Below are 144,179 nucleotides of genomic sequence, written 5' to 3'. Positions count from 1 at the left end.
AACATGGCTGAGAAGAGACTGAAACTTAACATTCAGAAGAACATGGCTGAGAAGAGACTGAAACTTAACATTCAGAAGAACATGGCTGAGAAGAGACTGAAACTTAACATTCAGAAGAACATGGCTGAGAAGAGACTGAAACTTAACATTCAGAAGAACATGGCTGAGAAGAGCAGGAAACTTCCTGACTCTTGAGTGAACGATTTCGTCCAATGCAGTTGTTTTTATCTCAATATCAAATCATTTCAACAGCATACCACCCTGCTGGACTGCCTCTGAAGGTAAGCAGGGTCGGTCCTGGTTGGTCCCTGGATGGGAGACCAGGTGCTGCTAGAAGTGGTGTTGGAGGGCCAGTAGAGGGCCCTCTGGTCAAATTTTTGGGTATTTTATAAGGATCCCTATTAGCTGTTACTCTTCCTGGAGTTACACAAAACACAAAACACAAAACATGACATAATACGGAACATTAATAGACAAGAACCGCTCAAGGACAGAACTAAATCAATTTTAAAAAGACACACGTAGTCTACATATCAATGTATACACACAAACTATCTAGGTCAAATAGGGGAGAGGCGTTGTGCCGTTAGGTGTTGCTTTATCTGTTTTTTGAAACCAGGTTTGCTGTTTATTTGAGCAATATGAGATGGAAGGAAGTTCCATGCAATAAGGGCTCTATATAATACTGTACGCTTTCTTGAGTTTGTTCTGGACCTGGGGACTATGAAAATACCCCTGGTGGCATGTCTGGTGGGATCAGTGTGTTGGTCAGAGCTGTGTGTAAATTGACTATGCAAACAATTTGGAACACATTAACGTTTCTTATAAAAAGAAGAGGTGATGCATTCAGTCTCTCTTCAACTCTTATCCAAGAGAGACTGGTATGCATAGTATTTATATCAGCCCTCTGATTACAATGAAGAGCAAGACGTGCCGCTCTGTTCTGGGACAGAAGGTCTTTCCTTGCAACACTCGACCACACGACTGGACAATAATCAAAACTACTGTTATAACTGTTATAAAAGTTTCATAAAAGCAGAGAAGATCCCAATGCCCCAGGGCAGTGAAGGGGACATTGCCCTGCGTAGGGTGCCGTCTTTCGGATGGTACATTAAAAAGGGTGTCGTAACCTGAAAACTAGCTGTTTATTGGCAGAGAGGTTTGGAACTCTCTTTGTTATTGGTCTATTAACTTGATGACACCAGGTGATCCAAAACCCTAGGCAAGCGAAACAAGCTGACATTTCATTTAAAAACAACTCTTACACTAAAAAGGCATTTTCACAATTTCACAGTATTATTCCAACCTCATAGTGTGAAAATATAAATACATTATAAAACACAGGAAAATTACATTTTTGACTAGACTATCCCTTTAAGTTGGAGGTATGACTGATGTAACTAGTCACTCCCCCCCCCCCCCCCCCCCCCCCCCAAGCCACCCTGTTCTTGTGGAGTGGGCCTTGCAGAAAGACAGCCAGGGCCTTGGAGACCAGAGGGGAAGCAAGCTAGATCTGCTTAAGGTTTTCTGACGCTAGCCAGCTAGCTTCCCATTCCAGCTCATCCATAATACGACATAGGATATTGCACACCAAACAATTATGTTAGCTCAGTACATAGACACATTTTCCCAGCAAAAGATAGCTTTCACAAAAAACAGAAATAGAGATAAAATTAATCACTAACCTTTGAACATCTTATGACATCTTATGACACACTCATATGACATCATGTTACACAATACATTTATGTTTTGTTCGATAATGTGCATATTTATATCCACAAATCTCGGTTTACATTGGCGCCATGTTCAGAAATGCCTCCAAAATATCCGGAGTAATTACAGAGAGCCACGTCAAATAACAGAAATACTCATCATAAACTTTGATGAAAGATACATGTTTTACATATAATTAAAGATACACTTCTTCTTAATGCAACCTCTGTGTCAGATTTTTAAAAATCTTTACGAAAAAGCAAACCACGCAATAATCTGAGACGGAGCTCAGAACAATAGCCAAATTAGCCGCCATGTTGGAGTCAACAGAAACCAGAAATTACATCATAAACATTCCCTTACCTTTGATTATCTTCATCAGAATGCAGTGCCAGGAATCCTAGTTCCACAATAAATCGTTGTTTTGTTCGATAATGTCCATTACTTATGTCCAATTAGCTAATTTTGCTACCATGTGTAGTATAGTGTCCAAACGCTCGCGCAGATGAAGGCAAACGTCGGACGAAAACTTCAAAAAGTTATATTACAAGTCGAATAAACTGGTCAAATTAAGTAGAGAATCAATCTTCAGGATGTTGTTATCATTTATATCCAATAACGTTCCAAACGGAGAATTCTGAGAATTCTTTTCAGTCTCTATAAGTAATGGAACGCAAGACGACACGATGAGGAAAGTGCATGACCAGGAACTGGCCATCTGCCAGACCACTGACTCATTCCCCTCCCATCCGGTCCCACAACACAGTATAAGCTTCATTCCACGTTCTACTGACTGTTGACATCTAGTGGAAGGCGTATGAAGTGCAAACAAATCCATATCATACAGGGAATTGAATAGGCGATGACTTTCACAACGCCCACTCTCAGAATTTTCACTTCCTGTTTTGTTTTTTTCTCAGGTTTTTGCCTGCCATATGAGTTCTGTTATACTCACAGACATCATTCAAACAGTTTTAGAAACTTCAGAGTGTTTTCTATCCAATAGTAATAATAATATGCATATATTAGCATCTGGGACAGAGTAGGAGGCAGTTCCAAATTCATCCAAAAGTGAAAATGCTGCCCACTATCATAAAGAAGTTAAAGAAGAATGTATGCATACCACGCTACGCCTTGGTCTCCTCCTTTTGACGGCCGTGACAGACGAACACGATGTTGTTCTCCGTTTTGCTTTACGACCCCCACAAGCGTCTTGGGACTCGTATGAAGTCGGTACAGCCGATCTGCCAACTTCTGTCTGCTGCATCCAAACAGACTAATGTGACCCTTCTGTGTAAAGGTGAGACTCTCTAGGATGCCCACAGGCCTCACAAAACTCCTCTGAAGGTCCTGTGATACCAGACAAAAACATTTATGGAAGTATATATGGAGACTGTTTAGTGCCAAAAATAAAGGGTTAAATACATTTTTTTTTTAACTATCTGTTGTTCCATGTAGTGAATCAGTTAATCATTGCATTTGTATGGGCTAATAGCAGTAAGGCCACAAAAACATTTTTATAAAATAATTTTCTTATATATTTTTGGGATTCTTCAAGGGGTATTAAAATTATAAATCTATTAGGAAATTGATCTTTGATCCCCCCCCTCCAATAGTCCTGTTTGTCCATTTTGAGACACCTTAGCCAGTATACATCTAAGATAACTCAAGAAAAAAAAAAAAAAAAAAAAAAAAATCAATAAACAAATGTGCATGAAAACGATTTGTCTCTTGTTGATTGACAACAAAGTCTTTATTGAAGAATCCCATCTGTGTTGATCAATCACCGACGAAAGGGGCGTAGACTTCCGCTCTGAACTTTGGCTGGCGTTCAGAAAAAATGTTGGGTACCCGAACAGACGAAAAAAAACTAAACTGAAGTCCAAAATGAACCATAAACGTCACAAAATGTCGTCATAATAGATGAACGAACTCTAGCGAATTGTTTCGGCTGGGAAGCGTTTAGCCTGCCCTGAAGCAGGTTAGATCGGAAGGATTCGTTGCCATATAAGTGTACCTGGCTAAAAGGTGAGCAACGTTTGTGCTAATGGAGAGTGGGGTAAATTGAGCCAAAGCGGTAAATTGAGCCACCCTTGTTTCTGGGAAAAAAATACACAAAAAAGAATGGTAGTGACCAAAGTAAAAATCGTAATGTCGAGCTCCATCAGGGTTGGGCTCAATTCAGAACGTTGGAATTCACTCCCATTTAACTCATGAGTTGAAATTCGAATTGAATTGGCCACACCCCACAGGATGTACAGTATAATTAGAATTAGAGTGTGAGTGACAGGAAGTAGATTTTAATTCAGTACAATTCAAAGAAAATTCCATTCTGTCGTAGAACATGAGACTTTCATTGAATCTGACTGGTCACACTTCTAGATAACAAAGAACATATCACTTTTCTATGGAAACAATGTTCATATACTATTTTAACCTTAGTGTTTAGAATAGCCAATTATATTTCCACCAACCATTTAATTTGTTTGGCTTCTTTTTTTCAAGGCTTTATGGCCAACTTGAGGGTTAAACTAATGCATTCTGGGAAATGTTGTATTTTCCAATATTTAACCAAATGTAAGTGATTACTTAGGTATAATAACTTAGAATTTTCGCATACAGCTTTTCCTTTCCATCGATATCTTATATGCATGTATTTAAATATCTCTCTCTCAATTCAAGTTCAATTTAAGGGCTTTATGCCATGGGAAACATGTTTACATTACCAATGTTTATGCAGATGTTTACATGTTTACTTCTCTCTCTTTCTCTCTCTCTGTCTGTCTCTCTTTCTCTCTCACTCTCCCTGTCTCTTTCTCTCACTCTCTCTGTCACTCTCTCTCTCTCTTTCTCTGTCTGTCTCTCTCTCTCCAGTGTAGGATATTTATCACAAATTCACAATTGCGTCTTTATTGATCACATTAATTAATCGGGTCGATGAGACAAGTATCCCTAAATTATGTCATATCCGCTTTGCAGGTCCCTGTACATCGCTGATGTTTCACCAGCCCTTCTGCTGCCACAAACTTTTCCACCTCGTACTCAGTCACGAGCGGCTGATGTTGTCTCTCGCGCTGCCTGCGTAGCATGCGCGTTCGGAGCAGTGGTAAATGTGATGACTAGTCCGCTGGCAATGATCTACCCTTCGTCTCTTTCTCTGGAGTTGTTAAATAGCTGGGGCATTTGACCTTTTTTTTTCTTCTTATTAATAACAGGCACAATCACCAGTCATCTTCCACACTGACTGAGCGACGTGCTTGAAACATACCGAGACAGAGGAACGGGAGACGACCCCGTTTGTGGGCAGAATGTCCGTGGTGTCCGTGGTGCTGAATCCGCTGCTGTTTCTACTGCTGTTCGGCTACTGCCCTTCTGTGGTGAGTTGACTGCGCTTTTCATCGGCAAGACACTGCGTGAGGAGTTAGACTATTAGCTAGATTAAAAACCAACTGCATAATTATACTTTTAGACAGATAGACTGATACAATGTTGGGAAGTGCGAATTACAATGGGTGATGTTGGCACGATGTTGAGAACACAAATACAAGCTTGAATCGCTTTCTCTGTTTTCATTGTTTGAAACATCTGTAAGCCATTCAGTTGCTTTTACAGGGATACAGTATTGTAATGCTTTTCTCTCTTAACTGTTGCGTTGGTGTGTTTTGAATAGATTTTTCTTTATATATTTAAGGGCAAATTTAGCAGAACACCCTTAATAAATATATTCTATATAATTTTGAAGTGCCCTAGTCTACAGTGTTTAAATTGAACTGATTAATGACTGTTAAGACAAAGAAAAACAGACAGCTGCATTTGACTTGTTATTGCTGTCAGACAGAATGTTCAGTCTCTATCCACACCCTCTCTCTCTCTCTCTCTCTCTCTCTCTCTCTCTCTCTCTCTCTCTCTCTCTCTCTCTCTCTCTGTCTCTCTGTCTCTCTGTCTCTCTGTCTCTCTGTCTCTCTGTCTCTCTGTCTCTCTGTCTCTCTCTCTGTCTCTCTCTCTCTCTCTCTCTCTCTCTCACCTTCACTGTATATGGCTGTATTCTGATATTGATTCTTGGAAGTTGCCAGAGAAGTAACTATTTTTTAATGTTGGGTTCAATCATTATACAACACAATTACACTGACCAATTTCCTATTGGTTCTAAATTAGAAATACCATCTAAGACAGCGATGGGCAACTTTATTGGGGATGTGGGGGGGGCCACAAAAAAAATCGGAACTTGTCATGAGGGACCACAGTGGCTTGCGGGTCTGTGTACCCACATCCACATGGAGGCAGAGCCGGTCGGCCCTAGCCTTTTGGGGGCCTTAAGCAACATTTTGTTGGGAGGCACCTCCACACCCTGAGAGCAAAACATTCCCCCCCCCCTCTCGACGGTATAGATAAAAATAAATAAAAAAGTATATGTTTCACAGCTAATTTCATGTAATTCTACATATTTTTCCATTTTTAATATGATATCTGAGTGAGAGTGACTAACAAAATCAATGGGAGACCCCCTGGTCGGTAATTCAAGTTTAGATGGCCCGCCTAGTGACATCACCAGGTGGTAAATGAGCGAATAAACCACTAAGAGTGTTCCAAACCCTCTCTGCCAATAACAGCTAGTTTTCAGTTTTTACCCTCCCCACTCAGACCACGTCCAGACAGTACTAGCAAAATTATTGTTTGAGAAATTGCTCTTTGCGATGAAACTATTTTTGTTTCTTTTTGACCATTTTAATTGAAATCAATCACAGTAAGGTACTTAATTGTTCCCCCAGAAATTATTTGGTATTGAGATAAAAACTGCTGCATTGGACCTTTAAATATACATTTCGATTATTATTATTATTTTTAAATCTTTATCGCCAATTATCTAAAAACACGTCTATATGTTGTAGATTAGACCCTACCTCACATCATCTGAGGTTTTTTGTTGTGCACGCCATCGGTTGAAACACAACATGCTCCTGAATCCCCGGACGGGTCTCATTTCAGTCATAGAAAACAGTTTCATAGAATGAACCTACACTTTCAGACCACTGCAATTGAACTGGTACACCATTGCAATTTGAATTGAATTGAAATTATAACTTCTTTATTACTACCACAAAGATGGCCGCCGGTCCAGCCCACCATCGAATGTCAACTTAAATGGCCATGTCTATTGTATTAGCTATAGTTCTATGATTCCAATAGGTTTCCTCTTGGAGGATTGACAGTATTATTTAAACCAACTGATATTCCCATTCAAGTCAATGTCGTCTGATGTGTGGAACTCCAACCATCTTTGTGGTATCGTTTGAAAGTACATCTATCAGCCAAAACTTGACCCTTGACCCCTGTATTCAAAAGCATGATGGCGGGCACAACATCAAACCTCAGATTATGTCAAATAGGTTCGGCAAACAACAAATGCGATTATGAAAATAATTATGCAATTTTTATAACATTTACGTTTAAGATTAAAAGATTACATACATAAAATTAAAATAAAAAACTTATTTTAAGAAATTATAAAATAGTTAGATAACCCAGTTTGTAAACATTTAAATGACACCAATCTCAAGTGTTTGTTTTTTCCAGTGATGGTATGGTGGGGTGTGCAAAATAGGTAAACTCTGAACACCTTTATCTCTTGAATTTTGGGCATTCAGGTCCAAAAAAAAGTTACTTTCTGAGCTCACTGTATGGAAGGTGTCCTTCAAATCAAAAGGAATTCTGTCCCCCAAAAAATGGATTGAATTGAAAGAGATTTACCCACTGGTCCTTCAAAGCTTCCAGAGTTGAAATGGAGTGTGGAGAGACAAGGGGTATATAGACATCACCTTTACATCATTTTAGACATTAACATAACATTACAGACACTGTTAACCAGACAGATACTGTGTGTTAACCATACAGACACTGTTAACCATACAGACACTGTTAACCAGACAGATACTGTGTGTTAACCTGACAGATACTGTTAACCAGACAGATACTGTGTGTTAACCATACAGACACTGTTAACCAGACAGACACTGTTAACCAGACAGATACTGTTAACCATACAGACACTGTTAACCAGACAGATACTGTTAACCATACAGACACTGTTAACCAGACAGACACTGTTAACCATACAGATACTGTTAACCAGACAGATACTGTTAACCATACAGACACTGTTAACCATACAGACACTGTTAACCAGACAGACACTGTTAACCATACAGACACTGTTAACCATACAGACACTGTTAACCATACAGACACTGTTAACCATACAGACACTGTTAACCATACAGACACTGTTAACCATACAGACACTGTTAACCATACAGACACTGTTAACCATACAGATACTGTTAACCATACAGACACTGTTAACCATACAGACACTGTTAACCATACAGACACTGTTAACCATACAGATACTGTTAACCATGCAGACACTGTTAACCATACAGATACTGTTAACCAGACAGATACTGTTAACCATGTAGATACTGTGTGTTAACCATACAGATACTGTTAACCATGTAGATACTGTGTGTTAACCATACAGACACTGTTAACCAGACAGACACTGTTAACCAGACAGACACTGTTAACCATACAGATACTGTTAACCATACAGATACTGTGTGTTAACCAGACAGATACTGTTAACCATACAGATACTGTTAACCATACAGATACTGTGTGTTAACCAGACAGATACTGTTAACCATACAGATACTGTTAACCATACAGACACTGTTAACCAGACAGATACTGTTAACCATACAGACACTGTTAACCATACAGATACTGTTAACCATACAGACACTGTTAACCATACAGACACTGTTAACCATACAGATACTGTTAACCATACAGACACTGTTAACCATACAGATACTGTTAACCATACAGACACTGTTAACCATACAGACACTGTTAACCATACAGACACTGTTAACCATACAGACACTGTTAACCAGACAGATACTGTTAACCATACAGACACTGTTAACCATACAGACACTGTTAACCATACAGACACTGTTAACCATACAGACACTGTTAACCATACAGACACTGTTAACCAGACAGATACTGTTAACCATACAGACACTGTTAACCATACAGACACTGTTAACCATACAGACACTGTTAACCATACAGATACTGTTAACCATACAGATACTGTTAACCATACAGATACTGTTAACCATATACACACTGTTAACCATACAGACACTGTGTGTTAACCATACAGATACTGTTAACCATGTAGATACTGTGTGTTAACCATACAGATACGGTTAACCATGTAGATACTGTGTGTTAACCATACAGACACTGTTAACCAGACAGACACTGTTAACCAGACAGACACTGTTAACCAGACAGACACTGTTAACCATACAGATACTGTTAACCATACAGATACTGTGTGTTAACCATACAGACACTGTTAACCATACAGACACTGTTAACCATGTAGATACTGTGTGTTAACCATACAGATACTGTTAACCATGCAGATACTGTGTGTTAACCAGACAGATACGGTTAACCATGTAGATACTGTGTGTTAACCATACAGACACTGTTAACCAGACAGACACTGTTAACCAGACAGACACTGTTAACCAGACAGATACTGTGTGTTAACCAGACAGATACTGTTAACCATACAGATACTGTTAACCATACAGACACTGTTAACCATACAGATACTGTTAACCAGACAGATACTGTTAACCATACAGATACTGTTAACCATACAGACACTGTTAACCATACAGATACTGTTAACCAGACAGATACTGTGTGTTAACCATACATACACTGTTAACCATACAGACACTGTTAACCATACAGATACTGTTAACCATACAGATACTGTTAACCATACAGATACTGTTAACCATACAGACACTGTTAACCATACAGACACTGTTAACCATACAGACACTGTTAACCATACAGACACTGTTAACCATACAGACACTGTGTGTTAACCATACAGACACTGTGTGTTAACCATACAGACACTGTGTGTTAACCATACAGACACTGTTAACCATACAGATACTGTTAACCATACAGATACTGTTAACCAGACAGATACTGTTAACCATACAGACACTGTTAACCATACAGACACTGTTAACCATACAGACACTGTTAACCAGACAGATACTGTTAACCAGACAGATACTGTTAACCATACAGACACTGTTAACCATACAGATACTGTTAACCAGACAGATACTGTTAACCATACAGACACTGTTAACCAGACAGATACTGTTAACCAGACAGATACTGTTAACCATACAGATACTGTTAACCATACAGATACTGTTAACCAGACAGATACTGTTAACCATGTAGATACTGTTAACCATACAGACACTGTTAACCATACAGACACTGTTAACCATACAGACACTGTTAACCATACAGATACTGTTAACCATACAGACACTGTGTGTTAACCATACAGACACTGTTAACCATACAGATACTGTTAACCATACAGATACTGTTAACCAGACAGATACTGTTAACCATACAGACACTGTTAACCATACAGATACTGTTAACCAGACAGATACTGTTAACCATACAGACACTGTTAACCATACAGATACTGTTAACCATACAGATACTGTTAACCATACAGACACTGTGTGTTAACCATACAGACACTGTGTGTTAACCATACAGATACTGTTAACCATACAGACACTGTTAACCATACAGATACTGTTAACCATACAGACACTGTTAACCATACAGACACTGTTAACCATACAGACACTGTTAACCATACAGATACTGTTAACCATACAGACACTGTTAACCATACAGATACTGTTAACCATACAGACACTGTTAACCAGACATATACTGTTAACCATACAGATACTGTTAACCATACAGATACTGTTAACCAGACAGATACTGTTAACCATACAGACACTGTTAACCATACAGACACTGTTAACCATACAGACACTGTTAACCAGACAGATACTGTTAACCATACAGACACTGTTAACCATACAGACACTGTTAACCATACAGATACTGTTAACCATACAGACACTGTTAACCATACAGATACTGTTAACCATACAGACACTGTTAACCAGACAGATACTGTTAACCATACAGATACTGTTAACCATACAGACACTGTTAACCAGACAGATACTGTTAACCATGTAGATACTGTGTGTTAACCATACAGACACTGTTAACCATACAGACACTGTTAACCATACAGATACTGTTAACCAGACAGACACTGTTAACCATGTAGATACTGTGTGTTAACCATACAGATACTGTTAACCAGACAGATACTGTTAACCATACAGACACTGTTAACCATACAGATACTGTTAACCATACAGATACTGTTAACCATACAGACACTGTTAACCATACAGATACTGTTAACCATACAGATACTGTTAACCATACAGACACTGTTAACCATACAGATACTGTTAACCAGACAGATACTGTTAACCATACAGATACTGTTAACCATACAGACACTGTTAACCATACAGACACTGTTAACCATACAGATACTGTGTGTTAACCATACATACACTGTTAACCATACAGACACTGTTAACCATACAGACACTGTTAACCATACAGACACTGTTAACCATACAGACACTGTTAACCATACAGACACTGTTAACCATACAGATACTGTTAACCATACAGATACTGTTAACCATACAGATACTGTTAACCATACAGATACTGTTAACCATGTAGATACTGTTAACCATACAGATACTGTTAACCATACAGATACTGTTAACCATACAGACACTGTTAACCATACAGATACTGTTAACCATACAGATACTGTTAACCATGTAGATACTGTTAACCATGTAGATACTGTTAACCATACAGATACTGTTAACCATGTAGATACTGTTAACCATACAGATACTGTTAACCATACAGATACTGTTAACCATACAGACACTGTTAACCATACAGATACTGTTAACCATACAGATACTGTTAACCATGTAGATACTGTTAACCATACAGATACTGTTAACCATACAGACACTGTTAACCATACAGATACTGTTAACCATACAGATACTGTTAACCATACAGATACTGTTAACCATACAGACACTGTTAACCATACAGATACTGTTAACCATACAGATACTGTTAACCATGTAGATACTGTTAACCATGTAGATACTGTTAACCATACAGATACTGTTAACCATACAGACACTGTTAACCATACAGATACTGTTAACCAGACAGATACTGTTAACCATACAGATACTGTTAACCATACAGACACTGTTAACCATACAGATACTGTTAACCATACAGACACTGTTAACCAGACAGATACTGTTAACCATACAGACACTGTTAACCATACAGATACTGTTAACCATACAGACACTGTTAACCAGACAGATACTGTTAACCATACAGATACTGTTAACCATACAGACACTGTTAACCATGCAGACACTGTGTGTTATCCAGACAGATACTGTTAACCATACAGACACTGTGTGTTATCCAGACAGATACTGTGTGTTAACCAGACAGATACTGTGTGTTAACCATACAGACACTGTTAACCATACAGATACTGTTAACCATACAGACACTGTTAACCAGACAGATACTGTTAACCATACAGATACTGTTAACCATACAGATACTGTTAACCATGCAGACACTGTGTGTTATCCAGACAGATACTGTTAACCATACAGACACTGTGTGTTATCCAGACAGATACTGTGTGTTAACCAGACAGATACTGTGTGTTAACCATACAGACACTGTGTGTTAGCCAATCACATGACGGGACTCTTGCATTGGTTATTTGAGACCATTTTACTGTGTAATGAGCTCACTTGAACATTGTGTGTGTGTGTGTGTGTGTGTGTGTGTGTGTGTGTGTGTGTGTGTGTGTGTGTGTGTGTGTGTGTGTGTGTGTGTGTGTGTGTGTGTGTGTGTGTGTGTGTGTGTGTGTGTGTGTGTGTGTGTAGACAGTCAAGCCTAAGAAAGGCTGGCAGGTGTACAGCTCGGCCCAGGATACAGAGGGGAGGTGTATCTGTACAGTGGTGGCTCCTGAACAGAACCTCTGCTCCAGAGACGCCAAGGAGGGACAGCTCCGTCAGCTACTGGAGAAGGTACCGGAAACACACACACACACACACAGATGCACTTTCACACACATTATGAACCAACGTCACTAGCATTACTCTCATCTATGATATGAAACATGGGCCTTTAATGTATTCTGTCTGTCTAGCAGGCCAAGGGGTTTCTCTATCTTCTTCACTGTGGTCCAGTGTGGTAAAGTTAACACTAATGTACAAACACGCCTTAGGACAGTTTCAACCAGGCCATTTCAGGATCCCACCATTGGAATCAGAGGAGCGTGGATAATGTAGCTCACAGTTTGATGTAGTGGTGATTTTGTGGTTCTTTTTTTGTAAAAGTCAAACACAATGGAGGAAGCATTGTAACTAACTGTTGGCTAAACTTGGTCCAGACCCGTTCCACACCAATTGATGAGCTATAAAAATAAAATAAATGTTTTTACTTCAAATTAAACCCACCACTGTTGTCCCTATCCTTTAAAAAATAAATCAACCTTAAAAATAAATAAAAATTGACAAAAGAAGCCCAAAACTGTAATCAAAACATTTGAATCTTGTTGGTGCAGAAAACCAATGTTGTGTCTTCTTCTCTTTCGTTAAGGTGCAGAAAACCAATGTTTGTCTTCTTCTCTTTCGTTAAGGTGCAGAAAACCAATGTTGTGTCTTCTTCTCTTTCATTAAGGTGCAGAAAATCAATGTTGTGTCTTCTTCTCTTTCGTTAAGGTGCAGAAAACCAATGTTGTGTCTTCTTCTCTTTCGTTAAGGTGCAGAACAACTAATGTGATGCCTCTTCTTCTCTTCCGTTAAGGTGCAGAACAACTAATGTGATGCCTCTTCTTCTCTTTCGTTAAGGTGTAGAACAACTAATGTGATGCCTCTTCTTCTTCTCTTGTCCTGTAGGTCCAGAACATGTCCCAGTCAATCGAGGTGCTGAACCTGCGGACTCAGAGAGACTTCCAGTACATCATGAGGATGGAAGGCCGGTTCAAAGAGCTAAGGTCAAAGTTCAGACAGATAGAGACCAAGAGGAAGACAAAGGTCAACAGAAACTTCCAGGTAAGTTTGTTTGATAGGAAAATTAGAGGAACATTTGCAGGGACATACAATACCCTTTGACACAAGCTACCAAGCTTTCAAATTAACATATTTCGTGACATCATGGCCAGGTTGTCAACTGATTTATTTTCTAATCTTGTTATGTGATTTATCTGCAATCAGAAAACAACAGGATGCTAATGATTGGTGTTCCGGGATGCTAATGATTGGTGTTCCGGGATGCTAATGATTGGTGTTCCGGGATGCTAATGATTGGTGTTCCGGGATGCTAATGATTGGTGTTCCGGGATGCTAATGATTGGTGTTCCGGGATGCTAATGATTGGTGTTCCGGGAAGCTAATGATTGGTGTTCCGGGATGCTAATGATTGGTGTTCCGGGATGCTAATGATTGGTGTTCCGGGATGCTAATGATTGGTGTTCCGGGATGCTAATGATTGGTGTTCCGGGATGCTAATGATTGGTGTTCCGGGATGCTAATGATTGGTGTTCCGGGATGCTAATGATTGGTGTTCCGGGATGTTAATGATTGGTGTTCCGGGATGCTAATGATTGGTGTTCCGGGATGCTAATGATTGGTGTTCCATGCAACATTTTGTCCGCTGGGCTTGTGTTTGTCATTCCACAGGATTTGAACTGAAAGGAATTGAACCCTATGTTTCCCCAGGAGTTGAACTGAATTGAATTGAATCCTGTGTTTCCCTCCCTATAGGAGTTGAAGGGTAAGATGGATGCCCTACAGCCTCTGATCCCTGTGTTTCCCTCCCTATAGGAGTTGAAGGGTAAGATGGATGCCCTACAGCCTCTGATCCCTGTGTTGGAGCAGTACAAGACTGATGCCCAGCTCATCGTCCAGTTTAAACAGGAGATCAGGAACCTGTCCATGGTGCTCACAGCCATCCAGGAGGAGATAGGGGTCTACGACTCTGAGGAACTACAACAGAGGGTCTTGAATCTGGAGAGCAGGCTACGCAACTGCATGGGCAAACTCAGTGAGTCACAAGCAAACACACGGACAGACACACCAGTGGCGGTTTGTGACGTTCAGGATTCTTTTTTTGAGCACGGTTTCTATTATAGCTTATTGGATGACTGTCATTCATATTCTAATTTACCCAGCTCAATGTTACAGTGATAGGTTTAGGCTACTACAGTGGCTTGCGAAAGTATTCACCCCCCTTGGCGTTTTTCCTATTTTGTTGCCGTACAACCTGGAATTAAAATAAATGTTTGGGGGGTTTGTATCATTTGATTTACACAACATGCCTACCACTTTGAAGATGCAAAATATTTTTTATTGTGAAACAAACAAGAAATAAGACACAAAAACAGAAAACTTGAGCGTGCATAACTATTCATCCCCCCCAAAGTCAATAGTTTGTAGAGCCACCTTTTGCAGCAATTACAGCTGCAAGTCTCTTGGGCTATGTCTCTTTAAATTTGGCAAATCTAGACACTGGGATTTTTTCCCATTCTTCAAGGCAAAACTGCTCCAGCTCCTTCAAGTTGGATGGGTTCCGCTGGTCTACAGCACTCTTTAAGTCATACCACAGATTCTCAATTGGATTGAGGCCTGGGCCATTCCAAGACATTTAAATGATTCCCCTTAAACCACTCGAGTGTTGCTTTAGCAGTATGCTTAGGGTCATTGTCCTGCTGGAAGGTCAACCTCCGTCCCCAGTCTCATCTCTGGAAGACTGGAACAGGTTTCCCTCTAGAATTTCCCTGTATTTAGAGCCATCCATCATTCCTCTAATTCTGACCAGTCTCCCAGTCCCTGCTGATGGAAAAACATCCCCACAGCAGGATGCTGCCACCACCACCACGTAAACATGTAAAACAAACAGAACTTAAGCAGAATCTGTGTGGATGAGGCGAGGTAGACCAACACAGACTGGTCTGGGCCATATCTGATCTGGTGAAGGCTACTGGACGTGCACATGGGTTAATCACACATAGACAACATCGGCCTGAACTTGTGAAGACCTTTGGACAGGAACATTAGCTAATCAGTTATAGGCACCATTAGACCGGCAGTAGGAGTGTACGTGTCTGTGTGTCACTCCACCAATAGAATCTATGCCCCGATGTCTGAGCCAATAAGAGAATGGAAACTAAGCAAGACAACAAGATTCATAAAGTGGAGTGACGATGTTATGTAAGGATCAGGGGTATCTAGGGGTAAGACTGTATAAAAGCAGAGCACTAAGAATGGATATTCAGTTCTTCCATGGAATTGCTCGGCTTTGCTACTTTTTTGTAATGAAGTCTATTTGAATTCACAAGCACCTGGTATCTGATAAATATTTGATTCAATAGGATGACTGCATTCCTGTAGTAACCATGCCAATTGCACACTTAAAAACTTGAGACATCTTTGGCATTGTGTTGTGTGACAAAACTGCACATTATAAAGTTACCTTTCATTGTCCCCAGCACAAAGTACACCTGTGTAATGATCATGCTGTTTAATCAGGGAATAAGGAATAGCTATAGTGCACTAGTTTTGACCAGAGCCCTATTCCCTATATAGTGCACTAGTTTTGACCAGAGCCCTATTCCCTATATAGTGCACTAGTTTTGACCAGAGCCCTATTCCCTATATAGTACACTACTATAGACCAGAGCCATATTCACTATAGTGCACTAGTTTTGACCAGAGCCCTATTGGAATAAGGAATAGCGTTCCATCACAGATTAACTAGATAACAGGTGGAGTGTTACAGTGGTCAGAGGCATGACATGAGCTGTTAAGAACTAACACAGTCAGGGGAAATCTAACCTGAATATGTGTGTGTGTGTGTGTGTGTGTGTGCGTGCGTGCGTGCGTGCGTGAACAGCATGTGGTAAACTGATGAAGATCACTGGACCTGTGACGGTGAAGACCTCTGGTTCACGGTTTGGAGCTTGGATGACTGATCCACAGGCCTCCCCTAGAAACAACCGGGTGAGTGGAGGAAGGACCGACCGACAGACAGATAGACAGATCGTTTCTCAGACCAGGGGGTTTGATCTAAACACAGACACAAGTATGACACCTCAGTTTCAAGGGTGTTTATTTAAACCGAAAAAATAAAATAAACCGGTTTTCTCCAGGAGACCCGGGTTACCAACTTCTGGCCCCCGGGGAATGCTGTCTCCTCTGGGGTAGAACACCGAGCCCCTCGGTTCTAGCAGACCATGAGGACGTATATCCGGTAGCAACCTCTCACCTCTTCCAACCTCTTCCCTGTGCTGCCCTCCTGGCAGCTTTATGGGCCCCGTACGGCTGGTGACCAATCAGCCCCTAGATTACTCTCCAGCCTCAATCAGCTCCGATTAGTCCTGGCCGGTGGACCCGTCGAGACCTGGCACGTCCAGCAGAGGTAGCCACCGCCGCGTGATGTAGACTCCGCCTGTCACTTGGCCTCAACGAGACTCCCCCTGGTGGCTAGTTCGTGGTACGCCACAATAGACAGATAGATAGATAAGATAGATAGATAAGATAGATAGATAAGATAGATAAGATAGATAGATAGATAGATGGATAGATGGATAGATGGATAGATGGATAGATAGAGTTCATGGGTGTAATATCTATGAATAATTATAAACTGGGTGGTTCGATCCCTGAATGCTGATTGGCTGACAGCCATGGTATATCAGACTGTATATTATGGGTATGACAAAACATTTATTTTTACTGCTCTAATTACATTGGTAACCAGTTTATAATGGCAATTAGGCAACTCAGGGGTTTGTGGTATATGGCCAATATACCACGGCTAAGGACTGTGTTCAGGCACTCCGCGTTGTGTCATACCTGGTGGCATGCATAAGAACAGCCCTTAGCTGTGGTATAACCCCCCCCCCCTGGTGCCTTATTGCTTAAATATACAATTGGGCAGGTCTAACTACATCATAATGCTGCTGCTTTCAAAGTGATGGAAAGGCAATTGAGACAAAGAGCTGATGTGGCTTTGTCCAATCTTCTGTTTTGGCTGTATGTGGGTCTTTCCACGAAAAGAGGGCCTTTTGGGTCCCTTTGATATTTTATGTAGAAATTGTGCACCAATATTGAATTTTAAAAGCTTGTTATATTATACAAAGTGCCCTTTAATACAGACCACATGGATAATTCAGTCATTCAGATTTTTCTATTTGAATAAAGACTTGTTAAAAAGTGACAAAATTCAGTATTTTGACCCTCCGTCAACCCTGTGTCACTTCTAGGAATATTTTAACTTAATCCCAAAATGTATCGCAAGTTTGCACCATCATTGTAAAACACGAGTTATTTTTGTTTCTTTGACAAAGTCATTTCTAAAGATAATAGTGATTCATTTACGTCTGTCCCTCATTTTATGGTCAACACTTTTAACGTGGACTGAATTTTCCTTTTAATATGGTAAAACTATTTCTTTACAGAATATTTTTTTCTAAAGAAACATCTAATAGTCAAATAATAGCTTTAAAGTAGGTGAGCTGGTTTAAAAAATGTTGTCCATTTTCTGGTGTTTTGTGGTGGAAAACTGAGTGGAACGAGCATTACACGTCACTAATAGATAGACAGACTAGAAATGTAAAATATATTTTAAAAAATATGTGAAGCTGGCCTTCAATTGTCATTCCCTGTTGCATAGAACACCCTTCTACCATTCCTCCTGTCACAAGGGAATTTATGGCTGATCCAAGAAGAACCCTGTTACTTCATTTGATACTTAATATGCACTTATTACTATAGTATGTATTGTTATTTAACCTCTTGAGATGGGAAAACATGTTCTTTTTTTAACGAAGCTTAACGTACTTTTTATGACAGAATGTTGAAATTCGGGATATAAAATAGTTACAGGACATTTCAAAAGGATTGGTGGAACGACCCATGTGCTATGTTGTGACTAATGTACGTACAGAGTAGACCTTTAAATTGTTAATGTTCTCTTGTACTTGTGTTCTAACCCAGGTCTGGTACATGGATAACTACACCAACAACAAGATCGTCAAAGAGTACAAGTCCATAGCAGACTTTGTTTCCGGGGCCGAGTCTCGGACCTACAACCTGCCGTTCAAGTGGGCCGGGACCGACCACGTGGTGTACAATGGCTCTCTGTACTACAACAAGGCCCAGAGCAACATCGTGGTGTGTTATCGCTTCGAGACGGGCCGCGTTGTGACCCAGAGAGCCCTGGAGAAGGCCGGTTTCCACAACGTCTACCCTTACACCTGGGGAGGCTACTCCGACATAGACCTCATGGCCGACGAGCTGGGCCTGTGGGCCGTCTACGCCACCAATCAGAACGCAGGAAACATCGTCATCAGCCAGCTCAACCCCGACACGCTACAGGTCCTCGGAACCTGGAACACGGAATATTCCAAACGGAACGCGGGGGAGTCCTTTATGATCTGCGGAACACTCTACATCACTAACTCTCACCTGACTGGCGCTAAGGTCTACTACTCGTACTCCACCAAGACCTCCAGCTATGAATACACAGACATCCCCTTCCATAACCAGTACTTCCACATGTCCATGTTGGACTACAACGCCAGGGACCGGGCTCTGTACGGCTGGAACAATGGACACCAGGTTCTGTTCAACGTCACGTTGTTCCATATCATCAAGACAGAGGACGATTCCTGAGGAGGAAGAACCTCAGGGGAACTCAGAGGATTCCACTGGAACACTGACTAACATTCCTGGTGTTCCGGTGTTCCGTCAGTCATTGTGGAAGTTCTATCTAATTGGTATTTTTTGCTCTCTTCTTTTGACAATCCATCTTCGGATCTATTGGCTTCCCTTTCAAATTCCTAATGCAAGAATTACTAAAGATGTTGGCCTCCGAACTCTGAACTGTCTCCCAATGTCATGACAGAGTCATGATATTCTCTGGTAGTCCTACCTAGCAACCCCGATGTTAAATAATCTGGCCCTCTAACGATGACATCATGCCCTGACAGTCTTCCTCTTGGGTTTTTTAAATTCATTTTCCTCTCTTTTGACACAAGCCTTTATTTTCACTGTATCCCTTTCCTTTCAGCTACTCTACACTGGACTCTGAGACATTGGCTGGGCTTGGGTAACATGCCTCTGATTGGCTGGGCTTGGGTAACATGCCTCTGATTGGCTGGGCTTGGGTAACATGCCTCTGATTGGCTGGGCTTGGGTAACATGCCTCTGATTGGCTGGGCTTGGGTAACATACCTCTGATTGGGTGGGCTTGGATAACATGCCTCTGATTGGCTGGGCTTGGGTAACATGCCTCTGATTGGCTGGGTTTGGGTAACATACCTCTGATTGGGTGTGCTTGGGTAACATACCTCTGATTGGGTGGGCTTGGATAACATGCCTCTGATTGGCTGGGCTTGGGTAACATGCCTCTGATTGGCTGGGTTTAGGTAACATACCTCTGATTGGATGGGTTTAGGTAACATACCTCTGATTGGATGGGCTTGGGTAACATGCCTCTGATTGGCTGGGCTTGGGTAACATGCCTCTGATTGGCTGGGTTTGGGTAACATACCTCTGATTGGGTGGGCTTGGGTAACATACCTCTGATTGGCTGGGTTTGGGTAACATACCTCTGATTGGGTGGGCTTGGGTAACATACCTCTGATTGGCTGGGTTTAGGTAACATACCTCTGATTGGATGGGTTTAGGTAACCTACCTCTGATTGGATGGGCTTGGGTAACTTACCTCTGATTGGCTGGGTTTAGGTAACATACCTCTGATTGGCTGGGTTTAGGTAACATACCTCTGATTGGATGGGTTTAGGTAACATACCTCTGATTGGATGGGTTTAGGTAACATACCTCTGATTGGATGGGTTTAGGTAACATACCTCTGATTGGATGGGTTTAGGTAACCTACCTCTGATTGGATGGGTTTAGGTAACATACCTCTGATTGGATGGGTTTAGGTAACCTACCTCTGATTGGATGGGTTTAGGTAACATACCTCTGATTGGATGGGTTTAGGTAACCTACCTCTGATTGGATGGGTTTAGGTAACATACCTCTGATTGGATGGGTTTAGGTAACATACCTCTGATTGGATGGGTTTAGGTAACATACCTCTGATTGGATGGGTTTAGGTAACATACCTCTGATTGGATGGGTTTAGGTAACATACCTCTGATTGGATGGGTTTAGGTAACATACCTCTGATTGGATGGGTTTAGGTAACATACCTCTGATTGGATGGGTTTAGGTAACCTACCTCTGATTGGATGGGTTTAGGTAACATACCTCTGATTGGATGGGTTTAGGTAACATACCTCTGATTGGATGGGTTTAGGTAACATACCTCTGATTGGATGGGTTTAGGTAACCTACCTCTGATTGGATGGGTTTAGGTAACCTACCTCTGATTGGATGGGTTTAGGTAACCTACCTCTGATTGGATGGGTTTAGGTAACATACCTCTGATTGGATGGGCTTGGGTAACATACCTCTGATTGGATGGGTTTAGGTAACATACCTCTGATTGGATGGGCTTGGGTAACATACCTCTGATTGGATGGGTTTAGGTAACATACCTCTGATTGGATGGGTTTAGGTAACCTACCTCTGATTGGATGGGTTTAGGTAACATACCTCTGATTGGATGGGTTTAGGTAACCTACCTCTGATTGGATGGGTTTAGGTAACATACCTCTGATTGGATGGGTTTAGGTAACATACCTCTGATTGGATGGGTTTAGGTAACATACCTCTGATTGGATGGGTTTAGGTAACATACCTCTGATTGGATGGGTTTAGGTAACATACCTCTGATTGGATGGGTTTAGGTAACCTACCTCTGATTGGATGGGTTTAGGTAACATACCTCTGATTGGATGGGTTTAGGTAACCTACCTCTGATTGGATGGGTTTAGGTAACATACCTCTGATTGGATGGGTTTAGGTAACATACCTCTGATTGGATGGGTTTAGGTAACATACCTCTGATTGGATGGGCTTGGGTAACATACCTCTGATTGGATGGGCTTGGGTAACATGCCTCTGATTGGATGGGTTTAGGTAACATACCTCTGATTGGATGGGTTTAGGTAACATACCTCTGATTGGATGGGTTTAGGTAACATACCTCTGATTGGATGGGTTTAGGTAACATACCTCTGATTGGATGGGCTTGGGTAACATACCTCTGATTGGATGGGTTTAGGTAACATACCTCTGATTGGATGGGTTTAGGTAACATACCTCTGATTGGATGGGTTTGGGTAACATACCTCTGATTGGATGGGCTTGGGTAACATACCTCTGATTGGATGGGTTTAGGTAACATACCTCTGATTGGATGGGTTTAGGTAACATACCTCTGATTGGATGGGTTTAGGTAACATGCCTCTGATTGGATGGGTTTAGGTAACATACCTCTGATTGGATGGGTTTAGGTAACATACCTCTGATTGGATGGGTTTAGGTAACATACCTCTGATTGGATGGGCTTGGGTAACTTAGCTTTTGTACGCATTGCAACAGTATCAATAGGAGTCTGCCTTATTCAGTGCCGTCTGTTCTGTAAGTCCATAGGATAACAGGTGTCCGTCCTGTCCTGCATGAATGTCTATGATAGCATGTCTAGCTCTCTGTGGCTTGCATCCCAAATGGCACCCTAGGTCCCAAAGGGCTCTGGTCAAAAGTAGCACACTGTATAGGGAATAGGATGCCATTTTGGATGGCTGTCCTGATAGCATCTATAACTCTGTCTGTGGACTCGCTCGGCAACCATCTCTCTTTTCCCACTGTAACACAATTCATGATTTTTGTCTGATTATACTGTATATGGATGGACAGGAAAATACACATTTATATACATAATTAGTGTTACATTATGGAAATAAAGTTATTATTGTTTTTGATTAAGTTTTGTAGGTAGAGTATTGATTTGCACCGAATATTACTTTGTGTTGAACTGTAATATTACTATGATGTAGTATATTTATTTTGTAACTTGATGAAGAATCGATTGTCTGTGATAACACATTACGTTAACAGTGATCTCTGTGGGCCCTATTCAGATTTAAGATAAGTTGACCTAATATGGACTTAAGTCAAACATTTTGCCTTAAAGATGGGAAGGCGCCGAACGGGGAAACAGCGCCACTGTCCGTCTGGTAAAAAAAAAAAATTACAGTACATATTGTGTTGTTCTATCGAGCGTACAATAGTGTCAGAGCAATGATGTCAGAGCAATGATGTCAGAGAAATGATGTCAGGGCAATGATGTCAGAAAAATTATGTCAAAGCAATGGTGTCAGAGGGTAAATGAGCTTAGAATTGCAGAGTAAATTAGCTCCTATGGTGATTACCATTCTATCACGTCTGACCTGAAAGTTGTTGCCATGGTGTGTGTAGGTGTAGGTGTGTATGTGTGCGTGCAGACGACCATAAACCAAAGCACCCTGACCTCTCCACCACCACCACCACCACCAGCTCCAGAATCACTCCCCACCAGACTCCCTCCCCACCAGAATCACTCCCCACCGGAATCCCTCCCCACCGGAATCCCTCCCCACCGGAATCCCTCCCCACCGGAATCCCTCCCCACCGGAATCACTCCCCACCGGAATCCCTACCCACCGGAATCACTCCCCACCGGAATCCCTCCCCACCGGAATCCCTCCCCACCGGAATCCCTCCCCACCGGAATCCCTCCCCACCGGAATCACTCCCCACCGGAATCACTCCCCACCAGAATCCCTCCCCACCAGAAGCCCTACCCACCAAAATCCCTACCCACCAGAATCCCTCCCCACCAGAAGCCCTACCCACCAGAATCCCTACCCACCAGAATCCCTACGCACCAGAAGCCCTACCCACCGGAATCCCTCCCCACCGGAATCCCTCCCCACCGGAATCCCTCCCCACCGGAATCCCTACCCACCAGAATCCCTACGCACCAGAATCCCTACGCACCAGAATCCCTCCCCACCAGAATCACTCCCCACCGGAATCCCTCCCCACCGGAATCCCTCCCCACCGGAATCCCTACCCACCGGAATCACTCCCCACCGGAATCCCTCCCCACCGGAATCCCTCCCCACCGGAATCCCTCCCCACCGGAATCCCTCCCCACCGGAATCCCTCCCCACCAGAATCCCTCCCCACCAGAATCCCTACCCACCAGAAGCCCTACCCACCAGAATCCCTACCCACCAGAATCCCTACCCACCAGAATCCCTACCCACCAGAATCCCTACGCACCAGAAGCCCTACCCACCGGAATCCCTCCCCACCGGAATCCCTACCCACCGGAATCCCTACCCACCGGAATCCCTACGCACCAGAAGCCCTACGCACCAGAAGCCCTACCCACCAGAATCCCTACCCACCAGAATCACTCCCCACCGGAATGCCTCCCCACCGGAATCCCTCCCCACCGGAATCCCTACCCACCGGAATCCCTCCCCACCGGAATCCCTCCCACCAGAATCACTCCCCACCAGAATCACTCCCCACCAGAATCCCTCCCACCAGAATCCCTACCCACCAGAATCCCTACCCACCAGAATCCCTCCCCACCAGAATCCCTCCCCACCAGAATCCCTCCCCACCAGAATCCCTCCCCACCAGAATCCCTCCTCACCAGAATCCCTCCCCACCAGAATCCCTCCCCACCAGAATCCCTCCCCACCAGAATCCCTCCCCACCAGAATCCCTCCCCACCAGAATCCCTCCCCACCAGAATCCCTCCCCACCAGAATCCCTCCCCACCAGAATCCCTCCCACCAGAATCCCTCTCCACCAGAATCCCTACCCACCAGAATCCCTACCCACCAGAATCCCTCCCCACCAGACTCCCTCCCCACCACCACCACCACCAGCTCCAGAATCCCTCCCCACCAGACTCCCTCCTCACCACCACCACCACCAGCTCCAGAATCCCTCCCCACCAGAATCCCTCCCCACCAGAATCCCTCCCCACCATAAGCCCTACCCACCAGAATCCCTACCCACCAGAATCCCTCTCCACCAGAATCCCTACCCACCAGAATCCCTACCCACCAGAATCCCTACCCACCAGAATCCCTCCCCACCAGACTCCCTCCCCACCACCACCACCACCAGCTCCAGAATCCCTCCCCACCAGACTCCCTCCTCACCACCACCACCACCAGCTCCAGAATCCCTCCCCACCAGAATCCCTCCCCACCAGAATCCCTCCCCACCATAAGCCCTACCCACCAGAATCCCTACCCACCAGAATCCCTCTCCACCAGAATCCCTCCCCACCAGAATCCCTACCCACCAGAATCCCTACCCACCAGAATCCCTCCCCACCAGAAGCCCTACCCACCAGAATCCCTACCCACCAGAATCCCTCCCCACCAGAAGCCCTACCCACCAGAATCCCTCCCCACCAGAATCCCTCCCCACCAGAATCCCTCTCCACCAGAATCCCTCTCCACCAGAATCCCTACCCACCAGAATCCCTCACCCCCAAGACTCCCTCCCCACCACCACCACCACCAGCTCCAGAATCCCTCCCCACCAGACTCCCTCCCCACCACCACCACCACCAACTCCAGAATCCCTCCCCACCAGACTCCCTCCCCACCACCACCACCAGCTCCAGAATCCCTCCCCACCAGAATCCCTCCCCACCAGAATCCCTACCCACCAGAATCCCTCCCCACCACCACCACCACCAGCTCCAGAATCCCTCCCCACCAGACTCCCTCCCCACCACCACCACCACCAGCTCCAGAATCCCTCTCCACCAGAATCCCTCTCCACCAGAATCCCTCTCCACCAGAATCCCTACCCACCAGAATCCCTCTCCACCAGAATCCCTACCCACCAGAATCCCTCCCCACCAGAAGCCCTACCCACCAGAATCCCTCCCACCAGAAGCCCTACCCACCACCACCAGCAGCAGCAGCTCCAGAATCACTACCCACCAGAAGCCCTACCCACACACCCACCAGCAGCTCCAGGGTGAAGTTTTCCCTAGACCCGTGGTTCCCAACATTTTCTTAACTGTACCACACCTTAATATATAAAATTCTGCGGCACACCTAAATGTCCTAATTAATGTATTTAGTGGTAATGACCTCCATCTCATCTGATCCATACTGCAAATCATCTCTTTTCTGTGACAAACTTTTTTATATATTAAGTAGGGTTCATGAAAAAATATTAATGATAGTTAATTTGTGTATCCCTTTAGGAGCATCCCACAAATCTGCACCAGATAAAACATTTTAGCTCTGGTAAAATACACTGTATTGTTGGCTGGATGTCCTTTGGGTGGTGGACCATTCTTGATACACAAGGGAAACTGATGAGCGTGAAAAACCCAGCAGCTTTGCAGTTCTTGACACAAACTGGTGCGCCTGGCACCTACTACAATATCCCGTTCAAAGGCACTTCAATCTGTTGTCTTGCCCATTCACCCTCTGAATGGCACACACACACAATCCATGTCTCAATTGTCTCAAGGCTTAAAAATCCTTCTTTAACCCATCTCCTTCCCTTCATCTACACCGATTAAAGTGGATTGAACAGGTGACATCAATAAGGAAGCATAGCTTTCACCTGCATTCACCTGGTCAGTCCTAATGTTTTGTACACTCAGTGTAGGTCCTCAGGTCTGAACGGTTTGGGCTACAGACAGGGGGTTTATGCATTGTAAAGGTGCAACCACAGACACAAAGTCATGCTCTGTTTGTTTCAATGGCAGAGGCTGTGGTTCAGCTAAGACCAGAGACATACAGTACCAGATGGTTCAGCTAAGACCAGAGACATACAGTACCAGATGGTTCAGCTAAGACCAGAGACATACAGTACCAGATGGTTCAGCTAAGACCAGAGACATACAGTACCAGATGGTTCAGCCAAGACCAGAGACATACAGTACCAGATGGTTCAGCCAAGACCAGAGACATACAGTACCAGATGGTTCAGCTAAGACCAGAGACATACAGTACCAGATGGTTCAGCTAAGACCAGAGACATACAGTACCAGATGGTTCAGCTAAGACCAGAGACATACAGTACCAGATGGTTCAGCTAAGACCAGAGACATACAGTACCAGATGGTTCAGCTAAGACCAGAGACATACAGTACCAGATGGTACAGCTAAGACCAGAGACATACAGTACCAGAGGCTGTGTTTCAGCTAAGACCAGAGACATACAGTACCAGATGGTACAGCTAAGACCAGAGACATACAGTACCAGATGGTACAGCTAAGACCAGAGACATACAGTACCAGATGGTACAGCTAAGACCAGAGACATACAGTACCAGATGGTTCAGCTAAGACCAGAGACATACAGTACCAGATGGTACAGCTAAGACCAGAGACATACAGTACCAGATGGTTCAGCTAAGACCAGAGACATACAGTACCAGATGGTACAGCTAAGACCAGAGACATACAGTACCAGATGGTTCAGCTAAGACCAGAGACATACAGTACCAGATGGTACAGCTAAGACCAGAGACATACAGTACCAGATGGTTCAGCTAAGACCAGAGTACCAGTCAAAAGTGTGGACAAACCTACTCATTCCAGAGTTTTTCTTTATTTGGACTATTTTCTACATTGTAGAATAATAGTGAAGACATCAAAACTATGAAATAACACATATGGAATCATGTAGTAAATAGAAAAGTGTTAAACAAATCTAAATATATTTTATATTTGAGATTCTTCAAATAACCACCCTTTGCCTTGATGACAGCTTTGCACACTCTTGGCATTCACTCAACCAGCTTCATAAGGTAGTCACCTGGAATGCATTTCAATTGACAGGTGTGCCTTGTTAAAAGTTCATTTGTGGAATGCCTTTCTACAGTCTAGAAAATAGTCAAAATAAAGAAAAACCCTGTAATGAGTAGCTGTGTCCAAACTTTTGATTGGTACTGTATATGAAGAAATAAAACCTATTCAGACTTGCCTGTGCTAATGGTTTTCACAGACAAAGTCAAATGATCCAAATCACTTTGCTCGTGATACGCGCCTCTCAAGTGATCCAAATGTAAACACAGCCTGAGAACACTGGATTTCAAACAACCACACAGATGTAACACCATGTGACGTTTACTGTTTTATCTGACCTCCACTAGTGCTCCCAAGTCAACAGTCCAATGTGCTTTCCACAGGTCACGTTTATCAGTGAGAGATTATATTATCAAGATTAGGAGAAGTTTTGTGGCACACCTGAGAGTTCCTCAAGGCACACCATTTGGGAACCACTGACCAGAACTAGGATCAGCTGTCCCCTCACCTAATCCTAACCTAAATCATTAGTGGGGTTTAGGGCTGTTTAACACCAGGTTCTACAACATCAGGGCTGGTTAACACCAGGTTCTACAACATCAGGGCTGGTTAACACCAGAGCTGGTTAACACCAGGTTTTACAACATCAGGGCTGGTTAACACCAGGTTCTACAACATCAGGGCTGGTTAACACCAGGTTCTACAACATCAGGGCTGGTTAACACCAGGTTCTACAACATCAGGGCTGGTTAACACCAGGTTCTACAACATCAGGGCTGGTTAACACCAGAGCTGGTTAACACCAGGTTTTACAACATCAGGGCTGGTTAACACCAGGTTCTACAACATCAGGGCTGGTTAACACCAGGTTCTACAACATCAGGGCTGGTTAACACCAGAGCTGGTTAACACCAGGTTCTACAACATCAGGGCTGGTTAACACCAGGGCTGGTTAACACCAGGTTCTACAACATCAGGGCTGGTTAACACCAGGTTCTACAACATCAGGGCTGGTTAACACCAGGTTCTACAACATCAGGGCTGGTTAACACCAGGTTCTACAACATCAGGGCTGGTTAACACCAGGTTTTAGAACATCAGGGCTGGTTAACACCAGGTTTTACAACATCAGGGCTGGTTAACACCAGGTTTTACAACATCAGGGCTGGTTAACACCAGGTTTTACAACATCAGGGCTGGTTAACACCTGGTTCTACAACATCAGGGCTGGTTAACACCAGGTTTTACAACATCAGGGCTGCTTAACACCAGGTTTTACAACATCAGGGCTGGTTAACACCTGGTTCTACAACATCAGGGCTGGTTAACACCAGGTTCTACAACATCAGGGCTGGTTAACACCAGGTTTTACAACATCAGGGCTGGTTAACACCAGGTTCAACAACATCAGGGCTGGTTAACACCAGGTTCTACAACATCAGGGCTGGTTAACACCAGGTTCTACAACATCAGGGCTGGTTAACACCAGGTTCTACAACATCAGGGCTGGTTAACACCAGGTTTTACAACATCAGGGCTGGTTAACACCAGTTTCTACAACATCAGGGCTGGTTAACACCAGGTTTTACAACATTAGGGCTGGTTAACACCAGGGCTGGTTAACACCAAGTTTTACAACACCAGGGCTGGTTAACACCAGGTTTAAGAACATTAGGGCTGGTTAACACCAAGTTTTACAACATCAGGGCTGGTTAACACCAAGTTTTACAACATCAGGGCTGGTTAACACCAAGTTTTACAACATCAGGGCAGGTTAACACCAGTTTGGACACACCTACTGAACCAGGATATCACATCTCTGAAGTCTCTACTGAACCAGGATACCACATCTCTGAAGTCTCTCCTGAACCAGGATACCACATCTCTGAAGTCTCTCCTAAACCAGGATACCACATCTCTGAAGTCTCTCCTAAACCAGGATACCACATCTCTGAAGTCTCTCCTGAACCAGGATACCACATCTCTGAAGTCTCTCCTAAACCAGGATACCACATCTCTTAAGTCTCTACTGAACCAGGATACCACATCTCTGAATGTCAGAGTCGTGTGTATAGGTGGCAGGGAAGTCAGGCGCAGGAGAGTCAAACGGAGTGTAAAATTGAGTTTTTTAATGAAAGTCCAAATACATGCTCCATAACACTAATAAGAAACGAACAAACAAATATGGGTACGAAGACCCGTCGCGCACCTATACACATAAAAAACAATACTAACAAGAAACAATCTCTGACAAAGACATGAGGGGAAACAGAGGGTTAAATACACAAGAGGTAATGGATGGGATTGAAAACAGGTGTGTGGGAAGACAAGACAAAACCAATGGAAAATGAAAAATGGATCGATGATGGCTAGAAGACCGGTGACGTCGACCGCCGAACACCGCCCGAACAAGGAGAGGCAACGACTTCGGCAGAAGTCGTGACACTGAAGTCTCTCCTGAACCAGGATACCACATCTCTGAAGTCTCTACTGAACCAGGATACCACATCTCTGAAGTCTCTACTGAACCAGGATACCACATCTCTGAAGTCTCTACTGAACCAGGATACCACATCTCTGAAGTCTCTCCTAAACCAGGATACCACATCTCTGAAGTCTCTACTGAACCAGGATACCACATCTCTGAAGTCTCTCCTAAACCAGGATACCACATCTCTGAAGTCTCTCCTGAACCAGGATACCACATCTCTGAATGTCTCTCCTGAACCAGGATACCACATCTCTGAAGTCTCTCCTAAACCAGGATACCACATCTCTGAAGTCTCTAATGAACCAGGATACCACATCTCTGAAGTCTCTACTGAACCAGGATACCACATCTCTGAAGTCTCTACTGAACCAGGATACCACATGTGACGACCCTCCCACTCTGTCTGCCGTATTCTCTCTTTGTTCTTGTTTCCTTATTAGGATGTCGGTGGGCGGAGTTGGGAGGGTCATCAGCTACATGGGAAACACCTGGGCCCACTCTCCCAGGATAAAATCACCACTTCCCCATTCATGGGGGAGACTCTCTCCAGGCAGACACCTTGACAGATTTGTTTGTGTTTCGGTTATGTTTCATGGTGCTTTTTGGTTGTTTGTGTTAGCATCTTTCAACACCCTGCATTATCACATTCATGCATGCAAAACACTCACTTACACTACTGATTACTGATTACACACCCCATTGTATATTATACCTAGTTTCGTTATTTAAATAAATATATTTTGTTACTCTTTATCTCCACGTGGTCTCCCTTTTGTTACGGGCTCTGAGCCGGTTCGTGACACACATCTCTGAAGTCTCTCCTGAACCAGGATACCACATCTCTGAATGTCTCTCCTGAACCAGGATACCACATCTCTGAAGTCTCTACTGAACAAGAATACTGCATCCCTGTGCCGGAGACCCGGTCCAGGCTGACCATTTGTGATCTGTCTCCCCCTCTATATTCTACTGTCTGAATATAAAAATGAAAGATTTTTTAATCTTCTCTGCTATTCAACAACAGTCCTGCCCTAAAGTAGTATGGTTCAGAACACCAAGTGTTGCCTTCTCGTGATTAATGCTGGAACAGCTGCTTTATAGCCATCTCACCGCGTACGTACAGCACTTTACATTGAACCGATCAATAGATGTGATTGATGTCTTACTAATGAGACGCCATACTGTCCTCAGAGGATTCCTGCATCCCAAACAGCATCCTATTGCCTCTATAGTGCACTACGTTTGACCAGAGCTGGTCCGAAGTAGTGCACTATACTGTATAGTGAATAGGGTGCATTTTTGGGGTTGAAGACCTGGTCAGCAAACAGCTGATCTGTTGCTCTGGTCTGACGTCTATCAATCAATCAATCAAATGTATTTATAAAGCCCTTTTTACATCAGCCGATGTCACAAAGTGCTTGTACAGAAACCCAGCCTAAAACCACAATACAACAAGCAATGCAGATGTAGAAAATAACTATGTAGAAAGGCAGGAACCTAGGAAGAAACCTAGAGAGGAACCAGGCTCTGAGGGGTGGCCAGTCCTCCTCTGGCTGTGCCGGGTGGAGATTATAACAGTACAAGATCTTCAAACGTTCATAGATGACCAGCAGGGTCAAATAATAATAATCACAGTGGTTGTCGGGGGTGCAACAGGTAAGCACCTTAGGAGTAAATGTCAGTTGGCTTTTTATAGCCGAGCATTCAGAGTTAGAGACAGCAGGTGCGGTAGAGAGCGAGAGTTGAAAACAGCAGGTCAGGGACAAGGTAGCACGTCCGGTGAACAGGTCATGGTTCCATAGCCACAGTTAGAACAGTTGAAACTGGAGCAGCAGCATGCCCAGTTGGACTGGGGACAGCAAGGAGTCATCAGGCCAGGTAGTCCTGAGGCATGGTCCTAGGGCTCAGGTCCTCCGGGAGGGGAGGGAGAGGGAGACAGAATTAAAGGGAGCATACTTAAATTCACACAGGACACAGGATAAGACAGGATAAATACTCCAGATATAACAGACTGACCCTAGCCCCCCGACACATAAAATATTACAGCATAAATACTCGAGGCTGAGAATAGGAGGGGTCGGGAGACACTGTGGTCCCGTCCGACGATGCCCCCGGACAGGGGCCAACCAGGTAGGATACCACCCCACCCAAAGCACAGCACCCACACCACTAGAGGGATATCTTCAAGCTTACTACCCTGAGACAAGGCTGAGTATAGCCCACGAAGATCTCCCCCACGGCACGAACCCGAGGGGGGCGCCAATCCGGACAGGAAGATCACGTCAGTGACTCAACCCACTCAAGTGACGCACCCTTCCTGGGGACGGCATGGAAGATTACCAGTAAGCCAGTGACTCAGCCCCTGTAATAGGGTTAGAGGCAGAGAATCCCAGTGGAGAGAGGGGAACTGGCCAGGCAGAGACAGCAAGGGCGGTTCGTTGCTCCAGTGTCTTTCCGTTCACCTTCACACTCCTGGGCCAGACTACACGCAATCATAGGACCTACTGAAGAGATGAGTCTTCAATAACTTCTGATGGACACCTGCTTTAAATGTGCCTCAGTCAGTTTCAAGATGGCTGTGACTATATATAAATCTCTATCAGAGCATGTGTCCATTTGTCTGAATGGGTAGACAGTTAGAACCTCTTGCAGGGCATTGAGGAGTGTACACTCTAAACATGTGTGGTTCAACAAGGGTTAATCTATGATCCTCAAAGTTCTTTGAAGAACCTTAGGTTTTTGGCCCTGAACATGGCACCCAAAAGGTTCTTCTAAGAACCCCATAGGAGGTGGGGTTCATCGAGGTGCCTCCTTAGTTGGTGGGGGGTTCATCGAGGTGCCTCCTTAGTTGGTGGGGGGTTCATCGAGGTGCCACCTTAGTTGGTGGGGGATCTTGCAGGAACCTCCTTAGTTGGTGGGGGATCTTGCAGGAACCTCCTTAGTTGGTGGGGGATCTTGCAGGAACCTCCTTAGTTGGTGGGGGATCTTGCAGGAACCTCCTTAGTTGGTGGGGGATCTTGCAGGAACCTCCTTAGTTGGTGGGGGATCTTGCAGGAACCTCCTTAGTTGGTGGGGGATATTGCAGGAACCTCCTTAGTTGGTGGGGGATCTTGCAGGAACCTCCTTAGTTGGTGGGGGATCTTGCAGGAACCTCCTTAGTTGGTGGGGGATCTTGCAGGAACCTCCTTAGTTGGTGGGGGATCTTGCAGGAACCTCCTTAGTTGATGGGGGATCTTGCAGGAACCTCCTTAGTTGGTGGGGGATCTTGTAGGAACCTCCTTAGTTGGTGGGGGATCTTGCAGGAACCTCCTTAGTTGGTGGGGGATCTTGCAGGAACCTCCTTAGTTGGTGGGGGATCTTGCAGGAACCTCCTTAGTTGGTGGGGGGTCTTGCAGGAACCTCCTTAGTTGGTGGGGGGTCTTGCAGGAACCTCCTTAGTTGGTGGGGGATCTTGCAGGAACCTCCTTAGTTGGTGGGGGATCTTGCAGGAACCTCCTTAGTTGGTGGGGGATCTTGCAGGAACCTCCTTAGTTGGTGGGGGATCTTGCAGGAACCTCCTTAGTTGGTGGGGGATCTTGCAGGAACCTCCTTAGTTGGTGGGGGATCTTGCAGGAACCTCCTTAGTTGGTGGGGGATCTTGCAGGAACCTCCTTAGTTGGTGGGGGATCTTGCAGGAACCTCCTTGGTTGGTGGGGGATCTTGCAGGAACCTCCTTAGTTGGTGGGGGATCTTGCAGGAACCTCCTTAGTTGGTGGGGGATCTTGCAGGAACCTCCTTAGTTGGTGGGGGATCTTGCAGGAACCTCCTTAGTTGGTGGGGGATCTTACAGGAACCTCCTTAGTTGGTGGGGGATCTTGCAGGAACCTCCTTAGTTGGTGGGGGATCTTGCAGGAACCTAACTGCCCAACTGAAACATTTTTACTTGAAAGGACAGCAGGTGCGAGCACTTAACTGAAACATGTAAAGAACTCCATAATCTAAGGTAAGGTTTGTCCATTAAATGATTTAAATTTATATTGTTTTTATGATGATACCATCTGTCTTTTTATATTTGTACAAATCTTTCTAAAACAGAAAATGGACACAATTCAATAGATATCAATCAACAAAGAGGTAAGATTATGTAGTCTATTAGAATATGTAGAATATATAGTCTATTAGAATATGTAGTCTATATGAATATGTAGTCTATTAGAATATGTAGTCTATTAGAATATGTAGAATATGTAGTCTATATGAATATGTAGAATATATAGTCTATATGAATATGTAGTCTATTAGAATATGTAGAATATATGAATATGTAGACTATATGAATATGTAGAATATATAGTCTATTAGAATATGTAGTCTATATGAATATGTAGTCTATTAGAATATGTAGTCTATTAGAATATGTAGACTATATGAATATGTAGTCTATATGAATATGTAGTCTATTAGAATATGTAGTCTATATGAATATGTAGAATATATGAATATGTAGTCTATTAGAATATGTAGTCTATTAGAATATGTAGAATATGTAGTCTATATGAATATGTAGTCTATTAGAATATGTAGTCTATTAGAATATGTAGTCTATATGAATATGTAGAATATATGAATATGTAGTCTATTAGAATATGTTGTCTATATGTATATGTATGAAATATGAAACCCAACAAGAAGAAATCACTTTATTATGAAGCCAAGATCAATGATATAAAGAATGATGGAAAAAAAACTTTGTAGTACTTTAAAAGAAATTATGGTCAGAAAGACACATTCAACTCCATCTTTCATCAAATCAGATGGCTTATTCATCACAAAACCATTTGATGTTGCCAATTATTTTTATGATTATTTCACTGGCAAAGTGGGCAAACTTAGGCAGGAAATGCCCACAGTGAACAGTGAGCAGTTATATTCATGTATAAAAAAACTAATAATGAAAGAAAAGCAGTGCACGTTTGAATTTTGTTAAGTTAGTGTGGGAGAGGTGGAAAAATGAGTGTTAACAATCAATAATGACAAACCTCCTGGCATTGACAACTTAGATGGAAAGCCACTGAGGATGGTAGCTAACTCTATAGGCACTCCTATCTGTCATATCGTTAATCTGAGATGAGAGGAAAGTCTTTGTCCTCAGGCCTGGAGGGAAGCCAAAGTAATTCCACTACCCAAGAGTGGTAAAGCGGCCTTTACTGGTTCAAACAGCAGACTTATCAGCTTGCTGCCAGCTCTTAGCAAACTGTTGGAAAAAATTGTGTTTGACCAAATACAATGACACAAATGACTGATGACTGGTTGAAAGAAATTGATAATAAGATTGTGGGAGATATACTGTTAGATTTCAATGCAGCCTTTGATATTACTGACCATAACCTGGCATTTTCAACCTCGCGTCCCACCTGGCCAACATCCGGTGAAATTGCAGAGCGCGAAATTCAAAAATACCAAATTCAAACATTTAACATTCTTGAAAATATATGTGTTAAACATCCAAATAAAGCTTAACAAAGAGCTGGAGTCAGTTTTGGAATGAGTGGCCAGTAATAAACTGGTCCTGAACATCTCTAAAACTAAGAGCATTGTATTTGGTACAAATCATTCCTTAAGTGCTAGACCTCAGCTGAATATGGTAATGAATGGCATGGCTGCTGAACAAGTTGAGGTGACTGAATTACTTGGCGTTACCTGAGATTGTAAACTGTCATGGTCAAAACATATAGATTTAATGGTTGCAAAGATGGGGAGAGGTCTAGCTGTAATAAAGAGATGCACTGCTTTTTTGACACCACACTCCAAAAAGCAAGTTCTGCAGACTCTAGTTTTGTCTAATCTTGATTACTGTCCAGTTGTGTGGTCCAGTGCTGCAAGGTAAGACCTAGTTAACCTGCAGCTGGCCCAGAACAGAGCGCCACGTTTTGCTCTTAATTGTAATCAGAGGGCTCATATTAATACTATGCACGCCAGTCTCTCTTGGCTAAGAGTTGAGGAGAGACGGACTGCATCACTTCTTTTTATAAGAAACATTTCATGTGTTTAAAATCCCAAATTGTTTGCATAGTCAACTTACACACAGCTCTGACACACACACTTACCCCACCAGACATGCCACCAGGGGTCTTTTCATAGTCCCCAGGTCCAGAACAAATTCAAGAAAGTGTACAGTATTATATAGAGCCCTTATTGCATGGAACTTCCTTCCATATTGCTCAAATAAACAGCAAACCTGGTTTCAATAAACAGCAACACCTCATGGCTCTACTCTATTTGACCTGGACAGTTTGCATTGCTTTTACTGGGAAGCTTAGCAGAAGTAGACATTCTCATGTTATTTATGTTAGTGCAGGGAGGGCTGCACACAGTGGACTTCCTACTAGGGCACACCGCCTCAGTGCTAACAGTATCACTTTGGTTCATTGGCACATGACTACTGCATACAATAGCTGTAGGATCAGCAGAGGCATTCAGGGCAGGCCTCCGTCTACTCCACTACAAGATGGATGAGGAGAAGCAAATGGAGACGACTTCCTCGGTAGGTAAGTCCCAGGTAACACAGACCATTAAAATACAGACAGATGAAGAGTCCCAGGTAACACAGACCATTAAAATACAGACAGATGAAGAGTCCCAGGTAACACAGACCATTAAAATACAGACAGATGAAGAGTCCCAGGTAACACAGACCATTAAAATACAGACAGATGAAGAGTCCCAGGTAGCACAGACCATTAAAACACAGACAGATGAAGAGTCCCAGGTAACACAGACCATTAAAATACAGACAGATGAAGAGTCCCAGGTAACACAGACCATTAAAATACAGACAGATGAAGAGTCCCAGGTAGCACAGACCATTAAAACACAGACAGATGAAGAGTCCCAGGTAACACAGACCATTAAAATACAGACAGATGAAGAGTCCCAGGTAACACAGACCATTAAAATACAGACAGATGAAGAGTCCCAGGTAACACAGACCATTAAAATACAGACAGATGAAGAGTCCCAGGTAACACAGACCATTAAAACACAGACAGATGAAGAGTCCCAGGTAACACAGACCATTAAAACACAGACAGATGAAGAGTCCCAGGTAACACAGACCATTAAAACACAGACAGATGAAGAGTCCCAGGTAACACAGACCATTAAAATACAGACAGATGAAGAGTCCCAGGTAACACAGACCATTAAAATACAGACAGATGAAGAGTCCCAGGTAGCACAGACCATTAAAATACAGACAGATGAAGAGTCCCAGGTAACACAGACCATTAAAATACAGACAGATGAAGAGTCCCAGGTAGCACAGACCATTAAAATACAGACAGATGAAGAGTCCCAGGTAGCACAGACCATTAAAACACAGACAGATGAAGAGTCCCAGGTAGCACAGACCATTAAAATACAGACAGATGAAGAGTCCCAGGTAGCACAGACCATTAAAATACAGACAGATGAAGAGTCCCAGGTAGCACAGACCATTAAAACACAGACAGATGAAGAGTCCCAGGTAGCACAGACCATTAAAACACAGACAGATGAAGAGTCCCAGGTAGCACAGACCATTAAAATACAGACAGATGAAGAGTCCCAGGTAGCACAGACCATTAAAACACAGACAGATGAAGAGTCCCAGGTAGCACAGGCCATTCGATTATGGGATACATCCATCAGGCCCAAGCAGCGTCCAGCAACAGGATTTTCACCCTCAACAGTTCCCTGTGTGTATCAAGAATGGTCCACCACCCAAAGGAAATCCAGACAACTGGACACAACTGTGGGAAGCATTGGAGTCGACATGGGCCAGCATCCCTGTTGAATGCTTATACAGATAATTGTATATGTGTGGGGTACAGAGATGAGGTAGTCATTCAAAAATCATTATTATTGCATACAGAGTGAGTCCCATGCAACTTATGTGACTTGTTAAGCAAAAATGTTAGTCCTCAACTTATTTAGGCGTGCTGATGATTCATATTGAGATGATTCATATTGTGTTGCTGATTTTAACCTGTATTCTACTGGGGGATGTGATGATTCACATTGAGATGCTGATGATTCATATCGAGATGATTCATATTGTGTTGCTGATTTTAACCTGTATTCTACTGGGGGATGTGATGATTCACATTGAGATGCTGATGATTCATATCGAGATGATTCATATTGTGTTGCTGATTTTAACCTGTATTCTACTGGGGGATGTGATGATTCACATTGAGATGCTGATGATTCATATCGAGATGATTCATATTGTGTTGCTGATTTTAACCTGTATTCTACTGGGGGATGTGATGATTCACATTGAGATGCTGATGATTCATATCGAGATGTGATGATTCATATTGTGTTGCTGATTTTAACCCTTGTATTCTACTGGGGGATGTGATGATTCACATTGAGATGCTGATGATTCATATCGAGATGTGATGATTCATATTGTGTTGCTGATTTTAACCCTTGTATTCTACTGGGGGATGTGATGATTCACACTGAGATGCTGATGATTCATATCGAGATGTGATGATTCATATTGTGTTGCTGATTTTAACCCTTGTATTCTACTGGGGGATGTGATGTTTCAAAGGGGTTGAATACTTATTGACTCAAGACATTTCAGATTTTCATTTGAAATTAGTTTGTAGAAATAAAAAAACATACATTGTGTGTAGTAGGCCTGTGTCAAAAAAATCTTTATTAAATCCAGGTTGTAACAAAATGTGGTAAAAGTCAAGGGGTGTGAACACTTTCTGAAGGCTCTGTATGTTAATTGTTAATGACAGAAATTGGACATTTGCTAATAACAACATAAAATGTCAACACTCAAGTAAAGTTTCAACTACACTTTTAAAATGTGATGCAAGATGTTTTTGTATGGTCACAAGACATTTAAAATAATTCACTGCAACAAAACGTGCAGTTTCAAAGTAACGTATATAAAACGTAAACAGGTACATAACAAAAAAAAAAGGTGACATGAAGTATCAGATGCTAAACCTGAACAGGATTATGGGTAAAATAAAAACATTTTTTAAAAAGGCTTCCATCCATTCACTGCGCAATAATACAAATGAAAAGCTTGTAAAAACATTGGACCTGGATTAAGTAAGTGCATCATGTGGATATAAATCAGATCCCTACATCCAGAACATGACAACATTTCCTGCACTGTATAATTAATTGTACAAAACAAAAATTGTATTTCATTCCCAATAGAACTAATTCCTTGTTTCTCTCGAACATGACTTCAAGAACTGATTACATGATTTCATTGAGAAGAGTAACTTGGTTTAAGTTCCAGTTCCTTCTTGGAACCCCCCCCCCCCCCCCAAAAAACGAATATATATAGAATATATTTGTAACTAATTCAAAAATGTAACAGGCAGTGTTGACCAGGACATCAGATGTAACAGTTCAGTGTTGACCAGGACATCAGATGTAACAGTTCAGTGTTGACCAGGACATCAGATGTAACAGGCAGTGTTGACCAGGACATCAGATATAACAGTTCAGTGTTGACCAGGACATCAGGTGTAACGGGCAGTGTTGACCAGGACATCAGATGTAACAGTTCAGTGTTGACCAGGACATCAGATGTAACAGGCAGTGTTGACCAGGACATCAGATATAACAGTTCAGTGTTGACCAGGACATCAGATGTAACGGGCAGTGTTGACCAGGACATCAGGTGTAACGGGCAGTGTTGACCAGGACATCAGATGTAACAGTTCAGTGTTGACCAGGACATCAGATGTAACGGGCAGTGTTGACCAGGACATCAGATGTAACAGTTCAGTGTTGACCAGGACATCAGATGTAACGGGCAGTGTTGACCAGGACATCAGGTGTAACGGGCAGTGTTGACCAGGACATCAGATGTAACGGGCAGTGTTGACCAGGACATCAGATGTAACAGTTCAGTGTTGACCAGGACATCAGATGTAACAGTTCAGTGTTGACCAGGACATCAGATGTAACGGGGAGTGTTGACCAGGACATCAGATGTAACAGTTCAGTGTTGACCAGGACATCAGATGTAACGGGGAGTGTTGACCAGGACATCAGACAATATTGACACAGAACTCAATGAATTGCAGATGGTGGGATTCTGTATAGTACTTAGAGAAGTATATTTGATTAGGATGGACCAGCCTCTGCTGATGTGTCTGTTTGTTCTGACTTCATCATAGAACATGGAAAGGGGGATACCTAGTCAGTTGTACAACTGAATGCATTCAACTGAAATGTGTCTTCTGCATTTAACCCAACCCCCTCTGAATCAGAGAGGTGCGGGGGGGGCTGCCTTAATCGACATCCAAGTCTTCGGCGCCCGGGGAACAGTGGGTTAACTGTTTTGTTCAGAGGCGATTTTTACCTTGTCAACTCGGGGATTCGATCCAGCAACCTTTCGGTTACTGGCCCATCGATACAATATATTAAAACACATGTAGGTAACACTTTTCTGTTCTACCTTTTTACACTCCTTCTGACATCAAAATAATAGTTATTTTCCCAATATACAATCTGGCACAGAGATACACACTGTAGAAATGATTTACAGACACACACATATATATAAAAACGGGGTTTTGGCTGTAAAAGTAGACTCGGCAATATGACATCATCCACAGTGGGGAGACTTCCTGCTTACAGACGTCAACAGTAATTCAAGACTGCCACTGTTGGGGTTTTCCCCCCCCAATAATCACCCCTGTTCCCTAGAGCCACGCAAAGGGAGGAAAGAGATCGGTTGATGCAAAGTAATGACTGCCTATGGTGGTGTGCCACGTCACGGGACTGTGCAGTTGGGCATCAGACGGCTATATCATATGACGTGGTTAGCTGATAGTACCTATTTCAGGTGTTGTGAGATCGTCTGCAATGTCGTCGGGAGGAACGTGACCTTTATCATGGCAGTCTTGGCCAACTCTGTTGTTGTTTTCTGTGTCCCCAGCTGTGTGTGACGACATCACGGTTCAGACAAAGTGGGCCTCGCCGGGAGCGCTGGGTTTGGGCCGGGGTCTCAGTCTTTGGTGCGGCGGTTTGGCCTCAGTGGGGCTGAGGTCCTCTGGGCTGCTGGGGGGAGGGGACCGGGGAGGTGGAAGGTCAGCGGAGGTTTTAACCTCAGGGTCAACACTAACAGAGCTGTCCACTGAGTCCTGTGGACAGTGTATGGCGAGGTTTGAGGTCTGAAGGGTGGCGGTGGTAACCATAGGGGTAGAGGAGAAAGTAATGGTGGAGGAACGGGAGGAAGCGAGGAGGAGGAGAGCAGTAGGAGAAGTTGAGGAAGAGGTTTTAACATTAGGAGAGGTCGGAGAGGTCGGGGAAGAGGTTTTAACAGTAGGAGAGGTCGGGGAAGAGGTTTTAACAGTAGGAGAGGTCGGGGAAGAGGTTTTAACAGTAGGAGAGGTCGGGGAAGAGGTTTTAACAGTAGGAGAAGTCGGGGAAGAGGTTTTAACAGTAGGAGAGGTCGGGGAAGAGGTTTTAACAGTAGAAGTGGTCGGGGAAGAGGTTTTAACAGTAGGAGAGGTCGGGGAAGAGGTTTTAACAGTAGGAGAAGTCGGGGAAGAGGTTTTAACAGTAGGAGAGGTCGGGGAAGAGGTTTTAACAGTAGGAGAGGTCGGAGAGGTCGGGGAAAAGGTTTTAACAGTAGGAGAGGTCGGGGAAGAGGTTTTAACAGTAGGAGAGGTCGGAGAGGTCAGGGAAGAGGTTTTAACATTAGGAGAGGTCGGGGAAGAGGTTTTAACAGTAGGAGAGGTCGGAGAGGTCGGGGAAGAGGTTTTAACAGTAGGAGAGGTCGGAGAAGAGGTTTTAACAGTAGGAGAAGTCGGGGAAGAGGTTTTAACAGTAGGAGAGGTCGGGGAAGAGGTTTTAACAGTAGGAGAGGTCGGAGAGGTCGGGGAAGAGGTTTTAACAGTAGGAGAGGTCGGAGAGGTCAGGGAAGAGGTTTTAACAGTAGGAGAGGTCGGAGAGGTCGGGGAAGAGGTTTTAACAGTAGGAGAGGTCGGAGAGGTCGGGGAAGAGGTTTTAACAGTAGGAGAGGTCGGAGAGGTCGGGGAAGAGGTTTTAACAGTAGGAGAGGTCGGAGAGGTCGGGGAAGAGGTTTTAACATTAGGAAAAGTCGGGGAAGAGGTTTTAACAGTAGAAGTTGGGGACATATTGATGGGGCTAGTGGTCCCAGAGGTACTTGATGATGGCCAGCCTCTCGTGCCTGAAGAACCAGGAGGCTTGTAGAAGGTTCCGGGCGGAGGCTGCAGATTCCTTGGTTGTCTGAACGCTATGGGGGAGTTGGTAGATGTTCTTGTCTCCCCATCACCTCCAGCAGCAGAGTTAGGCCTGTCCTTAGTCTCCTCTCTGTCTCTTCTGGACGTCTGGCCAGCCTTCACCGACACCGGGCTGTTGGGTAATATGGTGCCGACACTACCACTGGATGGGAGAGCAGAGCTAGTCGGCCCAGACACGGACAGTTGTGTCGGCATCGTCGGCTGCTTCCCTGTCGGCTGTGTTCCGGGGCCAGTACCGGCAGGCGGTAAATTAGCCATGATCATGGCGGTGCGTGGCGTGACATCGTAGTGTTTATACTTCCTATCCCAGGTCCTACGCTGCACGACCTGGGGATTGAAGGGTGTGATAAAATAGGTACTGACCCTTGACCCCTCACCAATCCGAGGCTTTTCCTTCTCCGGTTCGGCCGACTCCATGATGGAGTCAGTGGTGGGATCCAACATGGCGGCGTCGTTGCTGTTCCTCTCAACGACCTGAGAGATGAGATTGTACTTTATTAATCCTCATGACGGGAAATACTGTCGCTGTATCATACTTACAGCCACAGAAATGAAAAAGAACAATACTACACCACATTAAAAACCATCAGAAGACAATTCCAGTATATTGTCCTAAAAAAAAAAACTATTAAAGTGATGGGTGTTGACCTGGGAGGGGGTGGGGAGGGGCAGGCGCTCCAAGGGCATGCTGATTGGTCGGAACAGTATTCTAGAGCGCTGGGTGCGAAGTTGGACCCGAGGGGCCGTAGAGGAGGTAGAGGAGGAGAGATTGATGCTGGGACGACCAAACACAAGGGTAGACCTCTGTACCTATGGGACAAAACAGACAGAAATGAGCTTCGTTGCTGATTCCTAACTCTGACACTTTAGCAATGATGTTGAACCTGTAGATGTTGCAATGATGATTAATATGCACTGTCCCTGTGAAATACATTTCATAACTAACTAACTCTCTCACTCAGAAACAAACCTTGGGAGAACCAGCAGCAGAGCCGACGCCGTTGAGTCTCTCCAGGGCTGTTAACTCTCTCCTGTCTGGTCCGGTCCTTCCTGTCTTCACCTCATCCAGGATATGAGAGGATGGGATGACCGACGAGTGTCTCTTGTAGACTTCGGTGCTCTGCTTGGAAACAAGCCAAAAGGTTTAGGAACGACAAAGACCCACAACAAAGCCAAACAGTCAATTGATTCTTACCAAGGTGGTGAATCTTTAAATACAACCCTGCCCGCCCCGTACAACCCTGCCCGCCCCGTACAACCCTGCCCGCCCCGTACAACCCTGCCCGCCCCGTACAACCCTGCCCGCCCCGTACAATCCTGCCCGCCCCGTACAACCCTGCCCGCCCCGTACAACCCTGCCCGCCCCGTACAATCCTGCCCGCCCCGTACAACCCTGCCCGCCCCGTACAACACTGCCCGCCCCGTACAACACTGCCCGCCCCGTACAACCCTGCCCGCCCCGTACAACCCTGCCCGCCCCGTACAACCCTGCCCGCCCCGTACAACACTGCCCGCCCCGTACAACCCTGCCCGCCCCGTACAACCCTGCCCGCCCCGTACAACCCTGCCCGCCCCGTACAATCCTGCCCGCCCCGTACAACCCTGCCCGCCCCGTACAACCCTGCCCGCCCCGTACAATCCTGCCCGCCCCGTACAACCCTGCCCGCCCCGTACAACACTGCCCGCCCCGTACAACACTGCCCGCCCCGTACAACCCTGCCCGCCCCGTACAATCCTGCCCGCCCCGTACAACCCTGCCCGCCCCGTACAACACTGCCCGCCCCGTACAACACTGCCCGCCCCGTACAACCCTGCCCGCCCCGTACAACCCTGCCCGCCCCGTACAACCTCGTCCGCCCCGTACAACCCTGCCCGCCCCGTACAACCCTGCCCGCCCCGTACAACCTCGTCCGCCCCGTACAACCCTGCCCGCCCCGTACAACCCTGCCCGCCCCGTACAACCTCGTCCGCCCCGTACAACCCTGCCCGCCCCGTACAACCCTGTCCGCCCCGTACAACCTTGTCCGCCCTTTACAATTGCCACCTTTGATTGATATAATAAATAACCCCTAAAGTGATGTGGGTTTCCTCAGACTCCAGTTCATCTCCTCTGCAATGGGTCGGATTTGCAGAAATTATTGAATCATTCAAGACACTTGGACCTCCTCACCTCCTTGATGTCGAGCAGGGAGGCGGAGCGACGGTTGAGTCTCTGCTCCTCCTGAAGGGTGAGTCGGGTGGAGGTCTGTTCCGCCGTGGAGGTGGAGGTCTGGTCCGCCGTGGAGGTGGAGGTCTGGTCCGCCGTGGAGGTGGAGGTCTGGTCCGCCGTGGAGGTGGGTGAGGAGGAAGAGGAGACGGTGCTGGCCACGTCAAAGATCATCTGGAAGTGACGTACCAGCAACTCCACCATCAGTGCCTGGGAGGATACAAGTCATCAGTGAATAAAGGAGCAAAAACTAAGGTGACCATTTTGATTTGTAAAAGTCACAGGCAACACTTTTCATAACAATACATTTCATTTACACAGCGCTTTTCATTACAAGAGTTATTGATTGGTCATAGACTGGATAACGAGTCCCCAGGTACACACCTGGTAGGGTTAGTCCCCAGGTACACACCTGGTAGGGTTAGTCCCCAGGTACACACCTGGTAGGGTTAGTCCCCAGGTACACACCTGGTAGGGTTAGTCCCCAGGTACACACCTGGTAAGGGTTAGTCCCCAGGTACACACCTGGTAAGGGTTAGTCCCCAGGTACACACCTGGTAAGGGTTAGTCCCCAGGTACACACCTGGTAGGGTTAGTCTACAGGTACTCACCTGGTAAGGGTAAGTTTACAGGAACTCACCTGGTAGGGGTAGTCTACAGGTACTCACCTGGTAAGGGTAAGTTTACAGGAACTCACCTGGTAGGGGTAGTCTACAGGTACTCACCTGGTAAGGGTAAGTTTACAGGAACTCACCTGGTAGGGGTAGTCTACAGGTACTCACCTGGTAAGGGTTAGTCTACAGGTACTAACCTGGTAAGGGTTAGTCTACAGGTACTCACCTGGTAAGGGTTAGTCTACAGGTACTCACCTGGTAAGGGTTAGTCTACAGGTACTCACCTGGTAAGGGTAATCAACCAGAGAAGACAGGGAAACCTCTGCATCAGTCTGTCGTGGTTTGACCAGCGTAGGGCCGAAAATAATGCCCAGGTTACTGGCTGTCATCTTGTTTTCCTCCGCCTGCTCTGTCACTCTGAGAGGTACATATTAATACAATATTAACCGATTAAGAATAATATTAATAATAATAATGTATATATATATAATATTTACAGGTGAAGGATATGATTTCCTAATATCTGTCTCTGGGGGAGGGGAGAGATTGGTGTCGACAACATACAGTCAGAAAGGGATACTGCTTGATGTATTCCACGTTACAGCCTTTTCCCCCCTCACCCATCTACATACAATACCCCATAATGAAAGGGAAAACATTCAGATTTTTCCCCTCACATTTATTAAAATGAAAATAAAAAACAGATCTCTCATTTACTTAAGTATTCACACCCCTGAGTTAATACTTGTCAGAATGACCTTTGGCAGTGATTACAGCTGTGAGTCTTTCTGGGTAAGTCTCTAAGAGCTTTGCACACCTGGATTGTACAATATTTGCACATTATTCTTTATAAAATTCTTTAAGCTCTGTCAAGTTGTATTGTTGATCATTTCTTGACAGCCATTTTCAGGTCTTGCCATAGATTTTCAAGCCGTTTTAGGTCAAAACTGTATCTAAGCCACTCGAGAAACATTCAACATCGTCTTGTAAGCAACTCCAGTGTATATTTGGCCTTGTGTTTCAGGTTGTTGTCCTGCTGAAAAGGTGAATTCATCTCCCAGTGTCTGGTGGAAAGCAGACTGAACCAGGTTTTCCTCTAGGATTGTGCCTGTGTGTTTGAGTAAATTATACCTCTACAAATGTTTTGTATAAAATTGTTAGATTTAGTCCATGATGACAAGCATACCCATAACATGATGGAGCCGCCACGATGCTTGAAAAAATGAAGAGTGGTACTCAGTGTTATGTTGGATTCACCCCCCAACACTTTGTAAAGTTAATTTCTTTGACACATTTTTTGCAATTTCACTTTAGTGCCCGATTGCAAACAGGATGCATGTTTTTGAATATTTTCTATCTGTACAGGCTTCCTTCTTTTCACTCTGTCATTTAGTTTAGTATTGTGGAGTAACTACAGTGTTGATGATCCATCTTCAGTGTTCTCGTATCACAGCCATTAAACTCTCTAACTGTTTTAAAGTCCCCATTGGCCTCATGGTGAAATCTCTGAGCGGTTTCCTTCCTCACCTGTGTTGAATCTGTGTTTGAAATTCACTGCTCGACTGAGGGACCTTACAGATAATTGTATGTGTGGGGTACAGAGATGAGGTAGTCATTCAGAAATCATGTTAAACACTATTATTGAACACCGAGTCCAAGCAACTTATTATGTGACTTGTTAAGCAAATGTCTACTCCTGAACTTATTTAGGCTTGCCTTGACAAAGAGGTTGAACACTTATTGATTCAAAACATTTCAGATTTTCATTTTTATTTCAAATTTGTAAACATTTCTAAAAACATAATTCCACTTTGACATTAGGGGCTGTTGTGTGTAGATCAGTGACACAACATCTCCATTTAATCCATTTTAAATTCAGGATGTAACACAACAAACTGTGGAAAAAGTCAAGGGGTGTGAATCCTTTCTGAAGGCACTGTATCTAGTCCATAGAGATGTATAGAGATCACATAACACTGTATCTAGTCTAGACAGACGGGCTGCCTTCCACAATGTTCCAGCCATAGAGATGTATAGAGATCACATAACACTGTATCTAGTCTAGACAGACGGGCTGCCTTCCACAATGTTCCAGCCATAGAGATGTATAGAGATCACATAACCCTGTATCTAGTCCAGACAGACGGGCTGCCTTCCACAATGTTCCAGCCATAGAGATGTATAGAGATCACATAACACTGTATCTAGTCTAGACAGACGGGCTGCCTTCCACAATGTTCCAGCCATAGAGATGTATAGAGATCACATAACCCTGTATCTAGTCCAGACAGACGGGCTGCCTTCCACAATGTTCCAGCCATAGAGATGTATAGAGATCACATAACCCTGTATCTAGTCCAGACAGACGGGCTGCCTTCCACAATGTTCCAGCCATAGAGATGTATAGAGATCACATAACCCTGTATCTAGTCCAGACAGACGGGCTGCCTTCCACAATGTTCCAGCCATAGAGATGCATAGAGATCACATAACACTGTATCTAGTCCAGACAGACGGGCTGCCTTCCACAATGTTCCAGCCATAGAGATCTATAGAGATCACATAACCCTGTATCTAGTCCAGACAGACGGGCTGCCTTCCACAATGTTCCAGCCATAGAGATGTATAGAGATCACATAACACTGTTCCAGCCATAGAGATGTATAGAGATCACATAACACTGTTCCAGCCATAGAGATGCATAGAGATCACATAACCCTGTATCTAGTCCAGACAGACGGGCTGCCTTCCACAATGTTCCAGCCATAGAGATGTATAGAGATCACATAACCCTGTATCTAGTCCAGACAGACGGGCTGCCTTCCACAATGTTCCAGCCATAGAGATGTATAGAGATCACATAACCATGTATCTAGTCCAGACAGACGGGCTGCCTTCCACAATGTTCCAGCCATAGAGATGTATAGAGATCACATAACCCTGTATCTAGTCCAGACAGACGGGCTGCCTTCCACAATGTTCCAGCCATAGAGATGTATAGAGATCACATAACCCTGTATCTAGTCTAGACAGACTGGCTGCCTTCCACAATGTTCCAGCCATAGAGATGTATAGAGATCACATAACACTGTATCTAGTCTAGACAGACTGCCTGCCTTCCACAATGTTCCAGCCATAGAGATGTATAGAGATCACATAACCCTGTATCTAGTCCAGACAGACGGGCTGCCTTCCACACTGTTCCAGCCATAGAGATGTATAGAGATCACATAACCCTGTATCTAGTCCAGACAGACGGGCTGCCTTCCACAATGTTCCAGCCATAGAGATGTATAGAGATCACATAACCCTGTATCTAGTCCAGACAGACGGGCTGCCTTCCACAATGTTCCAGCCATAGAGATGTATAGAGATCACATAACACTGTATCTAGTCCAGACAGACGGGCTGCCTTCCACAATGTTCCAGCCATAGAGATGTATAGAGATCACATAACCCTGTATCTAGTCCAGACAGACGGGCTGCCTTCCACAATGTTCCAGCCATAGAGATGTATAGAGATCACATAACCCTGTATCTAGTCCAGACAGACGGGCTGCCTTCCACAATGTTCCAGCCATAGAGATGTATAGAGATCACATAACCCTGTATCTAGTCCAGACAGATGGGCTGCCTTCCACAATGTTCCAGCCATAGAGATGTATAGAGATCACATAACACTGTATCTAGTCTAGACAGACGGGCTGCCTTCCACAATGTTCCAGCCATAGAGATGTATAGAGATCACATAACACTGTATCTAGTCTAGACAGACGGGCTGCCTTCCACAATGTTCCAGCCATAGAGATGTATAGAGATCACATAACACTGTATCTAGTCTAGACAGACTGGCTGCCTTCCACAATGTTCCAGCCATAGAGATGTATAGAGATCACATAACACTGTATCTAGTCTAGACAGACTGGCTGCCTTCCACAATGTTCCAGCCATAGAGATGTATAGAGATCACATAACCCTGTATCTAGTCCAGACAGACGGGCTGCCTTCCACAATGTTCCAGCCATAGAGATGTATAGAGATCACATAACACTGTATCTAGTCTAGACAGACTGGCTGCCTTCCACAATGTTCCAGCCATAGAGATGTATAGAGATCACATAACACTGTATCTAGTCCAGACAGACGGGCTGCCTTCCACAATGTTCCAGCCATAGAGATGTATAGAGATCACATAACACTGTATCTAGTCTAGACAGACTGGCTGCCTTCCACAATGTTCCAGCCATAGAGATGTATAGAGATCACATAACACTGTTCCAGCCATAGAGATGTATAGAGATCACATAACACTGTATCTAGTCTAGACAGACTGGCTGCCTTCCACAATGTTCCAGCCATAGAGATGTATAGAGATCACATAACACTGTATCTAGTCTAGACAGACTGGCTGCCTTCCACAATGTTCCAGCCATAGAGATGTATAGAGATCACATAACACTGTTCCAGCCATAGAGATGTATAGAGATCACATAACACTGTATCTAGTCTAGACAGACTGGCTGCCTTCCACAATGTTCCAGCCATAGAGATGTATAGAGATCACATAACACTGTTCCAGCCATAGAGATGTATAGAGATCACATAACAAAAAGAAAGTACAAAAAAGTACCAAAAAAAAGTATGAATGTATGTACTTGTAAGTCGCTCTGGATAAGAGCGTCTGCTAAATGACTTAAATGTAAATATAACAATGTTCCAGCCATAGAGATGTATAGAGATCACAACGTGACACTGTTCCAGCCATAGAGATGTATAGAGATCACAATGTGACACTGTTCCAGCCATAGAGATGTATAGAGATCACAATGTAACACTGTTCCAGACGTAGAGCCTGGTAACAGTGTGGGACTGTTTGGGACTTGGAGGGGGGGGGGGGATTTACTGAGAAATGATAATCAATTCAAATTCTGAGCGAATCCCAGTAGTTTAGAGTTTCTAAACTACTGAGGTAGCAGGAACACCTGGCCCCAGAGTTTCTAAACCACTGAGGTAGCAGGAACACCTGGCCCCAGAGTTACTAAACCACTGAGGTAGCAGGAACACCTGGCCCCAGAGTTACTAAACTACTGAGGTAGCAAGAACACCTGGCCCCAGAGTTACTAAACCACTGAGGTAGCAGTAACACCTGGCCCCAGAGTTACTAAACCACTGAGGTAGCAGGAACACCTGGCCCCAGAGTTACTAAACCACTGAGGTAGCAGGAACACCTGGCCCCAGAGTTACTAAACCACTGAGGTAGCAGTAACACCTGGCCCCAGAGTTACTAAACCACTGAGGTAGCAGGAACACCTGGCCCCAGAGTTTCTAAAATACTGAGGTAGCAGGAACACCTGGCCCCAGAGTTTCTAAAATACTGAGGTAGCAGGAACACCTGGCCCCAGAGTTTCTAAACCACTGAGGTAGCAGGAACACCTGGCCCCAGAGTTACTAAACCACTGAGGTAGTAGGAACACCTGGCCCCAGAGTTTCTAAACAACTGAGGTAGCAGGAACACCTGGCCCCAGAGTTTCTAAACTACTGAACCGTCTTCGATATCACCGTTCATACTAATAGTTAGTCAGCGTAACTCTGCTAGTCGTCCTGTAACACGATGTGCACTGTCTTCAAATAGAAAAAGGTAAGACATGCCAGCAAAGGCAGAATGATGTCATGGCTGTGCAGAACACTAATCTCAGTAAAAAGTGCAAGCACTGTCTTTTCAGCCTGCAGTGCTGGAGTACTAAACCAATTCTTGTGTCATTAATTTATTGTAGCCACTAGATGGCGGTGATACAGCTTAAAGACATTTACAAACTTGGCAAACCAATTTGAAGAAGACAACATTCTCTGATCATTGGCTGATCACTCTCAACCCATAGGAAACCCCCACCCAGTTGACTACTTTAAAATGGTGGAAGCCCTCAATAGCAATGTCCATGCATAAATGGGTTATTTCCATATAATGATCTCTTATACATCTCTATGGAACATGGAAGCGAGTCACTGCCTTATCAGCTTGCTACCCTGGCGTCAACATCCCCGACACAAAGTAGTAGCAAAGTAGTAGCTAGCTAGCTAGATGGAGAACACAGAAGTTATTTTTAAAGGAGTGCATTTTGCAAATGACTAGTTTACATCATCTACCTTCACTAAAACCACTGCAAAGGTTTTGCATCGGGAAATGTCCAAGAGAATCCGACATCCTGCCCAAAACACATAACTTACTCCGAGGCTCCCATGCAGAAGCTACTTTCTGTCTCTAACACAACAACTGAAATTAAATTATAGAAAAAAATGAAATAGGAATGTTTTTATTAAACTAAAACTGAATAAAACCTAGAAAATCAAGTCAGAAAACTGAAACATTTTTATAAACGATTAGAAATACAAAACAAATATAAAACAGAAAACTACAATAACCTTGGTTTGGTGCATTTCTACCCATCTCTTACCTGTGTAGGTGAGCTATGAGGAAAGGGTTCTGTAGTGTAGGTGTATATACCCATCTCTTACCTGTGTAGGTGTGCGACGAGGAACCGTAGGGTCTTGTAGTTTGCAGGAGGTAGCTGTCGTAACAGGTCTCTAATCTTAAAGATGACTCGATTGAGTTTGATACTGGGCTGGTCTCCTCCAGGCTGGCTGGTTCTCAGGGGAGACTGCTCTCCCTCTACCCCAGGCTGGGTGCCTCCTGGTCGGGGTTGTTCTCCCCCTGGCCGCCCCTGGTCCTGGAGGGCCCTGGCTGCAGCCTTCTCTTCGATGATCACCCTCTGGCTCTCCTTGGCCAATCCGATGAAGTCATTATAGTAACGGTACAGGATCAGCGGCTCTGGTAACTACAGAAGATACAAATCAATCGAGAAATCAATCAATATCTTTGGGAAATGGGTTGTACATTATTATATTAGAACGATCTAGTGGTGTAAAACAAGGATGTTCTTTATCCCCATTTGAATTTAAAACTGTCCCACCTGTCTCAGGTAGAGTTTGAGCACGTTGCCGATGTCGTGGGGTGAGAGGTCAGAGAGCTCAACCAGGTCCTTGCCGTTCTCAAACGCCTGACACAGCTTCTCCACACGAGACTTAGACCCGTTCACACGGTAGATTCCCTGGACAAGAACACACAATATACCAGATCACCAACATCACATATACCCTGGCCAAATACCATCACACACAGATACACTGGCCAGATACCATCACAGACATATACCCTGGCCAGATACCGTCACATATATACCCTGGCCAGATACCATCACACACAGATACCCTGGCCAGATACCATCACACACAGATACCCTGGCCAGATACCATCACACACAGATACCCTGGCCAGATACCATCACACACAGATACCCTGGCCAGATACCATCACACAGATACCCTGGCCAGATACCATCACACACAGATACCCTGGCCAGATACCATCACACACAGATACCCTGGCCAGATACCGTCACAGATACCCTGGCCAGGTACCGTCACAGATACCCTGGCCAGATACCATCACAGATACCCTGGCCAGGTACCATCACAGATACCCTGGCCAGATACCATCACAGATACCCTGGCCAGGTACCATCACAGATACCCTGGCCAGATACCATCACAGATACCCTGGCCAGATACCATCACAGATACCCTGGCCAGGTACCATCACAGATACCCTGGCCAGATACCATCACAGATACCCTGGCCAGGTACCATCACAGATACCCTGGCCAGATACCATCACAGATACCCTGGCCAGGTACCATCACAGATACCCTGGCCAGATACCATCACAGATACCCTGGCCAGGTACCATCACAGATACCCTGGCCAGATACCATCACAGATACCCTGGCCAGATCCAGATTCAGTTAGTGCTCTAACATAGTGTTTCTTCATCCTGGGGACGTAAAGGGTTCCACATTTTAGTTGTTGACCGAGCGCTACACACACCTGATTCAAAATTAGCAAAAAATGTCTGATGAGTTGATAAGTGGAATCGTCAGTGTATTGCTAGGGCAACAACTAAAATGTGAACCCCTTTTTATGGTCCCCGGCACCAGGATGAAGATACCGCTGCTATTGCAGGTGCCCATTATGAAGATGTCCTTAGCGCTGGCTAACTTCCCGACATTATTTTACCTCACATTTAGAAATCAAAGTTAGACTGCAAGCTGTTCTCTCATCTCTCTCGTTTCTAACCTTGTTTTTACCTTGAGGTTGAGTGCTCTGTCCTCGATCTCAGAGGTACACTTCCTGATGATGAAGGGGATCCCGTCTGGGCTGTTCTTAGCTGCCTGGGTAAAGTCTATCCCAAACAGATGTAGTCTTCCCTGCAGCTTCTTATGACCACACTGGATGGCCAGAGTTTCCAGACACTTCTTATGACAGGCCAGGGAGCACTGAGACAGGAGACGGGGAGAGACATGGGGCAGGTGACTGGTTTGGAGCATAGATGATTTATATCTTCTACTTTGAGCCCCAGTAGCCCCCCACCAGCAGCCCCCCCCCCCCCCAGCATCCCCAGCCACAGCCCCACCAGCAGCCACAGCCCCACCAACCACAGCCCCAGCCCCCCCCCAGCAGCCACAGCCCCCCCCAACAGCTCCCCCAGCAGCCCCACCAGCAGCCACAGCCACCCCCAGCAGCCATAGCCCCCCCCCTGCAGCCCCTGCCCCCCCAGCCCCACCAGCAGCCCCTGCCCCCCCAGCCCCACTAGCAGCCCCCCCGGAGCTTGTGTGTGCTATGGGTTTGTTTCTACCTCTTCACACTCTGCTCCGTGGAACACCACCAGACTGTCACACTCCCTGCATTTAGACGGCGCTCGGAGTTTCCTCAGCTTGTGTGTCTGAGACGCCTTGGACATCTGGGTGTTACGAAACGGACCAGGGGAACCGTCTGCCTCGGTCACCATCTCACCTAGACCTGAGGGAAGAGAGAGAGGGGACAAAGAGAGAGAGAGAGAAAGGGAAATGCTAATTAATTACTTAAAAATCATACAATGTGATTTTCTGGATTTTAGATTCCGTCTCTCACAGTTGAAGTGTACCTATGATACAAATTACAGACCTCTACACGCTTTGTAAGTAGGAAAACCTGCAAAATCGGCAGTGTATCAAATACTTGTTCTCCCCGCTGTATACATTTATATACAGAATAATTGGTTGTGTAAATTACACAAGTATTACAACAACAATATAGGATTGGTCTAATCAGATCCGTTCCTTAAACCAGAATATCCACAATAATAAAGCACAGAATTAGAGTTTTATTGAGTTGGTTAAAACCCCTGATGCCTCGAACAACAAAGAGTTGATCAAAAATAACACATTCTCCTGTCGAGAGAGAGGTCAGGCTAAAGACAGGAACTAGCTAGCTGGGGACGCAAGCCAAAACCAACACACCTCATCTCATTCACTACAGCTGAGCACAGAGTAAAAAACATTTGGTCTGAGGGTTACATGCAGAGATACATGCAAGCAGACACACCAAAACAACTTCAGACCTCGTCTCTAGACAGACAGACAGACAGACAGACAGACAGACAGACAGACAGACAGACAGACAGACAGACAGACAGACTCTCTCTTACCGTTGTCTGAGGGTGGTTGTCTCTCGTCCAGGTCGTCTGCTGAGGACATGGTGCCAGTGGAGGGGGTTCTGGGTAGTCTGCGTTTAAAGTCACCTGACAACAGGAAGTAAAAATAAAAATAAAATAAAAAACTTCCTCAAAACTCACATTAAACAATTAACAATGTAATTTAACTCACTGGAGAAAAGAAAAGTCATTGTATGTATCAGACCATTCTCTATTTCTGTAGAATTGTTTTTAGTGAATTGATAAACATACACATTTGCTATAACATGACAGATAACCATCACGTTTTGTTTTACAGCGTATATACACATAGTGTATACATACACACTAGGCAACCATGTCCACATTGGCACGATTGTGGGCAAAAAATAGCCAAAGCCAAAAGGCTGTTGGCCCCAAGGGCAGGCCTTCACTTCTCCTGAAATAAACCTTCACGATCAGCTGCCTGTTACACTTCAAACGTTTCTCATATGTCACATGCACTTCTAAGTCATTTTTTGACTAACTTCCTTATGGGCAGTGTGCTCAGATCAACTGTTTCAACTGTCCCAGTAGCGGTTAAACCAAAATAACTTGTGACCTCAGAACTACAGGGATTTCATCTGAAGAAATATATATATATTCTGAGATAATTGGCTTTAAAAGTTCCTCAACCCTCATCGGTTTAAATGGTGTCTGCAAATTTTTTTTATCTTGCATTCTGTTTTTTAAACTTACGCCAAATCACGTTATAAAACCATGACCCCAAAGATTCTAATGAGCCCCCGCCTCTACATTATGAAGTAGCTGGGCTTGGTATGGGCTGGCCCGTGTTGGGGGGCGCTGGTCCCGTGTTGGGGGGCGCTGGTCCCGTGTTCGGGGGCGCTGGTCCCGTGTTCGGGGGCGCTGGTCCCGTGTTGGGCTGGTGTGGGCTAGCCCCTGTCTACCCTGCCCACATGGGGCCAATGGGGTCTGTTGAGATAATGAGCCATGGGTAAACAATAATGAACCCTAGCACTGATGGGGCAACATGTTCCCATACCTGGGCTGGCAGTGGGGGAGTCCATGGATCCAACATGTCCCAAGGTAGAGCTCCCATAATGCACTTCTTTTGATTTGTATTTAACTAGGCAAGTTATTTACAATGACGGGCCTACACCGGCCAAATCCGGGCGACGCTGGGCCAATTGTGCGCCACCCTACGGGACTCCCAATCACAGCCGCATGTGATACAGCCTGGAATCGAACCAGGGACTGTAGTGACGCCTCTACCGCTGAGATGCAGTGCCTTTAGACCACTGCGCCACTCGGGAGCCTAATATGATCTTAGCGGATCTGAGAAGTGTCTGTCTCACTTGTCTTTTCCTACTAGCTCCGACTTTGCTGATAGCTACTTTAAAATGAGGAGAAATGTCACACCTAGCTATTTTAAGTTTAATCCACTAACTATACCACTGGTGTACTGTCCTACAAAACTAGTATACTGTGCTGTACTATACTGGTGTACTCCACACAGCCCTTTCCCACCTGGACAAAATGAACACTTATGTGAGAATGCTATTCATTAACTACAGCTCAGTGTTCAACACCATAGTGCCCTCAAAGCTCATCAATAAGCTAAGGACCCTGGGACTAAACACCTCCCTCTGCAACTGGATCCTGGACTTCCTGACGGGCCGCCCCCAGGTGGTAAGAGTAGGCAACAACACGTCTGCCACGCTGATCCTAAACACTGTCCTACTGTACCTTGTATGCATGTCTGACCGTGTACTTTCATGTCTGTCTGACTCTACCTTGTATGTCTGTGGTGCTGTTGGACCTCTTCCCTGGTCGCGACCCCAGGGGACTGTCCACCTCGTCCCCACTCAGGACGTCATCGGAGGTCAGGGACACCTGGGACAAGTTACCATGGGAACTGGTGCTGCCCAGCGAACGCTTGCTGAACAAAGCAAACCTGGACGGGGGAGACAGAGACACAGTCAATAGTTTTGAATACTAACTCGAGGCGCAAGCTAAACTCCCATTTTTGAGACAATCCCATGATTGAGGACTTCCCTGGTTTACATGCTGGCAGCAGTAACACGGGGATGAGGACTTCCCTGGTTTACATGCTGGCAGCAGTAACACGGGGATGAGGACTACCCTGGTTTACATGCTGGCAGCAGTAACACGGGATGAGGACTTCCCTGGTTTACATGCTGGCAGCAGTAACACGGGGATGAGGACTTCCCTGGTTTACATGCTGGCAGCAGTAACACGGGATGAGGACTTCCCTGGTTTACATGCTGGCAGCAGTAACACGGGGATGAGGACTTCCCTGGTTTACATGCTGGCAGCAGTAACACGGGGATGAGGACTACCCTGGTTTACATGCTGGCAGCAGTAACACGGGGATGAGGACTTCCCTGGTTTACATGCTGGCAGCAGTAACACGGGGATGAGGACTACCCTGGTTTACATGCTGGCAGCAGTAACACGGGGATGAGGACTACCCTGGTTTACATGCTGGCAGCAGTAACACGGGATGAGGACTTCCCTGGTTTACATGCTGGCAGCAGTAACACGGGATGAGGACTACCCTGGTTTACATGCTGGCAGCAGTAACACGGGATGAGGACTTCCCTGGTTTACATGCTGGCAGCAGTATCAACACGGGATGAGGACTACCCTGGTTTACATGCTGGCAGCAGTAACACGGGATGAGGACTACCCTGGTTTACATGCTGGCAGCAGTAACACGGGATGAGGACTTCCCTGGTTTACATGCTGGCAGCAGTAACACGGGGATGAGGACTTCCCTGGTTTACATGCTGGCAGCAGTAACACGGGATGAGGACTTCCCTGGTTTACATGCTGGCAGCAGTAACACGGGGATGAGGACTTCCCTGGTTTACATGCTGGCAGCAGTAACACGGGGATGAGGACTACCCTGGTTTACATGCTGGCAGCAGTAACACGGGGATGAGGACTTCCCTGGTTTACATGCTGGCAGCAGTAACACGGGGATGAGGACTACCCTGGTTTACATGCTGGCAGCAGTAACACGGGGATGAGGACTACCCTGGTTTACATGCTGGCAGCAGTAACACGGGATGAGGACTTCCCTGGTTTACATGCTGGCAGCAGTAACACGGGATGAGGACTACCCTGGTTTACATGCTGGCAGCAGTAACACGGGATGAGGACTTCCCTGGTTTACATGCTGGCAGCAGTATCAACACGGGATGAGGACTACCCTGGTTTACATGCTGGCAGCAGTAACACGGGGATGAGGACTACCCTGGTTTACATGCTGGCAGCAGTAACACGGGATGAGGACTTCCCTGGTTTACATGCTGGCAGCAGTAACACGGGGATGAGGACTACCCTGGTTTACATGCTGGCAGCAGTAACACGGGATGAGGACTTCCCTGGTTTACATGCTGGCAGCAGTATCAACACGGGATGAGGACTTCCCTGGTTTACATGCTGGCAGCAGTAACACGGGATGAGGACTTCCCTGGTTTACATGCTGGCAGCAGTAACACGGGGATGAGGACTACCCTGGTTTACATGCTGGCAGCAGTAACACGGGATGAGGACTTCCCTGGTTTACATGCTGGCAGCAGTAACACGGGGATGAGGACTACCCTGGTTTACATGCTGGCAGCAGTAACACGGGATGAGGACTTCCCTGGTTTACATGCTGGCAGCAGTAACACGGGGATGAGGACTACCCTGGTTTACATGCTGGCAGCAGTAACACGGGGATGAGGACTTCCCTGGTTTACATGCTGGCAGCAGTAACACGGGGATGAGGACTTCCCTGGTTTACATGCTGGCAGCAGTAACACGGGATGAGGACTTCCCTGGTTTACATGCTGGCAGCAGTAACACGGGGATGAGGACTACCCTGGTTTACATGCTGGCAGCAGTAACACGGGGATGAGGACTTCCCTGGTTTACATGCTGGCAGCAGTAACACGGGGATGAGGACTTCCCTGGTTTACATGCTGGCAGCAGTAACACGGGGATGAGGACTTCCCTGGTTTACATGCTGGCAGCAGTAACACGGGGATGAGGACTTCCCTGGTTTACATGCTGGCAGCAGTAACACGGGGATGAGGACTTCCCTGGTTTACATGCTGGCAGCAGTAACACGGGATGAGGACTTCCCTGGTTTACATGCTGGCAGCAGTAACACGGGGATGAGGACTTCCCTGGTTTACATGCTGGCAGCAGTAACACGGGGATGAGACTCGCCGCGCCTCACCCCGACTCGCCGCGCCTCACCCCGACTCGCCGCGCCTCACCCCGACTCGCCGCGCCTCACCCCGACTCGCCGCGCCTCACCCCGACTCGCCGCGCCTCACCCCGACTCGCTATCCTCTTTCTGAGCAGTCAGCAGATTTATAAAGTGGAGGTTACAGTACAGAAGATAGAAGTATACAAGCGAAAGCTCCACCGTCAAACTAAAAGCATGTTGGTTAGTCTCTAAAAAACACCTCAACATTATTACTTATTATCAAAACTGAAAACAAAACTAACAATGCTTTTGGTTGGTTGTTCCAAAATGGAGGCCAAATGACTGTTTGCTTGTATTATTCAACACTCCATGGACTGCCATCTTGCCGTGCAGGAGGAGCTTGTGAGTTCCAAAGATCCTGAGAGATATTAGTCTGTCTGACACCTACCTCATCCTTCCTGAGTGGTTTCTGCCAGGCTAGAGAGATATGAGACTATTCTAGATGGAAGTACGTAAGGATAGGCCTCTATAATATAGTGCACTACTATTGGCAGGGCGTGGCAGTGGGCGTGGCCAATGGCTCAGTCCCGACCAAACATTTTAGAGGCCCTCTGGGTCGCAGACACAAAATGTTGCTGTTTTAAAAGAAAAAGTTCTGAAATTCTACACCTTTTGCATTAGGGTTGAGAGAAAATGTGCCGTTTTAAAGCTAATTTCCTGGATTTCAACACCTTTTGCCACGGCTAACGCCATGTTCTTATGCTTTCCGAGTGACTCAAACATTGCCAAAAAAATCCCCACGCCATGACAAAAATATTCCTTAATTCATCATTTTTATTACATTTTTTTAAATTTGAGATTCTCCCTGACGGTCTAGCTTTTATTTTGGTGATTGATATATTTATAAATTAGATCATATTTGAGATCTATCTCACCATTATCTTCTCTACATACTTTATATCTGATTTTATGTTTACACTGAAAACCTTTTGCCATCCCAATAATTAGTCTTCGGCGGGCCGCACAATACTTTTCTACGCAGAAAAAAAATCCTGTATGGGCTCTGGTCTAAAGTAGTGCACTATATAGGGAATAGAGTGCCATAGGGCTCTGGTCTAAAGTAGTGCACTATATAGGGAATAGGGTGCCATAGGGCTCTGGTCTAAAGTAGTGCACTATATAGGGAATAGAGTGCCATAGGGCTCTGGTCTAATGTAGTGCACTATATAGGGAATAGGGTGCCATAGGGCTCTGGTCTAAAGTAGTGCACTATGTAGGGAATAGGGTGCCATAGGCTCTGGTCTAAAGTAGTGCACTATATAGGGAATAGAGTGCCATTTGGGTGACAGTCTATATAAGGAAGTGTTATTGACTTTACCGTCCATCAATGGAGAAGGACTCCATGTGTATCTGATCTTTGGGTAGATTTCGGACAAACTCGGCGTATCTCTGTCCAGGCTCGTACATCTTAGCCTTCTCACATAGGGCCTGGTAGTGGACGGGGAGAGACACGGTCTGGGCCTGCTGCAGCTGGAACCAGTTGACTGTCACCTGGAGGGAGAGGGGGGGATATACAGTTAGAGAGAGCGAAGAGAAAGTCAATAAGTCACCCAAACTCTGGTGCTATACTCATGTTGTGTACGGTCCCCGATCCCTCAATAACTATATCCTGTGGCCTACTGTGTAACTCTGTGTTGTTGTTTGTGTCGCACTGCTTTGCTTTACCTTGGCCAGGTCACAGTTGTAAATGAGAACTTGTTCTCAACTAGACTACCTGGTTAAATAAAGGTTAAAAAAAAAAAAAAACTCACAGCTTTGAGTGTGAGGTCACACTGAGCCAGCAGTTCTCTGATCTGAGTGAGGATGTATGTCTTGGTGCTGGCCAGCTCTGCCCTCCTGACTTCTGCATCAGCTACACACAATCTGTACTGGTCCCTCGCTTCCTCAGCCTGAGAGACAAGGAGAGAGGAGAGGAATAACACGATCTGTACTGGTCCCTCGCATCCTCAGCCTGAGAGACAAGGAGAGAGGAGAGGAATAACACGATCTGTACTGGTCCCTCGCATCCTCAGCCTGAGAGACAAGGAGAGAGGAATAACACGATCTGTACTGGTCCCTCACATCCTCAGCCTGAGAGACAAGGAGAGAGGAGAGGAATAACACGATCTGTACTGGTCCCTCGCTTCCTCAGCCTGAGAGACAAGGAGAGAGGAGAGGAATAACACGATCTGTACTGGTCCCTCGCATCCTCAGCCTGAGAGACAAGGAGAGAGGAATAACACGATCTGTACTGGTCCCTCACATCCTCAGCCTGAGAGACAAGGAGAGAGGAGAGGAATAACACGATCTGTACTGGTCCCTCGCATCCTCAGCCTGAGAGACAAGGAGAGAGGAGAGGAATAACACGATCTGTACTGGTCCCTCACATCCTCAGCCTGAGAGACGGAGAGAGGAGAGGAATAACACGATCTGTACTGGTCCCTCACATCCTCAGCCTGAGAGACAAGGAGAGGAATAACACGATCTGTACTGGTCCCTCACATCCTCAGCCTGAGAGACAAGGAGAGGAATAACACGATCTGTACTGGTCCCTCACATCCTCAGCCTGAGAGACAAGGAGAGAGGAATAACACGATCTGTACTGGTCCCTCGCATCCTCAGCCTGAGAGACAAGGAGAGAGGAATAACACGATCTGTACTGGTCCCTCGCATCCTCAGCCTGAGAGACAAGGAGAGAGGAATAACACGATCTGTACTGGTCCCTCACATCCTCAGCCTGAGAGACAAGGAGAGAGGAATAACACGATCTGTACTGGTCCCTCACATCCTCAGCCTGAGAGACAAGGAGAGAGGAGAGGAATAACACGATCTGTACTGGTCCCTCGCATCCTCAGCCTGAGAGACAAGGAGAGAGGAGAGGAATAACACGATCTGTACTGGTCCCTCGCATCCTCAGCCTGAGAGACAAGGAGAGAGGAGAGGAATAACACGATCTGTACTGGTCCCTCGCATCCTCAGCCTGAGAGACAAGGAGAGAGGAGAGGAATAACACGATCTGTACTGGTCCCTCGCATCCTCAGCCTGAGAGACAGGGACGAGAGACAACACAGAAGGGGGTGGTGGGTCACCTCAAGGTTAGAGAAGCAGAAACTGGAGGGTTGTCGGTCCCAATCACAGGGCTGACTGGGGGAGGGGGGGGGGGGGGTATAGCAGAAGTGACCTGACAAATGGGTCAGATCCACCTACTGTTGCTGGGCCCTTGATCAAGGAAGTTAACATAACAGATGTTCTAATTGGACAATAAAGCATAGCCTATTGACTACAGTTAAATGGAAATAATCAGACCTTCTGTAGAGCCTCTTCCTCCAGTTTCCTCCTCTTGTCCAGCTGTCTGGGCTGTTCCTCCTGGGAGCGGCTGGCTGACGACTGGGCCTTCTGGTACTCGTCTGTCTTCTGGGTCTGGGTCCACTGGGCCTTACGCAGCGCCGCCTCGGACTCTTGCTGCACGGGAGAGGGGAGATACACACAGGTGAGTGAAGTAACACACACACACACACACACACACACACAGGTGAGTAAAGTAACACACACACACACACACAGGTGAGTAAAGTAACACACACACACACACACACAGGTGAGTAAAGTAACACACACACACACACACACACACACACACACACAGGTGAGTAAAGTCACACACACACACACACACACAGGTGAGTAAAGTAACACACACACACACACACACAGGTGAGTAAAGTAACACACACACACACACACACAGGTGAGTAAACACACACACACACACACACACACACACACACACACACACACACACACACACACACACACACAGGTGAGTAAAGTAACACACACACACACACAGGTGAGTAAAGTAACACACACACACACACACACAGGTGAGTGAAGTAACACACACACACGCACAGGTGAGTGAAGTAACACACACACACACACACAGGTGAGTGAAGTAACACACACACACGCACAGGTGAGTAAAGTAACACACACACACACACACACAGGTGAGTGAAGTAACACACACACACAGGTGAGTGAAGTAACACACACACACACACAGGTGAGTAAAGTAACACACACACACACACACACAGGTGAGTAAAGTAACACACACACACACACACACAGGTGAGTAAAGTAACACACACACACACACAGGTGAGTAAAGTAACACACACACACACACACACACACACAGGTGAGTAAAGTAACACACACACACACACACACAGGTGAGTAAAGTAACACACACACACACACAGGTGAGTAAAGTAACACACACACACACACACACACACACACACACACACACACACACACACACACACACACAGGTGAGTGAAGTAACACACACACAGGTGAGTGAAGTAACACACACACACACACACAGGTGAGTAAAGTAACACACACACACACACAGGTGAGTAAAGTAACACACACACACACAGGTGAGTAAAGTAACACACACACACACACACACACAGGTGAGTAAAGTAACACACACACACACAGGTGAGTGAAGTAACACACACACCATTTTCTTCTGTTCTCTCTGCCACTGCTCGTTGAGGTCTTTCCTCAGTTTGTCCAGCTCAGTCTTTCTGGACAACAGCGGCTACAGGAAGCACAGAGGCACAAAATACAGGTTGGGTACATTGCACTTTTCCCCAAAAATTATTTTAAACCCAAATTAAAAATGTTGTCTTGTCAGAGGTCAGATCACCGTTGATCGCTACAAGGTTTGTTCGCGTCTGTCCTACCTGTACTAGTGTGTTATAGAGCGTCAGTCCTACCTCGTCCGTCCTACCCGTACTAGTGTGTTACAGAGCGTCAGTCCTACCTGTACTAGTTTGTTATAGAGCGTCAGTCCTACCTGTACTAGTTTGTTATAGAGCGTCAGTCCTACCTCGTCCGTCCTACCTGTACTAGTGTGTTACAGAGCGTCAGTCCTACCTGTACTAGTGTGTTATAGCGTCAGTCCTACCTGTACTAGTGTGTTATAGAGCGTCAGTCCTACCTGTACTAGTGTGTTATAGAGTGTCAGTCCTACCTGTACTAGTGTGTTAGAGCGTCAGTCCTACCTGTACCAGTGTGTTATAGAGCGTCAGTCCTACCTGTACTAGTGTGTTATAGAGCGTCAGTACTACCTGTACTAGTGTGTTATAGAGCGTCAGTCCTACCTGTACTAGTGTGTTATAGAGTGTCAGTCCTACCTGTACTAGTGTGTTACAGAGCGTCATTCCTACCTCGTCCGTCCTACCTGTACTAGTGTGTTACAGAGCGTCAGTACTACCTGTACTAGTGTGTTATACAGCGTCAGTCCTACCTGTACTAGTGTGTTACAGAGCGTCAGTCCTACCTGTACTAGTGTGTTATAGAGCGTCAGTCCTACCTGTACTAGTGTGTTACAGAGCGTCAGTCCTACCTGTACTAGTGTGTTACAGAGCGTCAGTCCTACCTGTACTAGTGTGTTATAGAGCGTCAGTCCTACCTGTACTAGTGTGTTATAGAGCGTCAGTCCTACCTGTACTAGTGTGTTACAGAGCGTCAGTCCTACCTGTACTAGTGTGTTACAGAGCGTCAGTCCTACCTGTACTAGTGTGTTACAGAGCGTCAGTCCTACCTGTACTAGTGTGTTACAGAGCGTCAGTCCTACCTGTACTAGTGTGTTACAGAGTGTCAGTCCTACCTGTACTAGTGTGTTACAGAGCGTCAGTCCTACCTGTACTAGTGTGTTACAGAGCGTCAGTCCTACCTGTACTAGTGTGTTACAGAGCGTCAGTCCTACCTGTACTAGTGTGTTATAGAGCGTCAGTCCTACCTGTACTAGTGTGTTATAGAGCGTCAGTCCTACCTGTACTAGTGTGTTATAGAGCGTCAGTCCTACCTGTACTAGTGTGTTATAGAGCGTCAGTCCTACCTGTACTAGTGTGTTACAGAGCGTCAGTCCTACCTGTACTAGTGTGTTACAGAGCGTCAGTCCTACCTGTACTAGTGTGTTATACAGCGTCAGTCCTACCTGTACTAGTGTGTTACAGAGCGTCAGTCCTACCTGTACTAGTGTGTTATAGAGCGTCAGTCCTACCTGTACTAGTGTGTTATAGAGCGTCAGTCCTACCTGTACTAGTGTGTTATAGAGCGTCAGTCCTACCTGTACTAGTGTGTTATAGAGCGTCAGTCCTACCTGTACTAGTGTGTTACAGAGCGTCAGTCCTACCTGTACCAGTGTGTTATAGAGCGTCAGTCCTACCTGTACTAGTGTGTTACAGAGCGTCAGTCCTACCTGTACTAGTGTGTTACAGAGTGTCAGTCCTACCTGTACTAGTGTGTTATACAGCGTCAGTCCTACCTGTACTAGTGTGTTACAGAGCGTCAGTCCTACCTGTACTAGTGTGTTACAGAGCGTCAGTCCTACCTGTACTAGTGTGTTACAGAGCGTCAGTCCTACCTGTACTAGTGTGTTATAGAGCGTCAGTCCTACCTGTACTAGTGTGTTATAGAGCGTCAGTCCTACCTGTACTAGTGTGTTATAGAGCGTCAGTCCTACCTGTACTAGTGTGTTATAGAGCGTCAGTCCTACCTGTACTAGTGTGTTATAGAGCGTCAGTCCTACCTGTACTAGTGTGTTATACAGCGTCAGTCCTACCTGTACTAGTGTGTTACAGAGCGTCAGTCCTACCTGTACTAGTGTGTTATAGCGTCAGTCCTACCTGTACTAGTGTGTTATAGCGTCAGTCCTACCTGTACCAGTGTGTTACACAGCGTCAGTCCTACCTGTACTAGTGTGTTATAGAACGTCAGTCCTACCTGTACTAGTGTGTTATAGAGCGTCAGTCCTACCTGTACTAGTGTGTTATAGAGCGTCAGTCCTACCTGTACTAGTGTGTTATAGAGCGTCAGTCCTACCTGTACTAGTGTGTTATAGAGCGTCAGTCCTACCTGTACTAGTGTGTTATAGAGCGTCAGTCCTACCTGTACTAGTGTGTTATAGAGCGTCAGTCCTACCTGTACTAGTGTGTTATAGAGCGTCAGTCCTACCTGTACTAGTGTGTTACAGAGCGTCAGTCCTACCTGTACCAGTGTGTTATAGAGCGTCAGTCCTACCTGTACTAGTGTGTTACAGAGCGTCAGTCCTACCTGTACTAGTGTGTTATACAGCGTCAGTCCTACCTGTACTAGTGTGTTACAGAGCGTCAGTCCTACCTGTACTAGTGTGTTATAGCGTCAGTCCTACCTGTACTAGTGTGTTACAGAGCGTCAGTCCTACCTGTACTAGTGTGTTACAGAGCGTCAGTCCTACCTGTACTAGTGTGTTATAGAGCGTCAGTCCTACCTGTATTAGTGTGTTATAGAGCGTCAGTCCTACCTGTATTAGTGTGTTATAGAGCGTCAGTCCTACCTGTACTAGTGTGTTACAGAGCGTCAGTCCTACCTGTACCAGTGTGTTATAGAGCATCAGTCCTACCTGTACCAGTGTGTTATAGAGCGTCAGTACTACCTGTACTAGTGTGTTATAGAGCGTCAGTCCTACCTGTACTAGTGTGTTACAGAGCGTCAGTCCTACCTGTACTAGTGTGTTATAGCGTCAGTCCTACCTGTACTAGTGTGTTACAGAGCGTCAGTCCTACCTGTACTAGTGTGTTACAGAGCGTCAGTCCTACCTGTACTAGTGTGTTACAGAGCGTCAGTCCTACCTGTACTAGTGTGTTATAGAGCGTCAGTCCTACCTGTATTAGTGTGTTATAGAGCGTCAGTCCTACCTGTATTAGTGTGTTATAGAGCGTCAGTCCTACCTGTACTAGTGTGTTACAGAGCGTCAGTCCTACCTGTACCAGTGTGTTATAGAGCATCATTCCTACCTGTACCAGTGTGTTATAGAGCGTCAGTACTACCTGTACTAGTGTGTTATAGAGCGTCAGTCCTACCTGTACTAGTGTGTTACAGAGCGTCAGTCTTACCTGTACCAGTGTGTTACAGAGCGTCAGTCCTACCTGTACTAGTGTGTTATAGAGCGTCAGTCCTACCTGTACTAGTGTGTTATAGAGCGTCAGTCCTACCTGTACTAGTGTGTTATAGAGCGTCAGTCCTACCTGTACTAGTGTGTTATAGAGCGTCAGTCCTACCTGTACTAGTGTGTTATAGAGCGTCAGTCCTACCTGTACTAGTGTGTTATAGAGCGTCAGTCCTACCTGTACTAGTGTGTTATAGAGCGTCAGTCCTACCTGTACTAGTGTGTTACAGAGCGTCAGTCCTACCTGTACTAGTGTGTTACAGAGCGTCAGTCCTACCTGTACTAGTGTGTTACAGAGCGTCAGTCCTACCTGTACTAGTGTGTTATAGAGCGTCAGTCCTACCTGTACTAGTGTGTTATAGAGCGTCAGTCCTACCTGTACTAGTGTGTTATAGAGCGTCAGTCCTACCTGTACTAGTGTGTTATAGAGCGTCAGTCCTACCTGTACTAGTGTGTTATAGAGCGTCAGTCCTACCTGTACTAGTGTGTTACAGAGCGTCAGTCCTACCTGTACTAGTGTGTTATACAGCGTCAGTCCTACCTGTACTAGTGTGTTATAGAGCGTCAGTCCTACCTGTACTAGTGTGTTACAGAGCGTCAGTCCTACCTGTACCAGTGTGTTACAGAGCGTCAGTCCTACCTGTACTAGTGTGTTATAGAGCGTCAGTCCTACCTGTACTAGTGTGTTATAGAGCGTCAGTCCTACCTGTACTAGTGTGTTATAGAGCGTCAGTCCTACCTGTACTAGTGTGTTACAGAGCGTCAGTCCTACCTGTACTAGTGTGTTACAGAGCGTCAGTCCTACCTGTACTAGTGTGTTATAGCGTCAGTCCTACCTGTACTAGTGTGTTACAGAGCGTCAGTCCTACCTGTACTAGTGTGTTATACAGCGTCAGTCCTACCTGTACTAGTGTGTTATAGAGCGTCAGTCCTACCTGTACTAGTGTGTTACAGAGTGTCAGTACTACCTGTACTAGTGTGTTACAGAGCGTCAGTCCTACCTGTATTAGTGTGTTATAGCGTCAGTCCTACCTGTACTAGTGTGTTACAGAGCGTCAGTCCTACCTGTACTAGTGTGTTATACAGTGTCAGTCCTACCTGTACTAGTGTGTTACAGAGCGTCAGTCCTACCTGTACTAGTGTGTTACAGAGTGTCAGTCCTACCTGTACTAGTGTGTTATAGAGCGTCAGTCCTACCTGTACTAGTGTGTTATAGTGTCAGTCCTACCTGTACTAGTGTGTTAGAGCGTCAGTCCTACCTGTACTAGTGTGTTACAGAGCGTCAGTCCTACCTGTACTAGTGTGTTACAGAGTGTCAGTCCTACCTGTACTAGTGTGTTATAGAGCGTCAGTCCTACCTGTACTAGTGTGTTATAGTGTCAGTCCTACCTGTACTAGTGTGTTACAGAGCGTCAGTCCTACCTGTACTAGTGTGTTATAGAGCGTCAGTCCTACCTGTACCAGTGTGTTATAGAGCGTCTGTCCTACCTGTACTAGTGTGTTATAGAGCGTCAGTACTACCTGTACTAGTGTGTTATAGAGCGTCAGTCCTACCTGTACTAGTGTGTTATACAGCGTCAGTCCTACCTGTACTAGTGTGTTATAGAGCGTCAGTACTACCTGTACTAGTGTGTTACAGAGCGTCAGTCCTACCTGTACTAGTGTGTTATACAGCGTCAGTCCTACCTGTACTAGTGTGTTACAGAGCGTCAGTCCTACCTGTACTAGTGTGTTACAGAGCGTCAGTCCTACCTGTACTAGTGTGTTACAGAGCGTCAGTCCTACCTGTACTAGTGTGTTATAGAGCGTCAGTCCTACCTGTACTAGTGTGTTACAGAGCGTCAGTCCTACCTGTACTAGTGTGTTATAGAGCGTCAGTCCTACCTGTACTAGTGTGTTATAGAGCGTCAGTCCTACCTGTACTAGTGTGTTATAGAGCGTCAGTCCTACCTGTACTAGTGTGTTACAGAGCGTCAGTCCTACCTGTACTAGTGTGTTATAGAGCGTCAGTCCTACCTGTACTAGTGTGTTATAGAGCGTCAGTCCTACCTGTACTAGTGTGTTACAGAGCGTCAGTCCTACCTGTACCAGTGTGTTATAGAGCGTCAGTCCTACCTCGTCCGTCCTACCTGTACTAGTGTGTTATAGAGTGTCAGTACTACCTGTACTAGTGTGTTACAGAGCGTCAGTCCTACCTGTACTAGTGTGTTATAGAGCGTCAGTCCTACCTGTACTAGTGTGTTATAGAGCGTCAGTCCTACCTGTACTAGTGTGTTATACAGCGTCAGTCCTACCTGTACTAGTGTGTTACAGAGCGTCAGTCCTACCTGTACTAGTGTGTTACAGAGCGTCAGTCCTACCTGTACTAGTGTGTTACAGAGCGTCAGTCCTACCTGTACTAGTGTGTTATAGAGCGTCAGTCCTACCTGTACTAGTGTGTTACAGAGCGTCAGTCCTACCTGTACTAGTGTGTTATAGAGCGTCAGTCCTACCTGTACTAGTGTGTTATAGAGCGTCAGTCCTACCTGTACTAGTGTGTTATACAGCGTCAGTCCTACCTGTACTAGTGTGTTACAGAGCGTCAGTCCTACCTGTACTAGTGTGTTACAGAGCGTCAGTCCTACCTGTACTAGTGTGTTACAGAGCGTCAGTCCTACCTGTACTAGTGTGTTACAGAGCGTCAGTCCTACCTGTACTAGTGTGTTACAGAGCGTCAGTCCTACCTGTACTAGTGTGTTATAGAGCGTCAGTCCTACCTGTACTAGTGTGTTATAGAGCGTCAGTCCTACCTGTACTAGTGTGTTATAGAGCGTCAGTCCTACCTGTACTAGTGTGTTACAGAGCGTCAGTCCTACCTGTACTAGTGTGTTACAGAGCGTCAGTCCTACCTGTACTAGTGTGTTATACAGCGTCAGTCCTACCTGTACTAGTGTGTTATAGAGCGTCAGTCCTACCTGTACTAGTGTGTTACAGAGCGTCAGTCCTACCTGTACTAGTGTGTTACAGAGCGTCAGTCCTACCTGTACTAGTGTGTTATACAGCATCAGTCCTACCTGTACTAGTGTGTTATAGAGTGTCAGTACTACCTGTACTAGTGTGTTACAGAGCGTCAGTCCTACCTGTACTAGTGTGTTATAGAGCGTCAGTCCTACCTGTACTAGTGTGTTATAGAGCGTCAGTCCTACCTGTACTAGTGTGTTATACAGCGTCAGTCCTACCTGTACTAGTGTGTTACAGAGCGTCAGTCCTACCTGTACTAGTGTGTTACAGAGCGTCAGTCCTACCTGTACCAGTGTGTTATAGAGCGTCAGTCCTACCTCGTCCGTCCTACCTGTACTAGTGTGTTATAGAGCGTCAGTCCTACCTGTACTAGTGTGTTACAGAGCGTCAGTCCTACCTGTACTAGTGTGTTACAGAGCGTCAGTCCTACCTGTACCAGTGTGTTATACAGCGTCAGTCCTACCTGTACTAGTGTGTTACACAGCGTGTCCTACCTGTACTAGTGTGTTATAAGTCCTACCTGTACTAGTGTGTTATAGAGCGTCAGTCCTACCTGTACTAGTGTGTTATAGAGCGTCAGTCCTACCTGTACTAGTGTGTTATAGAGCGTCAGTCCTACCTGTACTAGTGTGTTACAGAGCGTCAGTCCTACCTGTACTAGTGTGTTATAGAGCGTCAGTCCTACCTGTACTAGTGTGTTATAGAGCGTCAGTCCTACCTGTACTAGTGTGTTATAGAGCGTCAGTCCTACCTGTACTAGTGTGTTATAGCGCGTCAGTCCTACCTGTACTAGTGTGTTACAGAGCGTCAGTCCTACCTGTACTAGTGTGTTATAGAGCGTCAGTCCTACCTGTACTAGTGTGTTATAGCGTCAGTCCTACCTGTACCAGTGTGTTACACAGCGTCAGTCCTACCTGTACTAGTGTGTTATAGAGCGTCAGTCCTACCTGTACTAGTGTGTTATAGAGCGTCAGTCCTACCTGTACTAGTGTGTTATAGAGCGTCAGTCCTACCTGTACTAGTGTGTTATAGAGCGTCAGTCCTACCTGTACTAGTGTGTTACAGAGCGTCAGTCCTACCTGTACCAGTGTGTTATAGAGCGTCAGTCCTACCTGTACTAGTGTGTTACAGAGCGTCAGTCCTACCTGTACTAGTGTGTTACAGAGCGTCAGTCCTACCTGTACTAGTGTGTTACAGAGCGTCAGTCCTACCTGTACTAGTGTGTTACAGAGCGTCAGTCCTACCTGTACTAGTGTGTTACAGAGTGTCAGTACTACCTGTACTAGTGTGTTACAGAGCGTCAGTCCTACCTGTATTAGTGTGTTATAGCGTCAGTCCTACCTGTACTAGTGTGTTACAGAGCGTCAGTCCTACCTGTACTAGTGTGTTATACAGCGTCAGTCCTACCTGTACTAGTGTGTTACAGAGCGTCAGTCCTACCTGTACTAGTGTGTTATACAGCGTCAGTCCTACCTGTACTAGTGTGTTACAGAGCGTCAGTCCTACCTGTACTAGTGTGTTACAGAGCGTCAGTCCTACCTGTACTAGTGTGTTATAGAGCGTCAGTCCTACCTGTACTAGTGTGTTACAGAGCGTCAGTCCTACCTGTACTAGTGTGTTACAGAGCGTCAGTCCTACCTGTACTAGTGTGTTACAGAGCGTCAGTCCTACCTGTACTAGTGTGTTACAGAGCGTCAGTCCTACCTGTACCAGTGTGTTATAGAGCGTCAGTCCTACCTGTACTAGTGTGTTATAGAGCGTCAGTCCTACCTGTACTAGTGTGTTACAGAGCGTCAGTCCTACCTGTACTAGTGTGTTACAGAGCGTCAGTCCTACCTGTACCAGTGTGTTATAGAGCGTCAGTCCTACCTCGTCCGTCCTACCTGTACTAGTGTGTTATAGAGTGTCAGTACTACCTGTACTAGTGTGTTACAGAGCGTCAGTCCTACCTGTACTAGTGTGTTATAGAGCGTCAGTCCTACCTGTACTAGTGTGTTATAGAGCGTCAGTCCTACCTGTACTAGTGTGTTATACAGCGTCAGTCCTACCTGTACTAGTGTGTTACAGAGCGTCAGTCCTACCTGTACTAGTGTGTTACAGAGCGTCAGTCCTACCTGTACTAGTGTGTTACAGAGCGTCAGTCCTACCTGTACTAGTGTGTTATAGAGCGTCAGTCCTACCTGTACTAGTGTGTTACAGAGCGTCAGTCCTACCTGTACTAGTGTGTTATAGAGCGTCAGTCCTACCTGTACTAGTGTGTTACAGAGCGTCAGTCCTACCTGTACTAGTGTGTTACAGAGCGTCAGTCCTACCTGTACTAGTGTGTTATACAGCGTCAGTCCTACCTGTACTAGTGTGTTATAGAGCGTCAGTCCTACCTGTACCAGTGTGTTATAGAGCGTCAGTCCTACCTGTACTAGTGTGTTACAGAGCGTCAGTCCTACCTGTACTAGTGTGTTACAGAGCGTCAGTCCTACCTGTACTAGTGTGTTACAGAGCGTCAGTCCTACCTGTACTAGTGTGTTACAGAGCGTCAGTCCTACCTGTACTAGTGTGTTATACAGCGTCAGTCCTACCTGTACTAGTGTGTTACAGAGCGTCAGTCCTACCTGTACTAGTGTGTTACAGAGCGTCAGTCCTACCTGTACTAGTGTGTTATACAGCGTCAGTCCTACCTGTACTAGTGTGTTATAGAGCGTCAGTCCTACCTGTACTAGTGTGTTACAGAGTGTCAGTACTACCTGTACTAGTGTGTTACAGAGCGTCAGTCCTACCTGTATTAGTGTGTTATAGCGTCAGTCCTACCTGTACTAGTGTGTTACAGAGCGTCAGTCCTACCTGTACTAGTGTGTTATACAGCGTCAGTCCTACCTGTACTAGTGTGTTACAGAGCGTCAGTCCTACCTGTACTAGTGTGTTATACAGCGTCAGTCCTACCTGTACTAGTGTGTTACAGAGCGTCAGTCCTACCTGTACTAGTGTGTTACAGAGCGTCAGTCCTACCTGTACTAGTGTGTTATAGAGCGTCAGTCCTACCTGTACTAGTGTGTTACAGAGCGTCAGTCCTACCTGTACTAGTGTGTTACAGAGCGTCAGTCCTACCTGTACTAGTGTGTTACAGAGCGTCAGTCCTACCTGTACTAGTGTGTTACAGAGCGTCAGTCCTACCTGTACCAGTGTGTTATAGAGCGTCAGTCCTACCTGTACTAGTGTGTTACAGAGCGTCAGTCCTACCTGTACTAGTGTGTTACAGAGCGTCAGTCCTACCTGTACTAGTGTGTTACAGAGCGTCAGTCCTACCTGTACCAGTGTGTTATAGAGCGTCAGTCCTACCTCGTCCGTCCTACCTGTACTAGTGTGTTATAGAGTGTCAGTACTACCTGTACTAGTGTGTTACAGAGCGTCAGTCCTACCTGTACTAGTGTGTTATAGAGCGTCAGTCCTACCTGTACTAGTGTGTTATAGAGCGTCAGTCCTACCTGTACTAGTGTGTTATACAGCGTCAGTCCTACCTGTACTAGTGTGTTACAGAGCGTCAGTCCTACCTGTACTAGTGTGTTACAGAGCGTCAGTCCTACCTGTACTAGTGTGTTACAGAGCGTCAGTCCTACCTGTACTAGTGTGTTATAGAGCGTCAGTCCTACCTGTACTAGTGTGTTACAGAGCGTCAGTCCTACCTGTACTAGTGTGTTATAGAGCGTCAGTCCTACCTGTACTAGTGTGTTACAGAGCGTCAGTCCTACCTGTACTAGTGTGTTACAGAGCGTCAGTCCTACCTGTACTAGTGTGTTATACAGCGTCAGTCCTACCTGTACTAGTGTGTTATAGAGCGTCAGTCCTACCTGTACTAGTGTGTTACAGAGCGTCAGTCCTACCTGTACTAGTGTGTTACAGAGCGTCAGTCCTACCTGTACTAGTGTGTTATACAGCATCAGTCCTACCTGTACTAGTGTGTTATACAGCGTCAGTCCTACCTGTACTAGTGTGTTATACAGCGTCAGTCCTACCTGTACTAGTGTGTTATACAGCGTCAGTCCTACCTGTACTAGTGTGTTACAGAGCGTCAGTCCTACCTGTACTAGTGTGTTATACAGCGTCAGTCCTACCTGTACCAGTGTGTTATACAGCGTGTCCTACCTGTACTAGTGTGTTATAGAGCGTCAGTCCTACCTGTACCAGTGTGTTATAGAGCGTCAGTCCTACCTGTACTAGTGTGTTACAGAGCGTCAGTCCTACCTGTACTAGTGTGTTACAGAGCGTCAGTCCTACCTGTACTAGTGTGTTACAGAGCGTCAGTCCTACCTGTACTAGTGTGTTACAGAGCGTCAGTCCTACCTGTACTAGTGTGTTATACAGCGTCAGTCCTACCTGTACTAGTGTGTTACAGAGCGTCAGTCCTACCTGTACTAGTGTGTTACAGAGCGTCAGTCCTACCTGTACTAGTGTGTTATACAGCGTCAGTCCTACCTGTACTAGTGTGTTATAGAGCGTCAGTCCTACCTGTACTAGTGTGTTACAGAGTGTCAGTACTACCTGTACTAGTGTGTTACAGAGCGTCAGTCCTACCTGTATTAGTGTGTTATAGCGTCAGTCCTACCTGTACTAGTGTGTTACAGAGCGTCAGTCCTACCTGTACTAGTGTGTTATACAGCGTCAGTCCTACCTGTACTAGTGTGTTACAGAGCGTCAGTCCTACCTGTACTAGTGTGTTATACAGCGTCAGTCCTACCTGTACTAGTGTGTTACAGAGCGTCAGTCCTACCTGTACTAGTGTGTTACAGAGCGTCAGTCCTACCTGTACTAGTGTGTTATAGAGCGTCAGTCCTACCTGTACTAGTGTGTTACAGAGCGTCAGTCCTACCTGTACTAGTGTGTTACAGAGCGTCAGTCCTACCTGTACTAGTGTGTTACAGAGCGTCAGTCCTACCTGTACTAGTGTGTTACAGAGCGTCAGTCCTACCTGTACCAGTGTGTTATAGAGCGTCAGTCCTACCTGTACTAGTGTGTTACAGAGCGTCAGTCCTACCTGTACTAGTGTGTTACAGAGCGTCAGTCCTACCTGTACTAGTGTGTTACAGAGCGTCAGTCCTACCTGTACTAGTGTGTTACAGAGCGTCAGTCCTACCTGTACTAGTGTGTTATACAGCGTCAGTCCTACCTGTACTAGTGTGTTACAGAGCGTCAGTCCTACCTGTACTAGTGTGTTATACAGCGTCAGTCCTACCTGTACTAGTGTGTTACAGAGCGTCAGTCCTACCTGTACTAGTGTGTTACAGAGCGTCAGTCCTACCTGTACTAGTGTGTTATAGAGCGTCAGTCCTACCTGTACTAGTGTGTTACAGAGCGTCAGTCCTACCTGTACTAGTGTGTTACAGAGCGTCAGTCCTACCTGTACTAGTGTGTTACAGAGCGTCAGTCCTACCTGTACTAGTGTGTTACAGAGCGTCAGTCCTACCTGTACCAGTGTGTTATAGAGCGTCAGTCCTACCTGTACTAGTGTGTTATAGAGCGTCAGTCCTACCTGTACTAGTGTGTTACAGAGCGTCAGTCCTACCTGTACTAGTGTGTTACAGAGCGTCAGTCCTACCTGTACCAGTGTGTTATAGAGCGTCAGTCCTACCTCGTCCGTCCTACCTGTACTAGTGTGTTATAGAGTGTCAGTACTACCTGTACTAGTGTGTTACAGAGCGTCAGTCCTACCTGTACTAGTGTGTTATAGAGCGTCAGTCCTACCTGTACTAGTGTGTTATAGAGCGTCAGTCCTACCTGTACTAGTGTGTTATACAGCGTCAGTCCTACCTGTACTAGTGTGTTATAGAGCGTCAGTCCTACCTGTACTAGTGTGTTATACAGCGTCAGTCCTACCTGTACTAGTGTGTTACAGAGCGTCAGTCCTACCTGTACTAGTGTGTTACAGAGCGTCAGTCCTACCTGTACTAGTGTGTTACAGAGCGTCAGTCCTACCTGTACTAGTGTGTTATAGAGCGTCAGTCCTACCTGTACTAGTGTGTTACAGAGCGTCAGTCCTACCTGTACTAGTGTGTTATAGAGCGTCAGTCCTACCTGTACTAGTGTGTTACAGAGCGTCAGTCCTACCTGTACTAGTGTGTTATAGAGCGTCAGTCCTACCTGTACTAGTGTGTTACAGAGCGTCAGTCCTACCTGTACTAGTGTGTTACAGAGCGTCAGTCCTACCTGTACTAGTGTGTTATACAGCGTCAGTCCTACCTGTACTAGTGTGTTATAGAGCGTCAGTCCTACCTGTACTAGTGTGTTACAGAGCGTCAGTCCTACCTGTACTAGTGTGTTACAGAGCGTCAGTCCTACCTGTACTAGTGTGTTATACAGCATCAGTCCTACCTGTACTAGTGTGTTATACAGCGTCAGTCCTACCTGTACTAGTGTGTTATACAGCGTCAGTCCTACCTGTACTAGTGTGTTATACAGCGTCAGTCCTACCTGTACTAGTGTGTTACAGAGCGTCAGTCCTACCTGTACTAGTGTGTTATACAGCGTCAGTCCTACCTGTACCAGTGTGTTATACAGCGTGTCCTACCTGTACTAGTGTGTTATAGAGCGTCAGTCCTACCTGTACCAGTGTGTTATAGAGCGTCAGTCCTACCTGTACTAGTGTGTTACAGAGCGTCAGTCCTACCTGTACTAGTGTGTTACAGAGCGTCAGTCCTACCTGTACTAGTGTGTTACAGAGCGTCAGTCCTACCTGTACTAGTGTGTTACAGAGCGTCAGTCCTACCTGTACTAGTGTGTTATACAGCGTCAGTCCTACCTGTACTAGTGTGTTACAGAGCGTCAGTCCTACCTGTACTAGTGTGTTACAGAGCGTCAGTCCTACCTGTACTAGTGTGTTATACAGCGTCAGTCCTACCTGTACTAGTGTGTTATAGAGCGTCAGTCCTACCTGTACTAGTGTGTTACAGAGTGTCAGTACTACCTGTACTAGTGTGTTACAGAGCGTCAGTCCTACCTGTATTAGTGTGTTATAGCGTCAGTCCTACCTGTACTAGTGTGTTACAGAGCGTCAGTCCTACCTGTACTAGTGTGTTATACAGCGTCAGTCCTACCTGTACTAGTGTGTTACAGAGCGTCAGTCCTACCTGTACTAGTGTGTTATACAGCGTCAGTCCTACCTGTACTAGTGTGTTACAGAGCGTCAGTCCTACCTGTACTAGTGTGTTACAGAGCGTCAGTCCTACCTGTACTAGTGTGTTATAGAGCGTCAGTCCTACCTGTACTAGTGTGTTACAGAGCGTCAGTCCTACCTGTACCAGTGTGTTATAGAGCGTCAGTCCTACCTGTACTAGTGTGTTATAGAGCGTCAGTCCTACCTGTACTAGTGTGTTACAGAGCGTCAGTCCTACCTGTACTAGTGTGTTACAGAGCGTCAGTCCTACCTGTACCAGTGTGTTATAGAGCGTCAGTCCTACCTCGTCCGTCCTACCTGTACTAGTGTGTTATAGAGTGTCAGTACTACCTGTACTAGTGTGTTACAGAGCGTCAGTCCTACCTGTACTAGTGTGTTACAGAGCGTCAGTCCTACCTGTACCAGTGTGTTATAGAGCGTCAGTCCTACCTCGTCCGTCCTACCTGTACTAGTGTGTTATAGAGTGTCAGTACTACCTGTACTAGTGTGTTACAGAGCGTCAGTCCTACCTGTACTAGTGTGTTATAGAGCGTCAGTCCTACCTGTACTAGTGTGTTATAGAGCGTCAGTCCTACCTGTACTAGTGTGTTATAGAGCGTCAGTCCTACCTGTACTAGTGTGTTATACAGCGTCAGTCCTACCTGTACTAGTGTGTTACAGAGCGTCAGTCCTACCTGTACTAGTGTGTTACAGAGCGTCAGTCCTACCTGTACTAGTGTGTTACAGAGCGTCAGTCCTACCTGTACTAGTGTGTTATAGAGCGTCAGTCCTACCTGTACTAGTGTGTTATAGAGCGTCAGTCCTACCTGTACTAGTGTGTTACAGAGCGTCAGTCCTACCTGTACTAGTGTGTTATAGAGCGTCAGTCCTACCTGTACTAGTGTGTTACAGAGCGTCAGTCCTACCTGTACTAGTGTGTTACAGAGCGTCAGTCCTACCTGTACTAGTGTGTTATACAGCGTCAGTCCTACCTGTACTAGTGTGTTATAGAGCGTCAGTCCTACCTGTACTAGTGTGTTACAGAGCGTCAGTCCTACCTGTACTAGTGTGTTACAGAGCGTCAGTCCTACCTGTACTAGTGTGTTATACAGCATCAGTCCTACCTGTACTAGTGTGTTATACAGCGTCAGTCCTACCTGTACTAGTGTGTTACAGAGCGTCAGTCCTACCTGTACCAGTGTGTTATACAGCGTCAGTCCTACCTGTACCAGTGTGTTACACAGCGTGTCCTACCTGTACTAGTGTGTTATAGAGCGTCAGTCCTACCTGTACTAGTGTGTTATAGAGCGTCAGTCCTACCTGTACTAGTGTGTTATAGCGTCAGTCCTACCTGTACTAGTGTGTTATAGAGCGTCAGTCCTACCTGTACTAGTGTGTTATAGAGCGTCAGTCCTACCTGTACTAGTGTGTTACAGAGCGTCAGTCCTACCTGTACTAGTGTGTTACAGAGCGTCAGTCCTACCTGTACTAGTGTGTTACAGAGCGTCAGTCCTACCTGTACTAGTGTGTTATAGCGTCAGTCCTACCTGTACTAGTGTGTTATAGAGCGTCAGTCCTACCCGTACTAGTGTGTTACAGAGCGTCATTCCTACCTGAATGAATTTGTTGGTCTGCAGGGCAGTGGCCGTCTGCAGGAGGAGTTGGCTGTACTCTGTGTCATTCTTAAACGTAGAGATATAGGTATCCCTGAATGGCATGTAGTCCTGTGGGCCAGACAAACAGACATTAAGGAAAAAAGAATAATTAGTCACATTCTCGTCCTGTGTGTGCACTTCAAAGAGAGACTGAACACACCGATTCCACGTTTCTCTGTTGCTCATTTAAGAAAAACGAGATTTCTGTTTTTTTTGGGGATGTGGTTGTGACGAGGCAGTTACTGATGTTTTTTTTCTTCAAATTAGGAACCAAATGAAGATCACTTCCTCAAAATAGTCAGAATCTCTAAAGTAATGAAATCTCATGAAATCTTTAATTCGTTTTGACAAGGTTTTAGCCGAGCAATTTTTTACATCTAGCTAAGGTGTTTTGGTGAAGTATGTCTCAAGACACAAAATGGGACGACGTGTCGTCTTATTTAAACAATGTCCGATCCCCTGCGCTGCTGGGCCGGTCTGTCTCACTGTCTGGTTCTGCAGCAGGATTGGGATAGAGAGCAATGACTGCAGCTGTTTATCGCGTGTTAGTGGTCATTGTCGCAAAAAGATATATATCAAAAACCCCAAAACCCTCAAGTCAGTCATAACGAACTCACTTACAAAACTCAGTTTTGGACGAGACTGACTTTATGAACAAAATTATCTCATTTACACTTTGTAGTTAATTTTGACACTAGAATCAAATGTTGGACTAATATCGATGCACATAGAGCTGTTTTCTATCAGTCAAGTTGTTCACTGCCATCAGTTGCCCTTTAAGAGGGTAAGCTATGTTTTAATCTGTTGAGCTGCAGTTTTAAAGTATAGACACCCACCGAGTGTACAAAACATTAGGAACACCTGCTCTTTCCATGACAGACCACAGCAGGTGAATGTAGGTTAAACCCACTTCAAATCAGTGTAGACGAAGGGGAGGAGACAGGTTAAAAGAAGGCTTCTTAAGCTTTGAGACAATTGGCACATGGATTGTGTGTGTGTGTGTGTGCCATTCAGAGGGTGAATGGGCAAGACAAAAGATTGAAGTGCCTTTAAACAGGGTATGGTAGTTGGTGCCAGGTGCACCGGTTTGAGAAAAAAAAAACAGCCAACTTGACACAACTGTGAGAAGCATTGGAGTCAACATGGGTCAGCATCCCTGTGGGAACACTTTCGACACCTTGTAGAGTCCATGCCTTGACAAATTGAGGCTGTTCTGAGGGAAAAGGGGAGGGGGTGCAACTCAATATTAGGAAGGTGTTCCTAATGCTTTGTACACCCAGTGTATATCCGTGATCTGTGCTTGTGGTGAATTATTCTAAAACATATTACCTGTTGACTCGCCAGCATCTTTGCAGATTCTGCCATTTTGGCACAGCTCTTGGCACATTCAATGTCTGGGGGGGGAGAGATAGCAGATAAGTCAGTGTGGATGTGTTGTTTGTTCACAAATTAGTAAGCACGTCCGTCCACTAACACGTAGCGTTAAGATTTCCCTTCACTGGAACTAAAGGGGCCGAGCCCAAAGCATGAAAAACAGCCCCAGACCATTATTCCTCCTCCACCAAACTTTACAGTTGGCACTATGCATTCGGGCAGGCAGCGTTCTCCTGACATCCGCCAAACCAAGATTCTTCCGTCGGACTGCCAGATGGTGAAGCGTGATTCATCCCTCCAGAGAACACATTTTCACTGCTACAGGGTCCAATGGCGGCGAGCTCTACACCACTCCAGCCGACGCTTGGCATTGCGCATGGTGATCTTAGGCTTGTGTGCAGATGCTCGGCCATGGAAACCCATTTCATGAAACTCCCGACGAACAGTTATTGTGCTGACGTTGCTTCCAGAGGACGTTTGTGCAACCTAGTACAGACGATATTTACGCGCTATGCGCTTCAGCACTTGGTGGTCCCGTTCTGTGAGCTTGTGTGGCCTACCACTTCACGGCTGAGCCGTTGTCGCTCCTAGACGTTTCCACTTCACAATAACAGCACTTACAGTTGACCGGGGCAGCTCTAGCAGGGCATATATTTTACAAACTGACTTGTTGGAAAGGTGGCATCCTATAACCACGTCCCACGTTGAAAGTCACTGAGCTCTTCAGTAAGGCCATTCTACTGCCAATGTTTGTCTATGGAGACTGCATGGCTGTGTGCTCGATTTTATACACCAGTCAGCAACAGGTGTGGCTGAATTAGCCAAATCCACTCATTTGAAGGGGTGTCCACATACTTTTGTATTTATAGTGTATGTCCACTAACATGGACGTGGGCCAAAATTTCCCTCCACAGCGACGTGAGAGACTGATCAACATTTACAGGAAGTGTTTGGTTGGAGTCATTACAGCTAAAGGTGGAACAACCACTTATTCAGTGTAAAAGGGGAGCAATTACTTTTTTCACACAGAGGCATTTGGTGTTACACACAACTTGTTAATTAAATTAATGAAATGAGTATGAACATTTTGATTCCATTTATTTAAATTAGTCGGTTTTGACTGAAGATCGGCAGTAAATACCTTTTCACTGCACTATGAGTTGGGCCTGAGGTATTTCTTAGCCAGGTGTGCGAGCCGTGTATGTGTATGTGTGAGTTGTGTATGTGTGTGTGTGTGTGTGTGTGTGTAGGTCGTGAGTGTGTGCATGCTTGCAGGTGTCTAACTAACCCAGTCCCAGGCGCTTGTCGACCCAGGCCAGCAGATCTTTGGTGTACTTAGACCAGGCCTTGGCATAGAGCAGAGCTGACTCCACCCCGCTGTCGTTCTTCTGCAGCGTCAGGTCAACATCCTCCTCCTCAGACAGCGCCACCTCTGGGCCTGGAGAGGTAGTACAGGAGGAGCATCTATCAAATAGTTTCTACTGTTGTTATTACACGTCCTAACCACATGACCTAACAGGGCTCATAGGGGTAGTGCACTACTTTAGACCAGGGCCCATAGGGGACGCAGGCATGGGGTTTCTGTAGAACCAGATACCAAGCAGATGGATGGGAGGGGTGAATCAGAGGAAGAATTATTCACACAGTTAGAAAATGGGCAGTCAGCGATTGGTAAATTAATTTTACCTAATGAATTTGAGAGTGGTTAAATTTCCAGCCCCATTACCTCAGCTGTTTACCAAAACAGTGGCGGGATGACGGCGCTTTGATAATTGAGGTTGCCCGGTTAAGCAGTCCCATAGACTCCATATGTATTCTTGTGAGTTGACTAGGACAGTCTTAAGACTGGCCTCTAGACTGGAGACCCACCCTACACTAAGCGATGAGAAATCAAGGACAGGTATGAATGACACATTCAGTACCCCTAGAAGCGTGACATATAGCAGCTTAAATTAACTTTTTTTATTTTACCTTTATTTATTTAACTAGGGGAGTCAGTTAAGAACAAATTCTTATTTTCAATGACGGCCTAGGAACGGTGGGTTAACTGCCTTTGTTCAGAAACAGAACGACAGATTTTTACCTTGTCAGCTCGGGGATTCGATCTTGCAACCTTTCGGTTACTAGTCCAAACGCTCTAACCACTAGGCTACCCTGCCGCCCCAGAATGCAGGTACGAATGACAAATCACTCCTACATAGTAAAAGCACAACATATAGCTGTATATGGCCTAGTTTTAAATTCTATGCTATGCGTACATAGCGATGTCATAAAACCCTGTCATAACTTCTCTGACCTCACATCCCAGCTGCCTTCCATATGATTCAATACAGGCTTCAGCATTACAGAGCTAACACAGTCACCCCTCCCATCCATCTGCTTGGTATCTGGTTCTACAGAAACTCCATGCTTGCGTCCCCTATGGGCCCTGGTCTAAAGTAGGGCACCACGCAGAGACCAGTGGCACTATGCAGAGACTAGGGTACCATTTGGGACTTGGTCCATGTGTTTTGCATAACACAGAAATACTTCTAAAACAGCCAAAGAATGTCAGCCATTTGGTGGTAAAAAGCCACAGCCCAGGCTGAACGCCATCTGTAGCCGAATTAACAGGGGTCTGTGCTAAGGGCTAAAGGCTACTAAAGGCTAAAGGCTAAGGGCTAAAGGTTAAGGGCTACTAAAGGCTAAGGGCTAAAGGCTAAGGGCTAAGGGCTAAAGGCTAAGGGCTAAGGGCTAAGGGCTAAAGGTTAAGGGCTACTAAAGGCTAAGGGCTAAAGGCTAAGGGCTAAAGGTTAAGGGCTACTAAAGGCTAAGGGCTAAAGGTAAATGGTGTTGCATATAGCCTAGGACAAAAAACACTTCTCATCCAACCTGACAGAACTTGAGAGGACCTGCAGAGAAGAAATGGGAGAAACTCCCCAAATACATGTGTGCCAAGCTTGTAGCGTCATATCCAAGAAGACTCAAGGCTGTAATCGTTGCCAAGGGTGCTTCAACAAAGTACTGAGTAAAGGATCTGAATACTTATGTAAATGTGATTTTTCCATTTTTTAATTGTAATACATTTGCAAATTTTTTACATTTTGTTTAAACTGTTTTTGCTGTGTCATTATGGGTTATTGACCATGGTAACTGATCAAAACCTTAGTAAAACCTTGACAAAGTACAGGCTCAGTGAGCACAGCCTTGCCATTGAGAAGGGTAGACACAGGAAAGCCTGTCTCCCTGTAGAGAAAAGGCTATGTAACCACTGCACAACAACAGAACCTGAGACGGAGCTGCATTTCCTGACAAAATGTTAAAGATATAAAACTATTAGAGAGTGTCATTTCCCCAAATGTGAAACCTTTATTCAAGGTTTCAAAGACCTCTCTGATGAGAGTAGGCTACCCGTCCTGTTGGGGGAGGACGCAGAGAGCTGTGGGTTGGCAGCGCACTACATTGCTGCCTGCCATAAGATGAGGGACAGTGTCTGACAGACCAATCAACCTGCACATGGCCTATATGCTTATTGTTCAGTGTATGGCTATTTTGACCCTTGGTTATTGTTGTTACTGTTGACAATTTTGATTGTTAATATTATAAATCTCCAAAGAAAGCTTTGGCACTATGTACATTGTTACATCATTCCAATAAAGCAAACAGAGAGAGAGCGAGAGAGAAGGCTGAGCAACCACAGCAGAACCTGAGACAGAGCTGCATTTCCTTACAAAATGTCAAAAGTATAAAACTAGAGTTTGGGGAAATTTGGGGAAATGACACTCAAGGTTCTGATGAGTTCTGATGAGAATAGGCTACCCGTCCTGTTGGGGGAGGACGCAGAGAGCTGTGGGTTGGCAGCGCACTACATTGCTGCCTGCCATAAGTTGAGGGACAGTGTCTGACAGACCAATCAACCTCCACATGTCCTCTATGCTTATTGTTATTGTTGAATGTCTGGTTATTTTGACCCTTGGTTATTGTTGTTACTGTTGTCCCGTTGACAATTTAGATTCTTATTATTTTAATATTGTAAATATCCAAAGTGGCAATATGTACATTGTTACGTCATGCCAATAAAGCAAATGGGGGGAGATGCTCAACGTGAGTTCCTGATTTATTTATCTGTTTTTTGTTATTTTTAGAATGAGATGAATAAAGAAGAAGTGATGAACAACTCTATTCAATCAGAATAGAAAAAAAGTTAACTTTACGCTTCAAATTAAGTTGACTCTCGCTAGCTAGCTACACAACAAAAACCTAGCCAACAGGCTATCAAGCTAGCCAGAAAAATTGAGCTAGAACAAACCTAGCAACGGGGAATAAAATACTACATCAAACAACCAAACTGAGTGAGTAAACCAAAAAAGGAGCACGTACTCTAACTTTAGACATATCTTCTGGGTTTTTTTGTGTGAATATTTTTCACTATTTTTGCTGGTTTTTTGAGCTAAATTGGAGCTAGCTAGGTAGCAAGAGCAGAAGACAAACAAAACAGGTTGCCATTACAAACAGAGCAGCAGCAGTAGCAGAGCCCACAGGCACCGTGTCCCCACTCCCCCTCAGCGTCCATTCTCCACCTTCCAGAGGCCAAAAATGACACAACGAGGAAAGCTAGTAAAACAGAAACTACTAAAGTGGAGGCCAGAAACAATTTTTTGCAGACCTACACAAAAAAAACAGTGATATGAGTCATCTCATCTTTCTCACTGCCCAGCCAAACGCATGGCGCTCAGCAGTCTGTAATGGGTGGAAGCACAACACCATGATAACAATCAACCTTTACAAGACTGGGACTGTCATGGTGCAAGGTAACATTAGGCTGTTTGAAACAGACTTTCAGACCGTTAAGGAGAGAGCGGAGAGAGAGAAGGACACCACCAGTGACATGCCCTCCCACCAGCACCACCCTCACCCCTACTCTCCCCACCCACAAAGGCACATCCAGCACCTCTCTTCCCACCCTAGCGGAGGACACGCCCCAGGAGGAGAGCGACCCCCTCAGTGCAGAGCAGGCTCAGGCCCTCCTCACCACCATGGCTGCCATGAGGGATGAGTTCACCAAACTGGAGGGGGAGGTTGTCCTGCTCAGGGAGAGCGTGAGCAAACAGCAACCAGACAACCACACCTTAGAGGAGCTCCTAACCAAGGTGCGGACAGAGCAGGACAGCAGCCTTGCAACACAGCTGAAAGAGGTTCAGCAAGAGAGAGATGGACTCAAGAGAGAGCTGGCTGATCTAACAAAGGAGCTGAGAGAGCTCCTAAAGGACAGGCAGAGCAGTAATAAGGAGCTGACCACACTAAGAGAGGAGCTGCAGGAGAGAAAGAGAACAGAGGACAGACTGCATGAGAGAAAGAGAACAGAGGACAGACTGCAGGAGAGAAAGAGAACAGAGGACAGGCTGCAGGAGAGAAAGAGAACAGAGGACAGGCTGCAGGAGAGAAAGAGAACAGAGGACAGACTGCAGGAGAGAAAGAGAACAGACTGCAGGAGAGAAAGAGAACAGAGGACAGACTGCAGGAGAGAAAGAGAACAGAGGACAGACTGCAGGAGAGAATAGAGAACAGAGGACAGACTGCAGGAGAGAAAGAGAACAGAGGACAGGCTGCAGGAGAGAAAGGGAACAGAGGACAGGCTGCAGGAGAGAAAGGGAACAGAGGACAGGCTGCAGGAGAGAAAGGGAACAGAGGACAGACTGCAGGAGAGAAAGAGAACAGAGGACAGGCTGCAGGAGAGAATAGAGAACAGAGGACAGACTGCAGGAGAGAAAGAGAACAGAGGACAGGCTGCAGGAGAGAAAGGGAACAGAGGACAGGCTGCAGGAGAGAAAGAGAACAGAGGACAGACTGCAGGAGAGAAAGAGAACAGAGGACAGGCTGCAGGAGAGAAAGAGAACAGAGGACAGACTGCAGGAGAGAAAGAGGACAGAGGACAGGCTGCAGGAGAGAATAGAGAACAGAGGACAGACTGCAGGAGAGAAAGAGAACAGAGGACAGACTGCAGGAGAGAATAGAGGACAGAGGACAGGCTGCAGGAGAGAATAGAGAACAGAGGACAGACTGCAGGAGAGAAAGAGAACAGAGGACAGACTGCAGGAGAGAAAGAGAACAGAGGACAGGCTGCAGGAGAGAATAGAGGACAGAGGACAGACTGCAGGAGAGAAAGAGAACAGAGGACAGGCTGCAGGAGAGAATAGAGGACAGAGGACAGGCTGCAGGAGAGAAAGAGGACAGGATGCAGGAGAGAAAGAGAACAGAGGACAGACTGCAGGAGCAGCTAGATCACCACTATGACCTGCCCTCACACAGCAGAGGGGCCCACGTCAACCAGTCAGGCCTCCCCAGCCCTGCCCTCACACAGCAGAGGGGCCCACCTCAACCAGCCAGGCCTCCCCAGCCCTGCCCTCACACAGCAGAGGAGCCCACCTCAACCAGCCAGGCCTCCCCAGCCCTGCCCTCACACAGCAGAGGGGCCCACGTCAACCAGCCAGGCCTCCCCAGCCCTGCCCTCACACAGCAGAGGGGCCCACGTCAACCAGCCAGGCCTCCCCAGCCCTGCCCTCACACAGCAGAGGGGCCCACCTCAACCAGCCAGGCCTCCAAAGTAGATGCCTAACCGACTTGCCAAAACAATGGTTTGTTAACAAGAAATTTGTGGAGTGGTTGAAAAACTAGTTTTAATAACTCCAACCTAAGTGTATGTAAACTTCCGACTTCAACTGGGACGTTCCCCCCTCAGAGTCACCCTACTTTAATGAAGAGAGTTTCTCCATTCTAGAGGGGGAGATGAGTCACTTTCAGGCCCAAGGCAACGTACTGGTCTGTGGAGACCTGAATGCTAGAACAGCAGAAGAACAAGACACTATTAACAGTCATGGGGATAAACACCTACCAGGAAGCAACAACCTTTCCCTCCCCAGAAACAACTATGACAAAGTGAAAAACTAAAATGGAGTACAGCTCCTGAGGCTCTGTCGAACACTGGGTCTGTACATAGTCAATGGTAGGCTAAGAGGGGACTCTTTTGGTAGGTACACCTACAGCTCATCCCTTGGCAGCAGACTACTGTAGACTACTTCCTCACCGACCTCAACCCACAGTCTCTCAGAACCTTCACAGTCAGCCCACTAACACCTCTCTCAGACCACAGTAAAAGTCACAGTATCTGAGAAAAGCGGAACCCAACACATGAAGCATCACGGACCAATAAATGACATGGTACTGAAACAGACCTACAGATACAGACATCTACCAAAAAACTATTAGTAGCGAAAACAATCTCTCCGGGACAACGTTTTAGCCTTAACATTCTGCTGCAACAATGAAGGTGTAAACTTGGCCGTTCGGAACATAAACTTCATACTTGACAAATTAGCCTCGTTGGCTAATCTACAGAAACATAAGAGGAAACCGCCCCCCAAAAAAATACATCTAATCAAAAACAAGAGAACCAGAGAAAGAAAATATACGCCTGCAATATGGGGGAAACACTGAAGCAATACAAACACACCCTAAGAACAAAAAAGGAACAGCACATTAGAAATCAGCTGGTTGGAATTGAGGAATCCATAGAATCAAACCACTTCTGGGAGAACTGGAATAAATTAAACAAACCTCATCAGGAGGAATTGGCTCTTCAAAATGGGGATATGTGGAGAAATCACTTTGCAAACCTCTACAGAAACATAACAAAGAGCCCAGAACAAAAAGATATACCAGAAAAATTACAAATCCTTGAATCAGCAGTCAAAGACTATCAGAATCCTGTGGATACCCCAATTACAGAACAAAAAGTATTGGGAAAAACTTTGCACTCTCCAACCCAAAAAGGCCTGTGGTGATGATGGTATTTTAAATGAAATGATCAAATATACACACACAAATTGGCTATACTCAAACTCTTCAACATTATCCCCACTGCAGGTATTTTCCCTGATATTTGGAACCAAGGTTTGATCACACCAATCTATAAAAATGTAGACAATTTTGACCCAAATAATTACAGAGGAATTTGCATTAACAGCAACTTGGGGAAAATTCTCTGCAGTATCATAAATAGCAGACTACATCACTTCCTTGATGAACACAACGTCCTGAGCAGAAGATTGGATTTTAAAAATATTATTGTACAACTGACCACATTTCCACCCTCCAATTGACAAGAAGTTCACCAAAACAAAAAGGCACAATCTACTCGTGTTTTGTAAACTTCAAGAAATAATTTGATTCAATTTGGCACAAAGGTCTTTTTAATAGACTAATAGAAAGTGGTATTGGACGGACACATGTCCACTACTATTATTATTGCTGTTGGTCCCACCATTTTTGTTAAATGTATACTTCATTTAAACTTGCCATGTCAATAAAGTCTATTGAATTGAGAGACAAGAAAATGGAGGGAGCGAGAGAGAGAGCGAAACGAGAGAGGGGGGGGGGAAACAAAGAGAGAAACTTCACTTGCTTTGGCAATGTTAACATATGTTTCCCATGCCAATAAAGCCCCTTGAATTGAAACAAGAGAGAGAGGGAGAGAGAGAGAGAGGGAGAGCGAGAGAGGAAACAGAAAAAAAAACTGAAGAAAAAGGAGAGAGAAGAAATATCTAAATGAGACTCTTACCCACTAGGTCATTCTTCCACCCAGAATCCTTCTCTGGAACACATCCCCCAGAATCCACAGAGAGATTCTCAGAAGACTAGAAATAACACAACATGCAGACATTTCTTCAATATAGTCATCTGCATTTGTCGTTTTGGAACTGTTTGTCCCCCCCCAAAAAATTACATTTGATCACAAAAAAAAAAACTAAAATATGAAGAAAAAGAATTCCACTTGTATCTACTTTACTGAAAATGTTCTGTAAACCGAACATTCAACTCAATTCAACAGGGTTTAGACTACATTTCGGATCGTTCAGAGTCAGTGTCTGATGGCATACCCTGCTTCTCCTGGTCGGTGGGATCCCCCACCCTGATTGGCTGTCCACATCTCCCATAAGAAAGTCAGACACTCTGAGGAGGAAGTCAGAAAAGAAGACGAGTCAGCATTATCGAGTGAGCAAGACTAGCAAAGCTAAGTATCCGAGACTAGAGGTTTAAACATAGTTGATTTGAATAAATAGGCCTAACAGAGACACGTGAGCAATACTGAGAAAACAAAGTGTTCCAAGACTAGGAAGTTAAAACATATTTATTCAATCAAATAACAAAGAGTCCAAGGCTAGAGGTTAAAGATAAGTGTCCAAGTTTTTTTTTTAAAGGGTAGTTACATATTTATGTAGACATTACCTAACAATGCTCAGTGTGGTTTAAGTGAAATGTTCATGTGGACATGAGCCTATTCATCATTTGTACTATTACAATTAAGACTTGTTCTTTTTGACTGTTAACAGAAAACAATCGAGTACTGTCTACACCACAATCTCTGGCCCTCTGACAAGAGGTTACTAAAAAGCCAACAGTGTTGAAAAAAGGCCAAACCCCCCCAAAAAAAGTCATACTCACACATTGCCAAATGTGAATGCCAAAGTGTCAATGGACGCGTATATCTCGCCAAATATAGCGGTTTTGTTTTCTTGGTTTCCCTCCTTGAAGTTAATGCCTGTTGGAAAGTGATAAAAACCACATGAGTACTTCAACCAGAGACCAAATCGCAATCTTCAGCCAGCCAGCAAAACAGGCAACAAAAGCAGTCAGAGTTAGCCTGGTCATAAAGCTAAATAATGGACTTGTATGTTGACAGCATAACACACACACACACACACACACACACACACACACACACACACACACACACACACACACACACACACAGTAAGATCGCTGTCATGTTAGATCAACACACTATTATTGCTTCATTCATTGGACTGATTGAATTCAATTAACAGTCATTTCATTCATTCATTATTTCATTCATTCATTATTTCATTCATTCGGTCCTGCAGTAAATGAAGCATGTAAGAAATAAGCTACATTTATTAACTTCCTAGTTTCTGTAGATGCAGATAGTAAATGTGTATTTGGATATTATTATTATTATTTTGGTTTTCATGGACTTTAGAAAAGTTGTTGACACTCCACATACCAATCGCTGTGATAACGCCATTCAGTCATGGCCCTTTCAGAACCCTTAACTCACAGAATATGACCACAACATGTTGAAAGCATCGAGCCGTCTATTCAAACGACTAGCACACAGCTCAGACAGCCATGTACACCCCAGAAGACATGCCACCAGAGGTCTCTTCACAGTCCCCAAGTCCAGAACAGACTCTGGGAAACACACAGTACAACACAGAGTCATGACTACATGGAACTCACTCCCACATCAGGTAAAGCAGTCAAAATAGATAAATAAAATATACCTTATGGAACAACGGGGACTGTGAAGACACACACACACACACAGTAATATTGTTGTATTATACATGTTGTATTGTAGATACGTAGTGGTGTAATGATGTTATATGATGTACTATTTTATCTGTTGTTTTATATGTATTGTAAGTGCCTTAATGTGTTTTGGACCCCAGGAAGAGTAGCTGCTGCCTTGGCAGGAACTAATGGGGATCCATAATAAACCCCAGGAAGAGTAGCTGCTGCCTTGGAAGGAACTAATGGGGATCCATAATAAACCCCAGGAAGAGTAGCTGCTGCCTTGGCAGGAACTAAATGGGGATCCATAATAAACCCCAGGAAGAGTAGCTGCTGCCTTGGCAGGAACTAAATGGGGATCCATAATAAACCCCAGGAAGAGTAGCTGCTGACTTGGCAGGAACTAAATGGGGATCTATAATAAACCCCAGGAAGAGTAGCTGCTGCCTTGGCAGGAACTAAATGGGGATCCATAATAAACCCCAGGAAGAGTAGCTGCTGCCTTGGCAGGAACTAAATGGGGATCCATAATAAACCCCAGGAAGAGTAGCTGCTGCCTTGGCAGGAACTAAATGGGGATCCATAATAAACCCCAGGAAGAGTAGCTGCTGCCTTGGCAGGAACTAATGGGGATCCATAATAAACCCCAGGAAGAGTAGCTGCTGCCTTGGCAGGAACTAAATGGGGATCCATAATAAACCCCAGGAAGAGTAGCTGCTGCCTTGGCAGGAACTAAATGGGGATCCATAATAAACCCCAGGAAGAGTAGCTGCTGACTTGGCAGGAACTAAATGGGGATCCATAATAAACCCCAGGAAGAGTAGCTGCTGCCTTGACAGGAACTAATGGGGATCCATAATAAACCCCAGGAAGAGTAGCTGCTGCCTTGGCAGGAACTAAATGGGGATCCATAATAAACCCCAGGAAGAGTAGCTGCTGCCTTGGCAGGAACTAAATGGGGATCCATAATAAACCCCAGGAAGAGTAGCTGCTGCCTTGGCAGGAACTAAATGGGGATCCATAATAAACCCCAGGAAGAGTAGCTGCTGCCTTGGCAGGAACTAAATGGGGATCCATAATAAACCCCAGGAAGAGTAGCTGCTGCCTTGACAGGAACTAACGGGGATCCATAATAAACCCCAGGAAGAGTAGCTGCTGCCTTGGCAGGAACTAAATGGGGATCCATAATAAACCCCAGGAAGAGTAGCTGCTGCCTTGGCAGGAACTAAATGGGGATCCATAATAAACCCCAGGAAGAGTAGCTGCTGCCTTGGCAGGAACTAAATGGGGATCCATAATAAACCCCAGGAAGAGTAGCTGCTGCCTTGGCAGGAACTAAATGGGGATCCATAATAAACCCCAGGAAGAGTAGCTGCTGCCTTGGCAGGAACTAAATGGGGATCCATAATAAACCCCAGGAAGAGTAGCTGCTGCCTTGGCAGGTACTAAATGGGGATCCATAATAAACCCCAGGAAGAGTAGCTGCTGCCTTGGCAGGAACTAAATGGGGATCCATAATAAACCCCAGGAAGAGTAGCTGCTGCCTTGGCAGGAACTAAATGGGGATCCATAATAAACCCCAGGAAGAGTAGCTGCTGCCTTGGCAGGAACTAAATGGGGATCCATAATAAACCCCAGGAAGAGTAGCTGCTGCCTTGGCAGGAACTAAATGGGGATCCATAATAAACCCCAGGAAGAGTAGCTGCTGCCTTGGCAGGAACTAAATGGGGATCCATAATAAACCCCAGGAAGAGTAGCTGCTGCCTTGGCAGGAACTAACGGGGATCCATAATAAACCCCAGGAAGAGTAGCTGCTGCCTTGGCAGGAACTAATGTGGATTCATAATAAACCCCAGGAAGAGTAGCTGCTGCCTTGGCAGGAACTAATGGGGATCCATAATAAACCCCAGGAAGAGTAGCTGCTGCCTTGGAAGGAACTAATGGGGATCCATAATAAACCCCAGGAAGAGTAGCTGCTGCCTTGGCAGGAACTAATGGGGATCCATAATAAACCCCAGGAAGAGTAGCTGCTGCCTTGACAGGAACTAACGGGGATCCATAATAAACCCCAGGAAGAGTAGCTGCTGCCTTGACAGGAACTAATGGGGATCCATAATAAACCCCAGGAAGAGTAGCTGCTGCCTTGGCAGGAACTAATGGGGATCCATAATAAACCCCAGGAAGAGTAGCTGCTGCCTTGGCAGGAACTAATGGGGAACCATAATAAACCCCAGGAAGAGTAGCTGCTGCCTTGGCAGGAACTAATGGGGATCCATAATAAACCCCAGGAAGAGTAGCTGCTGTTGGCAGGAACTAAATGGGGATCCATAATAAACCCCAGGAAGAGTAGCTGCTGTTGGCAGGAACTAAATGGGGATCCATAATAAATACAAAACAGCAACAACAACCTGGGAAAAATTGTCACAAATATAGACATACTGTAGATGGATACTAACAGGAACAGTCAGGGTTGTCCCTTTGGACCCGGAACAGTCAGGGTTGTCCCTTTGGACCCGGAACAGTCAGGGTTGTCCCTTTGGACCCGGAACAGTCAGGGTTGTCCCTTTGGACCCGGAACAGTCAGGGTTGTCCCTTTGGACCCGGAACAGTCAGGGTTGTCCATTTGGACCGTTTTTTTCTGTGTCCCAAAATTGGAAATCTTGTTCTCGCAGGAGAAGAGAATGGTGCTAACCAAAGCATCAGATTATTATCACGTGGTTTTTATTCACGTTAATATATACGTTTCCAATTCATATGTACTAACAGGTCACAGACTCAGTGAGCCGGTCAAGACTACAGCCATATTTCCTTTCCTGTGAGCAGAGCCGAAAATACACCGTCCAAATGCTTTGAAGGAATATTGAGGCCACAGAGATTCGACGATTCTTCGAGAAGACGGCGTCGCACACGTTAGCTTTCTTACACAGGAAACAGTTCAGATCAGTAAGCGAGAGACAGAAGCCAGGCTGAGGAAGCCCAATAAAACATGCAGAGAGAGAGAGTAGAGGAATCAGACTTCACATAGTAGCTTCCTGTCTCTCCGCCACAGGAAACGACTCCGTGTTGTCTAAGATTTCAAGCTGCCTAAGAAAAGCTTTAAAAAAAAACAACCACTGCAAAAAAATACTTACCCACTCCGTCTCTCTGTCTAGTCAACGGTCTGTCTGGTCAATCGGAGAGCACACTCCTGACTCTATTGTCTATGCTCTCCTCTGCCCTCCCAGTACAGAAGAACAGTCTTCTCTTCATTACACTTTCTTGACACTTCCACTTTTTCCTGATGATGCAGCAGAGCCGACAAAACAAAAAAAGACACAAAACTGAAACAAAAAGTCAAATTGCTGGTCCACCTTCAGAAGGGGGGGGGTTGGAGAAGACGGGATCTCCAGAGCCCACGTTCCCAGGCCAGGGCAGCACCTCAGGAGGCCAAAGGGGTTGATAGGAGGTGTAGAGCGTGCCTCCCTGCCGTGAACGCTAGACAGCTGCTGTGCTGCACTCTGCTGCTGTGTTGTACTGGCCCCTGTAGAGGCAAGAGTGTGGAGCGTCTTCCTCAGGACATCCTGCAGTCCTACAACAATGATACCACCGCTGGCTGCCACCAATCACAACCCGCTAAATATGGGAACTGCATCATTCACGCCCAGGCCAGGACGCATTGCGGCTTTCCGTTCTTTAAGAGCATGACATCACTCTCTGTGATCACAGTGAGCCTGTTGCAGAGAGTTTCTCTTCGTGTGGTAGATCTGCTGTCATTCTGTCTGTGATCACAGTGAGCCTGTTGCAGAGAGTTTCTCTTCGTGTGGTAGATCTGCTGTCATTCTGTCTGTGATCACAGTGAGCCTGTTGCAGAGAGTTTCTCTTCGTGTGGTAGATCTGCTGTCATTCTGTCTGTGATCACAATGACACACTATATTTTTCTTGACAGAGGACGGCAATTTATTGGCTCATTGGTGTATGATAAAAAGGTATCCATTAAACGGCAAAAGTGTATTTCTTTATCTAATGAGTGAAGAAAGATGGACAGAATCTATCTATCGAGAGAGAGACAGCAGAGAGAGAGAGAGACAGCAGAGAGAGAGAGAGACACAGCAGAGAGAGAGAGAGACACAGCAGAGAGAGAGAGAGAGACAGCAGAGAGACAGCAGAGAGACAGCAGAGAGAGAGAGAGAGAGAGAGACAGCAAAGAGAGAGAGAGAGCAGAGAGAGAGAGACAGCAGAGAGAGAGAGAGACAGCAGAGAGAGAGAGACAGCAGAGAGAGAGACACACAGCAGAGAGACAGCAGAGAGACAGCAGAGAGAGAGACACACAGCAGAGAGACAGCAGAGAGACAGCAGAGAGAGAGACACACAGCAGAGAGAGAGAGACACACAGCAGAGAGAGAGAGACAGCAGAGAGAGAGACACACAGCAGAGAGAGAGAGACACACAGCAGAGAGAGAGAGACAGCAGAGAGAGAGAGACAGCAGAGAGAGAGAGAGACAGCAGAGAGAGAGAGAGACAGCAGAGAGAGAGAGACACAGCAGAGAGAGAGAGAGACAGAAGACAGCAGAGAGAGACAGCAGAGAGAGAGAGACAGAAGACAGCAGAGAGAGAGAGAGACAGCAGAGAGACAGCAGAGAGAGAGAGACAGCAGAGAGAGAGAGACAGCAGAGAGAGAGAGACAGCAGAGAGAGAGAGACAGCAGAGAGACAGCAGAGAGAGAGAGACAGCAGAGAGACAGCAGAGAGAGAGAGACAGCAGAGAGATGACAACTGTTTTAGAACACAATTAAACTGTGAAACTTTAAAACTCAGAACCAACAAAAGCACAGTACAAAAGCAAGCAGCTGACACTAATCGAAGAGTCCATAAACACAACTTCTGGCAAAATATGTAGGTTATTTCCCTGACATCTGGAATCAAGGACTCATAACCCCAATCTTTAAGAACGGAGACAAATTTGACCCTAACAATTACAGAGGAACGTGTGTGAACAGTAACCTGGGGAAGGTTTTCTGTAGTATTATAAAATGTAGGAGTTCTAAACTTCCTTAATAAGCACAATGTCTTGAGTAAAAGACAAATTGGATTTATATCAAAACATCGCATTACTGATCATATTTATCCCCCACACACCCTGATAGATAAACATGTCCATCAGCATTTGATTCTATTTGGCATACAGGACTGTTCTGCAAAAGTTACTGAAAGTGGTGTATTTTTATTTTTAAAAATTCACCTTTATTTACCAGGTAGGCCAGTTGAGAACAAGTTCACATTTACAACTGTGACCTGGCCAAGAGAGACACAGCAGAGAGAGATCAATCAATGTATACTGGCAATACGTGAAGCATCAAAATTGGCAAGAAAATAACAGAATTCTTTAACCAGAGGCGTGGCCTTCACCACGGTTGCAATCTGAGCCCTGCACTCTTCAATATTTACATCAACGAATTTGCCACTATTCTAGAAAATGCCTGCGTGTGTTAGTCTCCACAATTCAGAGGTTCAATGCCTGCTCTTTGCAGATGACCTATGCCTGCTGTCACCCACACCACATGGCCTACAGCAGAGCTTGGACCTGCTAGAGCAGTACTGCCAGACCTGGGCCCTGGCAGTAAACCCCAAAAATACTAAAATAATGATTTTCCAGAGAAGATCCAGATCTCTGGGAATTAGACCAAAGTTCTCAATTGGTACGAAATAGAGTACTGAACACACTACAATTACTTAGGTTTAAAAATAAGCTCAACTGGACACCTTAATGATGCAGTGAATGAACTGAGAGAGAAAGCACGCAGGGCATTCTACGCCCTAAAGAAATTATTATTGTAATCGAAAATACCTATTAAAATTAGTCTAAATCTAATTGAATGTGTCATTGAACCAATTGCACTTTATGGCAGCGAGGTGTGGGTTCCACTTGCAAAACAAGATTTCATCAAATGGGATTTCACCCCATTGAAACCCTGCATGCAGAGTTCTGTAAGATTCTCCTACATGTCCAGAGGAAAACTACAAACAATGCATGCAGGGCAGAATTAGGCCAATATCCACTAATAATAAAAAGAGCAATTAAGTTTTGGAAACATCTAAAATACAGTGACCCCCTCTCATATCACTACCAAGCCCTGCAATGCCAAGAGCTGAGCAAAGAAAAGAGTCCCCTCATCCAGCTGGTCCTGAGTTTACAAACCTGTTCTACTAACACACTGAAGCCTCAGGACCAGAACATCCAATCAATCAGGATAAACCAAATTACAACACAGTCAAAACAAAACTATATTGCCTATTGGGAAACACAAGCACAAAGCAGTGCAATCTGGCCCTAAATCGACAGTACACCGTGGCTAAATATTTGACCATGGTTACTGATCAAAACCTTAGTAAAACCTTGACAAAAGTACAGGCTCAGTGAGCACAGCCTTGCCATTGAGAAGGGTAGACACAGGAAAACCTGTCTCCCTGTAGAGAAAATGCTGGGCAACCACTGCACCACAGCAGAACCTGAGACAGAGCTGCATTTCCTGACAAAATGCCAAAAATTATTAAACACTGAGTTTTATTTCCCCAAATGTGAAACCTTTATTCAAGGTTTCAAAGACCTCTCTGATGAGGATAGGCTACCAGTCCTGTTGGGGGAAGATACTGAGAGCTGTGGGTTGGCAGCGCACTACATTGCTGCCTGCCATAAGATGAGGGACAGTGTCTGACAGACCAAACTACCTGCACATGTCCTCTATGCTTATTGTTAAATGTATGGTTACTTTGACCCTTGGTTCTTGTTACTGTTGTCCCATTGACCATTTTGATTCTTATTATTATTAATATTGTAAACCTCCAAAGAAAGCCTTGGCTTTATTTTGTACATTGTTATGTCATGCCAATAAAGCAAATTGCATTTTGAGAGCGAGATCCATCGCTAGAGTTTCTTTATGTCTTAACTATCCTCACAGTGTGATGCTATAAAAGCACGGAATGGGAGGAGCTTTAGAGAAGACAGAGGAAAGGTTCCTGTATAGACAATGTTTCTAATGAACTAACTTCTCACTATGGCTGAACATTGTGATGGTTGTAAACAAATGTAGTTAAATTCTTATTTTCAATGACGGCATAGGAACAGGGGCAGAATGACATATTTTTTACCTTGTCAGCGCGGGGATTTGATCTAGCAACCTTTTGGTTACTAGTCCAACGCTCTAACCACTAGGCTACTACCTGCCAAACCACTACCTGTCGCCCCATATAGTTCCAGGTCAGGATCTTCTCTGGTTTTAATTGGTCGATAAGAGTGTCACGGACAACCCTGACTGTGTTCCTGTTAGTATCCATCTACAGTATGTCTATATTTGTGACAATTTTTCCCAGGTTGTTGTTGCTGTTTTGCTTAGGATGTTCCCCCCCCCCCCCCCCCCCCCGTAACTTCTGGCAAACACCCAAAGCCCCCAGGTGTCACAACCGCAACACACACACACACACACACACAAAGGATGTTTGGTTAGCAGGAGACATGAATGACGCAGGATATACAAAGCTTCACCGGGGACTTATCAACAACCCTTTGACTCTTCATCTCCTCCGTTCTACTAATTCATCCCTCTCTCTCCTCGCTGGTTTCTTTCATTCTGTACGTATCATGTTACCCAGGGAGACAGAGGTGGTGTCCAAGCAGAACTCGCCACCTAGTGGCCAGCATTAGGAACTGTATGACACAGTATTTTATTTTTTTAAATCGAAGGCTGATTTAAAAAAGGTGATGGAACAATAAAGTTGATTCAATTTCAAATACCCCTCTCCTCTCACATTCGATATTTCCACTAGAGTGACATTCACCACAAGAGGGTCTAGTGAATGAACTGAAGAACCTGACAGGATCAATGGTTTCCATGGTGATGACACTTCTTGGTCTCCTCCTGAATTTTAAGCATATTTAATTATTTTAAAAGCACCTCTCACAGCGTAAATATGAAGAAGATTAAAAAAAAAAAAAAAGTGCCAAAATGCTGTTCGGAACATATCAATAGATAAGCTGGTGTCTGCTAGACAAAAAAAAAAGAGGAATAAATTAAATAAATTGATGCTTATTTTAACAATGAAAGGGCTTTCTCTGAATTACACTGAACAAAAATATAAAAACACAACATGCAAAAAAATGTCAAAGATTTCTCTGAGTTAAAGTTCATATCAGGAAATCGGTCAAATTAAAATAAATTCATTCGGACCTAATCTATGGGATTTCACATGACTGGGAATCCAGATATGCATCAGTTGGTCACAAAGTTAGGGGGCGTGGATCAGAAAACCAGTCAGTGTATCTGGTGTGAATAACATGCACCGCGACACATCTCCTTTGCACACAGTTGATCAAGCTGTTGATTGTGGCCTGTGGAATGTTGCTTGCGGGAACACGGTATCGTACACATGGATCCAGAACATTCTAAACATGCTCAACGGGTGAGCAGCTTCCAGGAATTTAAATGGCATGACAATGGGCCTCAGGATCGCTTCACGGTATCTCTGTGCATTCACATTTTTAAAATCGACAAAAAATGCAATTGTGTTTGTTGTCCGCGTTTGTTGTCCATAGCATATGCCGTCCCAGATCATGTCTACCCATCTGCCCGGTACAGTTGAAAGAAAAGAAACTGGGATTCATCCGTGAAGAGAACATTTCTCTAGCGTGCCAGTGGCCTATCAAAAGGTGAGCATTTGCCCACTGAAGTCGGTTACGACACCGAACTGCAGTCAGGTCAAGACCCTGGTGAAGACAACGAGCACGAAGATGAGCTTCCCCGAGACGGTTTCTGACAGTGAGCTGGATGTGGAGGTCCTGGGCTGACGTTGTTTCACGTCAGTGACGGTCGGTGCCATTTAAGATGAGGGAAGACGCACATTTCTTTTCATGAACACGGCCTTATTTCTATTACAGCATATTGGATGACTCTCATTCATATTCCATTCACCCAGCTCAATGTAACATCGACAGGTTTAGGCTACTACATGATACTAGAATGTTCCCTATACCCATCATGAGGTTGCTACAACCTAGCTTATGAATGAAAGTTTACAATGTACAGTACCAGTCAAAAGTTTGGACACACCTACCCTTCCAAGGGTTTTTCTATATTTCAACATTGTAGAATAATAGTGAAGACATCAAAACTAGGAAATAACACATATGGAATCATGGAGTAATCAAAAACAGTGTTAAACGAATCAATATGTATTTTATATTTGAGATTCTTCAAAGTAGCCACCCTTTTCCTTGATGACAGCTTTGCACACTCTTGGCATTCTCTCAACCAGCTTCATGAGGTGATCACCTGGAATGCATTTCAATTAACAGGTGGGCCTTGTTAAAAGTTAATTTGTGGAATTTCTTTCCTTCTTAATGCGTTTGAGCCAATCAGTTGTGCTGAGTTCCGTCTACTCCTTCCCTCCACACACGCCAGCCCTTCCCCGCCCTGTTGCACAGCATAGCAGCACCGTCTACTCCCTCCCTCCACACACGCCAGCCCTTCCCCGCCCTGTTGCACAGCATAGCAGCACCGTCTACTCCCTCCCTCCACACACGCCAGCCCTTCCCCGCCCTGTTGCACAGCATAGCAGCACCGTCTACTCCCTCCCTCCACACACGCCAGCCCTTCACCGCCCTGTTGCACAGCATAGCAGCACCGTCTACTCCCTCCCTCCACACACGCCAGCCCTTCCCCGCCCTGTTGCGCAGCATAGCAGCACCGTCTACTCCCTCCCTCCACACACGCCAGCCCTTCCCCGCCCTGTTGCGCAGCATAGCAGCACCGTCTACTCCCTCCCTCCACACACGCCAGCCCTTCCCCGCCCTGTTGCACAGCATAGCAGCACCGTCTACTCCCTCCCTCCACACACGCCAGCCCTTCCCCGCCCTGTTGCACAGCATAGCAGCACCGTCTACTCCCTCCCTCCACACACGCCAGCCCTTCCCCGCCCTGTTGCACAGCATAGCAGCACCGTCTACTCCCTCCCTCCACACACGCCAGCCCTTCCCCGCCCTGTTGCACAGCATAGCAGCACCGTCTCTGCCAATTCGCAGCAGAAAACAAGATTATTTCCCCCCCCACACAAAAGGATATTATTCAAATAGTGAAATTAAATGGTTTTAAAAATGTCCATCCATATTGTGTGTGATGCGCAGGTTGACTCATAACCCACAGTCTCCGTGGTGATATCCGCAGGTAGGTGGGTTTAGGGGTCATTAAATAGTGTGGAAGAAGGGGCGGGCGGGTTGAATAAAGAGAAAAACAATTCCTTAACAAATCCATTAAATGTATCATTCTTGGTTAAATTTATATCTATAAAGCTACGTTCAGGTTTTTCTCCTTCATTATTTAACGCTATCTGACATTATTGCGTAAGCCTAAGACATTATTGCGTAAGCCTAAGACATTATTGCGTAAGCCTAAGACATTATTGCGTAAGACTAAGACATTATTGCGTAAGCCTAAGCTTTAGGGCCTAACTGTACGTGGACCAAATAGCCTACACACCAATTGCCAAATGCTTTTGGGAACGGGCAGGAAAAGTTAAGATCAATCCACTGAGACAATATCAGAGTTTAATTCAATAAGAGAAAAGCTGTGAAATGGAGAGATGAAAATAAAGAGAAAGGAGGGACAGAAAAGTAATGTTTGGAAAACATTAGGCGAGGTTGTAAAAGTGTATGAGAGAGTCGTGCCGGCTGTGTTGTGATGATTGTGAGGCGCCGTACAAATTAAGACCGTCACAAGACACGGGGACGTCAAATAGGACTATGGCACATCAAAAGAGAACTGTAGCATACTGTTCAGATGGGTTAAATGGAAACTGAAACCTGGACACTGACTGTAGGTCACATGCATCCAAGCCGAACTGAAATCTGATCAGAAACATTTTGGGTCATTTTTTGCCCCCACAGCTTTCCATTACAACCGATCGAACTGATGTCATTTGGACATTTTGCACAGAAAATCTTTTCAAAATGTATCTCCACGAGTCCCTAAACATCTTTGCAGATATGACCGAGAATAATTTAGTTGACATGGGTAAAGTTACACATTCATTCTATTAGTTATGACATTGTGGTGAACCAAACTTTATTCAGTCTTCTAGGGCAACATATGACAAAACGGAAAGTTGCCTGTATCTAATTATAGACAAGTTGACTATCAAACAGCCAATCAAAATGTCAGAAATTATTTAAAAAAAGAAAAATATCAAAATGAGACAAAAAAAATGTCATCTCAAATCTGTTCTATGCCGCCTGCAACAGGAACTACTTTCAGCGCAGGCATCACCAACAGTTTCTGGTCGGAGCACCTCCTGAGGGCGTATTAATCCTGCTGTAGAATTAATTGCGGCCAGGTCAAACGACTAGTCACTCTGAAAAAGAAAAACGAATCATGCTTTCGAGTCGTCCAAAAAGAAAGAATGGTTGGCAAACTGCACCTCACTAGGACCCGGCTCAGCAAGCAATGAGCTGACTCCCCCCCCCTCCCCGCACCTCACTAGGACCCGGCTCAGCAAGCAATGAGCTGACTCCCCCCCCCTCCCCGCACCTCACTAGGACCCGGCTCAGCAAGCAATGAGCTGACTCCCCCCTGCACCTCACTAGGACCCGGCTCAGCAAGCAATGAGCTGACCCCCCCTCCCCCCCCATTTCTGAAAGCTGTTGATGTGACAATAAATTATTATTGTCAACACAGTGGCACGCTGACAAAAGGAATTCTTAGTTTCTAGAAACCAAGATGTGCTCATTCCGCCGAGGGAGAGATTCTTCTCTTGGCTTCAGCACAACAATGTTCCAGAAGTTTGTAGATCTGCATACCAAATGGCACCCTATTCCCTAAATAGTGCACTACTTTTGACCAGGGCCCATAGGGGTAGTAGTGCACTACTTTTGACCAGGGCGTATAGGGATAGTAGTGCACTACTTTTGACCAGGGCGTATAGGGATAGTAGTGCACTACTTTTGACCATGGCGTATAAGGGTAGTAGTGCACTACTTTTGTCCATGGCGTATAAGGGTAGTAGTGCACTACTTTTGACCAGGGCCCATAGGGGTAGTAGTGCACTACTTTTGACCAGGGCGTATAGGGGTAGTAGTGCACTACTTTTGACCATGGCGTATAAGGGTAGTAGTGCACTACTTTTGACCAGGGCCCATAGGGGTAGTAGTGCACTACTTTTGACCAGGGCGTATAGGGGTAGTAGTGCACTACTTTTGACCAGGGCGTATAGGGGTAGTAGTGCACTACTTTTGACCAGGGCCCATAGGGGTAGTAGTGCACTACTTTTGACCAGGGCGTATAGGGATAGTAGTGCACTACTTTTGACCATGGCGTATAAGGGATAGTAGTGCACTACTTTTGACCGGGACCCATAGGGGTAGTAGTGCACTACTTTTGACCATGGCGTATAAGGGTAGTAGTGCACTACTTTTGACCAGGGCCCATAGGGGTAGTAGTGCACTACTTTTGACCAGGGCCCATAGGGGTAGTAGTGCACTACTTTTGACCAGGGCCCATAGGGGTAGTAGTGCACAACTTTTGACCAGGACCCATAGGGGTAGTAGTGCACTACTTTTGACCAGGGCCCATAGGGGTAGTAGTGCACTACTTTTGACCAGGGCCCATAGGGGTAGTAGTGCACTACTTTTGACCATGGCGTATAAGGGTAGTAGTGCACTACTTTTGACCAGGGCCCATAGGGGTAGTAGTGCACTACTTTTGACCAGGACCCATAGGGGTAGTAGTGCACTACTTTTGACCATGGCGTATAAGGGTAGTAGTGCACTACTTTTGACCAGGGCCCATAGGGGTAGTAGTGCACTACTTTTGACCAGGGCCCATAGGGGTAGTAGTGCACTACTTTTGACCAGGGCGTATAGGGGTAGTAGTGCACTACTTTTGACCAGGGCCCATAGGGGTAGTAGTGCACTACTTTTGACCAGGGCGTATAGGGATAGTAGTGCACTACTTTTGACCATGGCGTATAAGGGATAGTAGTGCACTACTTTTGACCAGGGCCCATAGGGGTAGTAGTGCACTACTTTTGACCATGGCGTATAAGGGTAGTAGTGCACTACTTTTGACCAGGGCCCATAGGGGTAGTAGTGCACTACTTTTGACCAGGGCCCATAGGGGTAGTAGTGCACTACTTTTGACCAGGGCCCATAGGGGTAGTAGTGCACTACTTTTGACCAGGACCCATAGGGGTAGTAGTGCACTACTTTTGACCAGGGCCCATAGGGGTAGTAGTGCACTACTTTTGACCAGGGCCCATAGGGGTAGTAGTGCACTACTTTTGACCATGGCGTATAAGGGTAGTAGTGCACTACTTTTGACCAGGGCCCATAGGGGTAGTAGTGCACTACTTTTGACCAGGACCCATAGGGGTAGTAGTGCACTACTTTTGACCAGGACCCATAGGGGTAGTAGTGCACTACTTTTGACCAGGGCCCATCGGGGTACTTTTGACCAGGGCCCATCGGGGTACTTTTGACCAGGACCCATAGGGGTAGTAGTGCACTACTTTTGACCAGGGCCCATCGGGGTACTTTTGACCAGGGCCCATCGGGGTACTTTTGACCAGGGCCCATCGGGGTACTTTTGACCAGGACCCATAGGGGTAGTAGTGCACTACTTTTGACCAGGGCCCATCGGGGTACTTTTGACCAGGGCCCATCGGGGTACTTTTGACCAGGGCCCATAGGGGTAGTAGTGCACTACTTTTGACCAGGACCCATAGGGGTAGTAGTGCACTACTTTTGACCAGGACCCATAGGGGTAGTAGTGCACTACTTTTGACCAGGGCCCATCGGGTACTTTTGACCAGGGCCCATCGGGGTACTTTTGACCAGGGCCCATCGGGGTACTTTTGACCAGGGCCCATCGGGGTACTTTTGACCAGGGCCCATCGGGGTACTTTTGACCAGGACCCATAGGGGTAGTAGTGCACTACTTTTGACCAGGGCCCATCGGGGTACTTTTGACCAGGGCCCATCGGGGTACTTTTGACCAGGACCCATAGGGGTAGTAGTGCACTACTTTTGACCAGGGCCCATCGGGGTACTTTTGACCAGGGCCCATCGGGGTACTTTTGACCAGGGCCCATAGGGGTAGTAGTGCACTACTTTTGACCAGGACCCATAGGGGTAGTAGTGCACTACTTTTGACCAGGACCCATAGGGGTAGTAGTGCACTACTTTTGACCAGGGCCCATCGGGGTACTTTTGACCAGGGCCCATCGGGGTACTGGTACACTACCTAAAGATCTTATTTTCTGAACGATCAACAGTACAGAGTCGGAGAAAACCAAGTCATATCTTCCAAGACCTAATCAGACGTGTGGATGAGGTGGCCTGTATGGTCTGACGGTAAGAGCCGCAGACCACGGCATATACACCAGGGGAGGCTGCTCAGGGGAGGACGGCTCAGGGGAGGCTGCTCAGGGGAGGCTGCTCAGGGGAGGACGGCTCATAACAATGGCTGGAACAGAGCGAATGGAAAGATTGTGTTTGATACCATTCCACTATATTCTGCTCCAGCCATAAGCACGAGTGTGTCCTCCCAAATTAAGGTGGAACCAACCTCCTGTGATATATAACAGTTGAAATCCGACCCAGTGCCCTTTGACTTGAACTCTCCTATCTAACTCAAATAAATAAATATATTTTGATTTATATATATATAAAAAATGAAAATATGAGGATACTAACCTTTGACCTTAGCGATGACGGTGCCAGCGGCCCTGAGGATGTCTACAGAGTTGAGGGTCTGGTGTTTGCCGATGACAGACTTGAGCACACGCAGCAGCTCTGCCAGCCTCTCCTGTACCCGCTGAGGGAGAGCATCACGTGACTCTGGAAGAGGAGGACAAAGAGACCTGTCAAGTAAAAGCTTTTAACAGAATAGAGACGATAACTTTTCATTTACGTAGTTGTCGTAGCCATCCTGGCTTTCGGGGGGAAAGATGAGAAAGAGAAACAGAGTAGAGTATTGACATCAATTAAAACATAGGAACGAGATTTGAATTTGAAACATTAATAATCGCACCACTAACACTGGCAGCTGCATCATTCAAGGCCATAGAAGAAGCCGTTGTTCCCCACTGAGAACCCTATAGGACGTGATCACCATCAGCCTGTTAGGTCTAGTGCTGTGTTCACGTGTCCGGGAAGGGGGGGGGGGTGATCAGAGGAACGGCTTGTTTACTTCTGAGAAACGACTTCCCGAGCGTTCACGTGCTCAGAGCTCGGTAAGAAACACAAGAACCATTCTCACTATTGACAGTTGAAATCGCGGCCACGTTTGTTGCTATTTTCAGTGGTTACGTGACGTCAAGAGTTCAGCATGTGGGAAAGATCGGGGTCCAGAGATCGTACCAGAGTTTCCGAGTTGAGAGTGTCGTTTGCGTGCATTTTTCTCCCAGTAAGAAGTTCATGTTTACGAGTTCCAGACATGACGTGAAAGCGGCATAAGTGCTTTAGAGCGAATTACAGTTTGAATTTTTGACAAGACTAGAAAAAGGTGTTAAGCTTGGAATTTTGGCAGCTTGTAATTTTACCACAATAGACTCTAGGCTACATAGCAACCATATACAATCTGATGTATAATCTGCAAGTTAAATCAGAACTATGACGGGTTACATTGTGACTCTCATTGTGTTAGTGTTTACTGACACCCACATACGAGACAGCAATAACGTAGTTAGTATGTCATGAGATGCAGGCATCTGTCATGTTCCTGTCTCTGTACTGGGGTTGCGTAATACAGGAAACTACAACAGTCGTGGTCAAGAGAAGCTGCAAGGTCCGTTTGTGATGCAACTGTCCTGTTCCACTTTAGTCGACAAGTTAAAAAACTGGCTTTGTTTTACATTTCTTTCATTTAAAACAAAACAATCTCGCTGACAGAGCAACAAGTGACGATTAAGTTCAATAATGATTGGCCTCATTTGTGCCAATCAGGTGATAGGCTAGTACTTATACAGACAAAGGGTAGGCTATTCCATCTTTCACTATGAACAGTATGACAGATCTCCTCTGAGTTATCCTTTCACCATGAACAGTATTAAGGATCACCCCTGAATTTTAACAGGGTTGTTGACAGCTACCCAGTGGGCAGAAACAACTGAAAGGGCATGTTTCCTTGTCTCTGTGTGGAGTAAATCAGCAGTGGGTCTTGATCTTGCGTCCCAAATAGCACCCTATACCCTATATAGTGCACTAGTTTTGACCAGACTCCATTGGGATCTGTTCAAAACCACTATGGAGAGAATAGGGTTCTATTTGGGACAAGCCCTATAGCTTGGTAAGAGGAGTAATGAGTAGTACATTTACATTTACATTTTAGTCATTTAGCAGACGCTCTTATCCAGAGCGACTTACAGTAGAGTGCATACATTTTATTACATTTTTTACATACTGAGACAAGGATATCCCTACCGGCCAAACCCTCCCTAACCCGGACGACGCTATGCCAATTGTGCGTCGCCCCACGGACCTCCCGGTTGCGGCCGGCTGCGACAGAGCCTGGGCGCGAACCCAGAGACTCTGGTGGCGCAGCTAGCACTGCGATGCAGTGCCCTTAGACCACTGCGCCACCCGGGAGGCTATAGTAGCCTAGTTCTATAGTAATCTGTTGTGGGTCTAGGGATTGGCACCAGACAGCAGGTGAGTTCATGTCTGAGAGTATCACCCACTGTTTAGGACTGACTGACGATATGATACAGCGCCTTGCAAAAGTATTCACCCCCTTGGTGTTTTTCCTATTTTGTTGCATTACAACCTGTCATTTAAATTGATTTTTATTTGGATTTCATGTAATGGACATACACAATCTAAGTGGCACATGATCTCAGTATATATATATATCGGTTCTGAAAGGCCCCAGAGTCTGCAACACCACTAAGCAAGGGGAACCACCAAGCAAGCGGCACCATGAAGACCAAGGAACTCTCCAAACAGGTCAGGAACAAAGTTGTGGAGAAGTACAGATCAGGGTTTTATTATTATTTTTAAATATCCAAAACTTTGAATATCCTACAGAGCACCATTAAATCCATTATTAAAGAATAGAAAGAATATGGCACCACAACAAACCTGCCAAGAGAGGACCGCCCACCAAAACTCACAGACCAGGCAAGGACGGCATTAATCAGAGAGGCAACAATTAGACCAAAGATAACCCTGAAGGAGCTGCAAAGCTCCCCAGTGGAGATTGGAGTATAAGTCCATAGGACCACTTTAAGTCGTACACTCCACAGAGCTGGGCTTTACGGAAGAGGGGCCAGAAAAAGTCATTGCTTAAAAAAAAAAAAAATAAGCAAACACATTTAGTGTTAACCAATAGGAATGTGGGAGACTCCCTCAACATACGGAAGGTACTCTGGTCAGATGAAACTAAAATTGAGCATTTTGGACATTAGTCAGTTAAGAACAAATTCTTATTTACAATGACGGCCTACACCGGCAAAACCGGACGACGCTGGGCCAATTGTGCACCGCCCTATGGGATTCCCAATCACATCTGGTGGTGATACAGCCTGGAATCAAACCAGGGTCTGTAGTGAGGCCTCTAGCACTGAGATGCAGTGTCTTAGACCGCTGCGCCACTCTGGAGCCCTGTACTAAGCCCATTGTAGCTAGAGGTAGGCCTATCAATTCTTACAACATGATACAGAAAGAGCCCCGCCCCCTCTCACACCAAGCCCCGCCCCCCTGTCACTCAAGGAGAGAGCAGTTTCTCGACCACGTGAGTCAAGAGAACTTTCTTGCCGTTCCCTCTGCATGGTCAGATGGATGCAGAGAGATGTTGGTGACAAGGCTTTCCACAAGCCTTCTAGGGTTACACTATTAGTTTGTATCCTACTGTCTGCTAGTTTGTCTTTTCTTAGCAAGTTGTTGTTAGAAATAAATTGTGTTAGCCGCTAATGCTAATCAATCGTTAGTTAGCTGCAAACGTAGCTAGCTAGCGAATACAGCCTGGTACCAGTGCTGGTGTAGACCTAGATAAGCACGTTGTTTGTGCAATGGTATCTTCTAAATCAGAGAGGAATAGGTGAAGAACGAATATGTTAGCTAGCTATATGGAGGTAAGAAAACATAATGTAACATCTAATTAGGTTCACCTGGAAACATGACCAACACTTTGGTTCCTACCCTGTCAATAACTCCTCCGTTGTCATGTCAAACAACAATGTTTTCAAGATGCTGCACACGATATTCCAACTCTAGAATTAAAATAATCATTCTATTTCCATAATTCCAACAGTTCACCAAATAACTAGCCTTAGATTTGTGCCCATATTATGGAGCTCTGTGTAACAGTGTGGAAATTATGATAAGTGCAGAAATGTATAAATAATTTTTGTTTGGAGTTGGATTGAAACAGTATAAAACATTGAGAATGGAAAAAGCCCCATTGAAATCACTTATACTTTATGTGTTGCCTCTAGATCAGGGGTGTCAAACTCATTTCGCATCGTGGGCCACATACGGCCTAGGGAGATGTCAAGTGGGCCGGACCATTAAAATTATACCATACTCTGCTATAAATAACCAAAATATCATGTCTTTCCTTTGTTTTGGTGTAAAGAAGCACAAGAACATTAGGAAAATATTGAAATTTAATGAACTATCCTTTTACAAAACATTTCATGAAACACCTCATATTTCCTTAGACATACAAGTTCAGCCGCCTTCATCATGCATCGTTTAACAAAGTCACCGTCGGAATACGGCTTCGATGCTAATGCTATTTCGCTAGCAATTAGGTAGCTGGCTTTTACCGCTGCTTCACTGACTTCTCGGCTCTGGATGAAAGTTGACTGCTGTTTCCTCAGACCCGCCAGCAATTCGTTAATCTTATCTCTTCTCAGTTGTCCTTGCAAGCCGTCATATTTTTCGCTGTGATGAGTCTCGTAGTGGCGTCGAATATTATATTCCTTCAATACCGAAACTTGTTGCAAACACACCAAGCACGAAGGTTTTCCGTGCATCTCTGTAAATAAATAGGACGTGGTCCATTTTTCTTTGAAAATTCTACACTCCTTATCTACTTTTCTCCGTTTGGATAACGACATTTTGGCTAATGAGGGTGTAGCGGAGAGGTAGAGACCAAGGTATTAACAACGTCGTAACAAGCAGCAGATGGCGCATTGATACCGTCTGCTGTTTTCAGTCTGTCTCAGTGATGCAGCTTGTCTTCTACTCTGATGGAAAGAGTGCGCCCCTTAGCGGATAATCCATGAATTGCAGCGAATTAAAAATATTAATTCCATGTCTTTTATGCATTTTTTCCACTTTCAAATTATCCTGCGGGCCTGATCGAACCTCCTTGGGGGCCGGTTCCGGCCCGCGGGCCGTATGTTTGACACCCCTGCTCTAGATCATCAAGCATATTTATAACTTTTATTATTAAAAAACAAAATACCATCAAATTTAGTGATATGATATTTTGGCCATATCGCCTAGCCCTAAATTGCACGAAAAAAATGGTTTTCAAAGCAACTACTGTTATTCTAGCAACATATAGGAGAGTCACATCTTTCTGGGAGTATATCGTTTATTTATCACCTCCTCAATATTGAGTTCACGGCAGTTCACGGCACAACCGGAGTAGGCTATGTAGTATTGTTTTGATGCGACCGCGGAGCAGAGCGTGACAATTTGTGGAAAGTTTTTGTGGGACATTACATTTACTGATAGAATAATCAATTAACCTACATGGCTATATAGCAACAAATATTATATTTCAAATTAATCTAGATAAGTGTTCTGAAGTTCCCACTTCCTCAGGTGGTGAATAATATAGCCTAGGCCAATATGCAAATATGTTGGCACATTAATCTCTGAAGAGCAAAAGTGTATCTGATCAGTCTGGATCATATTTTGACAGGTTGCACATCAAAATATGAATCATTCCCTGGATATTAGATGAAGTAGCTTGTCTAGAGCCCTGCACTAATGAAAAGTAAGAACATGTATTGTTGTATTTAATCATTATCGTGCAAAATTGTTATATTTATCGCAATGTGACGTTTTGGACCTGAGTCTGTGGAATCACTGACCCAGCGGACAGGACAAGGGGATAGATGAGAGAGCTAAGCTAACGTTGTACCAGCACAGAGGTTGTCGACCCTCTTCAAGAGCTGACATTCAACTGGTTAGCTAGCCTGACTGGAACAAGCTTTTGTTATAACTTTTGTTATACAGACAGAAAACACAAACATCAGTTATTCTGTGAAACCTTGGCACGAGGTAGGTTACTGTAGTTAGCCTAAAAACCATGATAACCAACCAACCAATCACCCACCCTGCCACACACTAAGTACTAGTACTGAGTACTGTAACTTCCTTTCTGGTCTCACCATATAGGTTGCTATTTGGTTCAAAGTAGTGCACTAAGTAGAGAATAGGGTGGCCATTTGGCACTGACTCACCTTTAGAGTGGCAGGTTTCTTTAAGGCTGAGCAGTACGTCTGCGAACCTCCGCACGTCGTTCAACAGCTGCATGACGTAGTCCGGATCCACCCCAGGCGCTCCTACCACGGTGAACCCCAGCCCCATACTACCCAGAGGGTTAGTAGTCCTGGAGCTCCGGACCATGTCCCAGGTCTTTGTTGACCCAGCCGACGGTGACCCTGTGTGGGGGTTGGAGAGGCGAGACAGGCCCTGGGTGGAGCTGGAGCGATGCTGTTTGTTCTGTTTAGTATTATTCTCTCCTCCTCCACCAGTGTCACTACTCTTCCGTAACATCCCAACGGGTCACTGCCACTGGTTCTAGCCCGGTGAAACTACCTAGAATATGTTACAGGCCACTGGGCTGTGTTACACCTCATGTGGGTGGTCCAGACCGGTCCCGGATTGGGGCCCTGAAAAAACAGAGGCTGTGTCCTTTTATTTGTTTGTTTTACTACATTTCAAATGTTATTTGCCTTTCTTTTCCTTTTCTATCATATCACATGTTTGTTTTGTGTGTAAATACATTTATAGATAACTTCTAATTGGAGAAGATTGAGCTTGTATTAATAACATTAAGATAAATACCTAGCCAATTACCAGGGTTGGGTAGGTTACTTTCTAAACGTAATCTGTTAGTTACTAGTAACTTGTCCAAAATTGTAATCAGTAACGTAACCTTTGTATTACCCAAACTCAGTAAATGTAATCTGATTATTTTCAGTTACTTTCCCCTTAAGAGACATTAGAAGACAAAAAGAATGATCCATCAAACGCATTTGGTGTGTCATCATAGTAGTCTTTCGGTCACATTCGCTCAGGTGGAACAAACTTAAAACATGCCTCTTTTTTCAATGCTGAATTGAAGGTCATTATGAAAACTTAAGGTGTCATAATGTATTTTTTTTCTTCCAGCAAGCATCCTTTCTGAATTTAAAAGTCATCCAAAGAGTAATTATCTAGTTTTTCCAAACGTATCTGTAATCTGATTACAATGATTTTTGCTAGTAACGTAACTTGGTTACATGTAATCGGTTACTCCCCAACCCTGGTAATTACAGTGCAGTTCCTAAACATGTCACATTGTTCTTACAGCTGTTAACGTTACACCTGTAGCGTTAAATGCATTTGTTTTTAAGGCGACTGTAAAACAAACGACACCCGACAAAATAGACTACATTTTACATTTTAAAAAAAGAAACAGCTGCTCCTAACGTCAGCAGCCACTCAACGTCAATTTCTTTGTGGAATTAAAAGTAAATGATAAACCTCTAAACCAAATTACATTATCCAAAATGCAATTCATAATTGTGGCTAACGTTAGCTAGTTAGCTTGAGTTTTGAACAAATCTTGACGTAGGCTAACGGGCATCACAAACACTAACGTTAGCTAGCTCGAATCGTGCGCTAGCCAGTAACGTTAGCCTTTCTTCTTGCTATCAAAAACAACATAAACTCACCTGACTTGTACTTCAATGGCATTGCAACCAAAATTCTCAAGAAACGTTTTCATAAAATCCGCCCTCCCCCCCCAAAAATGAGAAAATTCACATCTTTCGGGGAGAAGAATAGCTTCGGTCGTGTGTGTGTGTTTAGCAATGGGTTTTGAGCTACGCTACGTGTTCACAACTCTCGCTCTGCGTTCACAACTCTCCATTTACAAGTCCAGCTTCAATCATGTGACTTTGAAAACTACTTTTTCACTGGCAGACGACAAACGCTTCTTCTATCAACGCTTATATCTACTGTGCTTCTAGTCTTCAACTCTGAAATGTTTTTATTTCACACCGTGAACCGCGACTGCCAGGTGATGTTATTTAAATAACTTTTTTAACTAGTTAAGAACAAATTCTTATTTTCAATGACGGCCTATGAACAGTGGGTTAACTGCCTTGTTCAGGGGCAGAATGACAGATGTGTATCTTGTCAGGTCGGGGATTCGAACTTGCAACCTTTCGGTTACTAGCCCAACGCTCTGACCACTAGGCCACCCTGCCGCCCCAAATGCCTTTATTTTACACCGTGAACCTCGACTGCCAGGCGTTGCTATTTTAAATGCCCTGTAAATAAAGTGTGATGTAGAATATGCAGTAATCATTACTGAGTTACATAGCGTAACATAACTGCGGGAAGTAGGGGGTGCTGAGAGTGAAGTCTGAAATTTAAAAAAAAATCTGAAATTAAAAAATATATTATTAATTCAATAAAAATAATTCACAAAAGTACTGGGCCTTTACTAGTCCTGTATTAGCTTACCACCCTATCTTCTAATAACGGCTTTGTGAGTGTGTAAGTCACTTTAGTAACACTGTCTGTAATCAAATAACGCATTTTAGTGAACCACACAAATAGTATACTGTAGCCTATTACATGACTGTTAATGTGCCATTTTTGTCAAATGCGTCATGTAGGCCTATGCAGCTATAATGTACAAACGAAGTATGTCTGTATTTTGTTGCTATGGTAACTACACTGAACAAAAATATAAACGCAACATGTAAAGTGTTGGTCCCATGTTTCATGAGCTGAAATAAAAGATCACAGAAATGTTCCATATGCACAAAAAGCTTATTTCTCTCAAATATTGTGCACACATTTGTATTTCATCCCTGTTAGTGAGCATTTCTCCTTTGTCAAGATAATACATCCACCTGACAGGTGTGGCATTTCAAGAAGCTGATTAAACAGCATGATCATTACACAGGTGCACCTTGTCCTGAGGACAAGAAAAGACCACTAAAATGTGCAGTTTTGTCACACAACACAATGCCACAGATGTCTGTGTTGAAGGAGCGTGTAATTCAAATCAAATGTTATTTGTCACATGCGCCGAATACAACAGGTGTAGTAGACCTTACAGTGAAATGCTGAATACAACAGGTGTAGTAGACCTCACAGTGAAATGCTGAATACAACAGGTTTAGACCTTACAGTGAAATGCTGAATACAACAGGTTTAGACCTTACAGTGAAATGCTGAATACAACAGGTGTAGTAGACCTTACAGTTAAATGCTGAATACAACAGGTGTAGTAGACCTCACAGTGAAATGCTGAATACAACAGGTGTAGTAGACCTCACAGTGAAATGCTGAATACAACAGGTGTAGTAGACCTCACAGTGAAATGCTGAATACAACAGGTGTAGTAGACCTCACAGTGAAATGCTGAATACAACAGGTGTAGTAGACCTCACAGTGAAATGCTGAATACAACAGGTGTAGTAGACCTTACAGTTAAATGCTGAATACAACAGGTGTAGTAGACCTCACAGTGAAATGCTGAATACAACAGGTGTAGTAGACCTTACAGTGAAATGCTAAATACAACAGGTGTAGTAGACCTCACAGTGAAATGCTGAATACAACAGGTGTAGTAGACCTCACAGTGAAATGCTGAATACAACAGGTGTAGTAGACCTCACAGTGAAATGCTGAATACAACAGCTGTAGTAGACCTCACAGTGAACTGCTGAATACAACAGGTGTAGTAGACCTTACAGTGAAATGCTGAATACAACAGGTGTAGCAGACCTTACAGTGAAATGCTGAATACAACAGGTGTAGTAGACCTCACAGTGAAATGCTGAATACAACAGCTGTAGTAGACCTCACAGTGAAATGCTGAATACAACAGGTGTAGTAGACCTCACAGTGAAATGCTGAATACAACAGGTGTAGTAGACCTTACAGTTAAATGCTGAATACAACAGGTGTAGTAGACCTCACAGTGAAATGCTGAATACAACAGGTGTAGTAGACCTCACAGTGAAATGCTGAATACAACAGGTGTAGTAGACCTCACAGTGAAATGCTGAATACAACAGGTGTAGTAGACCTCACAGTGAAATGCTGAATACAACAGGTGTAGTAGACCTCACAGTGAAATGCTGAATACAACAGGTGTAGTAGACCTTACAGTTAAATGCTGAATACAACAGGTGTAGTAGACCTCACAGTGAAATGCTGAATACAACAGGTGTAGTAGACCTTACAGTGAAATGCTAAATACAACAGGTGTAGTAGACCTCACAGTGAAATGCTGAATACAACAGGTGTAGTAGACCTCACAGTGAAATGCTGAATACAACAGGTGTAGTAGACCTCACAGTGAAATGCTGAATACAACAGGTGTAGTAGACCTCACAGTGAAATGCTGAATACAACAGCTGTAGTAGACCTCACAGTGAACTGCTGAATACAACAGATGTAGTAGACCTCACAGTGAAATACTGAATACAACAGGTGTAGTAGACCTTACAGTGAAATGCTGAATACAACAGGTGTAGTAGACCTTACAGTGAAATGCTAAATACAACAGGTGTAGTAGACCTCACAGTGAAATGCTGAATACAACAGGTGTAGTAGACCTTACAGTGAAATGCTGAATACAACAGGTGTAGTAGACCTTACAGTGAAATACTGAATACAACAGGTGTAGTAGACCTTACAGTGAAATGCTGAATACAACAGGTGTAGTAGACCTTACAGTGAAATGCTAAATACAACAGGTGTAGTAGACCTCACAGTGAAATGCTGAATACAACAGGTGTAGTAGACCTCACAGTGAAATGCTGAATACAACAGGTGTAGTAGACCTTACAGTGAAATGCTGAATACAACAGGTGTAGTAGACCTTACAGTGAAATACTGAATACAACAGGTGTAGTAGACCTTACAGTGAAATGCTGAATACAACAGGTGTAGTAGACCTTACAGTGAAATGCTAAATACAACAGGTGTAGTAAACCTCACAGTGAAATGCTGAATACAACAGGTGTAGTAGACCTTACAGTGAAATGCTGAATACAACAGGTGTAGTAGACCTTACAGTGAAATACTGAATACAACAGGTGTAGTAGACCTCACAGTGAAATGCTGAATACAACAGGTGTAGTAGACCTCACAGTGAAATGCTGAATACAACAGGTGTAGTAGACCTTACAGTGAAATGTTGAATACAACAGGTGTAGTAGACCTTACAGTGAAATGTTGAATACAACAGGTGTAATAAACCTTACAGTGAAATACTGAATACAACAGGTGTAGTAGACCTCACAGTGAAATGCTGAATACAACAGGTGTAGTAGACCTCACAGTGAAATGTTGAATACAACAGGTGTAGTAGACCTTACAGTTAAATGCTGAATACAACAGGTGTAGTATACCTTACAGTGAAATGCTGAATACAACAGGTGTAGTAGACCTCACAGTGAAATGTTGAATACAACAGGTGTAGTAGACCTTACAGTGAAATGCTGAATACAACAGGTGTAGTAGACCTCACAGTGAAATGCTGAATACAACAGGTGTAGTAGACCTTACAGTTAAATGCTGAATACAACAGGTGTAGTAGACCTTACAGTGAAATGCTGAATACAACAGGTGTAGTAGACCTTACAGTGAAATACTGAATACAACAGGTGTAGTAGACCTCACAGTGAAATGCTGAATACAACAGGTGTAGTAGACCTCACAGTGAAATGCTGAATACAACAGGTGTAGTAGACCTCACAGTGAAATGCTGAATACAACAGGTGTAGTAGACCTTACAGTGAAATGCTGAATACAACAGGTGTAGTAGACCTTACAGTGAAATACTGAATACAACAGGTGTAGTAGACCTTACAGTGAAATGCTGAATACAACAGGTGTAGTAGACCTTACAGTGAAATGCTAAATACAACAGGTGTAGTAGACCTCACAGTGAAATGCTGAATACAACAGGTGTAGTAGACCTTACAGTGAAATGCTGAATACAACAGGTGTAGTAGACCTTACTTACAAGCCCTAAACCAACAATGCATTTTTAAGAAAATAGAGTTAAGAAAATAAAGTTACTAAATAAACTTAAGTTTTAAAAAAGTAACAATAAAATAACAATAACGAGGCTATAAACAGGGGGTACTGGTACCGAGTCAATGTGTGGGGGTACAAGTTGGTCACGGTAATTGAGGTAAGTTGGACCGCAGAGTGAAGGGAAAGCAGCCAACAAGTGCTCAGCATATGTGGGAACTCCTTCAATACTGTTGGAAAAGCATTCCAGGTGAAGCTGGTTGAGAGAATGCCAAGAATGTGCAAAGCTGTCATCAAGGCAAAGGGTGGCTACATTGAAGAATCTCAAAAATAAAATATATTTTGATTTGTTTAACACTTTAACACTTTGGTTACCACATGATTCCATATGTGTTATTTCATAGCTTTGATGTTTTCACTATTATTCTACAACTTATAAAATAGTAAAAATTAAGAAAAACCCTTGAATCAGTAGGTTTGTCCAAACTTTTGACCAAACTTTTCATATATATATGTAAAGAACGATGTGTAAAGACAGAATGGACAGAATATGAATAGAAAAGGTGTGTACAGCAGTAGTTATATAGGATTTGCCATGACTAGAATACAGTATATACAAATAAAGTGGGTAAAACATTATGTAAACATTATTAAAGTGACCAGTGTTTAATAAGGCTAGGGTGCAGTGTTCGGAAGTTCGGATGAATGACATGCCCAATGTAAACTGCCTGTTACTCAGGCCCAGAAGCTAGGATATGCATATGATTGGTAGCATTGGATAGAAAACACCCTGGAGTTTCTAAAACTGTTAAACTAATGTCTGTGAGTATAACAGAACTGATATGGCAGGCAAAAACCCGAGGAGAATCCATCCGGAATACTTTTTTAAGGTCACAGACCATTTCCATGCTACCCTATGGGAAAAACAAATAGATAGGACCCAGATTGCAGTTCCTATGGCTTCCACTAGATGTCAACAGTCTTTAAACAGGGTTTCAGGCTTGTTTCTTGAAAAACTAACAAGTACTTGTAGTTTATCCAAGGTGTCCCTCATTAGAAAAGTAGTCTTGGTGCACGCTCTTCGTTATTTATCTTCCCTATTGAACATACTATTCTCTGTCTTAAATACTATAATTTATTTAGATATTAGAGTACCTGAGGATTAATTAGTAACATCGTTTGACTTGTTTGGACGAACTTTACCGGTAACTTTTTGGATTCGTTTGTATGCATGTTGAACGAGTGGATTACTGAAATCAATGGCGCCAACTAAACTAGACTTTTTTGGATATAAAGAGGGACTTTATCGAACAAAACGACCATTCATTGTGTCGCTGGGACCCTTGGGATTGCAAACAGAGGAAGATCTTCAAAGGTAAGTGATTTATTCTATTTATTCTATCGCGATTTGTGATTTTGTGACGCCTGTGCTGGTTTGAAAAAGTATTTTGATGTGGGGCACTGTCCTCAGATAATTGCATGGTATGCTTTCGCCGTTAAGCCTTTTTGAAATCTGACAACGCGGTTGGATTAACAAGAAGTTAAGCTTTTAAACGATGTAAGACACTTGTATTTTCATGAATGTTAAATATTACTATTTTTCTATTTTGAATTTCTCGCTCTGCAATTTCACAGGAGGTTGTCGTAGTGGCACGCTAGCGGGACACCGATCCCAAAGGTTAATGACTTTAAGTACAGTACATAAGGCAGCTCTAAGGTGCTGTCTTTTCCTTTATAATCCGTGATTGTCTGGAATCCCTGCCACATATGTCTCGTGTCTAAGCCGTTTAATTGCAACTCCACCTTTTCCCTGTACTGTTGTTTTGCCTCTTTGATTGCCTTACGGAGGTCATAGCTGGTCTGTTTGTACACGTCCATGTTCCCACTCACCTTGCCATGGTTAAATGTGGCGGTTTGCAATTTCAGTTTTGCGCGAATGCTGCCATCTATCCACGGTTTTTGGATGAATTATAATCATGACAGCGGGAATAACATCCTCTATGCACTTCCTGATGAACCCAGTCACAGAGTCAGTGTATATGTCGATACTATTCTCAGAGGCGACCCGAAACATTTCTCAGTCCGCGTGATCAAAATGTGATCAAAACAGTCTTGAAGCATAGATTCCGATTGGTCAGACCAACGTGAACAGTCCTTATGTTTCACTATATTGGATCACTCCAATATATTGGTATCGCTCCGCAGGCGGAGAGATACATCCGTGGTTAGGATTTACAGATTTCCTCCCGTTTACACCTGTGTCACGGCTGGGGTCCGCCCCTATATATAGACCCCATGGCCGTGACACACGTTCTCTTTCGTTTTCTCAGCGGACGTCCTGGTTTGAGGTACAAACTTTCTGAAGTTCGCTTGGTAAGTCACCGGTAAGTGTAATATCTTGTATGGAAGTATGATCACTGGCTGTTTGCAGCCTGGAGCAGCTGGCCACATGGCCAGCCCCTCCTCTTGAGTGCTCCACTCGCTGTGCGTGGTTGATCTGTATCTTCCGTCCGTGGTTTGTCATGCTTGTGTTTCATTAGCGTTACACTACGACTTCGTGTGCATCCGTTAGTATGGTGGCTCTTGCTGCCACAAACTGTATTTACTTTACACAACTTGCTTGTTCTGTGTTGTGAGTTACTCTGCTAATTAACCTACAAGGTTTCTTTCTTGTTCTTTCCCCTGCAGAATGTAAGAGTATCGTGGTTGGCTTCCACTACGTTGAGACATTAACTCTGGAGTTCCTTAACGGAGTTACTTCATCATATGGTGTTGTTTTTACTGCTTGGACATTAAACCGGCTAGGTAATATTGCAGCCGGGACCCCCCAGACTCTTTGATGCGGACTTGAAAGCCACATCTGGGTCCCTCTGCTCTCTTAGCCGCCTTACTAACGCGGCCATGGTGCTGCAGGCCTACCCGCAGACTCTGTTGCCCCAGCTACAGGGGGGCACAGAGGAGCTCCCCCGGGACGCGACGGAGGTGTCTTGCTTGCTTTCCCTGCTCCAGAGGGATGTGGCCCGCTCCAACGGACAGGCCATGGCGCAGGTAGTTACCCCCAATCCCGTCTGCCAGCTGCTCTCCAGAGCACATTTGCCACTCTCCCCATCACCCCAGGGCTGACTTTTGGCACAGGGGTTAACGACATTCTAGAGCAGACCAATAAGGTTCGTAGGGACCGGGAGATACTGGGACGGTTCAAGGCAGACGGACCGTTGCCACCCACCTGCACTCAAATGACGGTGGGGTCCCTCTCCTGCCCCATCGCCTCGTGCTGAGGAACGACAGCGGGAAGGGGCACAGCATGCGGTTGAACAACAACCTGTCAACCTTCACCGCCATAGCGGCGTGCCTGGGGGACCCTGGCGCTCAGGGCGCCAAAGGAAAGTCGGGCCCCAGCAGGACCCCTGACACACCCTTCCCCGGCCTCGGCCGCTTCTCCTGGTCCTAAAGGGTAAAGTGGGAGGAGTGTGTGGAGTCCCCATGGGTGTTGATCACAATGCTCGATGCGTACCGACTCCAATTCCGGTGCCGTCCCCTGCCCTCCACCGTGATGACACGAAGGCCGACCCCCTGAAGGAAACCCTGTGGCTGGAGATCTCCTCTGGACCTCCGCAACCTCAATGGGTACTTAAAGGTACTGAGGTTCCACATGCTGTCCCCAGCCCGCATGTTGCAGGCCGTGTCCAGGGACCAGTGGTTTGTGACGATGTACCTGTAAGATGAGTATTTCCATGTTCCTGTTCACCCAGCTCATTGGCAGTTCCTCTGATTCACTTTCGAAGGGAGGGCTTACGATTTCATGGTTCTTCTCTTCGGCCTCTCCTTGGCACTGCGCACTTTCACAAAGTGCATGGATGCTGTCCTGGCACCTCTCACATCCCAAGGGTTGTTGATCCTCAATTACCTGGACAATTAGCTGATTTGTGCACCAACCAGGACTCAGGTCCTGTCATACAGAGAGATGCTCCTGACCCACATCAGCAGGGTTGTAAACGACAAGAAGAGCCGTCTGACGCCAACCCAGAGGGTGGCCGTCATTGGCATGGAACTGGACTCAGTCCTCATGAGAGCACGCCTGCCCACCAAAAGGGTTTAGGCGATCTTATCTTGCCTCGACCACTTTCGTCAGGGGCGGATGGTATCCGTCCTAACCTGCCACCGCCTGTTGGGCTTGCTGACGGCAGCCTCCTTGTTGATTCCCCTGGGCCAGCTCCATCTCCAGCCTCTTCAACTCCCACCGGCTGCACCTGAAGCGCCACCGTCACAGCCAGCTGCGGGTGACCGCACAGTGCCTCAGGGCATTGAAAGGCGCTGTCACTCCTTTCTCTCAGGTTGTGTGGAGATGCTGATGATGTGCCGCTGGGAGCTGGTCAGCACAGACACCTCCCAGTTCTGCTGGGGGGGGGGTGTGACCAATGGCAGGTCAGCCAGCGGCTGTTGGCTACCCCCTTAGAGCAGCAGGCACATCAATACACTAGAGCTCCGAGCTGTACTGCTGGCCCTGCATCTGAAGGGAAGACATGTCCTGGTGAAAACAGACAGCACCACAGTGGTGGCTTACATCAACCATCAGGGTGGACTGAGGTCGCACCGCCTCCATCTTATGGCACGGGATCTCCTTCTCTGGGCTCAGGGATGTGTAGCGTCTCTACGCGCAGCACACACGTACCTGGCATCCTGAATGTGGCAGCGGATAAGCTCTCGAGGGAGGGCCCGCCACCTTGGGACTGGAGCCTATATCCCCAGGTGGTGCAGCACCTGTGGGACAAGTTCAGGAGGGCGCAGGTGGACCTGTTTGCCTCCCTGGACAATGCGCACTGCCCCCTGTGGTACTCCATGCCGGAGCCACCAGGGCCTCTTGGCTTGGATGCTCTGGCTCACGATTGGACGGGGCTGGAGCTTAACGCATTCAACCCTTTTCCCCTGATCCAGGCTGGACAGGACCAGGTTGGCAGAGCATCGTATGCTTCTGGTGGCCCCATACTGGCCCAGACGACCCTGGTTCAGCCTTCTCCTGTCGCTGTTGTCTGGGACACCTTGGCAACTTCCCCATGAGACGGGACCTGCTGTCTCAGGCCAGGGGGAACTCTTGTGGCATCCGAGGCCGTATCGCCTCAGTTTGTGCTTGGCCACCGAACAGCACCAATGGTCCATGTTCGGACTACAGGAGGGTGTAATGAACACCATGCAGAACGCAAGGGCGCCGGCTACAACCGTGGCATACCAGTTGTGCCGGCGGTTGTTCTGCTCTTGGTGCTCTGGTATTGAGGTTGTGTCCGAGTCATGTGGGGTTCAGTATGTCCTCCAATACCTGCAGTCTCGCTTGGATGAGGGCATGGCAGCCTCTACACTGAGAGGGTATTTGGTCGCTATATCTGCCTGCCATGTGGGGTGGATAGACAGGCCAGTGGGGCGCCATCCCTTGGTCTCCAGGTTTATGAAGGGGGTTCGTCGCCTGCGTACAGCTAGGACCCGCTCAATGGCGAGCTGGGATCTGGATGTGGTCTTGGCAGCTTTGGCAAAGCTGCCTTTTCGAACCGTTGGCGTCTGCCTCCCTCAAACACCTCTCTATGAAGGTGGTTTTCTCGGTAGCGATTACCTCCATGAAGAGGGTGGGTGAGCTCCATGAAGAGGGTGGGTGAGCTCCATGAAGTGGGTGGGTGAGCTCCATGAAGAGGGTGGGTGAGCTCCATGAAGAGGGTGGGTGAGCTCCATGAAGAGGGTGGGTGAGCTCCATGAAGAGGGTGGGTGAGCTCCATGAAGAGGGTGGGTGAGCTCCATGAAGAGGGTGGGTGAGCTCCATGAAGAGGGTGGGTGAGCTCCATGAAGAGGGTGGGTGAGCTCCATCTACATCTCTCCGCCCCAACCCTTCATTCCTCCTGAAGGTTCTGTCAGACAGGCATGTGAACATCCATTTTATCCTGTCTGCTCCCCACTGGCGGGGGAGTCTGGGCCTCCCTCCGGCATGCTGTGCCTGTGAGGGCACTGGTTGCCTATGTGGAGCGGATACAGTCAGTGAGAACAGACCAGCTCTTTGTCTGCTATTGTGAGAGAGTCCTGGGGGCTGGGCTATCAAAGCAGAGGCTCTCTCACTGGATCGTGGAAACGATTACAACAGCATACCGCCTGGCTGGCAGGCCAGTGCTGGGATCTGTGGTGGCACATTCAACACGAGGTGTGGCTGCGTCCTGGGCTCTACTGAGAAGACTGCCCCTTGCTGATATCTGTGCTGCGGCCAGCTGGGCTTCCTCTTGCACCTTTGCTAGGTACTATCGGGTAAATGTGGCACCTCCCTCTGCGGTCCTTAAGTCCCCAGCTACAATAAATGCAGCCTTAGAATATGCGATTTCCAATTTGCACAAAGTCCGGTGTAGTTCCTTGAGAGACGTTGTGGTGTCGGCTTTTTTATTTATTTTTTAATTTTATTTCACCTTTATTTAACCAGGTAGGCAAGTTGAGAACAAGTTCTCATTTACAATTGCGACCTGGCCAAGATGAAGCAAAGCAGTTCGACACATACAACAACACATAGTTACACATGGAGTAAAACAAACATACAGTCAATAATACAGTAGAAAAATAAGTCTAAATATAATGTGAGTAAATGAGGTGAGATAAGGGAGGTAAAGGCAAAAAAAAGGCCATGGTGGCGAAGTAAATACAATATAGCAAGTAAAACACTGGAATGGTAGATTTACAGTGGAAGAATGTGCAAAGTAGAGATAGAAATAATGGGGTGCAAAGGAGCAAAATAAATAAATAAGTACAGTAGGGGGAGAGGTAGTTGTTTGGGCTAAATTATAGATAAGCTATGTACAGGTGCAGTAATCTGTGAGCTGCTCTGACAGCTGGTGCTTAAAGCTAGTGAGGGAGATAAGTGTTTCCAGTTTCAGAGATTTTTGTAGTTCACTCCAGTCATTGGCAGCAGAGAACTGGAAGGAGAGGCGGCCAAAGGAAGAATTGGTTTTGGGGGTGACCAGAGAGATATACCTGCTGGAGCGCGTGCTACAGGTGGGTGCTGCTATGGTGACCAGCGAGCTGAGATAAGGGGGGACTTTACCTGGCAGGGTCTTGTAGATGACCTGGAGCCAGTGGGTTTGGCGACGAGTATGAAGCAAGGGCCAGCCAACGAGAGCGTACAGGTCGCAGTGGTGGGTAGTATATGGGGCTTTGGTGACAAAACGGATGGCACTGTGATAGACTGCATCCAATTTATTGAGTAGGGTATTGGAGGCTATTTTGTAAATGACATCGCCGAAGTCGAGGATCGGTAGGATGGTCAATTTTACGAGGGTATGTTTGGCAGCATGAGTGAAGGATGCTTTGTTGCGAAATAGGAAGCCAATTCTAGATTTAACTTTGGATTGGAGATGTTTGATGTGAGTCTGGAAGTAGAGTTTACAGTCTAACCAGACAACTAGGTATTTGTAGTTGTCCACATATTCTAAGTCAGAACCGTCCAGAGTAGTGATGTAGGACGGGCGGGCAGGTGCAGGCTGCGATCGGGTTGAAGAGCATGCATTTAGTTTTACTTGTATTTAAGAGCAATTGGAGGCCACGGAAGGAGAGTTGTATGGCATTGAAGCTCGTCTGGAGGGTTGTTTTAACACAGTGTCCAAAGAAGGGCCAGAAGTATACAGAATGGTGTCGTCTGCGTAGAGGTGGATCAGAGACTCACCAGCAGCAAGAGCGACATCATTGATGTATACAGAGAAGAGAGTCGGTCCAAGAATTGAACCCTGTGGCACCCCCATAGAGACTGCCAGAGGTCCGGACAACAGACCCTCCGATTTGACACACTGAACTCGATCAGAGAAGTAGTTGGTGAACCAGGCGAGGCAATCATTTGAGAAACCAAGGCTATCGAGTCTGCCGATGAGGATGTGGTGATTGACAGAGTCGAAAGCCTTGGCCAGGTCAATGAATACGGCTGCACAGTATTGTTTCTTATCGATGGCGGTTAGGATATCGTTTAGGACCTTGAGCGTGGCTGAGGTGCACCCATGACCAGCTCTGAAACCAGATTGCATAGCGGAGAAGGTATGGTGGGATTCGAAATGGTCGGTAATCTGTTTGTTGACTTGGCTTTCGAAGACCTTAGAAAGGCAGGGTAGGATAGATATAGGTCTGTAGCAGTTTAGGTCAAGAGTGTCCCCCCCTTTGAAGAGGGGGATGACCGCAGCTGCTTTCCAATCTTTGGGGATCTCAGACGACACGAAAGAGAGGTTGAACAGGCTAGTAATAGGGGTTGCAACAATTTCGGCAGATAATTTTAGAAAGAAAGGGTCCAGATTGTCTAGTCCGGCTGATTTGTAGGGGTCCAGATTTTGCAGCTCTTTCAGAACATCAGCTGACTGGATTTGGGAGAAGGAGAAATGGGGAAGGCTTGGGCGAGTTGCTGTGGGGGGTGCAGTGCTGTTGACCGGTGTAGGGGTAGCCAGGTGGAAAGCATGGCCAGCCGTAGAAAAATGCTTATTGAAATTCTCAATTATAGTGGATTTATCGGTGGTGACAGTGTTTCCTGTCCTCAGTGCAGTGGGCAGCTGGGAGGAGGTGTTCTTATTCTCCATGGACTTTACACTGTCCCAGAACTTTTTTGAGTTTGTGTTGCAGGAAGCAAATTTCTGCTTGAAAAAGCTAGCCTTAGGGCTTCCCGGGTGGCGCAGTGGTCTAGGGCACTGCATCGCAGCGCTAGCTGTGCCACCAGAGACTCTGGGTTCGCGCCCAGGCTCTGTCGCAGCCGGGCCGCGACCGGGAGGTCCGTGGGGCGACGCACAATTGGCCTAGCGTCGTCCGGGTTAGGGAGGGTTTGGCCGGTAGGGATATCCTTGTCTCATCGCGCACCAGCGACTCCTGTGGCGGGCCGGGTGCAGTGCACGCTAACCAAGGTCGCCAGGTGCACGGTGTTTCCTCCGACACATTGGTGCGGCTGGCTTCCGGGTTGGATGCGCGCTGTGTTAAGAAGCAGTGCGGCTTGGTTGGGTTGTGTTTCGGAGGACGCATGGCTTTCGACATTCGTCTCTCCCAAGCCCGTACGGGAGTTGTACCGATGAGACAAGATAGTAATTACTAGCGATTGGATACCATGAAATTGGGGTAAAAAAAAATGTTTAAGAAAAAAGAAAAAGCTAGCCTTGGCTTTTCTAACTGCCTGTGTATATTGGTTTCTCGCTTCCCTGTTCGATGCTAATGCAGAATGCCATAGGATGGGGGGGGGGGGGATATACATGGCAGTGACGATGACTCGAAGTAATGCGGTCGGAATTTGATGGGGAGGTATTCCAGATCTGGAGAACAAAAGTAAGACATGAGTTAACTAGTACAACCATAGCTGCATCCTACATGTATTTGTGCCATAGACATCGGTTGCATATTCCGGAAATAAGATGACATTACTGTCAGGCCTGCTACCGCTCCCCCTCCCTGGCACCCGAAGGCGCCAGGTTCCCCAGCATTACGCACTCCTGCCACCATCATTACACACCTGCCTTCCCCCGTCACCCGCATTAGCAATTATTGGACTCACCTGGACTCAATCACCTGTGTCATTACCTCCCCGATATCTGTCTGTTCCCAAGTTCTGGTCCCTGCTTCAGGATTAATTGTCGTATGTCGTTGTGTTACCGGTGTGCTGACGCTGTTCCTGTCTTGTTCCATGTCTGTTCCTTATTAAATGTTGACTCCCCGTACCTGCTTCTCTACTCCAGCGTCGGTCCTTACAATTACCTAAGTAGGCAAATAATTAGTAAGAAACAACTTTGACATATTATCATGTTGTTAAATTTACATTAGAAAGATGGTAATGTTGCCATTACTGTTACTAGCTCGCAAAGTTTGTTTAAAAAATAACTAGGAATGCTAACTTAGTTAGACGGCTTAAGTTATACTGCATCTAAAACCAATCTGGCGACATCACAATCAAAAGATTTTCCTACTAATTATTTGCCTTCTTTTGAAATGTTATGTTTCCAAGCCAAATCCGAATTGTATTAAGGTAGGCTAACATTAGCCTACTAACGTCCGCTATGCTAGCTATGGGCAGTCTCTCTTTAACCACTCATAATTAATGCCTAAACTGTTAACCTTTGAGTTGTTTCTGTTTTAACTCTGTAACCATGGAGAATTAACCCTGTAACCATGGAGAATTAACCCCCTAACCATGTGGAATTAACCCTGTAACCATTGTCACGACCCCTCCTCTGCATTGCAGGGGCGGTTCCTCCTGCAGGCAGAGGAGGGTCCTTAGTGATTGGAGCCACCTGGGCTCAATGTATTTAAACTGTTTCACTAATCACTTCTCTCTCTGCTCCTCCAGGTATGATCCTGTTTTGTTTGTTCCTTTGTAGTTTTGCATAGTTTTCACTCAGTCATATTCACACACATATTCACGCATCCATGCACTTTACATACACCTCACATTATGATACTTCCACACCTCATTCCTTTATCTTAGTTTAAAGTTAATAGTTTTGTTTAGAATAAAGAACCTTTTTAATTGGCCTATACCTGTTGTTTGTGTCCCCTCATTTTTGTCATGGGCTATGAGCCGGCCTGTGACAAGTGGGGGCTCGTCCGGGCTGATAAAACTCACCCTGGTGGTCAGAAGCTGTAACAGAAGCTGCCATCACAGCAGGTTTAACTTGACCTGACTGTTTTGATTTAAGCAGAGGACAATCTTTCTTCCAATGTCCTTCAACTAAACAGTAGCGACAGGTATTAGCATTAACCGGTGCTTTAAGTCCTCCAGACCCAAACTTCTGCTGAGGCCTTTGGAAAGAAGCTCCAAAAAAAGGTGACCTACTATTCCTAGGAGTAAAGTTATTTTTATGGTACATGTCACTGTTTGTGTAGACCTTACAGTGAAATGCTTACTTACAAGCCCTTAACCAACAATGCAGTTTTAAGAATGCCCCCCCCCCCCCCCCCCAAAAGTAAGAGATAAGAAAAACAAATAATTAAAGAGCAGCAGTAAATAACGATAGCGGTGCAATATACAGGGGGGTACCGGTACAGAGTCAATGTGGAGGCTATATACAGGAGGTACCGGTACAGAGTCAATGTGGAGGCTATATACAGGGTGTTACGGTACAGAGTCAATGTGGAGGCTATATACAGGAGGTACCGGTACAGAGTCAATGTGGAGGCTATATACAGGTGGTACCGGTACAGAGTCAATGTGGAGGCTATATACAGGGGGTACCGGTACAGAGTCAATGTGGAGGCTATATACAGGGGGGTACAGGTACAGAGTCAATGTGGAGGCTATATACAGGGTATTACGGTACAGAGTCAATGTGGAGGCTATATACAGGGGGTACCATACAGAGTCAATGTGGAGGCTATATACAGGGTATTACGGTACAGAGTCAATGTGGAGGCTATATACAGGGGGTACCAGTACAGAGTCAATGTGGAGGCTATATACAGGGTATTACGGTACAGAGTCAATGTGGAGGCTATATACAGGAGGTACCGGTACAGAGTCAATGTGGAGGCTATATACAGGAGGTACCGGTACAGAGTCAATGTGGAGGCTATATACAGGGGGTACCGGTACAGAGTCAATGTGGAGACTATATACAGGGGGGTACCGGTACAGAGTCAATGTGGAGGCTATATACAGGGGGTACCGGTACAGAGTCAATGTGGAGACTATATACAGGGGGGTACCGGTACAGAGTCAATGTGGAGGTTATATACAGGGTGTTACGGTACAGAGTCAATGTGGAGGCTATATACAGGGGGGTACCGGTACAGAGTCAATGTGGAGGCTATATACAGGGGGTACCGGTACAGAGTCAATGTGGAGGCTATATACAGGGGGTACCGGTACAGAGTCAATGTGGAGGCTATATACAGGAGGTACCGGTACAGAGTCAATGTGGAGGCTATATACAGGAGGTACCGGTACAGAGACAATGTGGAGGCTATATACAGGGGGTACCGGTACAGAGACAATGTTTTCCTTATCTCTTTTTTTAAGGTATTTTCTTAAAATGTTCTCTCATCTGAGTCTTCCTCTCTTCTTCCTCCCTCAGTGTAGTTATCCTGGCCTCCTCTTCCTCCCTCAGTGAAGTTATCCTAGCCTCCTCTTCCTCAGTATAGTTATCCTGGCCTCCTCTTCCTCCTTCAGTGTAGTTATCCTGGCCTCCTCTTCCTCCCTCAGTGTAGTTATCCTGGCCTCCTCTTCCTCCCTCAGTGTAGTTATCCTAGCCTCCTCTTCCTTAGTGTAGTTATCGTGGCCTCCTCTTCCTCCTTCAGTGTAGTTATCCTGGCCTCCTCTTCCTCCTTCAGTGTAGTTATCCTGGCCTCCTCTTCCTCCCTCAGTGTAGTTATCCTGGCCTCCTCTTCCTCCCTCAGTGTAGTTATCCTAGCCGCCTCTTCCTCAGTGTAGTTATTGTGGCCTCCTCTTCCTCCCTCAGTGTAGTTATCCTAGCCGCCTCTTCCTCAGTGTAGTTATTGTGGCCTCCTCTTCCTCCTTCAGTGTAGTTATCCTGGCCTCCTCTTCCTCCCTCAGTGTAGTTATCCTAGCCTCCTCTTCCTCAGTGTAGTTATCCTGGCCTCCTCTTCCTCCCTCAGTGCAGCTAGCCTGGCCTCCTCTTCCTCCCTCAGTGCAGCTAGCCTGGCCTCCTCTTCCTCCCTCAGTGCAGCTAGCCTCCTCTTCCTCCCTCAGTACAGCTAGCCTGGCCTCCTCTTCCTCCCTCAGTGCAGCTAGCCTGACCTCCTCTTCCTCCCTCAGTGCAGCTAGCCTGGCATCCTCTTCCTCCCTCAGTGCAGCTAGCCTGGCCTCCTCTTCCTCCCTCAGTGCAGCTAGCCTGACCTCCTCTTCCTCCCTCAGTGCAGCTAGCCTGGCCTCCTCTTCCTCCCTCAGTGTAGTTATCCTGGCCTCCTCTTCCTCCATCAGTGCAGCTAGCCTGGCCTCCTCTTCCTCCATCAGTGCAGCTAGCCTGACCTCCTCTTCCTCCATCAGTGCAGCTAGCCTGGCCCTCTCCTCATCTTGTAGAAACTGGTGAAGCTTCTCAAACTCCTCCTTAATCTGCCTCTGTGTGTGTGTCTGGGCCGGGCTCTGGAGACAGTGAGAGGAATATATGATGATAGAACATCAATCTGATGTTAATTTAATATGCTCTGCTCCTTTATCAACGGGCTTTCTAACTGCATCAGAGAACTTAAATCTAATGTTAATTTAAGACAGATTCTCTCTGATAGCCTACATCACCATCTCGTTGTATTTTCATATTCCATTGTAACATTACACCTCATTTTTACCTTCATATGTTCAGCTGTTTGATCACAGGTTAGTTTAACTTCGTTAAAGACTTCCAGCTTCTACTGGAAGGGCTTCAGGACAGTCTGAAGGTCTTCCTACAGGGGCGGCAGGTAGCCTAGTGGTTAGAGTGTTGGGCCAGTAACTGAACGGTTGCTAGATCAAATCCAAGCTGACAAGGTAAAAAAATCTGTCATTCTGCCCCTGAACAAGACAGTTAACCCACGGTTCCTAGGCCGTCATTGAAAATAAGAATATGTTCTTAACTGACTTGCCTAGTTAAATTTAAAAAAAAATACAGTTCTTCCTACAATGTAACATGAACCCTTTAATATAGAGAGTCTCTGTATTTTCTTTCAATAGCATCGTATCTGTGACTGTGAGAAGGTCTCTTTAGAGAAAAGTTAGGAGGAAAACTATCTTTGGAACATTTCGTGGTGCACACTGGACATTACTGAGATTCCCTTTGTTTCCAGTATTCCTGCAGACATGTTTTACAGAAGCTGGGGCCACATGACAGGATGACAGGATCATTGTAGATGATCACAGCACAAAAGGACAGGAGAAATCCTCTTGGAAAGACGAACCAGAAGCCATTTTGTAAAGAAATCACTGTAACATATCTGTGAGAGCCTCTGAAGGAAGCAGATAGTGACTTCAGTCCTTTTAAAGTGTTGAGTCTCCCACCAAAGCTCGGTAGCTGCTCTGGTCTTGAAGCTGCTCTGATCAGGTAAAACAAAAACCTGTGTGTGTGTGTGTGTGTGTGTGTGTGTGTGTGTGTGTGTGTGTGTGTGTGTGTGTGTGTGTGTGTGTGTGTGTGTGTGTGTGTGTGTGTGTGTGTGTGTGTGTGTGTGTGTGTGTGTGTGAGAAAGAGAGAGCGAGAAAGAGGGAGAGAGAGGAAACAAATCCAGTGTGTTCCCCTTTCTACTATGATAGGTAGATCTAGTATGGTAGATATATGATAGGTAGATCTAATATGGTGGTACTAACATGTCATATTATATCTGTTTGTTATATGTTTTCTGTAGATCCATGATCAGCAAAGGATCACGGACGGTTTCCTGAACACAGATTAAGACTGAGTCTAGTCCAGGACTTTTTAACACCATAGAAGTGTCTTTTAGTCCACGACTAGACGGCATCTTTGTCTGGGAAAATGGCCCAGTAAGAATGGAGTGTGTTGATTAAATATAAAGATATATATAATAGATAATATATAATATATAATATATAATTTATAATAGATAATATATAATAGATAATATATAATAGATAATAGATAGTAGAAAATAGATAATTTATAATAGATAATTTATAATAGATAATTTATAATAGATAATAGATAGTAGAAAATAGATAATTTATAATAGATAATTTATAATAGATAATATATAATAGATAATAGATAGTAGAACATAGAAAATAAGGATCTTTGTATCGTCATACAACAAATGGAAATAACACTGAAGATGGTGATAGTGGTTTCTGTTGAGAAATAAACACAAGAATGTGATTAAAATACTTTTTGGTTCTGTCTTTTTATTATTTTACAACTCGATTAGAAGATAAAAGAAACAGTTCCGTGCCCTGTGATGTAAACGTTGTTGACTATACCTCGCCAAGCTCCGTCGTGTAATCCATGTATGTATGTATGTATGTATGTATGTATGTATGTATGTATGTATGTATGTATGTATGTATGTATGTATGTATGTATGTATGTATGTATGTATGTATGTATGTATGTATGTATGTATGTATGTATTTTCTAACCAGGGATGTATTCACATTCAGTGAGGTGACACGTTCAGAATGTTACAGATACAAATGTCATGAATAGAACTGACTATGTCTTCTGAACATTTTCCGTAAAGTTGTGCCCCTTACTGGTTGACATCCCAGGTTTGACCTCTCGGACTAAGGTCAGAGGTCAGGGGTCGTAGTTTAAAAGTAGTTGACAACCCTGCGGATGGACTGGATGTTGGGGTTCTGGGCCTGCCACTCCACGTGACTACAGTAGTCTCCTCTCTCCACGATATACATACGGCCACGGAAGTTAGGTTCCTCATAAAGCACCCAGCTATGGAGGGAGAGGAAGAAGAGGGGGAGAGGGGAGGAGGAGGGGGAGGGAGGGGGAGAAGAGGGGGGGGGGGAGGAGAGAGGAGGGGGGAGGAGGAGGGGGAGAGAGGAGGAGAAGGGGGAGGGAGGGGGAGAGAGGAGGAGGGAGGAGGAGGAGAGGAGGAGGAGGAGAGGTGAGAAGAGGGGGTGGTGAGGAGAGAATGAAAGCAGGATGGAGAAGATGAGAGGGAGGAGAGAAGAGAATATACAGTATATAAGTCTTTACAATTTCTAGTCACACTGTATGTTAGGGATTACTGTATGAAGTGTTTACCGTAGCTAATTAACTGTATACAGTGTTTACCGTAACTCATTTACTGTATAAAGTGTTTACCGTAGCTAATTAATTGTATAAAGTGTTTACCGTAGCTAATTTATTGTATAAAGTGTTTACCACAGCTAATTAACTGTATAAAGTGTTTACCGTAGCTAATTTACTGTATACGGTGTTTACTGTAGCTAATTTACTGTATAAAGTGTTTACCGTAGCTAATTTATTGTATAAAGTGTTTACCATAGCTAATTAACTGTATAAAGTGTTTACTGTAGCTAATTTATTGTATAAAGTGTTTACCGTAGCTAATTTACTGTATAAAGTGTTTACTGTAGCTAATTTACTGTATAAAGTGTTTACCGTAGCTAATTTACTGTATAAAGTGTTTACTGTAGCTAATTTACTGTATAAAGTGTTTACTGTAGCTAATTTACTGTATAAAGTGTTTACCGTAGCTAATTTACTGTATACAGTGTTAACTGTAGCTAATTTACTGTATAAAGTGTTTACCGTAGCTAATTTACTGTATAAAGTGTTTACCGTAGCTAATTTACTGTAAGCTTATAAAATGTTTATTAATGTGCTTATAAACAGCTAGCAACAAATCCCAGGAGCTCTAGAGATGCATTGATGAAATGAATTGAATGGAGTTGAATTGAATGGAATTGAATTGAATTGAATTGAATGGAATTGAACTGTCAGCAGCAGTTGATTCAGTAGATACGTACGCTCCGTCTCCGTAGACCTTCAGAGAGTTGATGCAGTTCTTGGTCAGACCGCGTCCCTGCAGGAAGGGCACGTCATCACACACCTCAACACACTGGTCAGCAAAGTCAGCTCCCTCAAACAACTCCATCCTGTAGTGTTCTCCATGCTGGAAGAGGAGAGGAGGAGGAGGAGGAAGAGGAGGAGGAGCAGGAAGAGGAGGAGGAGCAAGAGGAGGAGGAGAAGGAGAAGGAGAAGGAGAAGGAGAAGGAGGAGGAGGAGGAGGATGAGGATGATGAAGAGGAGGAGAAGGATGAAGAGGAGAAGGAGGAAGTGGAGGAGGAGGATGAGAAAGAGGAGGATGAGAAAGAGGAGGAGGAGGAGGAGAAGGAGGAGGAGGATGAAGAGGAGGAGGATGAAGAGGAGAAGGAGGAAGTGGAGGAGGAGAGGGGGAGGAGGAAGTGGAGGAGGAGAGGGGGAGGAGGAAGAAGAAATTACATCACTGTGACTTTAAGTTTAGATGAAGTTCCAACAACCCTCAACTCAACTCAACTCAACTTCTCTATCTCACATTGTAATGTACCAGTCTGTCTTCTCTATCTCACATTGTAATGTACCAGTCTGTCTTCTCTATCTCACATTGTAATGTACCAGTCTGTCTTCTCTATCTCACATAGTAATGTACCAGTCTGTCTTCTCTATCTCACATTGTAATGTACCAGTCTGTCTTCTCTATCTCACATTGTAATGTACCAGTCTGTCTTCTCTATCTCACATAGTAATGTACCAGTCTGTCTTCTCTATCTCACATTGTAATGTACCAGTCTGTCTTCTCTATCTCACATTGTAATGTACCAGTCTGTCTGTCTGTCTTCTCTATCTCACATTGTAATGTACCAGTCAGTCTGTCTGTCTTCTCTATCTCACATTGTAATGTACCAGTCTGTCTGTCTGTCTGTCCTCTATATATCACATTGTAATGTACCAGTCAGTCAATCTGTCTTCTCTATCTCACATTGTAATGTACCAGTCAGTCACTCTGTCTTCTCTATCTCACATTGTAATGTACCAGTCTGTCTGTCTGTCTGTCTTCTCTATCTCACATTGTAATGTACCAGTCAGTCACTCTGTCTTCTCTATCTCACATTGTAATGTACCAGTCAGTCTGTCTGTCTTCTCTATCTCACATTGTAATGTACCAGTCAGTCACTCTGTCTTCTCTATCTCACATTGTAATGTACCAGTCAGTCACTCTGTCTTCTCTATCTCACATTGTAATGTACCAGTCAGTCAGTCTGTCTTCTCTATCTCACATTGTAATGTACCAGTCAGTCTGTCTGTCTTCTCTATCTCACATTGTAATGTACCAGTCAGTCTGTCTGTCTTCTCTATCTCACATTGTAATGTACCAGTCTGTCTGTCTGTCTGTCTTCTCTATCTCACATTGTAATGTACCAGTCAGTCACTCTGTCTTCTCTATCTCACATTGTAATGTACCAGTCAGTCACTCTGTCTTCTCTATCTCACATTGTAATGTACCAGTCAGTCTGTCTGTCTTCTCTATCTCACATTGTAATGTACCAGTCAGTCACTCTGTCTTCTCTATCTCACATTGTAATGTACCAGTCAGTCACTCTGTCTTCTCTATCTCACATTGTAATGTACCAGTCAGTCAGTCTGTCTTCTCTATCTCACATTGTAATGTACCAGTCAGTCACTCTGTCTTCTCTATCTCACATTGTAATGTACCAGTCAGTCTGTCTGTCTGTCTGTCTTCTCTATCTCACATTGTAATGTACCAGTCAGTCTGTCTGTCTTCTCTATCTCACATTGTAATGTACCAGTCAGTCACTCTGTCTTCTCTATCTCACATTGTAATGTACCAGTCAGTCACTCTGTCTTCTCTATCTCACATTGTAATGTACCAGTCAGTCACTCTGTCTTCTCTATCTCACATTGTAATGTACCAGTCAGTCACTCTGTCTTCTCTATCTCACATAGTAATGTACCAGTCAGTCAGTCACTCTGTCTTCTCTATCTCACATAGTAATGTACCAGTCAGTCACTCTGTCTTCTCTATCTCACATAGTAATGTACCAGTCAGTCACTCTGTCTTCTCTATCTCACATTGTAATGTACCAGTCAGTCTGTCTGTCTTCTCTATCTCACATTGTAATGTACCAGTCAGTCTGTCTGTCTTCTCTATCTCACATTGTAATGTACCAGTCAGTCTGTCTGTCTGTCTTCTCTATCTCACATTGTAATGTACCAGTCAGTCTGTCTGTCTTCTCTATCTCACATTGTAATGTACCAGTCAGTCAGTCTGTCTGTCTTCTCTATCTCACATTGTAATGTACCAGTCAGTCTGTCTGTCTTCTCTATCTCACATTGTAATGTACCAGTCAGTCTGTCTGTCTTCTCTATCTCACATTGTAATGTACCAGTCAGTCACTCTGTCTTCTCTATCTCACATAGTAATGTACCAGTCAGTCACTCTGTCTTCTCTATCTCACATAGTAATGTACCAGTCAGTCACTCTGTCTTCTCTATCTCACATTGTAATGTACCAGTCAGTCAGTCTGTCTTCTCTATCTCACATTGTAATGTACCAGTCAGTCTGTCTGTCTTTTCTATCTCACATTGTAATGTACCAGTCAGTCTGTCTGTCTTCTCTATCTCACATTGTATTGTACCAGTCAGTCAATCACTCTGTCTTCTCTATCTCACATTGTAATGTACCAGTCAGTCAGTCAGTCTGTCTTCTCTATCTCAGATAGTAATGTACCAGTCAGTCAGTCTGTCTTCTCTATCTCACATAGTAATGTACCAGTCAGTCTGTCTGTCTTCTCTATCTCACATAGTAATGTACCAGTCAGTCAGTCACTCTGTCTTCTCTATCTCACATAGTAATGTACCAGTCAGTCAGTCACTCTGTCTTCTCTATCTCACATTGTAATGTACCAGTCAGTCTGTCTGTCTTCTCTATCTCACATTGTAATGTACCAGTCAGTCACTCTGTCTTCTCTATCTCACATAGTAATGTACCAGTCAGTCACTCTGTCTTCTCTATCTCACATTGTAATGTACCAGTCAGTCAGTCTGTCTGTCTTCTCTATCTCACATTGTAATGTACCAGTCAGTCACTCTGTCTTCTCTATCTCACATAGTAATGTACCAGTCAGTCAGTCACTCTGTCTTCTCTATCTCACATAGTAATGTACCAGTCAGTCAGTCTGTCTTCTCTATCTCACATAGTAATGTACCAGTCAGTCAGTCACTCTGTCTTCTCTATCTCACATTGTAATGTACCAGTCAGTCAGTCTGTCTTCTCTATCTCACATAGTAATGTACCAGTCAGTCACTCTGTCTTCTCTATCTCACATAGTAATGTACCAGTCAGTCTGTCTGTCTTCTCTATCTCACATTGTAATGTACCAGTCAGTCACTCTGTCTTCTCTATCTCACATTGTAATGTACCAGTCAGTCAGTCTGTCTTCTCTATCTCACATTGTAATGTACCAGTCAGTCACTCTGTCTTCTCTATCTCACATTGTAATGTACCAGTCAGTCTGTCTGTCTGTCTTCTCTATCTCACATTGTAATGTACCAGTCAGTCAGTCACTCTGTCTTCTCTATCTCACATTGTAATGTACCAGTCAGTCTGTCATCTCTATCTCACATAGTAATGTACCAGTCAGTCAGTCACTCTGTCTTCTCTATCTCACATAGTAATGTACCAGTCAGTCAGTCACTCTGTCTTCTCTATCTCACATTGTAATGTACCAGTCAGTCAGTCAGTCAGTCTGTCTGTCTTCTCTATCTCACATTGTAATGTACCAGTCAGTCTGTCTGTCTTCTCTATCTCACATTGTAATGTACCAGTCAGTTAGTCTGTCTTCTCTATCTCACATAGTAATGTACCAGTCAGTCAGTCTGTCTTCTATATCTCACATTGTAATGTACCAGTCAGTCAGTCTGTCTGTCTTCTCTATCTCAGATTGTAATGTCCCAGTCAGTCTGTCTGTCTTCTCTATCTCACATCATAATGTCCCAGTCAGTCAGTCTGTCTTCTCTATCTCACATAGTAATGTCCCAGTCAGTCTGTCTGTCTTCTCTATCTCACATAGTAATGTCCCAGTCAGTCTGTCTGTCTTCTCTATCTCACATTGTAATGTCCCAGTCAGTCTGTCTGTCTTCTCTATCTCACATAGTAATGTACCAGTCAGTCAGTCAGTCTGTGTTCTCTATCTCACATAGTAATGTACCAGTCAGTCAGTCTGTCTTCTCTATCTCAGATAGTAATGTACCAGTCAGTCTGTCTTCTCTATCTCACATAGTAATGTACCAGTCAGTCAGTCAGTCTGTCTTCTCTATCTCACATAGTAATGTACCAGTCAGTCAGTCTGTCTTCTCTATCTCAGATAGTAATGTACCAGTCAGTCTGTCTGTCTTCTCTATCTCAGATAGTCTGCCGTGTGGCCAATTCACCTGAATATTCTGTGATGCGAGGTGAGAGAAGCGAGACAGAGAGAGTGAATAGAGAGAGAGTGAGGTAGATAGAGCGAGACGAGAGAGGGAATAGAGAGAGAGTGTAGTTGGAGAGAGAGCGAGACAGAGAGAGGAATAGAGAGGAGAGGAGGTGGAGAGAGAGCTAAGAGAGAGGGAGATAGAGAGAGAGTGGAGTTGGTAGAGAGAGCGAGACAGGAGAGAGGGAATAGAGAGAGAGTGGAGGTGAGAGAGAGCGGGACAGAGAGAGGGAATAGAGAGAGAGTGGAGGTGGGAGAGAGCGACAGAGAGAGTGAATAGAGAGAGAGTGGAGGTGGAGAAGAGCGAGACAGAGAGAGGGAATAGAGAGAGAGTGGAGGTAGGAGAGAGCGAGACAGAGAGAGGGAATAGAAGGAGAGTGGAGTAGAGAGAGCGAGACAGAGAGAGGGAATAGAGAGGAGTGGAGGTGGAGAGAGGCGAGACAGAGGAGAGGAATAGAGAGAGAGTGGAGTGGAGAGAGAGAGACGAGACAGAGAGAGGGAATAGAGAGAGAGTGTGAGGTGGAGAGAGAGCAGACAGAGAGAGGATAGAGAGAGAGTGGATGTGGAGAGAGAGCGAGACAGAGAGAGGAATAGAGATGAGATGAGTAGAGAGAGAGTGGAGGTGGAGAAGATGCGAGACAGAGAGAGGGAATGAGAGAGAGGTGGAGGTGGAGAAGAGGAATAAAGAGAGAGTGTAGAGAGTGGGAGAGAAGAATAGAGAGAGAGGAGGTGGAGAGAGAGCGAGACAGCGAGAGGGAATAGATGAGAGAAGTGGACGTAGAGAAGAGTGGAGTGGAGAGAGAGCAGACAGAGAGAGGGAATGAGAGAAGGGGAGTTGGAGAGAGAGCGAGACAAGAGAGGGAATCGAGAGAGAGTGGAGTGGAGAGAGGCGAGACAGAAGGGAATAGAGGAGAGTGGAGGTGGAGAGAGAGCGAGACAGAGAGAGGGAATAAGAGAGAGGTGGAGGTGATGAGGAGAGCGAGACAGAGAGAGGGAATAGAGAGAGAGTGGAGTGGAGAGAAGCGAGACAGAGAGAGGGAATGAGAGAGAGTGGAGGTGAGAGAGAGCGAGACAGAAGAGAGGAAATAGAGAGAGGTGGGAGGTGAGAGAAGACGAGACAGAGAGAGGGAATAGAGAAGAGTGGAGTGGAGAGAGAGCGAGACAGAGAGAGGAATGAGAAGAGAGTGTGAGGTGGAGAGAGAGCGAGACAGAGAGAGGGAATAGAGAGAGAGTGAGGTGGAGAGAGAGAGCAGACAGAGAGAGGGAATAGAGAGAGAGTGGAGGTAGAGAGAGAGCGAGACAGAGAGAGGAATAGAGAGAGAGTGGAGGTGGAGAGAGAGCGAGACAGAGAGAGGGAATAGAGAGAGATGTGAGTGGAGAGAGAGCGGACCGAGAAGGATAGAGAGAGAGTGGAGTGGAGAGAGACGAGACAGAGAAGGGAATAGAGAGAGAGTGGAGGTGGAGAAGAGCGAGACAGAGAGAGGAATAGAGAGAGAGTGGAGAGAGAGAAGTGGAGGTGGAGAGAGAGCGAGACGAGAAGAGGGAATGAGAGAGTAGTGGAGGTGGAGAGAGAGAGATAGAGAGAGATGAGAGAGGTGGAGAGAGAGCGAGACAGAGAGAGGAATAAGAGAGAGTGGGAGGTGGAGAGAGAGCGAGACAGAGAGAGGGAATAGAAAGAGTGGAGGTGGAGAGAAGCGAGACAGAGAGAAGGAATAGAGAGAGATGGAGTGTGTGAGAGAGAGCGAGACAGAGAGAGGGAATAGAGAGAGAGTGGAGGTGGAGAGAGAGCGAGACAGAGAGAGGGATAGAGAGAGAGTGGGAGGTAGAGAGCGAGCGAGACAGAGGAGGGAATAGAGAGAAGTGGAGTGGAGTAGGAGCGAACGAGAGAGGGAATAAGAGAGGTGGAGGAAGAGAGCGAGACAGAGAGAGGAATAGAGAGAGAGTGGAGGTGGAGAGAGAGCGAGACAGAGAGAGGGAATAGAGAGAGAGTGGAGTGTAGAGAAGCGAGACAAGAGGAGGGAATAGAGAGAGAGTAGGAGGTAGAGAGAGAGTTGATGTGATGAGAGAGGGACAGAGAGAGGAGATGAGAGAGAGTGGAGGTGGAGAGAGGGAAGAGAGGAGATGAGAAGGGGTAGAGAGAGCGAGACAGAGAGGGAATAAGAGAGAGTGGAGGTGAGAGAGAGCGAGACAAAGAGGGAATAGAGAGAAGTGGAGGTGGAGAGAGAGCGGAGACAGAGAGAGGGAATAGAGAGAGGTGGAGGTGGAGAGAGAGCGAGACAAGAGAGAGGGAATAGAGAGAGAGTGGAGGTGGAGAGAGAGCGAGACAGAGAGAGGGAATAGAGAGAGAGTGGAGGTGATAGAGAGAGCGAGACAGAGAGAGGGAATAAGAGATTGGAGGTGGAGAGAGAGAGCGAGACAAGAGAGGGAATAGAGAGAGAGTGGAGGTGAGAGAGAGCGAGACAGAGAGAGGGAATAGAGAGAGAGTGAGGTGGAGAGAGAGCGAGGCAGAGAGAGGGAATAGAGAGAGAGTGGAGGTGAGAGAGAGCGAGACAGAGAGAGGGAATAGAGAGAGAGTGGAGGTAGAGAGAGAGTGGAGGATGGAGAGAGAGCGAGACAGAGAGAGGGAATGAGAGAGAGTGGAGGTGAGAGAGGGAATAGAGAGAGAGTGGAGGTGGAGAGAGGAGAATAGAGAGAGAGTGGAGGTGGAGAGAGAGCGAGACAGAGAGAGGGAATAGAGAGAAAGTGGAAGGTAGAGATGAGTGGAGGTGAGAGAGAGCGAGACAGAGAGAGGGAATCGAGAGAGAGTGGAGGGGAGAGAGAGCGAGACAGAGAGAGGAATAGAGAGAGGTGGAGGTGGAGGAGACGAGACAGAGAGAGGAATAGAGAGAGAGTGGAGGTGGAGAGAGAGCGAGACAGAGAGAGGGAATAGAGAGAGAGTGGAGGTGAGAGAGAGAGCGAGCAGAGAGAGGGAATAGAAGAGAGTGAGTTGGAGAGAGAGGAGACGAGAGAGGGATAGAGGAGAGGTGGGTGGAGAGAGAGCGAGACAGAGAGAGGGAATAGGAGAGAGTGGAGGTGGAGAGAGAGCGAGACAGAGAAGGAATAGAGAGAGAGTGGAGTGAGAGAGAGCGAGACAGAGAGAGGGAATAGAGAGAGGAGTGGAGGTGGAGAGAGAGCGAGACAGAGAGAGGAATAAGAAGAGTGGAGGTGGGAGAGAGAGAGACAGAGAGAGGGAATAGAGAAGAGAGTGGAGGTGGAGAGAGAGCGAGACAGAGAGAGGGAATAGAGAGAGAGTGGAGGTGGAGAGAGAGCGAGACAGAGAGAGGGAATAGAGAGAGTGGAGGTAGAGAGAGCGAGACAGAGAGAGGGAATAGAGAGAGAGTGGAGGTGGAGAGAGAGCGAGACAGAGAGAGAGAGAGAGAGAGAGTGGAGGTGGAGAGAGAGCGAGACAGAAGAGGGAATAGGAGAGAGTGGAGTAGAGAGAGTAGTGAGGAGAGAGAGCGAGACAGAGAGAGGAATGAGAGAGAGTGGAGTGGAGATAGGGAAAGAGAGAGAGTGGGAGGTGGAGAGAGAGCGAGACAGAGAGAGGGAATAGAGAGAGTGGAGGTGGAGAGAGAGCGAGACAGAGAGAGGGAATTAGAGAGAGTGGTGAGGTGGAGAAGAGCGGAGACAGAGAGAGGGAATAGAAGAGAGAGTGAGGTGGAGAGAGAGCGAGACAGAGAGAGGGAATAGAGAAGAGATTGGAGGTGGAGAGAGAGCGAGACAGAGAGAGGGAATAGAGAGAGAGTGGAGGTAGAGAGAGAGCGAGACAGAGAGAGGAATAGAGAGAGGTGAGGTGGAGAGAGAGCGAGACGAGAGAAGGGAATAGAGAGAGAGTGGAGGTGAGAAGAGAGCGAGACAGGAGAGGGAATAGAGAGAGAGTGGAGGTGGAGAGAGAGCGAGACAGAGAGAGGGAATAGAGAGAGAGTGGAGGTTGAGAGAGAGCGAGACAAGAGAGGGAAATGAGAGAGAGTGGAGAGAGAGAGTGAGGTGGAAGAGACGAGACAGAAGAGGGAGATGAGAGGAGTGGGAGTGAGGAGAGGAAATAGAGAGAGATGAGAGTGGCGAGAGAGAGAGAATAGATAGAGAGTGGAGGTGGAGAGAGAGCGAGACAGAAGAGGAATAGAGAAAAGTGAGAGTAGATAGAGTGGAGGTGGAGAGAGAGCGGCGAGAGAGGGAATGAGAGAGAGTGGAGGTGAGAGAGAGCGAGACAGAGAGAGATGAATGAAAGAGAGTGGAGGTGAGAGAGAGCGGGACAGAGAGAGGGAATAGAGAGAGATGTAGGAGAACAACAGAGAGAGGAATAGAGAGTAGATGGAGGTGGAGAGAGCGAGACAGAGAGAGGGAATAGAAGAGAGAGTGGAGGTGTAGAGAGAGCGAGACAGAGAGAGGGAGAGAGAGGGGAGGTGGAGAGAGAGACGAGACAGAGAGAGGGAATAAAGAGAGAGTGGGTGGAAAGAGAGCGAGAACGAGAGAGGAATGAGAGAGAGTGGAGGTGGAGAGAGAGCAGACAGAGAGAGGGAATAGAGAGAGAGTGGAGGTGGAGAGAGAGCGAGACAGAGAGAGGGAATAGAGAGAGAGTGGAGGTGGAGAGAGAGCGAGACAGAGAGAGGGAATAGAGAGAGTGGAGGTAGAGAGAGAGCGAGACAGAGAGAGGGAATAGAGAGAGAGTGAGGTGGAGAGAGCGAGACAGAGAGAGGGAATAGAGGAGTGGAGAGAGTGGAGGTGGAGAGAGACGAGACAGAGAGAGAGGAATAGAGAGAGAGTGGAGGTGAGGGACGAGACAGAGAGAGGGAATAGAGAGAGAGTGGAGGTGGAGAGATGAGCGAGACAGAGAGAGGGAATAGAGAGAGAGTTGGAGTGAGGAGAGCGAGACAGAGAGAGGAATAGAGAGGAGTGAGGTGGAGAGAGAGCGAGACAGAGAGAGGGAATAGAGAGAGAGTGGAGGTGGGAGAGAGCGAGACAGAGAGAGGGAATAGAGAGAGAGTGGAGAGGTGAGGGAGAGAGAGCGAGACAGAGAGAGGAATGAGAGAGAGTGGATGGAGAGAGGGAATAAGAGAGGGGAGTGAGAGAGAATAGAGAGAGAGTGGAGGTGGAGAGAGAGCGAGACAGAGAGAGGGAATAGAGAGAAGTGGAGGTGAAGAGAGTGAGAGAGAGCGAGACAGAGAGAGGGAATAGGAGAGAGTGGAGGTGGAGAGAGAGCGGACAGAGAGAGGGAATAGAGAGAGAGTGGAGGTGGAGAGAGAGCGAGACAGAGAGAGGAATAGAGAGAGAGTTGGAGGTGGAGAGAGAGCGGAGACAGAGAGAGGGAATGAGAGAGAGTGGGTGGAGAGAGAGCGAGAGCAGAGAGAGGAATAGAGAGAGAGTGGAGGTGGAGAGAGAGGCGAGACAGAGAGAGGGAATAGAGAGAAGATTGGAGGTGGAGAGAGAGCGAGACAGAGAGAGAAATAGAAAGAGTGGAGGTGGAGAGAGAGCGACAGAAGGGAATAGAGAGAGAGTGGAGGTGGAGAGAGAGCGAGACAGAGAGAGGGAATAGAGAGAGAGTGGAGGTGGAGAGAGAGCGAGACAGAGAGAGAGAATAGAGAGGAGTGGAGGTAGAGAGTGATAGGAGGGTGGAGAGAGAGCGAGACGAGAGAAGGAATGAGAGAGTGAGGTGGAGAGAGGGAGAAAGAGAAGAGATTGGAGGTGAGAGAGAGAATAGAGGAAGAGTGAGAGTGAGAGAGAGGCGAGACGAGAGAGGGAATAGAGAGAGAAGTGAGGTAGAGAAAGTGGAGGTGGAGAGAGAGCGAGACAGGAGAGGGAATGAGAAGAGTGGAGGTGGAGAAGAGACGAGACAGAGAGAGGGAATGAGAAGAGAGTGGAGGTGAGAGAGAGAGCGAGACAGAGAGAGGGAATAGAGAGAGAGTGGAGTGGAGAGAGAGCGAGACAGAGAGAGGGAATAGAGAGAGTGGAGGTGAAGAGAGCGAGACAGAGAGAGGGAATAGAGAGAGAGTGGAGGTGGAGAGAGAGCGAGACAGAGAGAGTGGAATAGAGAGAGAGGAGGTAGGAGAGAGCGAGACAGAGAGAGGGAATAGAGAAGAGTGGAGGTGGAGAGAGAGCGAGACAGGAGAGAGGGAAGAAGAGAGAGTGGAGGTGGAGAGAAGGCAGAGAAAGAAAGATAGGCGGGAGAGAGCGAACAAGAGGAGAATAGAGAGAGAGTGGAGGTGGAGAGAGAGCGGAGATCAGAGAGAGGGAATAGAGAGAGATGGAGGTGAGAGAGAGAGCGAGACAGAGAGAGGGAATAGAGAGAGAGTGGATGTGGAGAGAGAGGCGAGACAGAGAGAGGGAATAGAGAGAGAGTGGAGGTGGAGAGAGAGCGAGACAAGAGAGGAGAATAGAGAGAGAGTGAGGAGAGAGAGCGAG

At 45.4% G+C, this 144,179-nt stretch overlaps 3 protein-coding genes across 5 annotated transcripts in view; 1 reads left to right on the top strand and 2 right to left on the bottom strand.

Moving 5' to 3' along the window:
- The first annotated feature begins 4,575 nt into the window (after nt 1–4,575).
- On the top strand, nt 4,576–22,778 carry LOC120020686 (noelin-3-like). Of its 2 annotated transcripts, XM_038964392.1 has the most exons (7): nt 4,576–4,822; nt 4,932–5,093; nt 12,756–12,899; nt 13,773–13,928; nt 14,700–14,919; nt 16,768–16,874; nt 18,873–22,778. In XM_038964392.1, exons 2-7 carry the CDS (start codon nt 5,025–5,027, stop codon nt 19,548–19,550), a joined length of 1,374 nt encoding a protein of 457 aa, XP_038820320.1. In that variant the 5' UTR covers nt 4,576–4,822; nt 4,932–5,024; the 3' UTR covers nt 19,551–22,778. The 2 variants fall into 2 exon arrangements, with proteins under 2 accessions (XP_038820320.1, XP_038820319.1); XM_038964391.1 differs by having other exon boundaries at nt 4,576–5,093.
- A 17,679-nt stretch (nt 22,779–40,457) lies between these two features.
- Nucleotides 40,458–112,710, bottom strand: LOC120020685 (rho GTPase-activating protein 29-like). 2 transcript variants are annotated; one of them, XM_038964389.1, is made up of 24 exons: nt 112,516–112,710; nt 111,037–111,237; nt 105,311–105,454; nt 89,729–89,825; nt 89,164–89,236; nt 88,845–88,920; nt 81,537–81,686; nt 80,204–80,268; nt 78,833–78,943; nt 63,602–63,682; nt 62,368–62,523; nt 60,834–60,971; nt 60,401–60,573; nt 56,591–56,751; nt 54,813–54,905; nt 53,982–54,145; nt 53,434–53,622; nt 52,201–52,338; nt 51,746–52,065; nt 45,517–45,649; nt 44,583–44,828; nt 43,383–43,532; nt 43,061–43,222; nt 40,458–42,886 (listed from the first exon to the last, which is right to left on the bottom strand). In XM_038964389.1, the coding sequence occupies exons 1-24, from the start codon at nt 112,535–112,537 to the stop codon at nt 41,105–41,107; spliced, it is 5,025 nt and encodes a 1,674-aa protein (XP_038820317.1). In that variant the 5' UTR covers nt 112,538–112,710; the 3' UTR covers nt 40,458–41,104. The 2 variants fall into 2 exon arrangements, with proteins under 2 accessions (XP_038820317.1, XP_038820318.1); XM_038964390.1 differs by lacking the exons at nt 105,311–105,454; nt 111,037–111,237; nt 112,516–112,710 and adding an exon at nt 93,730–94,112.
- A 19,352-nt stretch (nt 112,711–132,062) lies between these two features.
- Nucleotides 132,063–144,179, bottom strand: part of LOC120019923 (gamma-crystallin N-A-like) — a 16,695-nt gene continuing 4,578 nt past the window's right edge. Inside the window, exons 2-3 of the mRNA XM_038963334.1 lie at nt 133,239–133,384; nt 132,063–132,198 (exon numbers count right to left, since the gene is read on the bottom strand). Coding sequence (XP_038819262.1) covers nt 132,063–132,198; nt 133,239–133,384 — 282 coding nt within the window. The remainder of the gene's footprint in view (nt 132,199–133,238; nt 133,385–144,179) is intronic.

This window comes from Salvelinus namaycush, chromosome 25 (genome assembly GCF_016432855.1).
Source record: "Salvelinus namaycush isolate Seneca chromosome 25, SaNama_1.0, whole genome shotgun sequence".
Lineage (NCBI taxonomy): Eukaryota > Metazoa > Chordata > Actinopteri > Salmoniformes > Salmonidae > Salvelinus > Salvelinus namaycush.
This window is presented reverse-complemented; position numbering and strand designations above follow the sequence as displayed.

Bases quoted from the DNA above. Each gene is read 5' to 3' on its own strand.
- LOC120020685 (XM_038964389.1), bottom strand. From the start codon at position 112,537: ATGCCATTGAAGTACAAGTCAG. The intron at 105,455-111,036 runs GTGAGTCAGTGC...CTCCTCTTCCAG, and splicing joins AGAAACCTGCCACTCTAAAG to AGTCACGTGATGCTCTCCCT. The intron at 78,944-80,203 runs GTAATATGTTTT...TCTGGCCCACAG, and splicing joins AGATGCTGGCGAGTCAACAG to GACTACATGCCATTCAGGGA.
- LOC120020686 (XM_038964392.1), top strand. From the start codon at position 5,025: ATGTCCGTGGTGTCCGTGGTGCTGAATCCGCTGCTGTTTCTACTGCTG. The intron at 5,094-12,755 runs GTGAGTTGACTG...GTGTGTGTGTAG, and splicing joins TCGGCTACTGCCCTTCTGTG to ACAGTCAAGCCTAAGAAAGG. The intron at 14,920-16,767 runs GTGAGTCACAAG...GTGCGTGAACAG, and splicing joins CAACTGCATGGGCAAACTCA to CATGTGGTAAACTGATGAAG.